The sequence below is a fragment of the Pinus tabuliformis genome, chromosome 1_2 (genome assembly GCF_031772625.1).
Source record: "Pinus tabuliformis cultivar Carrire ecotype Pingquan chromosome 1_2, CPIR1, whole genome shotgun sequence".
NCBI classification, from domain to species: Eukaryota; Viridiplantae; Streptophyta; class Pinopsida; order Pinales; family Pinaceae; genus Pinus; species Pinus tabuliformis.
This window is the reverse complement of record NC_142298.1, coordinates 34,862,297-35,006,475: the sequence shown is the minus strand read 5'-3', so window position 1 is coordinate 35,006,475 and position 144,179 is coordinate 34,862,297. Positions and strand designations below refer to the sequence as shown.

Here is a 144,179-nt window from a genome sequence, read left to right as displayed (position 1 = left end):
GAAGAAACATGCAAAGGATTCCCCAGTGGAGTCGCCAACTTGTGATGCAGGAAAGTGTTCCCTCTGCGAATAGAGGCAACCCCTCTAGCCCTAGAGTGGGTCTAGTCACAGAAAGGACAAAGCAATGATTAATTCCCTTAAATAGTCATCGTTGGAGGCCTACCTCAAACCTGTGGTCGATGAAGTTCCATTGCGCTGCTCTAGCTTCCGTTTCCTTCTCCTTAATGAGTGATCAACCTGAAACACCACAAAGAAACAACAGAGCACGTAACCGAGAAAAAACAATGATCTATTTACTCATAAAGTCAAGAAGTCATGAGCTATCAAGTAAATTACATACAAGAGATAGGAAATCATCATTGATTTTATTAATAATAAACAAGAGCAAAGCTTACAACTAAATCTTGACATCGCAAGCCTTCTCGGAGGGTCCAACCAGTGTGTTTCTTCAAGCATTCACTCTCAAAGATGGGTCTCCCAAATAGCAATATATATCTCTCTCTTATTCACAAGCTTTAACACAAGGTTAAGGGCACTCCACACCTTCTTGAAAACTATATAGCAATCCCACACTTGTCACGCTCACACCAAAACTATCTACCAAACTCAAAAGCAGCAGCAACACTGTACAACCAAAAGAACTAGCAGATGATAGCAAGGGTGAGTGATTTAATAGGAGAGGGAGTCTCCATGAAATGAGGGAGAGGGAGCTTATCCTCAGGGCAAGCAACACAAAAGACGGAACTACCATTCCAGAAGAGGAAGGGCGACCCAAACTGACCCAACAACTAGGTCTAGAGACATCCAGAAGGCCGACTGTTGGAACGAATTCGCCCAATCTGGATCGTCGTTGGTCGTTAACTAAGCTTTAGCACTGACATCGCTAGGAAGCAATGTATGCAAACTGACCGTCGCTAAAGATAGCTGATAGCCTCTCACTGGGGCTTGAAATCCGACCGTCGTGGGAAACAGGTGTACTCCCGCGACGGGGTCGCGACAGGACCATTTATGACAGGGGTCCGTCGCGTGTATTAAATGTATTCTTGCGATGAGGCAGAAAACTTAGGAAAAGAGGGTCAATTGGCAACATAAGAGAGCATTTGTTTAATATGAGCATGTTTTACTGGACACATGACATAGCAGAAGGACTAGGGTAAAGGCATCGACAAATTACTGTGTAACACCTCAGTAATTGTCTTGGGTCTTGGCCAATTTAAAATGACATCAACCTTGGAGGGATCAATTTTCAACTCACCTCCTTCAACAATATGACCCAAGTAAACTAAAGTTTTTCCAAACTCACACTTTGACATCTTAAGATACAACTGTTCTTTTTTCAAGACATCAAGTGCTTTTCTTACATGCATGACACGTTCATCACAAGATGTACTGAAAATTAAGATATCATCTAATTAGACTATAACAAACTCATCAAGAAATGGCCTCAACACATCATTCATCACACACATGAATATAGCAGGAGCATTACATAAACCAAAAGGCATAACTAGCCATTCAAACAAACCTTGTTTTGTTTTGAATGTTGTCTTCCAAATGTTTCCTTTAGCTTTTCTAATTTGATCGTAGCCACTCCTTAAGTCCAACTTAGTAAAATACTTTCCATCTTTCAATTGATCTAGTAAATCATCTATTCTAGGCAATGGGTAACGATTTTTTACAGTAGTTTTGTTCAATGCACAAAATTCCACACACATGCACCATGTTCCATCCTTCTTTGGCACCAAGAAAATAGGTGAACCACATGGTGAGGAAAATGGTATGATGATCCCCTTATTCAACAAATATTAAATTTGCTTCTTAATTTTTTCACTTTCCATCACTGGCATCGTGTACATGCCAATGTTAGGAAGAGGAAAATCTTGCTGCAACTGTATCTCATGTTGGATTCCTCTCTTGGGAGGTAATCCCTTTGGTTCCTGAAACATCTCATCATATTAGTTAACTACATCAACCAATTCAGATTTCAGTTTTGAATCACAACCTTTAAAAGCTTCATTATCAACATCATTCTTGGGTTTGATCATTAGAAGAACAAAATTCTTGCTTGAATTCACTAGTCTTTTCATCTCCCCCACATTAACAAGTGAAAGATTTAATTTCTTGCTATGAGCTCTCACAATATATTCTACTCCATATTTGAATAAATAATATTTATTTTCATGTCTATGGAAGATAGCTTTTTTGTCATAAAGGTACGGGCTACCCAAAACTATGCCACATATATCTAATGGCACAACATCAGGCTCCACTTCATCTATGACATTTGCAGTAATGGAAAATTTCAGAGTACACTTTCAAGTAACCTGCAGTTGTGTATTGTCACACACCCATCCAAGTGGATATGGTTTATGATGTGGAATGGTTTCCAAGTTTAAACTTTTGACAATGTTTTCAAAGATAAGATTGGCTTGAGAGCCACTATCGAAAAGTGTATCAATCTTGTTATGTTTTGAGATCACCCTTATGTGAAAAAGTTCTATTCTCCTCTTTTCATTTCGAGTTTCATTTTGTGAGTTTGAAGAACTAGTGCTAGAAATGGATTCTTTTCCTTTTATACCCATGGCTGTGATTTTAGTTTCATCGCCCGAATCAGATCCTAAATCTTATTGAGTGGTTGCAGTTGTGTTTTGTTTTCCCTTGTTGTTGATTTTTTTTGGTTTCATTTTGGGATGAAGCTTCCAACAATGAGCTTCATCGTGACCCTCTATGGAACAATGTTTGCATGTTACTTTCTCTCCTTCTTTTTCGATAGATGCATTTTTATTTCCCTTCCCTATGAGACCCTTTTATTTTCCTTTACTCTTAAATGGATTTTTACTACCTTCTTATAGAGTGTTTTTCCCTCTTGAATCAAGATGAGTGGGTTTCCCACACACATCATCTAGATTATTGGGATTAAACATTAAGATAGTATGCCTAAGGTAACTGTATAAACCCCCTATGTACTTCAACAATGTGTCTTGTGATTTCAAATCTACACCTAACATTAAAGACCTTTTTCTAAATTCTTGGGTGTAATCTTGCACATTTTGACCTTTAAGCTGTCTAAAGTCCTACTAATTCATGATGGCTTTCTGCATATAAGATATAGGGTATAATTGTCTTTTGATTGCATTAATGAAATCAATCCAAGAAATTGAGATCTTACCATGTTTTTTTCTATCTCCTCTTGGGTCTTTGATTCCCACCATACTAGTGCTGCACCTTGCATTCTCAAGGAAGCTAATTGAATATTTATGTCATCCTCTTTAAGGTTTTGAATTCTGTAATAAACCTCCAACTGTGAATCCAATTATCAATCTTATCTGCATCCACTTCACCATTATACCTCGACAACTCAAATTTAACGTCAAGTTTTAAAAAAAGTGATTTACCAGTTCCCTTTGAAGTATGATGATGTGTATGAGTAAGGGTTGTGTTAATGGAAGAGGGTGAATATGCTTGTGAGGAAGAAGATGGTGGAGAGTGTGGAGGGTTGTCTCCATTTCCGTTACCTCCTTTTCCATTACCACCTCCTAAAGAACCTTCTCCTTTGGGAGGTTTGGAACTTTCCCCTTGCAGCCTGGTATTCCTCTCTTCATAGAGGACCTTCACCATCTCTGTCATATCAAAGAAAGCCTTTCTGAAGGTCTTCTCATCTTTTGTCATGTTTGTAGGTTCTCCTTCATGAGACATTCTCTCTAGAATCTCAACTGCAACTTGAGGCTGAACTGGTGTTGGAGATTATGGCAACCTTGCTCTCCTTCCCCTTGACCCAACTTCACGGCTTCCAACCAGCTTCCCCTCTCCTCTTTTGAGTTTTAACCTTGTAAGCATGACATAAACTTGCAAATAGTTAAATCCTTCTTTCACAAATAAAACCTAGTGCTATGATACAAAAATGATCTGATTTAGAATATTATATTGTTGTGCTAAGTTCCTCCTCAGATTAGAAACAAAATGCTTTCATTGTGCTTAAGGATTCATGAATTTTGTAAGTGAAAAATTAGTTTTTTATGTTAATTTTATGAGCAATTTTAACATAAATAAGGGACTGAACAATAGCATAAACATCTACAGAACATCACTAAAACCACATCACAATAGGAACATGATGAAGGAGTTCACCCCTCTTGGGATACGTTTCCTTGGTCTAGCTTCCAATGGCTTAGGACTCTCTATTATAGTCAAAAGTGCAAAAATATGTGTTTACAATGCTCAAATTCTTCTGAAACTTGCTCCAATGAGTCCAGAATCTCTAAAAATGGCTACCTAGCCTCTTTCTGTGTCCAATTTGGTTAAATTCTGGAGAAGTTATGACCTCTCCTAGTTTCTCCACAATTTGCACCAAATTCGGCATCCTCCTACAAATTCGCCCCATTTTCTGCTAACAGAACAACAAATTCCCCAGATTTCAGGCGATTTGTAGGATCATTAATTTGGTTGTCGAGGCCTTAGAACAAAAAATCAGGTCATATGGGGGCCATGTGCCCAGGGGCTAGCCCTAACATTGGCGCCCTCCCTCCAACGATTAAAGTAACTATTTGAGGAGCGGTCATATATGCCACTTGTCCAGTGGTGGCGATGGCAGTTACTGTGGCAGTTGTAATAGCTTCTGTGGGGGGGGGGGGCGTGGGGTTAAGCCCGAGCGCCCCCCCAAACTGGCTGTTAGTAAACAATAACACCAACCCGCAACCATAAGATGTTAAGTTATAAAGCGTAGGCGGATTGGTAATATGTTGTGCTATGCTGTGGGAGGTCGCGGGTTCGAGCCCGCCCTCCGACCTGTCTTGCCATACGAAATTATAAACGACCATTAGGAGGACACGTGGCAGCCTCCAACTTAGCCACATGTCACCTCCTGATTGGCTCGTACCCAAACACATGGACCAATATGACTTCGCCAAACAAGCAAAATATTCCAAGAATATTCCTCTTTCCACTTAGGCGGTACAGATGCCTAGTCAACATCCTAGTCAGCCACCTGTAATTTTTTTACCTGTTTGACAAAGTGAACAGATTGCGTTTCTGGGAGCATACAGTGTCCATTTTGCGTGAAACAAGTTGCGCCGGATTCATGATGACGAATAATATGCGACCATTCAAGTTCCACACCATTCTAACAACTTTGTTTTTTGAGCATAATTTTGAGCGCCTGATCAAGTAGAGAATGTGTTAGATTTGAAAATTGAATGTCTTAGATATGATAGAGGAGGATAATTTATATCAGATGAGTTTTTCGAATTTTGTGAATAACATGGCATCAAGTGGCAGTTTTATATAGCTAAAACTCCTCAACAAAATAGAGTGGCAGAAAGAATGAACAGAACAATCCAACAAATGGCACATGCCATGCTTGATGAGTCTGGAACACCTCATACCTTCTGGGGGAAGCAACACATACAACAGTAAATATCCTCAACAAAGCTCATATTCGAGTAAACAGTGACAAAAATCCTCATGAACTATGGTTTGGTAAGCCTCCAACTGTCAATCATTTTAGAGTCTTTGGAAGCAAATGTTACATAAAGAATAATGATGATAAAATTGGAAAGTTTGAAGCTAGAGTTGATGAAGGAATTCTCCTTGGATACTCCTCTAGAAGCAAAGGATATAAATGCTACAATAAAAGACTTCAAAATATTGTTGAATGCATTGATGTTGTGATTGATGAAGCATCCACGTGTACCAAAAAGGAAGCACTAATAGATGACGAAGATACTCCTACAACAAGCCAAAAGGATGTAGGAGAGGGAATCAATGAAGCATCAGAAGAAGGAATTGATAGTACAAAAGCATCATAAAAGACTCCATCAAGGTATGTTCAGAAAAATCATCCAGAATCTCAAATTCTAGGTGATAAGGAAGCTGGAGTACAAACTAGAAGAACTCTTGTTGGAACTTCTAGTTATCTAACCTTACTATCCACAATTAAACCATAAAATTTAAATCAAGCTAGTAAAGATGAAGAACTTGACCAAATATAAAAGAAATACACATGGGAATTAGTTCCAAGACCTCATGATAAAAATGTTATTAGGACAAAATGGGTATTCAAAAACAAACTAAATGAAAATGGAGAGGTAATTAGAAACAAAGCAAGACTTGTATGCACAATAATAAGGAATAGACTTTGAAGAAACATTTACACTTGTAGCCAAACTTGAAGCCATAAGAATGTTCCTTGATTTTTCAAGCTTTCATAACTTTAAATTACATCAAATGGATGTTAAATCTGCATTTTTGAATGAGTACCTAGAAGATGAAGTTTATATTGAACAAGTTGAAGGGTTCATTCTAGGAAATGATAAAAATCTTGTTTGGAAACTCAAAAAGGCATTATATGGGCTAAAACAAGCTCCACGTGCATGGTATTATCACCTTGACAAGTATCTTCAATAACAAGGTTTCACTAAGGGATCTGCAGATATCAATCTATATATAAATATGGATGATGGTAAACTTTTGATAGTTGTTGTTTATGTAGATGACATCATATTTGGAAGCAATGAAGATTCTATGAGTCAAAGTTTTGCCTCAGTCATGCAGCAAGAATTTGAAATGTCATTACTTGGTGAACTAACATACTTTCTTGGTCTTCAAGTTCAACAAGCAAAGAATGGTATCTTTCTCTCACAGACTAAGTACCTTAAGATGCATATTTTGCTCTTCATTCTTACACAGATGTAGATTTTTTAAGTTATGGTATGTTCTATGCTTATAACAGTTTACTTCTTTTCCTTATTATATTCCACAGATTAGAAATCACATTTACATAAAGTAAAGTGCAGATATAACATTAAACGATCGACAGAAAACAAGCCAAGACAAGAAACACAAGATGTGGCGGCTAGCCAGGGACAAACCTCACAATGTGTGGGGAAACCCTTTGATCAAATATTCTTTTATCTTCAATAATTCAGCAAAGAGAAATAGTACAATAAATATGATTCATATCAATAGTAGCAAACCCTAGATCAGCAGCATCAGCATTAGCGGCTTCATCATCAAACTAGGGTAGACGATATCTCACAAACCGACCGTCGGATCAGCTTGATTCCACCACCAAAAGTTGTGGCTTCTAGAGGAGGTTCAGATGAACCTATAGTGTAGTTCAGATGAGGAGATCTTCTAGTCCACATAGGTCAAACTTTACTTTTACAGTTGTAGGTTCTGTTTCGACAGCTTCCGGCTTCAAACTAGGGCAGTCGATATCTTGCAAACCGTCCGACGGATTGACTTGATTCCACCACCAAAAGTTGCGGCTTTCAGAGGAGGTTCAGATGAACCTACATTGTAGTTCAGATGAGGATATCTTATATTCCACGCAGATCAAACTTTACTTCTGCAGTTGCAGCTTCAGTTTCGGCAGCTTCTGGCTTCACATGTGTGAGAGAGAGACCCTTTTCTGCACAGTAGAGAAGAGACTCTTTTCTGCGCAGTAGAGAGAGAGAGAGATGTGATGAGATGAGTGAGTCCAAATGAGGAAAATTCATCTTGTATTTATACACAAATAATGATGTTTGAATAGATGCGACTGTTGGGCTTTTGAGCCTACATGAGTTGTAGGTCGGCTTGATAATAATTCCATAATCAAAATAAATTCATATCTCCATGAATACTTATCGGAATTGAATGATATTTCTATCAATCCTACACCTCTCGATGAGAGGAATCTAATAAAAATATTATCAGCCATGAATAAGATGACCCACATGAAGTTTTCCCTAGTTGCCAATTTTAACACTCCCTCTCAACTAGGGAGAACTTCATCTGCAATTTGTCTATCGATCATTACTATTCATCCATCGAATACATTGCCCTGTACAACCTGACCCTTGCCCTGCTCTGCTCTATTCTGCCTATTTTGATTTGTCTTGTTATGCCCTGTACTGATCTGTACAGCTCTGCTCTGTTATGCACTGCTCTGCTTTGTTCTGTTCTGCTCTACTTTTGTCTGAATTATGAAGAAGAAGAAATGATCAAGGATGTATCATACTAACTCAAAATAAGTCTCAGAGTATGTACCACTGGTCCCAGACCAGTCTCAACCAACCCGAAGTCAGCGTCATAGTGAGTATAACTCCATTGTTCCTAGACCAGTATCATCCTCCACTGACTCAAAGTCAGTCTCAGAGTGCGTACCACTGGTCCCAGACCAGTATCGCAGTCTCAGAGAGTGTACCACTAGTCCCAGACCAGTCTCAACCGACCCGAAGTTAGCGTCATACTATGTACCACTCTCACCGGTCCCAGACCAGTACTGCACTGACACGAAGTCAGTCTCAGAGTATGTACCACTGGTCCCAGACCAGTCTCAACCGACCCGAAGTCAGCGTCATAGTATGGTACAACTCCTACCACTAGTCCCAGACCAGTGTCATTGATCCCAGATCAATGGAGTTCATCCTAGCGTAGGGAGTACAATAGATACATCGATGCATCCATCAGTATTACTATGGTCCCTAACTTCATTTCCCTGCTCATTGATCAGATGAGAGGTACTTCCCATGAGTCCCAGACTGCATGGGTAGGATGCCTCAACAGGAGAACTTAATCAATCATGTCCTCACAGGAGAACACATCAATCCAAGCCTCATAGGAGAATACATCAATCCTGCTACAATCACCATGGAGAAAACATCAATCCAGACCTCACAGGAGAACACATCAATCTTGCTACAATCGCCATGGAGAACACATCAATCCTACTACAATCGCCATGGAGAACACATCAATCCTACTACAATCACCATGGAGAACACATCAATCCAGGCCTCACAGGAGAACTAATCATCCTGCTACACAAGAGAGCGAATCATCCTGTTCCACAAGAGAGCGAATCATCTTGTCCCACAAGAGAGCGAATCATCTTGTTCCAGTGTGCACCTCCAAGGGAGGGTGAGTCACCCTGTGGTCATATGATGCTCTAGTAAGAACCGCAAGCCCTCAGAGCTCCCAGAGCTCAATGTATGCAACATGCAGGACCTTTGTACAAGGATTTCTTGATGACTCCAAGTCGTTTGGGAAAATCACAGATTAGATCTTTCCTTGGGGCTTTGACAAGGTGTATCGACCTGTACATCATCTTAATGCGATGGAGCCTCCTTGCTCATCGACTTACTATATCCCAGATGATGTCTATCTGTTGGAGCAATTGACAAATATGGGATTACTCAATAATCGAATCCCACCTCTGGTTGTTACAGAGAATCACAATGATATGTGTTCAAATAGATCACTGAAGAGCTTCCCCAACCAGGCAGCTTCATACGATATCATACTCGTAGATATGTATCTGGTCTTGGTGGTACTTATGGAAACTAAATTATGCTTCCTGCTCATCCATTATATTGAAGCAGAATCCAAAGAGAAACATCACTAAAAAGTGCTCTAATGATCCTCCACACTACCTGCCTAATCAGCATTCGAATAATCATGCAGTTTCATATTTCCGGCAGTGTATCTCAATCCATGAGATATCCTGTCCCGAAGACATCTCAGAAGATTCTTGGCACCAATCTAGTGAGGCTCAACCAAATATGAGCTCACAATGCTAACTGCAAAACATATGTTCGGATGGAGGTTCACCAAGAACATCAACGCGAATGAGTTTTTGAAACTCAGAGGTGTTAGGGCCTAAATCTACCTCAGGCTGAGAAAGGTAGGATCTAGGGTAACATCAAACCACGCTTAACCTGGTAGCTAGCCCTACCAGGTCGGGAGAGGGCTCTCTCCTCGTCAATCTCAGAAAATATGGCCAATGAAAGCTTGAGATGACTGATGTAATGACTGATTTTAGGCTAGGTATGTATGCAGAAGGGTTTGTTTGAATTTTGATGATGTTTTGTTGGCTCAAATGGAAACACAAATTTTGGGTCTTGGGAATGAGGCTCAGTTTTGCAGAGATCTCAATGGGGAAAGGTAGGCAAGTGATTTGATACTTCAAATTGAATGAAATGGAGATATTTAGAGAGGTGAGGAGTTGAAGAGGGCAATAAAACCTCAGGGATCCTCTTCAAATAGTTGAAAACATAGATAACTAAACAAACCCTAGGTAGAGCACTGCAATTTCAATGGATTCTACCTTTATCCTTGTTTGTTTTAGTTAAGAAGAAGCAAGAGAGATAATGGCATACATAAAACACATATAAACTTACCATTATAGAAGGAAACACAATATCAAAGCAAGATGCCACATGAATCCCATAGAGTGCTGCAAACCCTGGTCTATTCCTTAGCCAAAACTGCTGAGAAATGTATACAATGAAGATCCAAGCTTTCTCAAAAGTCCAACCATGCTAAAGACTGAAAAAACATAAGATATAGGCAAACAACAACTCATCCTAGCCTCTAGGGGTCGAGCTCATGAGTTTAGGAGCTGTTCCAACAAATTCTAAACTGAGAACTAAAAAGTAGGCAGTGGAACAACATGCCTCCAAAAACTAGGGAACTGAAAAGTAGGCAGTGGAACAACATGCTTCCAAAAACTAGGGAACTAGGTGAAAAACAAAGTATTCTTGGTCAAACTGAGCAAAATTTCCCCAATGCGCTGCGCTGATTTCCCTATGCATAGCACCTGTTTTCAGCCCCTTTTGGAGGCCTTCCTGGTGTCCAAATTTTCTCCAAGTGTGCTTGTTGGAAAGGTCTGCCTGTCTACTTTCTAGAACAAGTGGAATTTTTTAATTTGGCCTCCAATTTCCCCTCCAAAACATAGTTCTACCAACACTGCTTCCTGTGTGTCAAAATAGGGGCAGTGAGGTCATTTTTTGGGTGTGTTTGACCTTTTTTGGGGCTCAAAACCTATCAAAATTTCTTGGCCATTGGTAGACATGCATATTTTTCCAAGAAAAATCCAAATATGCTGAGGTTTTGTCATTTTGAGGCCTCCATCAAAAGCGAGCGGCAGGTGGCACGGCGCATTGGGCAGAAAATTCTGTGTTTTAGCCCAAAAATTTCAAAAATGCAAAAAGTGTCCCAAATTTTTTGAAATTTGGGCTGAGTGTTCTCCATCAAGTGTTGTGTTGGGCCAAGGAAGCCTTAGCCAATATCTTAAGTCTATCTTTCTCCTTTCGCCTCCTCAATGCCCTTTTCAACTTTGCCTTCAAGTTTCTGATTCTTGCCTTGTAACTTTTATTTCTCGCCATGTAATGATAGGCCATATGCCTCAACATTGTTTTCTCCCTGTTGGCCTTCTCTAACAAATTTTCCAAGTGGATATTAGCTCTGTCAAGCCAATATTCTCAATCCACATTGATTTCTTGCTTAAGTGATGTGAGCTTCACCTTCCTCCTTTTGGCAGCTTGCCGATTTTCTCGTATGTTTTGAAGCTCCATAATCGTTTGCTGATCCTCTAGCTGCTTGTTTCTTTGCTATAGGTACTTTATTATCCACTTAGCTCTTTCTAAGTTGAGAGACAAAGCATTGATGTCTGCCTGTTGCTCTTGGATGACCTCCTTGAGCTTTGAGCTTTGTGGGCCCAAATCTGTGTCATCATCCTGAATGAGAATGAAATCGGTCTCCTTCTCACTTGAAGGCCCCTCATCATGTAATGGCCTCTTGCCCTTGTCCTGAACCTGCTGTGCTGATGAAGGAAGCGAGACCCCTTCCACCCCGGGTGGAGATAATACTCGCTTTGCTACTGCAAACAACCTTCTAGTGCCCTTTTGATAGGTGACAAACACCAGCACACTAGCGGTCTGTGTCTCATGACCCTCCTACTGATGTGAGGGTCCCCCTGTCTCATGAAAAGTTTATGGAGGTACCTGAGGAGCTGTGAAGAACTCATGAGAAATGAAATCCTCCCATGTGATGCCCTGCAAACCAAGCTGATGCATGACCACAATTTTGATGAGTGCAAAATGATATATACTGTTAAACTGCTGCTGAGGAGTCTTTTGTTGTACTAGGGTGGTCATTTTCTCAATATTTTGGCACATGAAGTGGGGGAGATTCATCATTCTCACCCTGGTAAAGTGCATCAACAATCTGATATGATAAGCATATAGGCGAGAAAACTGGCCCTCACAGCTAAAATACTTCATTATGAGCTTCATCAAGGGAGCATATGAGTCTTTTAGGTACCGAAAGGGAAAAACTCTGTTGAGTTGTCTCAAATAATCGAGCTTGATGTATGGTTCATAATGTTCCCTGTCAATCTATTGCCTTTTATTCCACTACTCTCTGACATTAGGAATGTCGGTTGCTAGAGACTCCAGTGTTAAGGTGAATGTCACACCAGCTAGAGTGGTTTGGCCATTATGTAGATGAAGCACAAACAACCGGGCTAACTCATGATGATACGGGACTCTAGCAACCATCTCACAGAATTGATAACAGGATTGGTGTTGGAAGCTTGTGATAGCAAGAGGGCAGGCTTGCAGCTCGGCAAGTGAAGTAGGCTCCTCTCGTTTATGTTTGCCACCCTTGTGAGGTCTCCTTGGTGCATGCATTTCTATAGGAGAGTCACTGTGTGTCTCTTCATCTCAGTCATATGAAGGATTAGATTCCATGCTTGCTAATGTGTGAGTTTTCTTGATGAGTACGAAGAGATTTATGGTGATTTTAGTTTTCTGCCACCAAGGGTAAGAATGTATGAGGGACTATGAAGGGAGAGGGTATGAGGGATTTTGGGAATATTATGACAAGTTTTTTGGGAAATAGGGGGTTTAGGAATAGTGTGTAAGCTTAGGGACAAAAATTAGGGTTTAGGGATTTTGGAATTAGGATTTGGGAAAATGAGATCTGGGGATAGGGGTGAATGATTTTTTAGGAGTATGGGAGTTAGGGAGTGAGTGGATGAACTAGAAAATAAATGGAGGAGTCAAAGAGTAAGGAAATGGTGGAGTGGACTTGGCAGCAAAATGACAAATGCAAACCCTAGGCAATCGTTTTTTGAGAAATTGCAAGGAATTAGGGTTTGCGTTTTTTCACACTAAACCACCATAATTTTTTAAGAAAAACTCTTTCACTAGCAAGGAAAAGGGCTTGATTTACTTGCACACTAGAAGATTTGAGCAATTTTGGCAATTTGAGGGAGTTTATGATGAAATCGGGCTTGGAAGCCCTATGCGCCACGCCACAAACCGAACGCGTTGCGCCAGTATAAATTTAACACTGTGGAGGGCGGCCCAATGCACCGCGCCACTTGTATGCGCTGCCCCTCCCACCCAATATGCCGCGCCTCCAAAACTGGAACTCTTTGCTGCGATTTTGCTTCCTTTCTCCAACACTACCTTCACTTACTCAATCTTTCCTCTTTGAATGCCAATGAGCTTTTTAAATTGTGAAAATTGATTTATATACAAGAGCTTTTGATTTTTCATTCATAAAACCCACTTTTATAATGTGTGCATTGTGACTTACTTTTTCAACTCTGTTTTTTGGGCAGTTTACCTTATTTGTGCCTTTGATGAACTGAATGACTTGATTTTTTGTTTGCCTTGCAGGAGATGGAGCAGCTGAAGCTTGGCAAGGTGACCAGGGTTGCCACTAAAGTTATTTACATATGAAAGAACTGAAATTACATCAATTTATAATAAAAACCTAAAATACTTTGTTTTTCCTCAAAATAGGGTTTTCAGGAAAAATACATTTCTAAGCATGAGATTATGAATTTTATTAGTACTGGAACTTTATTCAACCTCCTCATGCACCTGCTGACTGTTATTGGACATTTTGAAGACCTTGTTGATGAAACCCTAGACCTAATGAAATTGAAACCCTAGAACCGACTCTTGCAAATTTAAAGACAAAAGGTGATTGCAAATAATCTTGATGAATGGAAATGGGCCAGCAGGTAAAGGACATGAGGGAAAATGTACAACAAGCCACTACTGTCAGATGATCCATGCTCCTAATGGAATGCATGACTGAGCGAGACACCTAATATGCAATGCAACAAGAGAATTTGATCACTGACGAAGGGATGAAGATACCGACACTAACAAGAGGCATTTCCCAAATCCGGTCCGACATCACTACCATATAACTTCTAAAAGTTAAGATCCTCGAGGTAGTCACAAGCTTGCAATTCATCATACCAAATCTTTTCAGAATCTTCACCACATATTTTCCTTGAGATAGGAAAATTTCCCTGGGCTTCTGCCACACTTCAATTCCTTGGTTCTTCATTTCAAATTCAGAAGCCAACTCCCTCTTACATTTGTGAATGAGAGGGTATGCACCTGTTAGAAAGATGTCATCCACATACAACACCAGTATGAGAGGCTTGTCATCTTCAACCTTAAGGTAAAGGTTAGGATCAACTTCACTCCTAGTGAATCCCAGCTTCGTCAAGTAGCTATCGATCCTCTCATACCATGCTCGGGGTGCTTGCTTCAGCCCACAGAGAGACTTCTTCAACCTGCATACATGAGATTTTCAATCATAAATCTCAAATCCTTCAGGTTTCTCCACATAGACCTATTCTTTGATCGTATCGTGCAAGAACACGGTCTTGACATCCATCTGATGTAGGTTCCATCCTTGCGAAGCCACAAGGGATATGATCAAGCAGATGGTTGTATATCTGGCAACAGGTGCAAATATTACATCATAGTCTATACCTTCCTTCTGGGAGAAACCACAACCAACAAAACGAACCTTATACCTTTTCGTACTTCCATCTGCTGCATGCTTTATCTTGTAAAGCCTTTTGGAAGTAACAACTGTCTTGTCCTGGTGTCTGGGAACTACTTCCCAGACATCATTCTTCATAATAGACTCATATTCTTCGGTCATAGCATCCTTCCATACTTGATGCTTGACGGCATCTGAGAATGATGAAGGCTCATTTTGTATGATCGTGCTCATGATGGTTAGGAATATTTAATACATCCTAGACTTTCTAGCCTTCTTGAATGGTTGTCATCTTCCTTGATTCCCAACTCTTCTCTTACCTTTGCTATTGAATTTGTCATTCCTTTGATTGCCATCAGAGGGATTTTGATCATCATCCTGGTGTGAGTCTTTTCTATCAGGGCACTCCCTTGCATAGTGACCTGCTTTATCGCAGATGTAACATCATCCTTAGGTCCAACCTTTCCTTTTGATTTAGTCCTGGAATTATTTATTTTCTTAGCATGAGAAGAAAAGGCAGCAGGAGGGCCTTTAGGCAAGGGCATTTCTTGCTCTTCTACCCTTGATTCTTCTTGAATGCATCTAGCCATTAATTCCTTGAAACCAGGAATTACATGATTGTTCAAAAGAGTAGTCTTGAACACGTACCATTCGGATGGTAATCCTCCAAGTGTTGTGAGTGCCATTTCTCTGTCAGTAATAGTCTCCCCAATAGATAAGAGATCGTTCTTGATCTCAGTGATTCTTAAGAAGTATGCTTGCATACTCTCATCTTTACCCTTCTTGATTTCCCTCAGCTTATTTCTAAGAAACAAAACTTGATTTGCATCTTTAACTTTAAATAAACTCACCAGTCTATCGTATATTTCCTTGGAGGTGTCTAGTTCAGAGATGTAGGCCACCAAGCGCTTGTCAACAGAGTCCCGGATGATCTTCTTCGCTTTAATTTCTCTGTTCTTCCATTTGTTCCTGGAAGCAGGAGGTGCATTTGATGGAGGCTCAATAATATTGCCTCTCACATGATCCAACACTCCTTGATCCTCAACGGTTAGATCGATAGACATCTTCCATCCGTGATAGTCAGCTTTCTCACAGAGCTTGTCTTCGGCAGGAAAGAGTGTTGAGGACCCCATCGTTCTTTTAGGATAGCCTTGCCAATCTTCTCTTCAGTGATTGCTCTTGCTCTTGCTTGGGCTTTGTCTTCACGTTAGCTCTGATACCATGTTAAGTTATGGTATGTTCTATGATTATAATAGTTTACTTCTTTTCTTTATTATATTCCACAGATTAGCAATCACATGTACATAAATTAAAGTGCAGATAGAACATTAAACGATCGATAGAAAACAAGCCAAGACAAGAGACACAAGATGTGGCGGCTAGCTAGGGACAAACCCCACAATGTGTGGGGAAACCCTTTGATCAAATCTTCTTTTATCTTCAATAATTCAGCAAAGAGAAATAGTACAATAAATCTTATTCATATCAGTAGTAGCAAACCCTAGATCAGCAGCATCAGCATTAGCGGCTTCATCATCAAACTAGGGTAGACGATATCTCACAAACCGACCGTCGGATCAGCTTGATTCCACCACCAAAAGTTGCGGCTTCTAAAGGAGGTTCAGATGAACCTAAAATGTAGTTCAGTTGAGGAGATATTCTAGTCCACGTAGGTCAAACTTTACTTCTGCAGTTGCAGCTTAAGTTTCGGCAGCTTCCGGCTTCAAACTAGGGTAGTCAATATCTTGCAAACTGTCCATCGGATTGACTTGATTCCACCACCAAAAGTTGTGGCTTTCAGAGGAGGTTCAAATGAACCTACATTGCAGTTTAGATGAGGATATATTCTAGTCCACGCAGATCAAACTTTACTTCTGCAGTTGCAGCTTCAGTTTCGGCCGCTTCGGGCTTCACATGTGAGAGAGAGAGACCCTTTTCTGCGCAGTAGAGAAGAGACTCTTTTCTGCGCAGTAGAGAGAGAGAGAGAGATGTGATGAGATGAGTGAGTCAAAATGAGGAAAATTCCTCTTGTATTTATACACAACTAATGATGTTTGAATAGATGCGACTGTTGGGCTTTTGAGCCTACATGAGTTGTAGGTCGGCTTGATAATAATTCCATAATCAAAATAAATTCATATCTCCATGAATACTTATCGGAATCGTATGAGCTTTATATCAATCCTACACCTCTCAACGAGAGGAATCTAATAAAAATATTATCAGCCATGAATAAGATGACCCACATGAAGTTTTTCCGTAGTTTCCAATTTTAACAAGATTAGGCTAGTAACATTGATGATCGAAAGAGTACTAGTGGAGGAGCATTCTATTTAGGACCTCACTTGGTATCATGGTTCAAAAAAAAACAAAGCTCCATTGCTTTATCTACTGCTGAGGCATAATATGTTGCTGTTGCATCTTGTTGTACTCAACTTCTATGGATGATGAAAACATTACAATATATTCAAATCACTTTTCCTCAACCTATACCTATTTTGTGTGATAATACTAGTGCCATAAGTATTTCTAAAAATCTTGTCATGCACTCAAAAACCAAGCATATTCCAATCAAATATCACTTTCTGAGAGAACAAGTGCTTGAAAAAAAGGTCAAACTAGAATATGTTCCCTCAAAGGAAAAAGTTGCAGACATATTTACTAAACCACTTCCATGTGATTCCTTTGAATATCTCAGACAAAAACTAGGAGTGGTCTCTGCTTCATCACTTTGTTAATTATTCTGATAGATCTTTCATGTTCAGGAGGAGTTGAGTCTGAAATTACTACAGTTTACTTTTTGTACGCGAATCCCATGAAGGACAGTCACATATATACATGATTTTGGTTCTTAACAATAGCGTATGTTTCTCTATGGAGAAGAAACTATGGGACATACTCAAGGATAGGTTCTATATACTTCAGCCAGTGGTTCTTTGGTCCTCTGTTTCTAATATTGATTGGTTACAGTTTGTTTTTGCTCAAATGAAACTTAGAAGTGATATTGGCTTATGATGGTTGCTAAATGACATTGCTACTTTGATGACTTTACTAGTGAATATGGCCAGTCCTGACAGTGAACAGATGGCACAGGTTCAAGGGGAGAATTTGCTATATTTTTAATTGTGCACATTGTTGGCATTTTATTGCATCAACATTCCTTGTGCATAACGATGTTCATGTTGTTGCTAACATATGATCATCCTTATATGGTGAATGATGGTTACTGATGACTATCATGGTCTTGATAACTTACTATTGATGTCTTTGGTTCCTTATAAATGTCATATTTGTCTCTTGATGTAAAGGTAATTTAAAAACCGACGACATAAAATTGTTATATTTAGCCATGATTGGACTATTGGAGTCAAGCCCATTATGTATGTAATCCCATTATTTTGGGCATTTGATGTAATGTTGAGTCAAATATGTAACCCCACTATGTTGAGTAATAGATGTTAGCATGAGTCCTTGGTGATAGGAAAGGTTAGATTTGGTCGAGTCATAGCATCATGTACTTCTTTGTATATCTTCTAGAAGTTTTAGCATATGCTTAGGGGGAGCATGGTCAGTGCGCATATTCAAGAACATCAGCTTTATGGTGCTCATCTCTACAAAATAAGTCTTCATTCAACGTTGGTCAGCCCTTTGCCCTTGATGTTAAAGGGGGATAGAAGCTTGGTGTTTGGCAATGCTTGGTGACTTGGGAGAGAACCTTGGCATATCTACATATGTGGTTACATGTATCTACATGTGGTGGGGACCAAACACCAAAGTGGTTTCCATCAAGTCCAAAGAGGGAGATTGTTGGCATTATGACTAATGATTTTTCCTTGATGGAAACCTACTTGATAAAGATGTCAACTTGATGGTAGAAGAATAAGTATACAGGCCAATATAGATATGACAAAGAGATTGGACAAAGGAATATCGGTTCAAAGATAGAGGAAGGATAAAGGTGATGTTTTAACAAGTATATGCGGGTCTTGTAAAGAAAGGCTACATACATATGCAAGTATGGTGAAGCAAAGTTGTGTACAATTTCCACACCATAGTATTCTTAATACTTGGGGTCTTTACCATGATATTGGCCCATAGTAATGAGCACGACAAAAAATATTTGATCCTGTTAAAGAATACCATCGGTATAACTACATAATTGGCCTAAGGTATTGGCTAAGGCCTAAGCTATATAAGGAGATGGAGATCAAAGTGTTATGTGTGCATGTATTGGGTTATTGATGATTGGTTTGATCTGAAATAGGTGTGCACCAAGGAGTATGATGATGGATCATATCTATTAGATCTGAAATGACTATATATTGAATAATTTGCTTATGGTTTGATAGATCTGTGATGATGATTTTATGATGTGTATATGTTATGGTATGTGCCGAGATTTGGGTTTGACAGGTGTTCTGGTGTGCAATGAAGATTTGAATCAGTAATTACATATCTATATGCAGGTTTGCTTCGGAAAGGTCGTGTACATACGTGAATCTTCTTCTGGGTAGTCGCATATATATTATGTAGTATGGAAAGATCTGTACACGGGTGTCAAGTATGAAAGGCACGTACATACACTGAAGTATTTTCATAAGGGTCGCGTACATATACTATAGTTTGGCAGTATGAGTTGATGATGATGTTTGATTTGTTTTATTATGTTTGTTGTTGTTTGTCGATGAAGTCTTGCACAATAATCGGTGTTTAACAATGCTGGTTGGGTTGCATGGATCAATAGTAATGATGCCACTATGTGATGATCTGTATGTGGTTCAAAGATCTGTGATGGGGTCAGTATGTATTTCAATGATTATTTCAATAATTCAGTAATTTAGATTCATATTTCTATGTTTTGAGATTTGTATGCAAGCCATCGAAAGGGAAAACATGTATATATGCAAGTATGCTTTTGAACAGTAGCGTATACATTCTGACATATGTTTAATCAGGGTTTGAAATAACGAGATCTAGTTTCTGTGATGAACAATATGTAGTCTGGTATTCTGATGAATGGTTATATGTTGGAATTAACGCAGAAAGCTAAACTTAGATTAATGTTATGATGATGATAGGATTGAGACTCTAATTTTAGATCTCAGATCCTACTATCTAGGGAGTGGTTGAAACCACCCTGATTGTGTGAAAGCCTATATGTACTAGGCTGTTGAAGATATATTGTGTATTGTGTGTAGTGTTTGGGAACTCTCTAGGTATCTCACCTGGAGATCCATTTAGTTAATAAACTCTATTTTTATCATGGTATCAAAGCCCTGTCATTTGACAGAGTGGAAGGTTGCGGGCAGAAGTGCTAAGATCTACACGGAGGTCGCGTCGTGGATGTCTACCATGGAGGATTGCCATGGAGGAACATATGCGGAGACCTGCCGTGGAGGATCGCCGACGTGGGTTTCATCGTAAAAATTGTGGAGGCAGCCACTGATTGGACTGACATGCTATTAATCGAAGGAGGCCGATAGAGTGGTGCAAAGAAGGTGCATGAAGAGGCACAAAGAAGCACCGTTCGTCGAGACAAAAATGTGTTGTTTGCTTCTTCCTTATAACAATTTCTCTCAGTGTGGGACAACATCGCGGATTTAAAAGAGACACTCACACTGATCCACGTGGAGGTTGACCCGTGGAGGTTTAACCAAATTCGAGCTCGGTTGGAAATCCTGGATTTGCAGAAGTGTGTTGGTTCTGCGTACTGGTTGTGACAACGTGGAGAGTTATTGTCTATGATTGAGATCTGATGCTTAAAAGAAAAAGAGATCATGCAAGAGGCCGAAACTTGTTTGAGCGGGGTTGTGTGGATTGAATGCACTCTAGTGGAAGCATTTATCAGTGAAGGCCGACGTCTGTTTTTTGCAAGGTATTGATCTGCTGCTCAATGAAATTGTTGCGTGCTAGTGTGGATCGAGTTGTTGATCATGTGGAGGTAGCCAAGAGTGGAATATCATTGAAACTGGTTCTCTGCCAAGTTGGGAATAACGTTCTCACATGTTTATTTTGCTAATCTACTTATGAATCACAATTGATGAGAACCAATAGTGGAATGTGTCGGTGGCTCTGAATTTTTTTTTTTAAGAATTCTAAATTCTTTATTAAAAAAGGAGGGGCTCTTATTATAAGGGGTGATTATTATTTTTAATTAAAGAAGGAAATGTGGATGTTTATTTAAAATTTTTTTGGTTCTTTAATTAAAGAATTTAAGTTTGCCCATTAAAGAAAAAAAGGAGGCAAAGATCCGACCTCTGCTATGATTGTGTGGAGCTACTTGTGTGATATGTCATTGCACAAGGATGAGAAGGTTGAGGTGCTGAGATTTGTCACAGATTTGTGCATTAAAATTGCCATAGAGAATTGTAAATTAGTGTGCTTGCTTGCTTGCTGGAGGCTTCAAAACTGCCCCGAAGTCGGGTGGAAAGTGCGTGCAGATTGAAAAGGGTTAAGCCTGTGTTGAAGTGCTGATACCTGCACGGTTGCTGTGTGTTGAGCTTGAGCCACCGACATTCGATGCTGAGAAGCCATAGTCTACAAGGTTCTACAGTTGAAGAGCTGCCAAAGGGAGAAGTTTCCCGCCTACATGGTAAAGAGGTTGTTGGAGCTCATTAGAGGACCGTGTGGAGTCGAAAAGGAATCTCGAAGCGATATAAGCTAGAATTTAACAATATGTCTATATTTTTAGATATTTTTGATTCTGATGATGATGATTTTCTCATGTGGGCATTTGGAAGCATTAGCATGGGTAGTATGTTTGAGTCTTTAGAAATTTCAGAGAAACAATATGGTTCTGTTGATAACCACGAGAATCAAGAGGCACAGTCTGTTGTGCGAGATTCACGAGCTGCTCTTCAAGAAGGGTGTGAAGAGGAACAAAGTGTTGAAGATCAATTGGACAAGCCACATGAAGCTGATTGCAAAGACGTGGCAGAAGAAGACAAAGCTGGAGAGAATTTAAATTTAAATTGTGATGATCTCATTAATATTTCTGTGTGTGAAAACGTTACATCAATGAATGATGAAGACATCATAGCTGACTTTCAGATGGTTGACACCAAAAATAGTGAGAGGAAAAATTCTCCTATCCAGCTTGTCATAATCTTGAGAAGGGCGAGAATAAGAATTCAAGCTTTCCATCACTGGGGAAGAAATGAGGTGAAGATACATCACTACCTCATGGTGAGGAAAGAAAAGCTAAAGCTTCGACTCAAGATGAACAAGTATGGGCTCTGCTGCAAGAAGACAAAAATGAAAACCTCTGTTACCAAGTTTTTTTCATGTTTTACTTGTAAGCCTAGCTGAGACTATACCAACAGGCATATGTTATTTTTTCAGTACCGTTTCTCCATTAAGGGGGAATGTTGGAATTAATGGCGAAAGCTAAACTTAGATTACTGTTATGATGATGATAGGATTGAGACTCTAATCTTAGATCTCAGATCCTACTATCTAGGGAGTGGTTGAAACCACCCTGATTGTGTGAAAGCCTATATGTACTAGGCTATTGAAGATAGATTGTGTATTGTGTGTAGTGCTTGGGGACTCTCCAGGTATCTCAACTGGAGAGCCATTTAGCTAATAAACTCTGTTTTTATCAGTATAAAATGATATAAGTTGTTCTGGTTGTTTGAATAAGTTATTTCAATATTTTATTTGGTGATCCAGTTGGTTCAGTGACTTGATACAATGTTGATTTCAATATTTCTATCTGATATTTGGAATGGATCTAGTTTGAAATATTTTGAAAAGTGATCCAAAAAGAACAAAGGATAAGGGGGTTGTATCTCCCTTTCAGTAGAAGGTGGAGAATGAGGGAAGGTTGTAGCCTTCTGTAGGTGGGAGCCTACATACTGGTATGAGCCTGTGCCATTACAAGATTGTAAGAAATTTCTCTTTATAATAAAATAAGAACACAAAGACGACAACAACAATGGTTTTTTTCCTACATTCAGTTTCCACATAAAAATCACAATGTTCATGATGAAGTACTGATAAATTGGTTCAAGTAAAACATTTGATGAATTAACTGAAAAGTTTGTTAACTGGATATACACTACTTGTCTTCATTACAGTTACATACAAACGCAAGTTTACTTCATAACAGTAGAATAAAAATATCTGAATGTGAAAAGAAAAAGGTTAAGTAGTTTAAAAATACTAATTCACCCTCCCACCCCCACCCTCTTAGTATTTTTCATAACATTATGATGTTGAGGAGAAGGGAGAATAAAACATGCAACCCAAGTCACTTTATCCTTAATGATACAAATTCACTGATCTTTCTTACTAAGATTAAAATATGTGGCAGCTAGAAAGTATGATTTTGAGAATTGAGAGAGTTTTAAGGGTTTTCATGCCAAGTGTTGGGGGGGAGGGGTGGGGAGGAATTTTTACTCACCCTTTCCCTCATGATTGTTTCCTCCTTAGGGTTTTAGGGAAATTCTGTCCATTACCACGCTTCCTGTAGCAACCTATGACTTTCCTGTAGCACTTTTTGCAGACCTTGTAGGTTCCTATGTAGTGGAGGTTGTTGTAGAAAAATCATTTTTTGACAGTCTTGTTTCAAGGTTGAGGAAAGAAAAAATTACAACATGCACCCTTTCGCTATTCAACACACCATATTCTTAAGCAAATACTCAACCAATCCAATTGTTTTCTCTTACTAGAATCCAAACTGTAAATTTGCAAAGTGCTTTTTCTTGATGATTGAAGTGCTTTTAGAATCCTTATGCGAAAATGTTGGAGATAGGGAATTTTTACTTACATTTCCTTTGAATATTTTCTTGCTTCCCAAGGCTATAGTGGATATTCTGGGTGAAATTTACCTTCTTGTAGCTCTCTGTTAGCTTCTTGTGTAATTCAAAGAGAAGATTTTTTGAAAGGATTTGTCCTTAGCAGCTTAGGGTATGAAGGTATGAGGTTGATGATTTCTTTCAGTCAGAGAGAGAATTATACTTCCATTCTCAAGAAAATTATCTCTGCTCCCATTTTTCCCTCCTTGTGAAAGAAAACAAATCCTTTTTAAATAAATTCAAGCCTACAGGGGTTTGCTACAGGATTCCTGTAGCAGGCATAACTTACTCAACAACTGTATGAAAATTGGAAGGAGAAGAAGCCACTTACCCCTCTTGGGATGGTTTTATTATGCTTGTGGGGGCTTGGAGGAAATTTCTGGAGGATTTGGACCCTTCTCTATCTCTTGGCCCAATCTTGTAGCACCTCCTCTGCAATCCTGTAGCACTGCTGGAACTCCTGTAGCATTATTGGTACTCCTGTAGCACTTCTACTACTCCTATAGAAGCCAACCCGAATCATGTAGTAGATATTATTTGCATGCTAGGAGGTGGTGGGTCAACCTCTTTATTCTTATTTTTTCATTTTTTTCTTTTCCCATTACATGCAAAATAAAATTAGAGTGCTTTGGGTTTAACTGAGTTGGCCCCACCTTCCCCTTCACACTTCTTGTCCTCTATCATGACTAAATGATAACAACCCAGTTTCTCAAGTATTTTTCACTTTTGTCATGTTCCTCTCCCACACATGTGGGTGTCTTGGTGGAAAAATGAATTAATTTCTAGATAAGGTTGATGTTGCTTTGCTACTAATTTTGGCTATAAAAAACCTTTTCCTTCATACACTTGCAATGTTTTTCAAGCTAAAATAAGTTTGTAGGAAAGGTTTAGAGGATTTCATACCTGAGCCTTACCCTTGATGTGTTTTTGCAGGTGATATTGAGGCTGCTGATATGACTGTTGAAGCTGCCTTTGGTGGTTCTGAAGTTGCTAGTGATGATCCTTTGATGGTTGCATGGACGATCTGGACATGGGTGAGGCTATTTTTGAGTGTCTTATATGAGGTCATTGCTTTGTCTCCCTTTCCTTCTGCAATTTCTTGAGAAGAATATAAACATTTTATGTTCTTTACTGGTTGAAACTCGATGATGCAGGTCCTTTGTCTTTTGTGCAGGTGCTTTTGGAATCAGGTGTTGTTGCTTGCTAGGTGATCAAGAATCTTGTAACAAATGATATGAGGTCATGTTGACAGTGTTGGACCCACCAAAATTTAGGGGGTCTCCTAGATATGAAGTCCCAATTAGACCTCACACTGTTTGGAGTAGAAGCCTGTTGGAAATAATACTAAGAGGGGGGGTGAATTAGTATTATTAAATCAATAAAACTTTTTCATTTCCATATTAAGATTCATATACGCTACTTCAGTTAAGGCAAACCGCGTGTATACGCAACTGTGTGTAATGCAACAAGCGTATATCCAGTAAACTTATGATTCAGTTAGTTGATCCTTAATGAGTGCATCAAAACATTATTAACCATATGAACAGTAAACAGGAGCAGTAAAATAGAACAGATCATCACACACAAGAAGCACACATGAACACCATGATGTAAGGTGGAAACCCAATGTGGGTGAAAACCACCTGCTGCAAGTTGTCTCAATCTTCTTTTTAATAAGAAACTTCTTTATACAATAGTTCTATACTGGTGCAGTCTTATACCAGTACACAGGCTTCTACCTATAGAAGGCTACAACCTTCTCTCATTCTCTAGACTCTCCTAGAAGGGAGCTACAACCCCCTTAGCTCTTGTACTAGCCAATCCATTTACTAGTACGTAGGTGCCGGCCTACTGAATGCTCCAACCTTCACTTGTTTTCCAGCTGCTACTGGAAGGGAGCTGCCACCCCTTAGCTCTTGTACTAGCTGATGTACTAGTACGTAGGTGCCGACCTACAGAAGGCTACAACCTTCTCTTTCTTGCTCCAGGTACCATGTTTCATAAATTTTCAGACTGGATACTCCTGAAGCACAACACCATAATCTGAAGGCCACGTTTCATCCAATTTTCATAATGGACCCATCAACAACATTGAAGCACAAAATCAATCACCACTGCAAAACACTCATCAACTACACCTACATCATCAATCTCTGAATCACCCAATACTGAAACACTGAAACCCTGTCAACAACACAATCACCAGAACACAGAACAGACAACAGAACTCTGCAACAATAACCAGATCCAACTGCAAATTCAAATATCATGTCTCATAATGTATACACTACTATGATGAATCAAACCAGCGTACATACGCGCTTTCACCAAAGCCAACCCACGTACAGATTTGCAAATATTTACTCATAACTTTGTAGCTGTTCTAGACATCATTCATACCCAGATCATAACATTCATACAATAAAACATGCGTCAATAATTTAGATCTAGTCTATACATAATCAAACCATATAATGATAAAACATTCCAAGCCTTAAGATCTTGATCCATCATTCACATGGGTGCATCCTTGGTTCAGATCAATCACAACGTCACAAACCCATAACCAACATACTAGATCTCACACTTCATCAGATATTCATCCCTTCTCAAAATTGCCTTTGCCTAATGATCTTCTTCTCCTTTTATAGTCTTAGGCCTTACTCAATACCATGGTCCAAAACCATTTAGAACCAATATTAGGGACCCAATACCTGGGTTCAACACTTCGGATGCAATACCAAAGACCAAAACCATAGGTTTAAATACCACAGACCCAAAAATAAGCTTTCCCACATGTACGCGCTTTTCCGTGCATGAAAGTGTGTGCATACACATACACGACTTTTGATCAGCAATCCCACGTGTATACGCGCCTTTGTATATAGTGAACTTGCGTGTATACCCTACTTGGTATATACATGACTTGGTACATAGTGAACCTGTGTATAACATGCATATGTACGCGACTTGGTATATAGTGAACCTGCATATATTCTTCTTTCTTCATTTTTGTAGTCTGATCATCAATTCTTTGCTACTAACCTGCTGCACTATAATCTGTCATCTTGGCATCAAGGACAACACTTGTATCATAATGCCAACAATCTCCCCCTTTGGACTTGATGGCAAAGCTAACTTGTCATACTGAGAACTGTCATCTGATTCCTTTGAGCTGTCTTGCATCCCATGTATTTTGTCACATCTAATATCTCTTCTGTAGATTCATCTAGATATATATAAGTGAGTTGTTCTTCTACGAGTGGGTTGCCATCAAGTACAACACATGCATCATAATGCCAACAGAGCCCCATCCAGAATACAACCCGGTTGCCAAAATAATCGGATTTAGTGTTATGGCTTGGCTATGATAACACATACAATGATGTATTTGTGACTTTGGTGAAACAAGTGTATAACTTTGTGAAGGGTCAAGTGCAATGTACGAAAGGTTCTAACATGACGAAGAGAAAGTGAGTGAGCCCCTTATAATCCTATAATAGTACACAGCTTGAAAGGAACACATGAGCATAAAAGGCATCACAAGTTAGTCTGCAAAATAGTTCACAAGTTAACCATGATGGAAATATACAACAACGCACACATTCAACAAGATTCATACTAATGCAAATGAAATAGTTCATAAGCGTTAGCTTAAATGAAATAACATATATTAAAAACATAAAAAGAACAGTCCTACTATATTCACAACATATGCATGAAAACATGTCGGCTCTGAGATTTTATTAAAGTGAAAGTCCCAAGCACATATTGTTACACTAAAATTTGTCACCATGACTATTTGCAGTTAGTATGGCTCCATCAACTGTCATACTATCCTCCTTGGCAAGCCTCATACCTCTGCTCTCCATGTCAAACTCCAAGAAAGAGAGAAAGTCATTAAAAATCTATATATCTCTGGGTACGCAGTTTCTCTTAGCCTTACCTGCGTGTACGCACTCCAAGTTCACAATACCTGCGTACTTGTACACTCTGTATGTAAAGCAATGGGTGCGTACTCCTGTAAAGGTCAAAAGGCGCAAGTTTCACTCCAAAAAAGTTACTTGTGGTCATTTCTAGAGCATTCTAGAAGCTTGTTTGACGTGTATGAAGCGCCTCCAGATGGTTCATGTATCCCTACCAAAGAGGAACTTATCCCATCAAGAGGGGAGCTATCCCATCCAAAGAGGGGCTTATCCCATTGATGGTGGACCTGAATAACTTCCTCTAGAGTACTATAAATACAGGCATTGGGCCAAAGGGAGGGGAGGTTGAAAGCTGAACATTCCTAAGGGTAGATGCTGCTGGAATTAGGACTCCCATTTAGAGCTTGAGAGGAGAGATTCCCATCCTTTCCTAGCCTTATTTGGAAGTGGGTGAGCTGATCAAAGTAAAGGAAAACTCTTGCTGGACCCTAGGAGGGACCTGCACAACACCAAGGCTCAGGTTGTAATGGTTTCTTTTGTTTCCACTTAATGCAAATGAACTCATTTTTCTCAACAGATTGTTATTCATGATTTTTTTCATATACTCCTTGGTCTGTATGATGGATATGTATTGTTTTATGAGTTTCTCAGGTGCTATTTAATCTTTTGGCTTGTTAGTGAATGCAGGTTTCGAAGAGAAGGAGGAGCTCATCTGGATCGGCGAGGCTGGACTACTACAAAGCGTTGGACTAAAGGTATGTTAAAGATCCCCTGATTACTTGTATTCTCAATGCATGTTTAGAGAAAGGTAGTGTTTATTTGTCTTGTTTGTCACTAGAAAGCTTTTGCTTCTAGGGAGGTCGGTTGTGTCCGCACTATCGACTCTTTCCGCATGACACATATACAAATGAAAATCCACTAGTCCCAATAATGGAACATGAAGCCAACAACTGCTCCTCCAATGAAAGATACTCCCTCTATGCTACGGAGAAGCCAAGGCTCAAAAACTCCCAAGATTTTACTCAACCAAAATCTCATCCAAAAGCCTTTTACATGACTAATGAGGGTATATTTATAAAAAATGGGTGATTATTAATCTCACTTTGTGACACTTTGACTTCCCTCATGACCGTTTGACTTCCCTCACGACTGTTTGACTAGTTCCTTCAACCATGACCATTGGACTTCATTTCAAAATGACTCTTAAAATTCCACAATTGAAATTTGGAATTCCATTTACAATTAATTACAAAAAATATTACAATATCGCTCATACTCATGTAAGACAAAATTAAGTAGAGTCAACTAGATAGCCTAATAAGACAAAACAAGTTAAGCTTGAGTTTGGGGAAACTCTAGCTCAACCACCTCAACTTGTAGCTCCTTGGTCACATAGCATTGCCAAGCCTTGTACTATGCAATGAATTCCCCAAACTGTGCGATGGGATCAGACTGGAAGCGGTCTCTAGCCTCCATTGCATCCAGGTAGACTGATTTGGAACTAGTTTGAATTTCTTTCTTCAGCAGGAGCAACATGCCATGTTGATCTGTATACGGCCACCAATGTACTTTTTCATATTTTTCCTATTCACATCTAGATCTTCCTTGGTGGCGATCTTCCTGAGATGGTCCAAGTATTCTTCAACCTCTTGCCTGACTTGATTCTTGTGCTTGGATTTTGTGGGTGAGCCAACTGAAGGGATCTTACGTAATTTCACCATGAAATTTGCACTATTGTATAATCATGCATATGAGGCCTGCATGTTGGCAATGAATGAGGCGAGATTTTTGTTACTCTGGATGATCATCTGAACTTATGGTTTCTCCAACTCTGCCTATTGCCTTATTTTCTTTTGCAATTTGTACGGTGCCCCTTTATGTTGCATTGACCACTCATGCATGACAATGATGGTTGTATGGAAAACCTTGAGGGATTTAGCATTATCCTTGCACTTCTTCTACATGCCATGCAAGTGGACAACTGTTTTCTTCACGGTGACAAGCTCCTCATAAAGGCTCCATATGGTTTCTCCCAATGTCGATACTTCACCTAGTATGGCTGCCTTAAGTTCTTTTAGGTGGGAGCTGCTTTCTAGAACTCTGCTTGGAGATGCTTAATTTGTTGCCTTGCAGCCCATAAGTTCTTTGCCATTTACCTATTCTCTACCATGAGGTACTCTTTGTTTGAATTGGTAGCACCCACGAAGGCCAATTTGGATGTAGCAATGTCTTATAGATTTCTCCTGGTATCCATTACAATCACCCTTTCTCTAATGAATGTAGGAGATGTAAGATCTTCTCGAAAATGTTTCTTTCTCGCTTGTACAATCTTCTTTTGAAGCTCATTGTAAGTTAGATTGTACATATCCATGACCGAACCTTCATAAAGAGGAATAATTTCCTCTTTTTACTTGGAGCTTTCTTTGCTGTTGGAGGAGGGGGAAACTAAATGGTGACGTGTTGAGTGCTCGACATAAGATCAACATCTAGATTTAGCGGCTTTGGTTCCACCTCCATGTCCTAAATCATAATCAGTTCTTCGATTTCTTGAGCAAGTTCCTTCTCCTGTAACTGCTTTCTTTCCTATTCTATTAGCTAGTTCTGCTCTTCTTCTTCGACCTATTTCCGTGTTGCTTCTTATTCTTCTATTCTCTGACTTTCTCCTTCTTCTTGTTCATGCCTTTCTTCTTCTGATATTTTCTACTCTTGTTCTTCCCTCTACTTCATCTCTTCTTCCCGCTTCCTCCGTTTCCTCCTCTTCTATGCTACTATGGCCACTTTCAGGATGACTGGATCTACTTTCATCTTGCTACTTTTCTCTTCCACTGGACTATGTGCAACTTTCCTCTTTCCCTTTCACACAATGGGTTGCACCTTTCTACTAGTGCTGCCTCTAGAGTGATTTCTTTATGAGGAGTAACCTGTGATGTTCCTGTGAAGATGGCTTGTTCACGAGACTTGGAAGCATTGTAACAATTCTTGATCTCTTCCTCCTTGAGCCTGTAATAAATGTCCCACTTTGTTGGCTGAAGGGGGCTTGGACCCAAGTTCAAAGTGTATTGCATACCAGCAAAACCCTCACCCACTAGCCCTTTTGACAACGACTTGCAAGCATATCGCAGTCTCACTCGAAGCGGTTATGGGAGGTTGTAGAACTAGGTTTCTGTAGCCAGAGGGATATCGCACTGTGGAACCCATGTGTTTTCTTATATTTTATACTAATCTACAACTTCACATACATAAAATATTTCATGCTAATGCTTTACTTCACAGGTTTGTGCTTATTTCATAAACATATCAAAGAACAATATAACATGTATTCTTTCGCATAAATAAATAAAAAGAATTAATTTCAGTACATATGAACACAGATGAAGAATACAGATACACAAGACTTCACCAAAACTTCTTCTTCTATATTAATATAGATCTTTCAATACATACAACTTCTTGACATGTGCACCAAGTTGCAGGCGGTTTACGCACTTAGCTGTAGACTCTTCCAAGGCCTCTGTGCACTCAACTGCGGAGCCTTTCTTAAAGGTACAAAATACAAAATAAAGACAAAAGGTGTGATCAATTCATCTATGTGCCATATGATTATCTCCCTTCGACAAAGCATTACATATCCTTATATAGATTTCATTACTACAAAACCGTGGTCCACATATTATGGATTCGACAAAACAATGAGCTAAAACCCTGATGCCTGTTACAGAATAAGGGGCTTTGACTCACCCCAAAGCCCCTAGACATTGCGTGGTGAATATAACTTTGTGGACTCTGTGTGCTCCACTCCTCAAAATGCGGAGTTTTTGACCAAAACTGGACCAAGTTGGACTGTACCCAATAGGCCCCCAACAGTCACATGTGACTTGTGCCAAGTCACTCAGCTGCAGTGCCCCGAATATTTGTTGCGATTCTCATGTAGGCAAAATTATACTACTAAAGTATTTATGATACTTGCTTCTCCTCTCGATGCACTTCTTCCAGCAATGCCTCTATGGTTGGTTCAACAATCTTCTGAAGAACTTCTTTCTCCCTCTATCATAGCTCGTGAGCTTATTGTCAACTTCTTGCGACAATTGGAAGGCTTCATCCTACCACAGTTGAGTCATTTCTATCAAAATATTCTCCTTTTTCTGAAGGTCTTCAATCTTCTTTTGAAGAGTCATTCCTTCTGTGATCCTTGTGAGCCTCTGCGAGACTGGTAAGGTCTTCACAGTTGCTCAAATTTCATCCATCTGCTTTTGGTTTGTTTGGATCTCCTCGTCAATCCACTGAATATTTGGATCCCCTCGTAGTGAGGTATAAATCCGCATGGTTTCATCTAGTAGTCTGGCATAGTCTGCCACTGTATCAAAAATGCTTTTCAATGCAACTTTCAAATCCTTTTCCCTCTGCTCATGTACTTCTGCTGGCTTGATTGGCTGCAACCTCATTTGCAACTCAATAATCTTGACTTCATACTCAAACTTCATCTTTGCGAGCTTATTCTTTGAGTCTTTTATCATGAGGGAAAGCTTCATGACCTTTTCTGTTGGTGACTCCTCTTCACGGACCTTCACGTCCAGAACTATGCTACAAGTATCTGCAATGAATTTTTCCAGCTACCACTATTGCTAGCTTCTTCCTTGGGGAAGTTCTGAGCTCTAATCCTTTAGCTGGCCTCTTTTCAAGTCTTTTCTTGGGCTTTTCTCTTGTAACTACTTATTTCCACGACGACCTCGTGCGCCTTGGGGACATGGGTACATTAGCTGCTCCTGTTTGACCACCCTGGGCTTCCATGACTCCTACTAGCCCTTTCTTTGCAAATGCTCTATAAATTTCCTTAAATCTTCTCTGAGACATACAACAACTCACTTCTCTCAGACTTAGTTGCAAATTCTCAAACTGAATTCTCCAGACAACAAAGTGGAAAATGTGGCGCGAGACATGGCCTTTATAATGAATTTTCATTTCAAACCTCATGATTGGCTTAGATTTTTCTCATTTAATGCAGGTATGGTGCTAGATTCGACCAACTATGCTTCATAAATGTTAGCGCTTGAGATTTCACCCTAGGCTGAGGAAGGTAAACCTTCAAGGCAACATCAAACCATTTCAACTCGTAGCTAGCCCTACGGGGTATGAGAAGGCTCTCTCCGGTCGAACTCGGTAGATTTTTCAATAAGATGAGCTGACCCAATTAGGAACACTGATATTAGGCTAGTAAACTGATAAGGAGGGTTGATTTAAAGTTTTTGGGGTTTTTGGTGGCAATTGGAGGGAGTGCAATTCAGGGTGTGGGGATTGAGCTCAGTTTTTGCAGGTGGGTCTTTGGGGCAAGAAAGGAGTTTGTGCTGATGCTTTAAGCTGAGATGGATGATCAAGGAAGAAAGAGAGGGAGATAAAGAGGGCAAACAATGACTTTGAATCCTCTTTAGACAGTGGAAAACATAAATATTAAACAAAATTGAAAGCTGAGCATGGCATGCATGAATTCAAACTTTATCACTTCTTTTGTTTAATTAGCAGCAATAGAATAAGAGATGGAACACATAAACACACTTACAATGACAAGTAGGAAACACACCATCAACACAATAATCCACAAGAATCCACAATGATGTCTGCAAAACCCTGGCCTTCCTTTTCCTCAAATTGCAGAGATACAAGTAAAATATACAATAGAGCTTCTCCCTCAAGAGTCCAACCTCTCCAACCATGAAAATGATTGAGAAAATACATAATATAGGCAAGCCAACCTCTTTCCCCACCTCTAGGGGTCGAGCTCAGCTTCCTAGGAGCAGTTTGAACTAATTCTAAACTAAGCACTAGATAATAGGCAGTCAAAACAACTTGCCTCTAAAACTTAGGTAACCCATCCATGCATTTAATATTCACTATTTACATCAAGGAAACTTCTAGAAGGGTTAAAGGAGAGTAAATGTATCCATGTGCCATGAAAATTATCCAAAAATCCATCATTTACAAGCATTAAGAGTCAACCATAGTAAAAACTGAGTTTTGCAGGCCGAAATAGTCAAAATGGTAAAATTTCCCTGAGTGGTCGCGCCCCTGCCTTGGAGTGGTCGCGCGCATTGGCAGCTGTGTTTGAGGGCCTTCCTGGTGTCCAAATCAGGTGCAAGATAGCTCATTGGAAAGGTCGGTGAGTCTACTTTCCAACCCAAGTGGAATATTTCAATTTGGAGTTGATTTGACCTGTCAAAAATCAAATCTCCCAAGACTGGTCAAAAAGTGCCCAATGAGGCTGCCTCAAGGAAGAGTGTTGTTGCAGTCAACTTTTAAATACCTTCCTCAACCCAAAAGTGATCTCATGATAGCTCATTGGAAAGCTCTTTGTGTCTAGTTATCATTTTACCCATCAAGCAAGTCATTTGGTCAACCAAGCTAGAAGAAAACTTGATTTTCCCAAGGTCACTTCAGAGGTGCCTTTGATTCTCCTGAGGCAACGGTATTCTTGACATTTCTCTCAAACCATGACACCTGTGCAAAAAGTGAAGGAGGTTTCTCTTCCTTGGCATTTTTTGGACAAAAAACTCTCTCAGCTTTGCAAAATTCATCTTTTATTTCTCAGAACCATCATTTTAGTGAAACTTTCCCCGATGTGTGAAACAAGGAATTTTGTCGAAATGGAGCGAAATGAAGGGGATAAGGGGCTTCTAAATTCTTGAGGAAATTTTTGGGAGTAGGGAGGGATGTTGGGAAGCAGGGGAAAGTGGAATCTCAGAGATTGAGTGAGAGGAAAGGATTCAAAAGAGTGAAACACAGGCCCAACCTAGAAAATTGCCAGGTTGTAGCTAGAAACTAGGGTTTGTGCAAAAATGAGGAATTTGGGGGATCTGAGTGTCGGGAAGTGTTTTATAAGGTACATTAAGGATAGGGGAAGGTGTATGAACATCAGGAAACAAGTTTTGCCGATGATTTGTCCGCCCAAGAGAAACTGCCTTCAAAACCCTAAGAGAGGGAAATGACCTTGCCTGGGCGCAACTGAAGCATGAACAAGGTATCAAATGACCCATTAGACACTGACATGATAATGACTACCCTATGAATGATGATAGACTCATCTGGATAGTGACATAGACTGACATTTGGGCAAACCCTAGACCTAATGGCTAGTGACCAAATTTTGCTTGAAGACTCACTGAAATGACAAAATTTGACCTTGACACTTTAAAATCACTATGTAAGAGCACATTTGATCACTGGAGGAAGGCTGTAAAGACTGACACTAACATTGGCTCCAATGGGGATGGTAGCTCCTTGGAGGTGCCAAGAACCTTAGACCTCTGGGAGAGCAGACCAGTGCTTTATAATCATTGGGCAATGGAGTCAAAAACTCAAGCTGAAGTGCATGACTGAAAACTGACACAAACTAACTTAACCACAAGACTAAAAATTGACTCATAAAGGACTCATGACTCAACTAAAAACTGACTTGATACTTGAACACAACCGACAAACTGAAAATGATGCTCAAAGTGGAGCTTATTCATCACAACCTACTCTAACAGTTTCATTCATCACCTGATCAAGTGAAATGAAACAACCAATGCAACCAAGTAAGTATTCCGTCTGCTGTTTGAATTCTCCACAAGTGTTCGCTTATGAACAACAAGAGAGAACTACTGAAAGGCAACTCTGATGGCAACTTAGAAATAGATCCGTTGAATGATATGAACTCTCTATCCGCCTCCAAAAACACTGCATAAGGATCTTGAAATTCAAGCACATTGGAACTTAGCTCATACAATGGAGTACTTCTCTTTTCCTCATACCATGCATGCAAACTTTGATCTGAGCCTTGTGATGAGACCCCTGCTGAAAATGACGAAGAAACTGGCTGCCAGATCAAATTCATATCAGCATATTTTTCAAGCTCACACATAGTAAATGGAGAAAGACTTTGACTGCAAACCTCATCCAAAACATCAGCTATTGGATCATGAAAAACTTGAAAAGACTGCTGCAATGTATCCATTGAAGATGTATGACATCCTTCTAGATGTTCATCTTTTTCTTGAGAGATTTTACGAAGATTCTGCCTTATAAACTGAAATGTTTCGAAACAAAAGGGAATAGAATCTTCCTGCATCATCAAATCATGTATTTCGGCTACTATACCTTCATCTGTAATCTGCCCTTCAATTTCATTTGGTGGCTGCAAATCTGATGCTACAGGCTGCTCAAGCATTTTGTTATCTGTCTCATCCTCAACATTAAATAATTTACTATGCAATCTACCCTTCAAAAACTGAATTGATTCAAAACAAAATGGTACGGAGTCGCCTTGAATCATTAAATCATGTGTGTCCACTTCCAAGTCTTCAGCTGCAACTGAACAATCAATGGCTTTCGGGGGTTGCAAATCTGAATATGAGAAGTCTGGAACAAAATGTTCGTTGCTCTCAAGATGGTCTAGATCAAGACTTATTGACATTTGATTTCTGATTGCATGGTAGTTATCTCTGATGAACTGACATGAATCAAAACAAAAAGGCAAAGATCCTTCACTTACTTCAAAATTTGCTGCACTTTCCTCGTCACTATCATAGCTGATATATGATGGCTGAACATTGTAGTCAAGCTGCTGAAAATGAACTTCTTCCTCCCACAAACGAGCTGCTGATTTGTCTGCAAGATTAGCTTCTGTTTGGAGAACATAATCATCATCATACTCATCAAACTGAGGCAAATCATCAGTATAAAACACGTCATCAAGCATGCAGGTCATATCAACAGTTCTTTCTTCTCCTAGATGATCTACAAAACAATCACTATGAGTGCTATGACAACTAGGATGGGAAACAAAATGTTTTGGATCAGCAACTTGTTCTTCTTCAATCAGCGAGCCATGAACATCATAATCATTCCTTGCGGTGATCTTGTCCATCATCTCTTCTACTGCACTTACCAAAACGTCAAGCTTTACCTCTAGAGATTCGGCCGGATCTATGTTTTTCATCTCTTCTTCCTTCATCCTTGCCCTTCGGATCAACAGATGAGCCTCTACACTTACTGCACTGTTTTGCATCTCGTGAAGTGTTGCAATATTCCTTTCTCTCAGCTGAAACTCCATCTCCGGATCAAAGGCACCCGGATAGTGTAAGAGAGCAGATCTAGGAGAAGGTCTTATATCAGCCGGCATCGAATAATAAACTTGGTTAAATCTGGCCGAAAACTGTTGTACTGTCTCACCTGGCAGTCTTTTCAACTGGTTATACTCTTCTACAATCAAGAAAAGGTTTTGACCGATCATCCACCTGTCGAGAAAAACTTTGACAAACTGCTGGAAATCTGAGATGCTTGCATCAGGCAGGGTTTTGAACCAACTCTTAACTTCATCTTGCAAAGAAAGAGCAAAAAGCCTTATACTAACATCTTCTTCATCAACTTCAAAAAGATCTAGAAAATTCTCAAAATTCTGGACATGTTGCTCAGCGTTGACATCCTTACTTTCACCATCAAACCTCGGCAAGTATAGATCATAGTTTTTGGGGAAAGCATGAAGAACAGAAGGTAAAACAAGAGGTTTATACCGACCTGGAATTTTACAAGGTATAGGGGTATTTACAGCAGGTATAGGATCAGTCTTGGTCTCTTAGGATTCATCAATTTGAAGATGGTCATCACAAAATTCGGAAAAAGGATCTTGATTAAGCTCAAAGGCATGCAAATCTTTGGTATTCACAATCTTCAAAGGGAAAGAATCAACTGCAGGCCGAGGATCTCTTCTCAAATACAATATAATTTGCAAAACAGTCTTGACATTCTCGGGCAAAGAGAAGAAATAATTTACAACAAAGAACAAAATGTCTTGGATGAAATTCCAACTTGAATACCTGATTTTGCCATATTCTCCTTTCATGTTTCTGCTGGTCGGGATCATCCTCCAGTGGAGTCTTTGGATCTGATCTTGAAAATGATTTAGAGTCGCCAAGTGAATGATTTCAGCCTGTCAAGTGTCTGATCGTTGTTCACCATCAACAATCAGATCTGAACTTGATACATGTACTGGGGTGAAATGCAATCGAAATGGCCGTATTCACAAGCTCACGGAGATTGACTGAAGCAGCGTTTATCTACTAACGCTGATGTAAAACAAGAGCGTTTTCGAAGGCTTCTGGCGTAACTTCAGGCTCCGTCTAAGACTTATGAAACAAACACATCAACCCACAAACAAGTTTGTTCTCCCCAGTATGGTCGCCACTATGTTAGCGCTTGAGATTTCACCCTAGGCTGAGGAAGGTAAACCTTCAAGGCAACATCAAACCATTTCATCTCGTAGCTAGCCCTACGGGGTATGAGAAGGCTCTCTCCGGTCGAACTCGGTAGATTTTTCAATAGGATGAGCTGACCCAATTAGGAACACTGATATTAGGCTAGTAAACTGATAAGGAGGGTTGATTTAAAGTTTTTGGGGTTTTTGGTGGCAATTGGAGGGAGTGCAATTCAGGGTGTGGGGATTGAGCTCAGTTTTTGCAGGTGGGTCTTTGGGGCAAGGAAGGAGTTTGTGCTGATGCTTTAAGCTGAGATGGATGATCAAGGAAGAAAGAGAGGGAGCTAAAGAGGGAAAACAATGACTTTGAATCCTCTTTAGACAGTGGAAAACATAAATATTAAACAAAATTGAAAGTTGAGCATGGCATGCATGAATTCAAACTTTATCACTTCTTTTGTTTAATTAGCAGCAATAGAATAAGAGATGGAACACATAAACACACTTACAATGACAAGTAGGAAACACACCATCAACACAATAATCCACAAGAATCCACAATGATGTCTGCAAAACCCTGGCCTTCCTTTTCCTCAAATTGCAGAGATACAAGTAAAATATACAATAGAGCTTCTCCCTCAAGAGTCCAACCTCTCCAACCATGAAAATGATTGAGAAAATACATAATATAGGCAAGCCAACCTCTTTCCCCACCTCTAGGGGTTGAGCTCAGCTTCCTAGGAGCAGTTTGAACTAATTCTAAACTAAGCACTAGATAATAGGCAGTCAAAACAACTTGCCTCTAAAACTTAGGTAACCCATCCATGCATTTAATATTCACTATTTACATCAAGGAAACTTCTAGAAGGGTTAAAGGAGAGTAAATGTATCCATGTGCCATGAAAATTATCCAAAAATCCATCATTTACAAGCATTAAGAGTCAACCATAGTAAAAACTGAGTTTTGCAGGCCGAAATAGTGAAAATGGTAAAATTTCCCTGAGTGGTCGCGCCCCTGCCTTGGAGTGGTCGCGCGCATTGGCAGCTGTGTTTTAGGGCCTTCCTGGTGTCCAAATCAGGTGAAAGATAGCTCATTGGAAAGGTCTGTGAGTCTACTTTCCAACCCAAGTGGAATTTTTTAATTTGTAGTTGATTTGACCTGTCAAAAATCAAATCTCCCAAGACTGGTCAAAAAGTGCCCAATGAGGTTGCCTCAAGGAAGAGTGTTGTTGCAGTCAACTTTTGAATACCTTCCTCAACCCAAAATTGAGATCATGATAGCTCATTGGAAAGCTCTTTGTGTCTAGTTATCATTTTACCCATCAAGCAAGTAATTTGGTCAATCAAGCTAGGAGAAAACTTGATTTTCCCAAGATCACTTCAGAGGTGCCTTTGATTCTCCTGAGGCAACGGTATTCTTGACATTTCTCTCAAACCATGACACCTGTGAAAAAAGTGAAGGAGGTTTCTCTTCCTTGGCATGTTTTGGACAAAAACCTCTCTCAGTTTTGCAAAATTCATCTTTGATTTCTCAGAACCATCATTTTAGTGAAACTTTCCCCGATGTGTGAAACAAGGAATTTTGTCGAAATGGAGCGAAATGAAGGGGATAAGGGGCTTCTAAATTCTTGAGGAAATTTTTGGGAGTAGGGAGGGATGTTGGGAAGCAGGGGAAAGTGGAATCTTAGAGATTGAGTGAGAGGAAGGGGTTCAAAAGAGTGAAACACAGGCCCAACCTAGAAAATTGCCAAGTTGTAGCTAGAAACTAGGGTTTGTGCAAAAATGAGGAATTTGGGGGATGTGAGTGTCGGGAAGTGTTTGATAAGGTACATTAAGAATAGGGGAAGGTGTATGAACATCAGGAAACAAGTTTTGCCGATTATTTGTCCGCCCAAGAGAAACTGCCTTCAAAACCCTAAGAGAGGGAAATGACCTTGCCTGGGCGCAACTGAAGCATGAACAAGGTATCAAATGACCCATTAAACACTGACATGATAATGACTACCCTATGAATGATGATAGACTCAGCTGGATAGTGACATAGACTGACATTTGGGCAAACCCTAGACCTAATGGCTAGTGACCAAATTTTGCTTGAAGACTCACTGAAATGACAAAATTTGACCTTGACACTTTAAAATCACTATGTAAGAGCACATTTGATCACTGGAGGAAGGCTGTAAAGACTGACACTAACAGGTACATTAGCTGCTCCTGTTTGACCACCCTGGGCTTCCATGACTCCTACTAGCCCTTTCTTTGCAAATGCTCCATAAATTTCCTTAAATCTTCTCTGAGACATACAACAACTCACTTCTCTCAGACTTAGTTGCAAATTCTCAAACTGAATTCTCCAGACAACAAAGTGGAAAATGTGGCGCGAGACATGGCCTTTATAATGAATTTTCATTTCAAACCTCATGATTGGCTTAGATTTTTCTCATTTAATGCAGGTATGGTGCTAGATTCGACCAACTGTGCTTCATAAATGTGTTTCTCCTACGCCTTTTAACAACAACTTTCTTTTAGCGGTAGATTTTTCCTTCCAACGATCATATTTTTCCAATTATCTTCGAAAATCATGCAGTAATCTACCCTCTGTCGCAGTTCTTTCGAACTTCAACATACTCCTAAATATCGCGTAGTAATCCTCATTTGGCACAGTTCTTTCAGACTTCGACATACTTCTGAATATCACACATTAATATTTTTCAGTGAAGTACCCTTTTGTAGAGTAGTTTATAGTCTAGTGCCCACTTTCAAATGAAGATGGCACTAAGGCTCTTCTCCTTTCATTCTTCAATGCGAAGCTTCAGGGATAGAGTCGTCCCTATATATCTTGAATCTGCTACCATTCACCCATCCTAGGATGAGCTGACCATTAAACTTCGCAAGCTGAACTCTACCACCATCAGAGACATGTTTGATGATATACGGTCCTATCATAGAGTACATGTTTGTACTCTATCATATAAGAGTACAAGATTTCCTTCTCAGAATATCTTTTGCTTGATGTGCCTGTCATGACAGGCTTTCTCCCTTGATTTTTATACTTGTTGATGAAAACCTGCTATTAACCTGTCCTCTTCCAAATAAACCAATTACGCCATCCTTGCCTCCATTATATCAGAATTTTCCATATTTGTAAAAGTTGCAATTCTTATGCTAGGGACAATGTATTCCATGGGCATGACTACTTCTTGTCCATATACCATCCTAAAAGGTGTTTGACCTATCAGTTTCTTGCATTGTGTCCTGTATGCCCATAAGACTACTGGAATTCTTAGTTCCCAGTCATTCTTCTTCACATTGCACACCTTCGTGAGTCTATTCTCTATAATTTTATTGAAAGCTTCGATTGTCCCATTCGCTTGAGGGTGATGTGGGGTAATTTTTTGATGATGTACTTGAAATTCCTTAGTTAATGCTTCAATGGTCTTATTCAAGAAGTGTGACCCTTGATCACTCATAAATATCCTTGGACACCCAAATCCAAACATAATGTATTAAAAAATGAACTTCGTAGTGGTATCTGCATTGCAATCCTTCACTGGCTGTGCCTCGACCCACCTCGTCAAATAATCAGTTGCAATGATTATGTATCTTGCGCCAGTCTTCTTTCCTAGTGGGTTAATAGGTCCAACAAATTCAATAGCCCACTTCACAATGTCCTTTTGATTCTGGTATATAAATATTGAGCGGATCTTGATCTTCTTCGGCAGTGATATTATAATATTCCAATGCATTTTGTAACTGCACAGCCCAATCATGTTGCCATGTTAATGGAGGCTCATTCTAAAAAATCTTTACTTTTATTTCTTGAAGAGCCAAGTCTATACATGGGCAATCATTGTCAAAAATGAATGTGAGTATGAACCCTTCAACTAAATTTGTCTAGTTTGCAGTTCCATGTCACAGTTCTGTTTCAAGATACCAATTTAATAGGAATTGTTTCTAGTGTGTGGATAAATCCATGTACCCACTCTTCTTCTAGAATTTCTTTCCAAACCAAAGTGTAGCGATGAATATGCTCCCAAGGATCAACCTTACCATCATACTTTACTTCAATTTCTATGTCGATTGAGCCAAACTTGATGCACATTAATCTTCAACACTGCTGCCAATCTGCTATATTTCTTTTATCAGTACCCCACCATATAGCAGGTGTATACCTCAGGGCTACATCCAAAGCTTGCAACCTTTGTTCTTCTGGTATTTCTCTTTCATATTACTCAAGAAACATGCTTACTTCTCTGATCCCATCATAATAAGGTAGATTACATACCTTGGAAGTTATGCAGTGAAGTGATTTTGTGGTAGAGACTTCATATAACCTATTTTGCCAATTTTCCAGTTCTTCCTCAGAATTTGAAGTACAAGAACTTTCCTAATCCCAAACTAATTTTCCATCTGTAGTAGGATTAATCCAATCGTCCACCTTAGTTTTTAACTGATAAATGTTGTCGACATATGCATCACAGTACTCATTCTCGAGAGGCTCTGGATAACGCACTCCTTCTGAGGGGTATAGAGGGACAATGAACCTCATATCATCTCTTTCTAACACCGTTTGTCTCTTCTTCAGATTGATTATCTCCAAATTATCAAAAGCCCAATCCAATCCAAGCAGTGTCGGATAAGGGTTGCTATCATCTATAATTTCGATCACTTCGAAGTCTGCAACGGTTTAGACTCCTTCACTGTCTAATATGACGCCAGGTAACCTTCCCATAGGGACAATCTTCTGTTGGTTAGCCATCCTTAACTATATTGGCAACCATTGCAACTTCAGTCTTCCCATTGACTCCCAAGTTTTCTTAGGTAACACGTTGGCATCAGATCCTAAATCTAGGATTACCTGATCCATATCATATTCCCTGATCTGCGTAGTTAATCTCATTTCCTTCCTCATTCTCTTCTCGTGTCGATGTAATTTTTTTACTACGCACAGATCACTTCACGGTACCTCTTTATCAGTGCAGGAGTCTATCAAATCCTGGAGTCCTTCGACAACCTTCTGATTCCTCAAAAACTTCATGCAAGTCTATAAAAACGACTTCAAAATACTTGGATCTAATTCTTGCATCGGAGTAGACACTTTGTCACAGTCCTTATTTAGCATTAAATTCGGTTGCGCACTAGATGTTGAAGCCCCAACATCCATGAAGCTTCACTTCACTCCCATGAAAGTTTCTTTTTCCTTTTGGATACTGAACCCAGGGACCTTTTCTGCGGTCTTTCTTACCCATGACTCTTCTACCTTCTTCTTACCTTTATCGTCTCCCGTCGTAGCTCCACTCCTTGTTACGATGTTGATGCGTGGTTCATCTTTCCTTGGCTCAACGATCATCATTTGAATATTTGTTGTGGGCTGTTGGTTCCTTTTCTTCTGCATCTTTGCAATAAGAACTGAACATTCATTTATTACGTGATCAAAACATTTGCAGTAGCTATAGGTTGTAGTAGGGTTTTGATAGTCTCTTGCGAAGTGTCCTACATGTCCATAGTTATAATAGATAATCTGGATGTGTCCTCGACGAGCTCCTCATCCTCGTCCTCATCCTTGTCCTTGTCTTTGGAATCCTCTTCGACCAGCATGTTGACCTGGCTCCTCATGTGTATGTCCTTCAGATTGCAGTCTATAAGAATAAAAAATGTGCTCCATCATCAAGTCATAACTTTGACAATTCCTCTCATCATGGCACACTAACGTACAAAAGTTTCAAAATAGATTCTTTCGGGTCTATATGTCCTTTTGTAATAAATATCAATCTTCATAGCGATGTTGGCCTCTCGTTCTACAAATCTCGCACCACAAAATTGATCCTGGTTTTAATGCATTAGGTGATCCACTTGCCAAGTAATCTCTGAACACAGGACATTGATCCTTATAATGGCCCTCCGATTTTCATTTTGTATACCATACTTTTGATCTAGTTTCTTTACCTTTCTTGAAATCTTGAAATTCCAAGATCAAATTTGCTAGCTGATTCTGAATTTGTTGTACTCCTGCATGAGTATCTCTGATCGATGAGGCTTCTAGCTTCATTGTGATCTCCAATGCCTCAGCTTGAGTCACTATCTCTATTGTGTCAAGGGTAACCTAATATGTGGCAACAACACAACTATAAACCATTTTTTATGCTGTTCTGGGGTATGTTAAATCTTACTTGTCCCATTAATACCTTGAATCGTTGATCTAATTCCTACACAGACTCAGTAGATGTCTGCTTTATTTCCTTAAGCTTCGTAATGCACTGTGATTCTGATTTCGGCTTCTTGAATTCTGATACCAGTGCTTTCTTAATATCATCCAATGAAGCAGCCTGATTAGTTGCAAAATACTTCATGTACCATGTCAGCGATCCTTCTCGTAGCATCGTGATGAGTTGTGCCTTCTTTACATCTTCGTCAGTGATCTTTCTTGATTTCCATACTACATTAGCTACAAACCATAACTGGTTAGGATCCTCTGATTCAAGGCCTCTAAAGATAGGCAACTTAATGTCATCGCACATTTTTCTTCTTGGGGGGTTAGGGGGAGGGGGCGTAAGGGAATTATGGAGAGGGGGATGGGGGGTAAGGGGAGTATATGGATGGGGAATCCCAAACATGCCTTGATTTTTATCAACTCCTAACTTTGACGCACCTTCAGGATGGGAGGGGAAATACTGCGGGGTTACGGGGTTACTTCCTTCGTCTTCACTCTCACACCCACCTAACAAGGGACTATAGTCAGTCTCAATAAATTTCTTTGGCCCGTGCCCTACTCTATATCACTTCCCACTTCATGTAGACCTTGTTCATGGTTCAAACTTATTCCCTCTTCATCCAAATATTAATCTGATTGCATTCGTAGTACACCCTTTTCACACAAAAGCATTTTAATCCACAACTTCAAAGAGTTTAGGTACTTACCTCACAGACCCTTGAAAGATATTTTCTCAGCTTCGTTGTAAGAGACAGTCGTGTGTATTGCGAATTCATTAATAAATCCTCCCATGATACTGTCAATCCAAAAATTAATTGCTCTTGAGATCATGTTGTTAGTATTCCTGAGTCACTATATCAATTCAGGGCTCCATGTAGTAGGCTGGTTGTTTTTGAAACAAGTCTTATGCTCAGTCAACTTTGATACCCATTCATATAGTTTGTTAGCAAACGTTGGGAAGAAGATCTCGTGTTGTTCTGTATAGAGATACTTTTGCAACCAGGCTTCAGTCGATAATTGCGGATTTTTGTTTTCCTGAACTACAAATTCTCGCTCTTTTTGTTCAACCCACTCCTGGGTTTCCTTCTTTGACGAATGCAAAAAAATATCCCTCAAATAGATCCCAGTCCTGACAATGGAACCATTTGTCATTTGAAGGGGCTTGGACCTAGGTTCAAAGTGTATGCGCACCAACAAAACCCTCAACCACTGGCCCATTCGGCAATGACCTACAGGCAGATCGCAGTCTCACCCGAAGTGGTTTGGGAGGTTGTAGAACCAGGTTTCTGCAGCCAGAGGGATATCGCATTGTGGCACCTGTGTGTTTTCTTATATTTTATGTTGTTCTACAACTTTGCATACATAAAATACTTCACACTAATGCTTTACTTCACATATTTGTGCTTATTTAGTAAACATATCAGAGAACAATATAACATGTATTCTTTCGCATAAATAAGTAAAAAACATGAATATCATTACATATGAACACAGAATAAGAATAAAGATATACAATACTTCACCAAAACTTCATCTTCTTTATTAAGATAGATCTTTCAATACATACAACTTCTTGACCTAAACACCCAACTACAAGCGCACTACACATTCAGCTGTAGGCTCTTCCAAGAACTCCGCGCACTGAGCAACGAAACCTTTCCTAAAGGTCCAAAATATAGACTAAATACAGAAAGTATGTTCAATTCATCTAGGTGTCATATGACTATCTCCCTTCAACAAGGCATTACGTCTCCTTATATAAATTTCATTACTACAAAATTTTGGTCCACATATTATGGATTCGAAAAAACACTGAGTTGAAACCCCGATACCTGTTACAAAATTAGGGGCTTTGACCCACCCCAAAGCCCCTAGACATCGCGCAGTGAATAGAACTTCACGGACTCCGTGCGCTCCACTCCTCAAAATGCGAAGTCTTTGACCAAAACTAGACCAAGTTGGGCTGATCCCAACACGCTTGGCCATTGGAAATGAATCCTCGCACAATATTATTTTCAAACATTCCTTGAATAGTAAAAATTGAAGTCCAAATGAACGAATGTGAATTTCTCTATCTCCTTGCGTTTAGTGTTTACAACCTTCAAATTATTAATCTTGTACAATCCAATTTGCAAAGAAAGAACGAGGCAAGGTTCCTTCTTCTTCTTGCGCAAAATTCTTGATAATCCTGTGGAGAGATGATAAGAAACCTCTTGTGTGACCAACTTGTAGGTGGCATACCTCGACAGAAGATGTGGAAACTTATTACCTCCAAACACTCTGAGGAAAGTGCCATTCGTTGAGGAAAACCAATCTGCTAACTCTAACACTGCTTTTATTTCCCCATGGGACATGCAAGGTGGCTAGTCTTGATAGATTACCTTGTACAATGGAATGAGGAAGTGAGTAGTCAAATTTTCAATTACTCCTTTGTAACTACACTCTGAAAGTAGCTTGCAGTAAATATGCACGATAGGTTCTCTTAGTGACCAGGTCCAACTAATGCCAAGAAAAGAGTTATGAGCACAGATTACATCTAGTAAGTAGGCAGACATGTAGAACCTGGATTGCTTACCCATGGGAGGGTTTTAACATTATTTACATGGGTCCTCAATTTTTGAGCCAACAAATCTGACTAGTTGAATGATTTTCCTTCATTCACAACCTAATTAAGCAAGAATGTTGAGCATTCTGGAAAGGTTTCAATACTACTTTGGCCATAGATCCAACAACATAAGATTATCAAGTACTAATAAGCCTTCCTGAGAGATTTGGTCATGTAAGTGTTGTAGGGTGTTTGGCGAAATTTGGAAGGCTCTTTCACCCAACTTTTGACGATATCCTTTGTGCTCAAGTAGATGGTGACTACATAGAAATGGGAATCCATGTCATATTCTAGCAGCATCAAATGATATGTACTTTGAAAATCATATGCCATAAAATATGCAAGCCTCTGTCCATTGACACTATTGAGAGTCATGGTATTGTTATCCATATGGGACAATATCTAGCTGCAAATTTCTGCACATGGAAAAACCTAGTACCTGCATGCAATCTTGTGTACTCCTAGCCTTTGGGCATTGATTTAAACTTGTCGGTTTTCAAGATCTACTTTGAAGCTTTTTGTTGAGAATACTTCATTCACCTTCTACCATGTAATGCCTAACTCCTTTTCTATAAAAAACTGAGTGGTTGAGAAAACTGGAAAATTCATTGTAGCACTCTTAACTGCCTCCCTGATGCTGCTTTATTTAGTGTTCTTTGATACATATCTCTTGGGAGCCTTAATGATAATAACTGATCAAGAGAAGTTCTCAAAATTACAGTACTTGTAGGAGAAAAATTCACTCATGGAAAACATAAATTAGCTCAATAAAATGACTCACAAAGAAAGATCAAGGCAATGAACACAAGACTAAGAGGGAAAACTATGCAATTCCTAGACTGAGGGAAGAGACTAGCCTCACGAGCTATGCATTTCACAATCTCAACAGTCAAAGGAGAGGCTTGTGGCTTGAGACTGCACAATGCACAGTCTCAGCCTGGGTAGACTATGGGAGAGACTGTACATTGCGTAGTCTCAATGGCCAAGGATGAGGCTTGAGCCATGGAATTGAGTAATGTGCAATTTGGAAAGCCAGGGATTGTGCATGACATAGTCTCAGAGGCCAAGCATGAGGCTTGAGCCTTGGAATTGCGTAATGCCCAATTGATCATGGCAACTACTGGCCAAGTAAAAGGGCAGATTTGTCAGGGAAGAGGATGGGAAAGTGGAAGATTTGAGTGATGGTGTAAGTAAGAGTGTAGATATGACTAAGGGAAAGATAGATCAGTGAAGATCAAGTGCAGAAGATCAAAATGCAAATGAAAAAACAACATGCAAAGGACGTCGCCAAAACGACCACCTCTAATGGTTAAAAACAAGAAGCTGATGTGACACTTCTAAAAAGTGAACGAAAGACCGAACCACACTTGTACAAGCTAATATAAGATAAAACACCAAAAAATATGAAGAGAAACAAGTAAAACAACACTCATAGAAGGGAAATGACAAAAAGCGACAGAAAAGTGATAAAATGCGACAAAAGCAAACTCACCTGGAAAAGCATCACAAACTCCACCGAAAGTTCATTGATCTCCTTAGGAAAGCTAGAGATCTAATATCGAATTTGAAAATGATCTCTAGGGGCATATATTATATAGATCTATTCTGATGCACATGCCTAAAATTAAGGAAAAAAATGCCACTTGTCCGAAAGTCATAATTAGTAGCTTAGTGGACTGAACCAGACATCAATTGGGCAACTCTTTTATTTTGGGGATGCCAACTTTGATTTTTCGGGAAACTGTTTTGTCACACTGACAAAGGAGATTTCACAATTCCTAGGCTCAAGGGGTTGGGAAATTCCTTGCCTCAGTGAATTGTACATTTTCTAAGGGGAAGGATAATTTGCGCAATTTTTGAGGTCAAGGTCGGGCTTCCCTCCAGGATTGCACATTTTTTGAGCTCAAGGTTGGTCTGCCTCTCTAGATTGCACAATTCAGATCCTCAAGGTCAGTCTGCCTCTCTAGATTGTGCACTTCAGATCCTCAAGGTTGGCTTGCCTTCCAAGATTGCACAATTTCTGAAGGGAAGACCGACAAGGCTACAAAGTCAAGGCAATAGATAGCTCGTGTTTGAAAATATTCTAGTAGGGATCAAAACAAGACATCACAAGGACTGCATGAAATATAAGTCTTTAAGATAGCATGAATTCTTGACGACGGTGAATGATGAGTCCCCGTGGATAGAAGGGAGGCTCCAAAATCTAAGCATGGGAAAAATTTTGGAGGGTGGTTGTAGTAGCTACAATAGGTCCTATGGTTATTGAAGGATCTAAATTGAAATCCTCAAGTGCTCATGGTGACTGAATTCTAAATCTAATTCTCTAGCTAAGGTTTGACAGGGGATGTACAAATTGGTACAAGACTCCGTGTCTTCCTCTAGTAGTCACGTAGAGTAGAAATTCCTTGTAGATTCAAACTTCTTATGAAATTTTCTAAAACAAAGGAATTGAATCTACTCTACTCATAAGCGGAAACAATTAAATGATCGTGAAATCATGAAGAATACAAGAGAAAGAATTCAATCAACACATTACACAATGATTTCCCGGGGAAAGCCACAACTAAAAACCCCTGCTATCCATATATTGCATTAGTCAGAAAATATGAGAAGATTATAATGGCTTTCTCAAACCCGAGCAACCTCTACACTATCTCTATCTGTCTCACAACTTTGTAGACAAGCCTCAGCCAATACTTAACCAAATTTTGGCTTGCCCAAGTCCCTATTTCCTTGCATTGTTTCCTTGGGATTTATCCCCTATTAATTAGGGAAATTCCTCAATATGAATTGCACAATCCCCATAGAACTTCCTTTGACTGCATGCACCACCTGTACAATTTGAATGATTATACCACTGATAGTACAATGCCCTTGAACTCCAATCTCAACTGGGTAACTCTTAGATTTGACATGCATGAGTTATCTATGAGTGAATCATCAGTTAACTGGTTGAATACATGAAGCAACACGCCACTGTCTCACCTCCTACTAGTTCCTCCATCAGTTGGAACTAGTTTAACTGACTTTAACTCAGTTAAGAATTAGTTAATTACAACTCAAAATAAAATCAATCAGGGCTCCTACAAAGTAGGAGACAATATACATGGCTCAAGTTAGACCCTCAACTTGAATTAATTGAGCCAACCAAGTCAAATTAACTTAGTTAACTCGTACACGTTGTCTTGTGATCATGTGGAATTACAATTTTATTCCTAATTTAATTCAAGGACAAAATTAAATCAAGATTTATTGTTGCATTTTCAACACATAGACCCTCCTAGGATCATTATTTCCTTCAGGTTATACCTTTAAAAATACTTATAATTCATGAGTAATCTATTGACAAGGATCAAAGGCATTTTTTGTAGTGGAAGGGATGGGAGAAGGCGTGAACATGGGTATTTTTGATGGATAAAGGTGGATATTTGGGCGGAAGAGAGGAAAAATGGTGTGGAGGATGGATGATGAGGGTGTGGTGGACCCCCCCTCTTGTTCTTAGATGAAAAACATAAGATATGAACCATTTTTCTATGTCGATCACATTCATGTAGCAATTTTGGTCAATCATGTATCATTTTAGGACAATCTTATAGCAGATTTGTTTTATCCATATCTTTCAAACAATAGATTGGATTGACTTGAATTTTTTTGAGCATATTGCCATCATTCTTATGCATCTCCCCATAAAAAATCGTGTCCAATGGATGCACAAATCTTTAGAAAAAATGAAAAATGGTTATAGGTGATGGAAGTCAATTTCTCGAAAAATGTGCACTGGATTTGCTGAAATTTCTTGAGCATGTTACCATCATCTTTATACATCTCCATGAAACGACTCAGCAAAATGATTCATGGTTTTTGAGATATAGTCAAAATAATTTATGCCCTGTGTGTTTTGACAGTGCTGTAGCAAAACAAAACTTTCCTATAACACTTTACGACAACAAGAAAAATGAGTGGGAAAGGCTTGGGAATGATGGGAAATGTCATGCAAATGGATGTGTGTCATGGATTTACATGGCCTTGGTCCCGTTGGATAATTTTGGCAAAGGGGGAGAAAGCCCAAGTTTGACTTCCTTTGACTAGGTTTCAACTTTTTTCTTTTGGTGTTGAATTATTCTTGTTGCTTGCAAAGGTTGGAGAGCACCTGCATTCATAAGAGAGAGATACATGGAGCAAATATTTTTTTCCTTTTTTTTTTTTTTTATTAGGCCTACTAGCTGCCTCATTGAGGTTTTCCACTAGTAGGTCTGCCTAGGCCCCTCAAAGGAGGTTTTCAATTAGTGAGTCAATATTAGACGCCTCAAAAGAGGTTTTCACTTGAGATTTTATCCCTTTCCTCTTATTTTTCTTTTTCCATTTTGTATTTCTTGTTTTTCTATCCCACTCAACTTGAAATAAACAAAATCTCTTTCAAGTATAGGAATACTTCCATTGGAGCCATGTGCATATCAAGATGACATATAAACTCATGTGTAGGCTCTAAATATATGCTTTAACATGTACCTAAATGTGAGAGACCAACAACTTTGTTGATGTCAAGAATTTTTGAAGAAGAGTGTTTTGCTAAAACTTGGTGATTGTCTGGAATGAGGTTTCAATATAGTTGCGATGCCCTTGGTTCGCTTGCACATTTGGATTACATTTTGTGTCCTCTTCTACCATGAAATTCAAATATTTTTCTTTTTGCTGATTATTATCTTGAACACATAGAGGATCTAATGGTAAACATGATGGAGCTTTCTCAATATTTGATTTATGATGTCTACTCTCCATCAAGTGCAACACATGATTCTTTGGTGTCCTCATTTGAATTTTCCTTTTCTAAATGTTTTCCTTCAATGACATCAAGAGAATCTCCTTTTTTTGAAATACTTTCCTAAGCTAAGATGAATACCATTTATATCAAGAGGAGATGTTGGGAAGTGTTGTACCTCAACATTGTAAGTGGGCTGAGTTACTTCGTTGTCTGGGTCAAGAAATGGTGGTACAAGTAGTTGAGTGGGAATGGACCTTTGAGATGGATGTGGTTGAGGCTATGGTTGTGGTGGAGGTGGATGGTATGGATAACATGGAGTTGGGTATGGGGGATATTGAGGAACATATTGTGGATTTCCCCCATAAGGCCCTTGCCAACCTTGTTTCCAAGATTGGTTTTGGGGTTGAGATGGCCAAGGTTGCCAAGGAAAGGGTGTGTTCCAATTGCTCTGAGATGGATGTGCATAACCTTGAAATTGTGAATTAGGTTCTTGCTTCACACCTACAGGTTGAATCAAATGCCATGGTCTTCTTGGAGCTACATCACAAAGTTTCTTTGGTGATTGACTTGCTCCATTGTCCTCCTGGTAAAATTCATTCAACCTTAGTAACTACAAGAAATATTTAGTAGCATGTGATTATGCATGGATAACACAAATATCAACATCTTATATTTTCTCATTTTGCATTATTAACATTTCTAATTGTTCACTTGGATTGATAAGAATTTATGTTTTAAATTTATCAAGCAAATTCCCAAGTTCAACTTGACTTACCAATCTCGATGTCGATTTACTTACTCTTTCCCTTCCTCTTGATATGCACTTACATAATTCAAAAATTTCTTAAAATGGTAATTGGTATACATTACCTCTACTCATAAGATCAAGGAGATCAATCCACTCATTCCTAATTGTTCTAAGTAAGAGGGCTTTTAGTGTGTCAAGTCCTAAATGATGTAATTTTCCCCTCTTAACATTATACATGAATCTCTCTATTAGATCCTCAAGGCTCTCATCTTATTTTTGAGTCATTTTAAAGATTTCTTCTTAATATCATGATCTTTATATTTTTTTAGAAATATAATTTGAATATCATTCCATGATTTTATTGAATTAGTCCCTAAACTCATGAACCATTTAAGAGCTCTATCCTTCAATGTTGTTGGAAACAATCACAATTTTTGAGTGTTTAATAAGTAACTATAAGATCTAGAAAGTATTTCAAATTCAAAGAGAAAGGTTTCTGGATCCTTCGACCTCATACCATGCAAGTTGGGATGGAATGATGGAGGGATGTTCTTCATATGAACACTAATTAGTATTTTGGAAGGGAAATCCAAGAGGATCTTCCTCATTGTCAACATCTCCATCCATTTCTTCTACCTTCTTTCCACCTCATCTTCTTCTACTGCAAAAGTGGATGGTGATGTGGCTCTTCCCACACCACATGGTCAAATGGGGGGCTTGGTGTTGGAGAAGTAATTTATTATGTTTTTATAAAAAAAATTGAATAAGAATGCTAATGCAATGCAATTTTCTGAAATGAAATATTCCTAATGCAATTTTTTTTTTGTTTTTGCATAAATGGATCAACTGGGGAAGAAAACAATGCATACTTTTACACCTCCCCGACAACGGCCCCAAAAAGTGATGAGCCTTGGTATTGCAACAAGAATGTTGCAAATCCCAAGGCTACCAACTTAAATTACCAACCCAAGGTTCGTACAAACTTAAGAGGTGTCGGCACTATATGTGCAACATACAATGTGTCATTCTTTCATTGATATGATGCAATGAAGTGAATATCATGAAATCAAGCCTAAACTAATTGCAAAAATGGAAATGCTACTCTATTTGCAGGAAATGGAAATGATGCTTGCCCTAGTTGCATAAATGTAAATATTAGGCTATTTTCATAAATGTAAATTCTATGCTACTTGCAAGAATGTAAACACTAGTCTAATTGCAAAATGTAAAAATTTTCTTTGAAAAGAAACTAATCCTATGCAAGAACAACACTTTGTAATTGAAATCCTAAGGGCATGAATTCAAAGAAATAGGCCTAATCTACTTTGCATGGGAAAATCACCCTCTTAATCACTATGTTCAAAGGGACTTGGCTAGAGTAACAAAAATCATATGCATTTCATAAGAAAATCATCATTATCGTTCAATTTAGAAATCTGTCACCTAATCCTAATTGCAAAATTGTATTTGTAGTGAGAAAAAGGTAGGTTCAAAGTGTTCTTGGGTCTTCCTCAATCTTGTATTAAGAGAATAGGGTCATTATTCAATCCTAAGAGACAAAAACCAAGCTTTTGGAGCAAATCTGGTCAAGTTTACACGTTGTACATGACTGCTACAAGATTGCGATAGGGTTGCTACTCCTCAAGATAACTTGCTGAATTCCTAAGAAAATCAAATGCAAATGAGATGGGGAAATTTTTTGTTATTAATTAGGATGTCCTAGGACTCCATTCTAAGTGGAATCATTCAAAAATACCCCTGTAAACATGTGCTAAAAAAATAACAAAAAGTTACTACTGTAAAAACCAGAAATTCAAGAATTAGTGAGCTAGTTAACCTACCAAACTACTAACCTAATCATGTGAAAATGATATGGGGTAAATTTTGTTATTAACTTTAATGTTTTTAGGACTTAATCCAAGTGTAATAAACTCAAAACATCCTCATTAACACGTGCTAAAAAATAGCATAAAATTACACCTATTTTGCTACAAGAGACTTCCAAAAATTTTAGATTTGTGAACTAGTAAATCAATCCAAGTAGCGCAATGATAAATATGAATTTTCAGAGCTGTTCTAAGGATGAATCATTCCTGTGACTCTGTAAATAGCCTTTAAAACAACTCACTTCAATAATTTAACTAATATGACCTACAACCAAAGAAACATGAATAGTAAATGCATAAATAAGAGATGAAAGTGAAAATATCATTCAAAGAAAATAAAGAGATTATACAAGTGGGCTTTGAGGCCCCTAGGATGGCCAAGCCCAAGGATACTCAAAGTCCTATGAAGGAAACCATGTTTGAGAAGCTAAAAATGGCACCAAACTTCATTATTTGAATCAATCCAAGTACATCCTTGCAAGAAATGAAAGTGGTGCTACGAAATAACAAGTTTTCTCCACAAGAAGACTAAGGAATGCATGCCCCTAAGGAAAATTCAAATTTTTACTTATACAAATAGACGAGGAATCATCCTCCTTGAAAGGATGCAACTTTCCCCTCCAAAATCCCTCAAAAAGTTGATTTCGTTCCCAACACTATGAATCTTCATTAAATAACAGGGAACACATTCCTAGATTTTCTCAATTAGTGGAGCTCCATAATTTGTCAATAATTTTATGATATCCAGTTAATTTATTATCCAATATTGGTCCATCCAGAAGTATGGAGTAAGTCCCTATATTATTTCATTTAGAATTTACTCAATATTCTCTCAATATTCGACATAAATAAATCATATTAGGCACATAATATGCAATTAGCTCTCAACCTTCCTAAGAACATATTAAAGCTAAAAACATTATTAAGTTGAGAAGGAGAGACTTAAGATAGCCTTCATGTGCCTAATAAAGGTTATATGGGCCTTAATTTGTGTATAATTTAGAGGCCCATCAATATGGACCCTTTTAATGATGACACCATTGTTGGGGTCAACCTAGATCCCCTCCTTGGTTATGAAATGGCCTAGGACAGTCCCTGCATTCATAAAAAAATCACATGAATGTGGTATTATCTTGGTCCTCAAGGCTGATCTAAAAATGGTTATACCCACTAAATCCAACTAGGAAGGAAAATAATTTCTTCCCTGCAAGGCCACTTGGGACTTGATCAATGAAAGGCAGAGGGAAATTGTCCTTCTTTGTAGCTTTCTTGAGATCCCTATAGTAAAAAAAAAATCCTCCACTTACCAAGTTTGTTGGGTACTTGACAAGAGGGGACACCCACTCACTATTTGAAATACTATAAATGAACCCTACATCTAACAACTTTTACAGTTCCTCCTTTATAATATACTCAAGGGTAGGATTCATCCTCCTCTCGGGTTGGCACATAGATTTTCATTCCTCCTGTTAGAGCCTAGATTTACCTCAGGCTGAAAAGGTAGGATCCAGGACCAACATCAAACCACGCTCAGCATGGTAGCTAGCCCTACCAGGTCAGGAGAGGGCTCTCTCCGGGTCAATCTCAGCAAATGATGATCTATGGGGCTTGAGATGACTGAAATATCTTCTGATTTTAGGCTAGGTATATGTGCAAGAGATTTTGTTTGAATAAAATAGTGTTTTGTTGGCTCAGTGGGAAAGGCACATTTTGGGGTGCGGGGATTGAGGCTAAATTCTGCAGAGATCTCGATAGGGCAAGGTAGGTAATCGTTTTGGCACTTAAATTTCAGTGATATGGAAGGAAAAGACAGGTGAGGGGTTGAAAAGGGCAAGGGTGATCATGGATCCTCCTCAAACAACTGAAAACATCAAACAACTAAAGCAAACTTCAAGTAGAGCATTGCACTTTCAATGAATTCTACTTACACTCTTGTTTGTTTAGTTCAGAAGAAATAAGATAGATAATGCAATCACATAAAAAAATTCAAAATCACAAGGAGAAGCACTGTACCAAGACAAATTTCCACATGTATCCCAAAGAGTGTTGCAAATCCTGGTCTCAATTCCTTAGCCAAAATACTGAAAAATGAATGTACAATGAAGCTCAAGGCTTTCTCAAGAGTCCAACCATGCTAATGACTGAAAAATAACATAATATAGACAAACATATCTCATCCTTGCCTCTAGGGGTCGAGCTCACAAGTTTAGGGGCTGATCCAACTGATTCTAAACTGAGAACTAGAAACTAGGCAACATAACAGCATGCCTCTAGAAATAAGGGAATTGATTCATTCAGTTTCAAACAACCTCTAAACTGATGAATCTACCTATACAAGTGAAAATCCAACATCTTTACATCATAATCCATCAATGTTCATCAAATTACATCATAAATTTTCCATTAGGAAAGTGAAAAAGTCAAACTAGGCGAAACTGGGCAAAAAACAGAGCAAAACTTGGTCAAACTGGCAATTTTTCCTCTATGCGCCGCGCCTGATTCTCTATGCATAGCACCTGTTTGGACCCGCTTTTGGAGGCCTTCCCGGTGTCCAAATGAGTTCTAGATATTCTTGATGGAAAGGTCTACTTGTCTACTTTCCAACCCAAGTGGAATTTTTCAATTTGGCCTCCATTTTCCCCTCCAAAAGTCCATGCTCCCAACATTGCTTCCTGTGTGTCAAAATAGGGGCAGTGAGGTCATTTTTTGAGTATTTTTTTGACCTTTTGAGGGCTCAAAACCTGCCCAAATTTCTTGGCCATAGGTACACAAGTGTAATTTTGCATGAAAAATCCAAAAATGTTAAGTTTTTGAGATTTGGAAGCCTCTAGCAAAAGCGAGCGCCACGTGGCGCGGCGCATAGGGTAGAAAAACTTGTTTTTTGTGCCAAAATTTTACAAAAATGCAAAAATTGCTCCAAATTTCTTGAAATTTGGGCTGAGTCTTCTCTATCAAGTGTTGTGATGGGCCAAGGAAGCCTCAGCCAAGATTTGAAGTCCTTCATCCTCTTTTTGCCTCTTTGATGCTCTCTTTAGCTTTGCTTTCAAATTCCTGATTCTCGCTTGGCACACCAAGTTCCGGGACAAGTAATGATATGACAAGTTTCTAAGCATATTCTTCTCATTTATTGCCTTCTCCAACTTCCTCTCCAAGTGGATATTGACTCTTTCGAGCCATGACTCCCTATCGGCATTGATCTCTTGCTCCAAGGAAGTGAACTCCACCCTCCTCCTTCGGGCACTTTGGCGGTTTTGCCAAATGTTTTGTAACTCCATAACCACCTGCTGATCCTCAAGCTGCTTGTTCCTCTGCTCCAAATATTGTATAGTCCACTGGGCTCTATCCAAGTTGGTGGAAAAGGCATCAATGTCCACCTGCTTCTCCTTGATGATCTCTCTAAGGTTTGCACTTTGTGGGCCCATGTCAGTATCATCACCCTCAATGAGGATGAAATCAGTCTCTCGCTCACCTGATGGTCCTTCCTCCTATAGAGGCCTCTTGCCTCGGTCCTGAACCTACTGTGCTGATGGAGGAAGCGAGGCCCCTTCCACCCCGGGTGGAGATAACACTCACTTTGCTGCTGCAAACAACCGTCTAGTGCCTCTCTGATAAGAGATAAACACCAGCATACTAGCGGTCTCATGGCCCTGCTGATAAGAAGGTCCACATGTCTCATGCCCAACCTCTGAAGGTCTCTGTGAAGCTCTAAAAACCTCACGAGAGATGAAGTCATCCCAAGTGATGCCCTGTAAACCAAGTTGATGAACAACCACAATTTTGATGAGAGAAAAATGATAAATATTGTTGAACTGCTGCTGAGGGGTCTTGTGTTGCACAAGAGTGGTCATCTCCTCTATGTTTCAACATATGAAATAAGGAATGTTCATCATCCACACCCGAGTAAAATGCATCAGCAGCCTGATGTGATAAGCATACAAGTGGGAGAACCGGCCCCCACAGGTGAAATACTTTGTGATGAGTTTCATTAAAGGAGCATACTCATCCTTGAGAAACCGAAAAGGAAATACTCTCTAGAGCTGTCTCAAAAAATCGAGTTTGATATATGGTTCATAGTGTTGCCGGTCAATTTTCTGCCTCTTATTCCATAGTTCTCCAATATTTGGTATGCCGGTTGCCAATGAAATGGTTTTTGGTGTTAATGTGAAAGTAACATCAGCAAGGGTGGCTTGATCACCATGTAAATGCAACACAAATAAGCGGGCCACTCATGATGAAACTGAATATTAGAAACCTTCTCGCAAAATTCATAACATGACTGATGCTGGAAACAAAAGATGGCAAGAGGGTAGGCCTGCAACTCGGAAAGAGTGGTAGGTTCTTCTCTGATATGTCTGCCACCACTATGAGGCCTCCCGGGTGCATGTCCCTCTGTGGGTGAGTCACTTTGGATCTCCTCTTCATAATCATATGAAGGATCAGATGCCATTGCTGCTGATAGACAAATTGGCTTGGAGAAATAGGTGTTGATGTGTCAAATTGTGTTGGACTTCCTTTGATGATCATTTGACCTCTGCTACCAAGGGAAAACAATGAAACAAGGGACTGTTAAGAGAGGGAAAAATAATGGGAATTTAGGGACTATTGGGATAGAGTTTGTTGGGGAAATATGGGATATTTTGGGAGTTTTTGTAAAGGGTTAGGGTTTGGGATTTTACAATTAGGATTTTGGGAAAGGGAACTTGGGATAAGGGATTAGAGAATTTAGGGGGGTGGGGGAACTTAGGGAACAATGAAATCAAGGCATAAATGGGATAAGGAGTAATGGAGGGATGATGAGCTTGGTAGCAAAATAGTTTTTCAAACCCTAGGCAACAATTTTCTTTAAATAGTAGGGTTTGATTGTTTTTTACAAGCACCATAAAACACACACCATCAAACCATCATCAAACTTAGATGGAAAACAACTTTGAAGATTCTACCTACTTGTATCAAGACCGATTGATGCAATTTGGGGCGATTGGAGCGAGTTTGGAAGTTTTTCGGGCTCTTTGGCTGTATGCGCCGCACAGCACGCCCAATGCGCCGCGCCCTTGTAAAAATGAATTGAGTGCTGAGGCCCAGTGCGCCGCGCCGGCTATATGCGCCGCGCCGACAATCTTACAGCGATTTTCACCCAATTTCTCACTTGCTCACCAAAATTGCTCTGTCTTGCTTCTCTTTTGCAAATGAACTTGTCAAATGAAGGAATAGCTTATAAACAAAGAGATTTTGAAATTTTGGCTCATGAAACCCACTTTCATAATGTTTTGGATTTGACTTTATTTCTAAACTCTATTTTTTGGACTTTTCACTGCTTTTTCACTTTGTGATGAATTTAATGACCTGAGCTTTGCTTGTTTTTGTAGGTGTTGGAGCTTCTGGGGTTGAGGAAAGAAACCAGGGTGTAGATGAAGAAATTTACAATGCGGGAAACAAAATTTTTATGATTTTCTACAATAAAAACTAAATACTCTGTTTTTTTTTTCCCAAAACAGAGTTTTGAGGAAAAAAAACATTTTCAAATGCTTGGTGATAAAATTTATTGATGTTGCAACCTCCTCACGGCCTGCTGGTAATTATTGGACACTTTCACACATTTTTTGACGAAACCCTAATGAAACCCTAGACCTAAGTGACAATGAAACCCTAAAAAAAACTTCTGCAATCTTTAAGACAAAAAGGTGACTGTATACAATTTTTGATGAATAAACATGAGCCAGCAGGTAAATGACATGAGGGAAACTGTACAGCAAGCTACTATCGTCAGATGATCCATTCTCCTAATGGAATGTAGCTGACTGAGCAAGACACCTAATATGAAATGCAACAAGAGGATTTGATCTCTGACGGAGGGATGAAAATACCGACTCTAACATTGGCTCCAATGGGGATGGTAGCTCCTTGGAGGTGCCAAGAACTACAGATTCTCTAGGAAAGCAGGCAGTGCCTTTCGTCCATTGGGCTATGGAGTCAATAACTTCAAAACACCCAAAAACCAATTACTACGGAACTTTGACTCAAGACTCATAGTTGAACTAACTAATCCAAAACCGAAACAAGACTCTAAAAAGATGAAACTGGACACTCAGCTTAAACTATCTTTAAACTGACTGAAACAAAAAATGACTCAAGACGGACTTAACTGAAACAAGTACTTACAAAGCTTTTAAATGGCAGCAGACCATCGAGATTTGAGAACTTCAAATCCTGATGAAAACCACCTATCTACTGATGAAATATGTACAATTATGTGTAGTGAGCCTTCCAATGTAACCAATCCAAGAAATGGCTACTCAATGAAATTCTGTTCTCACTTTCCCCGAGCAGGCAGAACGATGTACATGTAGGAGACTCACAATAACCACTGAAACCAAGGCTTATGATAACGAACCAGGAAACATTTATCTTCTCTAATGCTTGCAAAAGAATGTCAAAGGGATCTTGATAATCCTGAAGCACTATTTTGTCTTGAGATCCAACAGCAAAAATACAAGTACTCCCTTCATTCTGATCTGAAAGAACCACTGGTTGCTGAGTGATAGGAAGGCACAGAGAGGTATAAGCTTCTGCCATCTGAGTGTTAGCTGTAAATTCCTTGACCGTGAGAAATTCTGGCATATTTTCTCTCTCAAGCTCATATTCCTCAACTTCATGGTCTAGGTCATTCTTAAACAGAAAACAATCTTCAAGATCATCAAACATGACAGCCTTATCATCTTCATGAAAGAAAATATTATCTGTTTGCTAATCTATAAAGCTAATTACAAGACTGTCATCATTTTCAAAAGAGGAAGAAGTTCCACCATCACCTTCTTGACCATGTGCACACTGCAGATCTGCATTAACTTGAGTTGTAACATGACCTTTCAAGAGTTGACCTATCTCATCTTCAGACATGGGAGATAATACTTTTTGTTTTCTTTTGCTCAAACAGTGATTGTCTTCATTAATTTCAAGCAAAGGAGTATACAAATTTTCCTCATACTGTTGATTCATTTCATGTGTTTCCTGTTGACTATCAAGATGCAAAATTCCTTCATCTTCAAGCAAGGAAAAACCTACTATATGCTGATTATGATCTTGTGTAACAAAGTGATTGGTTTCAATGATTTCCTCATCATCATGACGTGAATCTAAATCTGAATTAACCAACTTGACTCTATCACATTCTAAAATTGAAACTTGACTTTCCTACATGCTGACTTCTTCTATAGACAGATTTGAAATAAAACCTTCTCCTTCATCATCTTCCACTGTTCTTAGATCTTGATCCTGCTGCAAATTTTCCTGCGCATCTTGATAAGTATCCTTTTTATGCTGCTGAAATGGATTTTCATACAGGTCTTCCATGATCTCATCATCCATGAAGTCATCATCTTCATAAACTTTCTCAAGATTTTCAATAAAACTATAAGCATGTTTGCAACAGTTCTGAACTATATTTAATGATGGATAAGATTCTTTATACCTTTCAAAGAACATGTTATGAAAATCTTTAAACAGTAAATACAAGCAGGTGGCAAACTTTCATACCAAGATCAGGCTTCACCTTCCATAGTGGCCATGAATATCTTCATCAAGCAAAATCAACCTTCAACTTGCGAATATGTATGTGAAATCTAACCAGATGTAAAGCAGCATCATTCCTATTATCATCTTTAAACATAGGCAAATTCCTTTGCCAATTTACCTTTGGAATTTTATTTGGAAAACCTGGAATGTGATCTCGGCTCATGGGAGCATACCGTCGAGCAAGCAAATCCATTTTTATAACAATGAATTGACCAAGAAATTCTTCAGGCTACTGGTTCTTGAAGAGTAGAGTCGCCATAAAAATTCGGAACCTTGGGATTCTTCGACATTGGAGTCGCCAGGTGAATGATTTCAGCCTTCCTGTGTCTGACTGTTGTCCACCATCAACAATCAGATCTGAACTTGATACATGTTACTAGGGCAATTTGCAAGTCAGATGTTCAGCTTATAAGACTAGACCGAAGATTGACTGAAGCAGCTTTTATCTACTTTCGCTAATGCAAAGCAAGAGTGTTTCGAAGGCTACCTGGCTAACTTCAGGCTCCGTCTGTAGTCTATAAAACAAAACAATGATAATAAAATTTCTTCCCCAGTATGGTCGCCACTATGTTAGTGCCTAGATTTACCTCAGGCTGAAAAGGTAGGATCCAAGACCAACATCAAACCACGCTCAACCTGGTAGCTAGCCCTACCAGGTCAGGAGAGGGCTCTCTCTAGGTCAATCTCAGAAAATGATGATCTATGGGGCTTGATATGACTGAAATATCTTCTGATTTTAGGCTATGTATATGTGCAAGAGATTTTGTTTGAATAAAATAGTGTTTTGTTGGCTCAATGGGAAAGGCACATTTTGGGGTGCGGGGATTGAGGCTCAGTTCTACAGAGATCTCGATGGGGCAAGGTAGGCAATCGTTTTGGCACTTAAATTTCAGTGAGATGGAAGGAAAATATAGGTGAGGGGTTGAAGAGGGCAAGGGTAATCATGGATCCTCCTCAAACATCTGAAAACATCAAACAACTAAAGCAAACTTCAAGTAGAGCATTGCACTTTCAATGAATTCTACTTACACTCTTGTTTGTTTAGTTCAGACGAAATAAGATAGATAATGCAATCACATAAAAAAATTCACAATCACAAGCAAAAGCATTGTACCAAGACAAATTGCCACATGAATCCCAAAGAGTGCTGTAAATCCTGGTCTCAATTCCTTAGCCAAAATACTGAAAATGAATGTACAATGAAGCTCAAGGCTTTCTCAAGAGTCCAACCATGTTAATGACTGAAAAATAACATAATATAGACAAACATAGCTCATCCTTGCCTCTAGGGGTCGAGCTCACAAGTTTAGGGGCTGATCCAACTGATTCTAAACTGAGAACTAGAAACTAGGCAACATAACAACATGCCTCTAGAAACAAGGGCACTGATTCATTCAGTTTCAAACAAACTCTAAACTAATGAATCTACCTATAAAAATGAAAATACAACATATTTACATCATAATCCATCAATTTTCATCAAATTACATCATAAATTTGCCACTATGAAAGTGAAAAAGTCAAACTGGGCGAAACTGGACGAAAAACAGAACAAAACTTGGTCAAACTGGCAATTTTTCCTCTATGCGCCGCGCCTGATTCTCTATGTGTAGTGCCTATTTGGACCCACTTTTGGAGGCCTTCCCGATGTCCAAATGAGCTTTAGGTGTGCTTTCTGGAAAGGTCTACCTGTCTACTTTCCAACCCAAGTTGAATGTTTCAATTTTGCCTCCATTTTCCCCTCCAAAAGTCCATTCCCCCAACACTGCTTCCTGTGTGTTAAAATAGGGGTAGTGAGGTCATTTTTTTAGTGTTTTTTGACCTTTTGAGGGCTCAAAACCTGCCCAAATGTCTTGGCCATAGGTAGACAAGTGTAATTTTGCATGAAAAATCCAAAAATGCTGAGTTTTTGAGATTTGGAAGCCTCTAGCAAAAGCGAGCACCACATGGCGCGGCGCATAGGGCAGAAAAACCTGTTTTTTGTGCAAAAAATTGCTCCAAATTTATTGAAATTTGGGCTGAGTCTTCTCTATCAAGTGTTGTGATGGGCCAAGGAAGCCTCAGCCAAGATTTGAAGTCCTTCATCCTCTTTTTGCCTCTTTGATGCTCTCTTTAGCTTTGCTTTCAAATTCCTGATTCTCGCTTGGCACACCAAGTTCCGAGACAAGTAATGATATGACAAGTTTCTAAGCATATTATTCTCATTTATTGCCTTCTCCAGCTTCCTCTCCAAGTGGATATTGACTCTTTTGAGCCATGACTCCCTATCGGCATTGATCTCTTGCTCCAAGGAAGTGAACTCCACCCTCCTCCTTCGGGCACTTTGGCGGTTTTGCCGAATGTTTTGTAACTCCATAACCACCTGTTGATCCTCAAGCTACTTGTTCCTCTGCTCCAAATACTGTATAGTCCATTGGGCTCTATCCAAGTTGGTGGACAAGGCATCAATGTCCGCCTGCTTCTCCTTGATGATCTCTCTAAGGTTTTCACTTTGTGGGCCCATGTCAGTATCATCACCCTCAATGAGGATGAAATCAGTCTCTCGCTCACCTGATGGTCCTTCCTCCTATAGAGGCCTCTTGCCTCGGTCCTGAACCTACTGTGCTGATGGAGGAAGCGAGGCCCCTTCCACCCCGGGTGGAGATAACACTCACTTTGCTGCTGCAAACAACCGTCTAGTGCCTCTCTGATAGGAGATAAACATCGGCATACTAGCGGTCTCATGGCCCTGCTGATAAGAAGGTCCACCTGTCTCATGCCCAACCTCTGAAGTTCCCTGTGAAGCTCTGAAAACCTCACGAGAGATGAAGTCATCCCAAGTGATGCCCTGTAAACCAAGCTAATGAAAAACCACAATTTTGATGAGAGAAAAATGATAAATACTGTTGAACTGCTGCTGAGGGGTCTTGTGCTGCACAAGAGTGGTCATCTTCTCTATGTTTCGGCATATGAAATAAGGAATGTTCATCATCCGCAACCGAGTAAAATGCATCAGTAGCCTGATGTGATAAGCATACAAGCGGGAGAACCGACCCTCACAGGTGAAATACTTCATGATAAGTTTCATTAAAGGAGCATACTCATCCTTGAGAAACCGAAAAGGAAATACTCTCTTGAGCTGTCTCAAAAAACCGGGTTTGATATATGGTTCATAGTGCTGCCGGTCAATTTTCTACCTCTTATTCCATGGTTCTCCAATGTTTGGTATGCTGGTTGCCAATGAAATGGTTTCTGGTGTTAATGTGAAAGTAACATCAGTAAGAGTTGCTTGATCACCATGTAAATGCAACACAAATAAGAGGGCCAACTCATGATGAAACTGCATATTAGAAACCTTCTCGCAAAATTCATAACATGACTGATGCTGGAAACAAAATATGGCAAGAGGGCAGGCCTGCAACTCGGCAAGAGTGGTAGGTTATTCTCTGATATGTCTGCCACCTCTATGAGGCCCCCTGGGTGCATGTCCCTCTGTGGGTGAGTCACTTTGGGTCTCCTCTTCATAATCATATGAAGGATCATATGCCATAGCTGCTGATAGACAAATTGGCTTGGAGTGTTGGACTGCCTTTGATGATCATTTGACCTCTGCTACCAAGGGAAAACAGTGAAAAAAGGGACTGTTAGGAGACGGAAAAATAATGGGAATTTAGGGATTGTTGGGATAGAGTTAGTTGGGGAAATATGGGATATTTTGGGAGTTTTTGTAAAGGGTTAGGGTTTGGGATTTTACAATTAGGATTTTTGGAAAGGGAACTTGGGATAGGGGATTAGTGAATTTAGGGGGGTGGGGGAACTTAGGGAAAAATGAAATCAAGGGATAAATGGGATAAGGAGTAATGGAGGGATGATGAACCTGGTAGCAAAATAGTTTTTCAAACCCTAGGCAGCAATTTTATTTAAATAGTAGAGTTTGATTGTTTTTTACAAGCACCATAAAACACAAACCATCAAACCATCATCAAACTTAGATGGAAAACAACTTTGAAGATTCTACCTACTTGTATCAAGACCGATTGATGCAATTTGGGGCAATTGGAGCGAGTTTGGAAGTTTTTCGGGCTCTTTGGTTGTATGCACCACGCAGCACGCCCAATGTGCCGCACCCCACCTATGCGTTGCGCCCTTGTAAAAATGAACTGAGTGCTAAGGCCCAGTGCGTCGCGCCGGCTGTATGCGCTGTGCCGACAATCTTACAGCGATTTTCACCCAATTTCTCACTTGCTCACCAAAATTGCTCTGTCTTGTTTCTCTTTTGCAAATGAACTTGTCAAATGAAGGAATAGCTTATAAACAAAGAGCTTTTGAAATTTTGGCTCATGAAACCCACTTTCATAATGTTTTGGATTTGACTTTATTTCTAAACTCTGTTTTTTGGACTTTTCACTGCTTTTTCACTTTGTGATGAATTTAATGACCTGAGCTTTGCTTGTTTTTGCAGGTGTTGGAGCTTCTGGGGCTAAGGAAAGAAACCAGGGTGCAGATGAAGAAATTTACAATGCGGGAAACAAAATTTTTATGATTTTCTACAATAAAAACTAAATACTCTGTTTTTTTTCCCAAAACAGAGTTTTGAGGAAAAAACACATTTTCAAATGCTTGGTGATAAAATTTATTGATGTTGCAACCTCCTTGTGGCCTGCTGGTAATTATTGGACACTTTCACACATTTTTTGATGAAACCCTAGACCTAAGTGACAATGAAACCCTAGAAAAAACTTCTGCAATCTTTAAGACAAAAAGGTGATTGTATACATTTTTTGATGAATAAACATGAGCCAGCAGGTAAATGACATGAGGGAAACTATATAGCAAGCCACTACCGTCAGATGATCCATGCTCCTAATGGAATGCAGTTGACTGAGCAAGACACCTAATATGAAATGCAACAAGAGGATTTGATCTCTGATGAAGGGATGAAAATACCGACTCTAACACCTCCTTGATGTATATATGATGAGTACAAATTGAGGGATGCACCCCTTTCATTTCCTTATAGTCCCAAGCAAAGGCATTAAGACGTCATCTCAACATAATGCATAATTTCTCTTCTTACTCGGTTGAGAGGGAAGGGTTGATTTTTAGAGTTTTGGATGGATCGAGGTCCACAATATTAGTATGAATTAATTCAAAGTTAGCAGAGCATAATTTAGTCAATGGATTGTTCTCAGTCCGCTCTAATGATTCTTCCATCAGTTCATTAATTGACATGGCATTAGGGGGTTGATTTTGTAAGAAGTGATCAATAAGGTCGTATTCATCTATCTGCCTACTTAATTAATTGACATAGCATTAGGGGGTTGATTTTGTAAGAAGTGATCAATAAGGTCATATTCATCTATCTTCCTACTTCCTACAACAACATCTAGTGTACAAACTAGGTAGAGGGATCACTGATAAAGGTATTATTCTTCCTCGTCTTCTATCCACATGTGAAAATCATGCTTAGTAGAGGGTTGAGCAAGTCGATATAATACACGCTGCTTTGAGAGATGCTCATTCTTAATGGTGATTTTCACAACCCTGCAACGAATGTAAGCATCAATAGTGACCAACCAAGGTCTCCCTAGGATGAGAGGGTACCCATTAAACTTGGTTTTGGGATGGAGGACAAGAAAATATGTGGGATACTCCCAAGAGTCAATAGAGACCATCACATCCTCAATAACTCCATGAGGAGATATTGTGGATCTATTTGCAAGATGTAGCACTATAGTGGCCTTCCTCAAAGCTCCTTGGATGTTCATATTTAGCATGGTTTCCTTGGTCATTTTACATTGATTTCAGCCTCAAGTTCCGTTAAGGTGTTAGGGACCACAATGCTATTAATGTGCACATCCACTATTGAGCTACCATGATCCAAGTAATTTGGGGATATCACCCTCCCAAGCATTAAATTAGACAACTACCCAACAACATTGATAGTGGGGGCATCTCTTTTTATTCTCCTCGGCCTTTTGAAACATTCTTCCTTGATAAGCTTGTTATAAATAGGGACATATTTGATGGCCTAGAGAAGGGGTATCTTAACACACAAATTATTCAGTTTTCCCAAAAGTTCAGCCTCTTATGAGGTGTGTTTTTTAGGTTGGACCAACCTTTTAGGATAGGGGGGTGTATCAGCTTAAGGGGTACCATATTCCTTCTCTTCTTCATTGCCTTTAGGTGGAGAAGGTGGGTGAGCATCTGGAAGTACCTTGCTAGATCCAAGGTTTATCTCTTAGATTTCCATAGCATAAGTAGGATAGGATGTTTCCCCATTATAAACCTATTGTGCCTGCTTATTGTTCGGGTTTAGGTTAGGTTGGGCAAGCATTTGAGGTTTCTTAGGTGGGTTGTTGTGGGGTAGATGTGGTTGAGGTGAAAGAGGAGGAATTAAGGCAAGAGGTTGGGCTTCATGAGGCCTCCATACCTGTGAAGGGTTGCCCCATTGAGGAGACAAAGGTTGATATGGTTGAAAAGGTGGATTGATGGGATGAGGAGGGTACTGAGGAGTATAGGACCAAGGAGGGGGCATGTACCATGATGGGTGAGATGGAGGATACCAAGGTTGGAAGGGTGCATTTTGATTTGGATTATAAGGAAGATATTGTGCACCACGCATTCCCTGTTGGTATGGCTGAGGGCCTTGTGGTCTCCTCTTCTTGATGAAGCAAAGATGATCCAAGCCATTCTCTGCCCCTTGGTATATAACCTTTAGGCATGGAAGAGAGAGACATTAGTTTATTGCATGGCTTTCCTCACAGAAAGAGAAAATCTCCATGGTGTTCAATGGACACTCATTTTTAGGGTGCCTTTTGGTGCATTTGGAGAAAAAGATAGCTAGTGCACTTTAAGCTTCTTCTTGCTTCCTCTTAATCTGCATAGTATCCAGATGTAAGGAAAAAGTGTTCAACATATCGCTCTTGAAGTCTTCTAGAATTCTGCATATCTCATGTTTGATGGTCGAGGTGGAGGGAGAAGAGTTAACTAGGCATTGACTGGACCTACCTCTCTTCCTATCAACCCTAGAATGATTCTTGAATATTGTCTTGATGTCATCATAGGCTAGCTAGTAATTATCTCCACCAAACAACATATTGAGGGTCTCCATTACATCCTCCCTAATCCCTTATAGTAGTACAAGCTTGAGTGATTCAGGGTCAAGGGTACAGTTAGCCATTCTATAGTTCAATTCGAACCTTTTCTCATAATATTCTAGGGACTCATTTGGCCCTAAGGTCATCCAAAATATTTATTATGTTGTCTCCTTAGACCTACAATAATTCCTGTACTTCTCATTAAAGGCTTGTTGCATTTGTTCCCAGGTAGTGATGCTGCTTCTAGGTAGGCTCATAAACCACTGCAAGGCTGCATCCTTGAAGGTGGAGGGAAACAACTTCAACTTTTTCTCATCAGACATATAGTCATGGGTCCTACAAACCACAACAAACTCAAACATGAACATGTCGGGGTCCTTAGAGGCTAGGCCATGGAAATGTGGAAGAGAAGTTGGGCTTATATTATTCATCCTAGCCTCCCCATTAGTCTCTAAGATAGGAAAGAACTCATTCTTCCTGTCTTCGACCATGTTGTGGATAGGTGACATATGTTCTTCCTCCCCTATGGGTTTTTCAAAAATTTCAAGTTGTTCACCTAAAGGATTTTCTAACTCCCCTATGGTTAAGGTGGGAAGTTCAGAGTCACCAAAGAAGAGTGATGGCTTATTGTTGTTAGGTAAACTTGACTCAGGATAGAGTCAAAAGTTGACCAGGGTAAACAGTGATGGTTTTGGGGCACATGCTATTGTGCACCCATGGTATTATGCCCGTGGTATTATATGTAATGGAGCCTATAAAAGGTTGGAAGGACTTCATTGTAATGAAAAGGCCTGGAGGTGTGCGGTGAAGGCTCACTTGGCTAGATTGGCCAGGGTTTTGGCCAAGGATAATGAAATTTCATTATGATTGGGTTTTTCCCCAGATTTGGGGTTTTCCTGGATAAACATGTGTATTTATGTGTTTATGGTTATTGCTGGTTAATTTTATATGTATTCCTCTCAGTATTTATTTATGTTATGCAGTAAATTTCTTAACAACTGGTATCGGAGCCAGATATTGGCTTCAAAGGGATTCTTTGATGCCAAGGGTTTATAGTGCCTGATGAGATCAATGCAGCGTTTTTCCAGATCTGGGTCTGGAAAATAATGGTGGAACAATCGTATGCGGAAGAACCTCGAGGAGAATGTGCGGAAGATAGTGCCATAACCGCAAGGGATCACAGTGCATTTGCGATATTTACCAGTTTAGAACATTTTGACGAATTGTTCAGGGTTCATGCAGCTTCAAAAATTGTTCATTCTCTGCTACGTGAGGACACTGGTGCTGGAATCTACAAGGTTCTCATAGGGCTCGCAGTTGGAGCAGTTTCATAGAAGTTTTTGATCAAATCGAATTGAGAGAGGATGGATCAGAATCGCAGCAGCAAGAAAAGAAAAAAAATTAATGAAGTCAAAATTATTGCATGTAAATGGGCATACTACTGTAAGACCTGGTAAGGCATGTGTACCCCTCGGTGATCATCGGTAAAGTCTGGGTTAGACCTAGGTGATAGGGGGGATATCGGGTTAACAATACCCCGAGTAAAAACTCTAAGGGGGGTAAGAGCTAGAGTGAGTGGGATTAGCTCACTTAGCAGGTTTGGCTGGAGTTAGTCAAGGAACCCCAAGTCAAGTTTAAGGGGGGAATTGTTAGGTAAACTTGACTCGGGATAGAGTCAAAAGTTGACCAGGGTAAACAGTGATGGTTTTGGGGCACATGCTATTGTGCACCCATGGTATTATGCCCGTGGTATTATATGTAATGGAGCCTATAAAAGGTTGGAAGGACTTCATTGTAATGAAAAGGCCTGGAGGTGTGCGGTGAAGGCTCACTTGGCTGGATTGGCCAGGGTTTTGGCCAAGGATAATGAAATTTCATTATGATTGGGTTTTTCCCCAGATTTTGGGTTTTCTTGGATAAACATGTGTATTTATGTGTTTATGGTTATTGCTGGTTAATTTTATATTTATTCCTCTCAGTATTTATTTATGTTATGCAGTAAATTTCTTAACAATTGTTAGAAGGGGTGGGGGCTTTTGGTAGAATCTTCCCTTGGTTATCCCTACTCCTGTGAGGCATGAATGATTTTTGTTTTTTTTTGGATTTTTTAAAATCAAACAATGATGATGCAAAACAAGAGATGAAAAATAAAGGAAACTTCTAAGTAGAACCAACACCTACTTGGAAACCTCTCCGTCAACACTGCCAAAAAGTGATGAGCCTCAATATCATAACAAGAATGTTGAGACTCCCAAGGCTATCAACTTTAATTATCAACCCAGAGTTCGTACAAACTTAAGAGGTGATAGTGCTATATGCGTAGTAGGTCAAATTCTAGTCATGCCACCTTCAAGCAATTAGCCAGACAAAGGCATACAAAGACTACTCTATCAGCACTCTAGGAAGGAAATTGCATGAAAAGAGAGAGTTATATTCTAATTACATGAATAAAAACATTATTCTAATTGTAGAAATAAAAATGCTATTTATCCAATGTAAAGGATATACCTAGTTGCAGGAATGCAAAGGCTATGTTATTTTCATAAATGCAAACACTAATATACTTGTAGAAAATAAAATTTATGCTACTTTCAATAATGTTATCATTAGTCTAATTGCAAAAAGTTGCTTTGGAAAGGAAATTAACTTATGCAATAACAATGCTTGTAGTTGAAACCCTAAAGAAGCATAAATTCAAGGAAACAAGCCTAATCTACTTTGCATTGATAAATCAACTTTTAATCACTATATTCATAGAGGCTTAGTTTTAGTAACTGAGTTCATAGGAATTTCATAGTAAAATCATCATTGTTCTTCTTATTTAGAAATTTGTCCTCTAAACCTAATTGCAAAATTGTGTTGCAGTGAATAAAAGGTAGGTCTAAAGTTGCCTTTGGTCCTTGTCAATCATGGTTTTAGAGCCTAGGGGTCATTATTCAAGCCTAAGAGATAAAATTCAATATTTTGGAGCAAATATGGTCGAGTTTACACGGTGCTACAATATTGCTACAAAATTGCCCTATTTTGCTACAGGATTCGATCCGTGAGCATATAGAGGGTGAAAAAGGTGTTATAAAGGTGGGAAAGGGCATATAAAGGTAGTATTAAGGCTATATTAATATTTTTCCAAGCCTAGCACCTCTCACAGGTCCATCTTTCACAACCACAAATGCACACGGTGTCCTTTAATGACCCAAAAATGTACTTTTGGTGGCAAAGTTTTGAGGTTTTTGCGAGATTAGGAGGAAGAGGCTGATGATGATAGGAGGAATGTAGGATGAGTGTGCCAACCTTGCAAGCCATTAGTAGTACCTGCAAACCAAACAAAATTCTTTTTGCACTTGGAAGGAATGCCAAACAATAATCAAATTGGAGAAAAATGTGCTAAATTAGAAAGGATGAGGTGAATTTTATGAAACTAAGTGGAAAGAAGGATGAGTTGAATTTTATTGCATCAAAATACAATCTCACTTGAAACATACATCTGACCTACATCCATGGAAACTTAAAGAGAAATGTGATTTAACTCCTAAGTATGCGAAAACAAAGTATGTAAAAGAGCATTGATCTAAGGTCTATCAACTGCAAAGAAAAATAACCTCATGTTTTTGGCTTGCTAATGCATATTCTTTGACCAAAATTCCCACAAGAGATGGGGTAACTAGACCTGCACTAACAAATTTTGCAAGCAAACTTCTACTAAGAAAGAAAGAAATGTTGCTACAAAAATTAATGCATATATAATATACACAAAAAAAATACTAGAGCCTATGGGTTGGGCCCTAATACAAGGGGGCTTATCCTTTTGAAACAAACTCAGATGTGAGAAAACAATAAGATTTTCACTGACATAAAATAAATTTAAAGTACATCATGCAAAGGAAATGAAAATGACAATCTTAAGCTCTTAACTCCTAGTAGCTCTTCCCTGCTTAAAAAATCGAATCCTATTGAGCCCTTGGGCTTGTTTATTTATACAAATATGATTGAGGGGAAGCATCCTTGGAAACAGGACTCTTTCCCTCCAACATATTGAAAAAAGTAGATCTAGTTCCCTTAGATCCTTGCAATTCCTTGAGTGCCTCGGTTGCTAGTAGATCCTCAAGCTCTAAGTGAGTGATTTTATGGATCAAGTTGAGTTGTAGGAGAGTAAATGCAGGGGAAAATCCTCCTACATCTCCTCTTAGCTGCCTCCAACATGCCTTTGTATAGTAAATGCACTAAAAAATGCTCTTTTCCTGCACATTAAGAACATTAGGCTACGAAGTATAACAAACATGCTTTAGTCTTCCTATTAAGCACATTATAGCCAAAAATATATTAATTAGTGTGAGAAAAGAGGAAATTATAGGTTGGAGCAAAGAAAAATGTGCCTTATAATATAGCTATTGATGGGACCCCTCAATAAACCTTCCAATGATTAACTATTCCTGAAGGGAACTTGCTCTGATACCAATTATTGGAATTATGATTCCACTGAGAAGGTGGGGTGGATTAGTGTAATGGACGATTTAACCAATTTAAAAAATTTCACATTCTAACATAACTAAAAACATAATAGTGCATCAATAAAATCAATCATCCCATTAATACACATGAACACTAGATATATGTGGAAACCCTTGCATGAGAAAACCACAAATCTTCTTCTTTTCTTCAATCTTTGTTTACATCAATTTGCAAACACCAACCTACTGGTGGTACCTACCCCCAAAATTAGTTTGTAGGCACCAACCTATTGGAGGCATCAAGCACCAAGTATATGCAAGCACCAACTTGCTATTGGCTCCAACCCGATTTAAGCGCCAACCTCTGATAGAGGCACCCACTTCCTTGATGAAAACATAGCGTACCACTTTTCACAATTTTTCAAACTGGATCCACAAGCTCAAACACTGTAAATGAGTCTTACAAATATGATCATATCAATGAAGTCTCAACCTATTCTTTAATCATCAATAGTAGCATTTTCTTCATTTCTTGTACTAATACTAAACCTATTCATAAGCCATAGAATATTTAGACAACAACAAAGGAAATATAACCACTTTCCCTAAAAAACTTTTCTTCGTGACTTTTCATGTCCCCCTTTCAGATTACAAAAAAAAATCCTTTCCATTTGCCCCTTTTCAAAAATCAATTTGGGCCTTAAAATGATCCACAAAACATTATAAAAAATGAATAGTTCAATAGAATGCACCTTTTTGATCCACAATCTACAAAATGCACTTTTTTTGGTACCCGCTTGACAGAATGCACCCTGTTGGTCTAATAAACGGTTCGACAGGGTGCACTCCCAAATCTAATAATTTTTTTTCAAGCCTGATAGGACTTGAACCCGTGACCAACCATGATGCAACTAGACTCAATACCAACTTTGTTATCGTGTTCTTTGTTTATGTCTTGTGTTGTTAAACTATTTTTAATACGAGTCGAACCATATGCCATAATGGTCTGAAACCGAAATCAAATTCCAACGATAAGCCAAGACTCAATATTGTGATAGAGCCAAAAACCATATGCACTTGAACACTATGCCACACACTACATGTTGTGTGATAGACTAGATCATTTCCTTCCCATTGCACCACACCTACACACACATAAACACACACACAAATATATGTGTGTATGGATGCCATTAAACCATAATTGGGGTCAATGTTTAAACTTCTGTATGACTTGTTTTAGTGCTTAGGCCGTGACTAGGGTAGCCCCTTGGGCTCACCCTTTTTCTCCATATGATCGTTCCATATGGCTTGGCCCTTAGGGGCACATGGTTAATCAGATGTTGATGTCAACATGACATCATCATGCCATGTGGATATTTCTTAGTGGTGCCACATGTCACTTAGATTTGGCTAATTGGCCATCCAAAAAATCTGATTGGACCTGCCATATGGCACCCTACAATACTTCCACATCATCTGTCATACTGCCATGTCATCTATCATACTTCCATGTCATCTATCATACTTCCATGTCATCATCCATGTGTACCTATGCACTAGTCTCGTGCCACCACTTGCCACCAATACTGTGTTGCCACCATTGATCAATTCAGTGCCACCACCTATGCATCCACATTAGAGGACCATGCCATCACTCGCTTGCATTGGAGGGCCCACTTGTCATTTGGTTAAGGGGTACACTTGGCACCTACCATGTGCCAACATTTATTTGGTTGGAGGAGACCCATGTGGTAGAGGTTGGAAGGATTTGGGGGGGCGTTACCTCCGTTAACTATCAGGCAAGTGCACACACAATCCACCATTCGTTAACCATAATTCATCCATAACCATCAGATTTTCTTGGAGTTGCACATAAGTTAACCTATTAAACATCACACATGTTTGGGTGCCAATAGTCGTTGATTTCTCCCAAATGCATGGATCCACCTGAAGCTATATGGTATTTAACAAATTTGGCATTTTGATTATCCAACATACCATCTTTCTACTCATTTGATCATCATAAATTCAACAAATTCTCAAATATATTCTAGGCTATCATATCTCCTTTGACATTACTAACATGTCAACAAATTCTCAATGATATTCCAAGGCATCGTACCTCCTTTTACATCCAATACATTATACCTCCTTTGAAAGCAATGACATGACATTGGTTGTCATCAATGACAACAATATGCCCAACATGTATTGCTGCTTGTGGATTGATAATTGTCTTCTTTGTGTTGGCAGGTTCTATTTTATTTTCCTTTGGAAATTTGAATGGTTTAGCCTCCTAAAAATGGATCCATGCTCTTCTCAAGAATGACAACAATATTGTTGCTTTAGAAGTTAACAATATGTTGATTATACCTCTAAATTAGAGCTCTTGGAAATTCTACAAAAGCAAAGTATTCAACTGTAGTAGTTGATGCCAATCTTCATGCAATATCTCTTGAGCACTAATATTATCACTACTCTTGCTAACTACTCTCCTAATATTATCACTCAATATTCATCAGAGGTTACCAACAATTTTGAGCAAAAATGGTACCTTTTTGGGGGATATTTTATTCGAAATTTCATTACCCAATTTATTTGGCTTTCCAATGAAAATTCAAGTTTATGTTATGCTAGAAGCCTATATTTACACCACTAACTTTATACATACATACATATATATTCTCTTTTTCTCTTTTCCTTTTTTTTTTTAATTCTTTTTTGGAAAAGTAAATTTCCTAATGGAAGAGAGGTAGGAGTATTGCTAGTATTACCCACAACTTGCACCTCGACTTGATGAAGTAACATAGACATAAAATTCTCTTGATTAAGGGGCTTGTTACAAAGTTTTAGGATATGGCGGCTATTGACCACAAAAAAAACTCCACCTTCATCAATTTTCCTCATCCTTACTGATCCATTATCAAAAACTTCTTCCACTTCATATGGACCAAGCTAGTGAATAGTGAATTTGCCTTTGAAATCCTTAAATTTGGAATTAAAAAGCAAATCCTAGTCACCAAATTTGAATTCCTTTCTCTTAATGAATTTATCATGCTATTTTTATTTTTGTTGCTAGATTAAGGTATTTTTTTTAGTGCCTCTTGTTTGATTTCATCTAACTCGTTCAACTACATGATTATTTCCTTTTGTGTTTTTGATAGATCTAATCCTAATTCAACTACTAGTTTGAAGGTTTGAACTTGAAATTTGATAGGGAATGATTTGCTTACCATATACTAATTCATAAGGGGTAAATCCATCAATACCTTTCTAGGTTTTTTTATAAGCCCACAAAGCCTTTGGAAGCCTTTCTGACCAATCATTCTGATGTTTCTAGACTTCCTTGGTCATGATTTTTTCTAAAGTCTTGTTACTTGACTCCACCTAATTATTAACCTATGGATGATATGGTGTGAACTTTCAATGCTTTATCTTATATTTTTCGACTATGTTTTTCACAAGTTTAGAGGTAAACTATGCTCCCTGGTTAGTGACAATTTCTCTGGGGATTCCAAATCTTATAAAAATGTCCTCAAAAAGAAAATTTGCAATTGATTGTTCTGTAGCTCTTGCTAGTTCTTTTGCTTCTACCCACATGGTAACATAATCAATACATACTAGAATGCATCTTTTTCCTTTAGATGTAAGATTAACAATTATGAAATCTAGAGCCCATTTTTCAAAAGGTGTTATCGCAAAAAAATGACAGCCTAGCCATTTCTAACTAGGTGGATCGAAATACACCATGTAGAGTTAAATTTACCATAGTGAAATCACTTTCATTGTGGAAAAAAATTTAGTAAACCACTTTTGTTAGATCTTAGAATTTTTTGATCCATATCGATAATAAGATTGTCTTTCGAATTAATCACATTCTTGAGATTTGGTGATGTTTCGAACCAACTAATGTGGTTCATCCTCAGGACAAAGGTGAAAAAATCAATCTTCGCAATTGTTTAAATATCAGAGAAGCATCCTTGCCCAAAATTAGCCATTATAAACTAGTCGTTATGAACTAGCCGTTAGGAAAACGTTGTTAAGAATTTAGTTAATGATATATAAAATTAATTAATTATTTATTTATATATTCAATAAACTAAATTAAAAAAGGATTATAATATAATATAATAATAAATTAATGGGATAATATTTATTTATTAAATATTTTTATTCATTTTTAGGGTTATAAACTAAATAGAGAAGGGAAGCAATATTTATGTTTTATTAATTAAATTGTTAATTAATTTTATTTTCAAAAAAATAATGTAAAATTATTAATTCTAAATAGAATAAGGATGAAATGATAATAAAGTTAACCCATTATTGAAAAAAGAAGAAGAAGCTAAAACTAGTTATTATGCGTTAAAAAAAATGAAAGGAAATGAGACAAAAAAGAACAAAGAAATAAAATAACAAAACTTAGAGGATAGAAATGAAAATAGTCAAGAGGAAAGGGAAAGGATCCAACTCTTGCTTAATTTCCAACCATCATCTCTGTTGAGATTGATCGCATGTTTCTTAATCTCAATGGCTTCTCTTAGTTTCCTATGATGGAAATGATTAACCCTGATGATGGCATGGGTATCCTTAATGCAGACGTGGTGCTTAGATTTCGCCGCATGTTCGGCTAAAGCTAAGGAACGAGAGAGAATGTGTCTAATGTCTATTGCATGTTCTTGGATTTTTTGGTTGATGGATCAACCATTTTCACCAATGTAAGGAACCCCACAAGAGCAAGGAATTGAGTATACCCCTTTCATGTCTTTAGGGTTATCCACGTCTTTAATAGATCTGAGAGAGTTTCTAATGGTGGTAAGGGGCTTGAAAATCGCAACAACTTTATTCTTTTTAAGAATATGAGCAATCTTATATGTGGTCGCCAGGGTTAATCATTTCCATTATAAGAAGCTAAGAGAACCCATTGAGATTGAGAAACATGTGAACAATCTCGACAGAGATGATGGTTGGAAATTAAGCAAGAGTCGGATCCTTGCCCTTTCCTCTTGACTGTTTTCATTTCTATCCTATAAGTTTTGTTATTTTATTTCTTTTTTCATTTCTGTCTCATTTCCTTTCATTTTTTTTTAAATGCATAATAACTAGTTTTAGTTTTCTTTTATTTTCAATATTAGTTTAACTTTATTATTATTTGATCCCTATTCTATTTAGAATTAATTATTTTACATTGTTTATTTGAAAATAAAATTAATTAACAATTTAATTAATAAAATATAAATACTGCTTCCCTTCTCTATTAAGTTTATAACCTTGAAAATGTTTTTTTTTTAATAAATAAATATTATCCCATTAATTTATTATTATATTTTATTATAATCTTTTTTTTTAATTTAGTTTATTGAATATATAAATAAATAATTAATTAATTAATTAATTTTATATTCCATTGACTAAATTATTAACAACCTTTTCCTAACGGCTAGCTCATAACGACCATTTCATAAAGGCTAATTCCGGGCAAGGATGCTTCTCTGCTATTTAAACAATTGTGAATATTGATCTTTTAACCTTTGTCATGAGGATGAACCACATTAGTTGGTTCGAAACGTTGACAAAATCTCAAGAATTTGATTAATCCAAAAGACAATCCTAAACCACTTTTATTAAATTATTTTCTGATTTAAATAAAAAAACCCCATGAGAATAATTAAATAAATCATTATTTATTTAATTTTCTCTAGGAATCATTATTAAATCATTGTTTAAACAATTATTCCTTGTCACATTGGACTAAATCCCCTGGGAATAATTAAATAAGCCACTATTTATTTATTATTCCTCATTGGAATAACTGTTAAATCATTATTTAATAATTAATTCAATTACACATCATTCTTAATTCTCATGAAATAATGAATAAATAATTTTATTTGTTAATTATTTCTAAATAAAGATATTTAACCATTTTAAATATCTTTTCCCTCTCCAATAAATATAATAAAGTATTCCAAGTGGTTAGATCTTGATTTGGTCAATATCATTTTATTATTCTCAAATTTTGAAATTAACTAAATACTTTGTTATAAATAGGGGTGGTTTTCATTCATTCTTCACCATGATCATTATCATCGTCACTATTATCGTCTCTTTTCTTTTGAGCTCCCATTTGAATTTTTCACAATTTTTGGATTTTTCACATATTGACAGAGAAGATCGTTTACTAAAGCATCAAGGACATCAAAAGACCCATCCCACGAAGTGGGATTTGCAGACCCTTTTTGTAGATCTCCTTCACCAAGTGTTTTCAATAAAGAATTTGTTTAATTAAATTCTTTCCATTTGGGTTATTACATTGGATATCTAAACTGTTGTTTGCTATTCTGGATTGTATATGTCTTTGTTGCGAGTTTTTCCTTTTTTATTGTAGATTTGAATCGTAAGCAACCATCAAATTTTTGTTAGGGTTACTTGTCACCTAGTGACTTAAGTGAAGTTAATCGAGTTTAGGCTTCTGTGATCCATATTAAGTTAGAGAAAGATTTCGGCGAAAATCACATGGAATCTCATTTGTCGACGCGTTTCGAACCAACTAGTGTGGTTCATCGTCAGGACAAGATGAAGAAACAGATCTAGCTCCTCATGTTAAATAGTCTGAGCAGAGCCTCCAACAGCTAGCAAATCTAACGGCTAGTTTGACTTAAGGACAATGGTCAAAATTAATATATTAATTTAATTCGTAAAAATAAATAAACTAAGGTAAATGGTACGAGACCTAAAAATGAAACACTATAAGTCAATTAATAATTAGTTAAAATATAAATAAAATATAATTTACAAGTATTAGGAATAAAAGTTAATAATTAAAAATTCTAATTTAATTCATAATTAAAAGGAAAATTAGTTAATTAAATGACCTAATGGATGAATAAAAATTTATATGAGACCTAATAAATAAAAATTTTATAAGTTAATTAAAATAGAAGAAAGTAATTAATAATAAGTAAATTAAAGGATATATAAATAATTTTATACAAAAGTATTATTAAAAATATGTAATTAAGGTAAAAGGTACGCGACCTAATAAATCAAAACTATAAGCTAAATAATAAAAATGACCTTGAAAGGCCTAAAAAATGAAAATAATTTTATTTAAAAGTAAATAAAAAGGTACTAAAGAAAATCAAAGTTAATAATTAAAAATATAATGATTAGAAGGAAAATTAGTTAATCAAATGACCTAAAAAATTTTATAATCGGTATGAGACCTCATAAAAAATTTTATAAGTTAATTAATGATTTAACAAGGAAATTGGTGATCTAAAAGTATTATTGTAAGTTAATTAAAAATTATAAGTTAGTTAATAATTTAAAAGGAAAATTAGTAAAATTAAAATTAGTAAAAATTGCTAAGGTTTCGCATTTCCACCATCGAAAATTGAAGGAAGCGCTTGAGATCGAAAAGAGACCAAGCAATCTCAATAGAAATGATGGTTGGAAAGTCAGTAGGTACTGGGTCCCAGCCCTCTCTTCCTAGTCATTTTTTCGTCCTCTTTGGTTTTTGATGTCTTTTATCTTTATTTTTCACTTATTTATCTATTATTATTATTATTATTATTATTTTTTTTTTAAACTAATTTTCTAATTCTTTACTGCTTATCATCCTTTGTTTTTAAATAAAATTAATTTATGCATTACTCTATTCTTTTAACTTTTCCTTTATTATAAGGTCTTTTGATCCTTTTCTAATTACATTTTATTATTTAACATTCATTTTATTAATACTTTATTAATTTATATATTACTCCACCCTTTATTACAACAACATTTAATTTTACTAATTTTCCTTTTAAATTATTAACTAACTTATAATTTTTAATTAACTTACAATAATACTTTTAGATCACCAATTTCCTTGTTAAATTATTAATTAACTTATAAAAAAATTTATGAGGTCTCATACCGATTATAAAATTTTTTAGGTCATTTGATTAACTAATTTTCCTTCTAATCATTATATTTTTAATTATTAACTTTGATTTTCTTTAGTACCTTTTTATTTACTTTTAAATAAAATTATTTACATTTTTTAGGCCTTTCAAGGTCATTTTTATTATTTAGCTTATAGTTTTGATTTATTAGGTCTCGTACCTTTTACCTTAATTACATATTTTTAATAATACTTTTATATAAAATTATTTATATATCCTTTAATTTACTTATTATTAATTACTTTCTTCTATTTTAATTAACTTATAACTTATAAAATTTTTATTTATTAGGTCTCATATAAATTTTTATTCATCCATTAGTTCATTTAATTAACTAATTTTCCTTTTAATTATGAATTAAATTAGAATTTTTAATTATTAACTTTTATTCCTAATACTTGTAAATTATATTTTATTTATATTTTAACTAATTATTAATTGACTTATAGTTTTTCATTTTTAGGTCTCGTACCATTTACCTTAGTCTATTTATTTTTACGAATTAAATTAATATATTAATTTTGACCATTGTCCTTAAGTCAAACTAGTCGTTAGATTTGCTAGTTGTTGGAGGCTCTGCTCAGACTATTTAACATGAGGAGCTAGATCTGTTTCTTCATCTTGTCCTGACGATGAACCACACTAGTTGGTTCGAAATGCGTCGACAAATGAGATTCCATGTGATTTTCGCCGAAATCTTTCTCTAACTTAAGTGAAGTTTTTTTGGTACACCTTCCAAGAAATTTCACACTAACAAATGGTGAATCCACTAATGTAGTAACAACATTCTTGGGTGATTGAAGTTTCAGTAAATTTCAGGTTTTTATACAACTATTTTTAGCCTCTCAATTTCTATTTATAGTATTATTTATTTATTTTGTCAAATTCTGATTCTGGTGGTTTTTTGGTTCTTTCCGCAGGTCACAGGTACCAGCCAAGCAGGAGACGGCGAAATTTGTACGAGATTTGCCGATTGAGAGTTATGAGAGAAAAATACACTTTTCAGCCCCTGATTTTCATTCCATAGCACACTATTTGGCCCAGAAACTGTGTTTCTACCGTTCCTGGTCAGTACCTAACGGTTTTGGTATTTTCTCGGAAAATTTTTAGAATTTTTTAGAATTTCATAAAGTGTTGTCTGCAGACTAAGTAGGGTACTTCGCCTATATTTTCAGTCTCCCTTAGGCCTAGATACACTTAATTTGTCTCTTTGAGGAAGGAAAAATCCCCCTAGGGTTTAGAGTACACCTCCACATTGTTAGGAAGAGATTTGCTGAGTGAGGAGTCTAGGGTTTTAGCATTTTCAACCACTGATTTTCAGAGTCTGATCCATTACTTTTCAACACTTTTGGATAGGTTTATTTTACCTTTTATTCCTTTAGATTTTGGGTTTTCCTTTCCCCCTTAGGATCCCCTTGAGCATTCTAGGTTTTAGAGTTTCACACCTATCCTTTGCAACATTTTTTTACCTCTGATTTTTGTTGTTTGTCTGCCCCATTTACAACATATTAGTGCCTCTAGATATTAGTCCCTTCACATTAGATCTTTTAGGCATTTCTATGGTCTTTTAGTAACTTGTTTTCCCTCTCTTGCTTAGCTGCTTAATAACCCTTGTGGGTGGGGTTTTGTGTGCTTGATTGGCTTTTTATTTTCTCTTATTTTCATATTTATTTACAGTATTTCAACAATTTATTTTCAGCAGCACATGACATCATAAAAAAATTCTCAATTAACTCATACACTTGACACATTATTTTCACACACTCACACCCTAAGCGAATGTGAGCTTGGTTAACACCGCCAAGCCAAGACTTGAAACACTACACCTTAATAAATCAAAACACATAGATTAATCCCACTTGGAAACCAGGGCCAAACAATCTTTGTAGTGTAGGTGTAGGATCGGTGGGATAGGCTTCCAATAACACCCATCGATCGCTTTCATTGAGACATAGAAGTTGACATATTAGGGAGTTTAAAATCCTTCACCATCCCATGGTCCAAAGCCAGAGTGCGTCAAAAGCACGATTTAGAGGGGTTAGGCTAGATCATTGTGTGAGCGGTTCTCCTCGGGGCTACCCAAACCGTGGTAGGGAATACCGTGTGTTGGATAACTACCAAGAAGCTCAAGAATCGACCACCCCCATGGGACAAAGGTAACCATAGTGACTAATCATAGGAAAACACCCTATAGGACTGGCTGTGGGAAGCAGTTGGTTCTCTACCCTACCTTTCTCTAAACAACTCTGCTTGCGGGGATGAGATTCTGTCAAGTAAGAAGTTCTTTGGAAGACCATCTGAAACAATAGATCTAGGATTGTTTGAGGATTTAGATCACCTACAGGCTAGAGTTGTTTTCCTTTGATAGGACGTGTTTTCTTATATTAGAGTAACATCATTAATATAGTTAGCTTACACTTGGCACCACTGCACTAGGTGTTTGCTTATTTTTTGTTGCTCTTTTTATTCCTATCATCACCCTTTAATTCTTAGATTGTTATTGTCTTGACATCATTGCGCCCCCTGGGCATTTGTTGCGAAGAATTCGAGGTCTTCACCCTCAGTTCCTGTTAGGACATATTACTCCTCCCCGTCGAGTTAGAGTTCATCCTCCCAGTCCTTCATCGAGTCATCATTCTGATTCTGATTCTACTGATTCATCCAGTTCCTCCTTTGATTCCGCGTCTTATCAACCTCGTATCGCCACCATGTTAGGCACCAACGTTGATGCGGGAAACCAGGTTGGTAACCCAAGTACCAACCAGGGTATCCCCACCGATGTGGTCACTCCTACTCCATTGCTTCCTTTTATGGTTGGTTTAAGTCTCCCCGATTTCAGCCAACTCATCAATGATCCTCTTCTCCATGATCCCACTTGGTCAACTATGCCTACCAAACTCCCTTCAAACATCCCAAAGATTGAAGGTAATCTTGGCAAAGATCGCACTAATCATGTTCACTCCTTCCACATGTGGTGTTCATCAAATTCCATTACTGAAGAATCCATTCATCTTCGTCTGTTCCAACACACGCTCACTGGAGTTGCTGCTAAGTGGTATGTCAATCAACCCAGAACCATTCATTCCACTTTTGTGACTCTTGCCAAAGGTTTTCAGTTACCTCTCCGTTATGACATCGGTACCAAGATTTTGACTTCTTTCAGTCAAACTTTTGCCACTCACCTATCTGACCATGTTTAGGAATCGCGTAGAAAGAGGAGCATTTATAGAGATCCTAAATTAAAAGATCGTGTCTATATGGATTGGTTCCTTAGATCGTGTTTGGCCCCCATTGCTAAAGATGTCGCGTCACACTTCCCCCAGTCTGCGAAAGATGCACTCCAAGTAGCCTTAAAATTTGATCTAATCTGTGCCTAGTTAGGTTATGTTTACACTATCATCCCCGATCTGCCTCAACCTGGAGCTGCTAATGCACTGGGGGCATTTCATGCCACAAATGGTATAATTGGAACTCTTTCAAACCCTCAACCATATGCTTCATCTCCGATGATTTATGGTCCACCTTAGGGAGGAACCAGTTCCTCTTACATTTACCCCTCCCCTAATCCTCAACATGGAAACTCTTATCTAGGTCCAAGCACACCCTATGCATATCTCCATCCCCATTTATCCCTAGGGCCAACTCTTGCACCACATGTTTATCCCAATGTTTCCCATTCTCCTTATTATCAGTATGCATCACCTAGCGCTAGAGCCCCTCCGGCACCAGCACCCCAGCCCCCCATGCTTGCTCCCCCTCTGCCACATCAACCACCTCCTCCATAAGGTCAAGTGTACGCTCAACAGAGAGGACCCAATCCCCCTAATCCCAAGAAAAGGAACAAGGGGTAGGGTAATCAGAACTAGCAATCTCAAGGTAATCAAGGCAACTAGGGTCCTCCACACAATGCACCTCAGGGTCCTTATCCTAATCCCACAACCCAACAATAGTGTAGAAAACCCAAGAAAAACAAGGGTTTTCACACGAACAAAAATTGTGCCTGTTGCGGTGTATATGGTCATTATACTCATAAGTTTTCGCTTTTACCTCAAATGTGTCAAGTGTGGGAAGCTCAAGCAGCTGCATCTTGAGGATCAAAACCCATCACTCCTCCTCCCCCTCCTACTTCATCTAAACCATTAGTTATTACCAATCCTTTTCTTCACCAAGGATGTATTGCTACCCAACCTACACAAGGTCAGACAACTCAGCCAACTCCACCATCTCATCACCATGATTATCATATTCTTATGATGAATTACGATGAGGTTAATACCGTTCAAGTCAACCTTCAGAATCGATCGCGCTAATACAACAAGCCATCCGCTAAGTCCACGACTGAGTCCCAACCCCAAGTTTCCACTAAGCCTTTATCGTCACCCAATGGTACCTTATAGATCCCCCAGCCTAAGGTCAATGTTATTCCCAAGATCCCCAAGGTCCATTACATCGAAATGTTTCTTCTTCTAAAGTCGCCCATACCTAAAGCATTGTAGATGACTTGGTGCAGTCTCCTACTGCCATGTCAATGCTAGAAGTCCTCAAGACGTTCCCATCCCAATGGAAAGATCTACTATCTTCTTTGGGTGTCGTGGATCCCCAAGACGATCATATGATTGTCTTCCATGTTGACAAGTGGGAAAATCCTCCCCTACCTTCATCTGTTGCATTTCAAAAACTAGTCTCCATTAGAAACGCCATTGTTCAATAGTGTATCATCAACGAAGGTGGCTCCACCTGTGTGATTCCAGTGTCTGGAAGCAACTTGTTTCCCTTGACCTATCCCCATCCACCATCACTCTTCATGCATGGAACAATCATCCTTCATAACCCTTTGGATTGTATCACAACTTCCCAGTCACGGTTTCCAGCAAGACTGTCTCTATTGAAATTGAAGTCATTGATGCTCACTTAGACAATAACATCCTTTTGGGTCGTAGTTATACCTATGCTATCATGATATATGTTGCATCTACGGTTCACTGTAAGATGTGCTTTCCACACAATCGAAAGATCGTCACCGTTGATCAATTGATGTACTATGATCCCAAAGCCTAGACTTCATCTCAGTCCAACACCTCTTCCGTGGCTGACAATAAGACTGTCTCGTCCCTCACCAATGTCTCTCCTGAAGTTTACAAAGATTCGAATTTTCTTGGTTCTTATTATGGTCCACCACCTACTCCTTCTGAGCCTAGCTCATCTAGTGTTTGCATGCTCCAAGCATCATGCACCGCTCACAAACGGTCTGGTATGCCTTCACAACAGACAACACCTCCACAACCTATTGTTCCTAACTCCACCCAACCTTCCAGTACTACTCCTCAAGGATCATTTCCTTCTGTTAGTGTCTCTCCTATTTCGTTTTCGCTCGAAACCATTCCCTCAAGCCTTAACCATCTCGGAGCAGTTCCTCCAGGCCATTATCCTTTCAGTCAGATATCGTTTTTACCCCCCCCCCCCCTAGAGTTTATTTTACACCTGTGATGGCTACGTTGAGTTTACCCAACATTACCTTTGATTCAGTTCCACAACAACCTCAATAGGAACCTACTCTTGTTGCGAAAGCATCTGGCGAGGGGGGCAAAGCCCAAAAAAATGGAACCAAAGACAAGGCACCTCCAGCAACTCCAACTCCTCCTGAGCTGCCAAAGCCTATTCCTCCATATTCTTTCTGTGATGTTGTTGGTCATGCCACCAATAATTGTCTTGAACTCCCTCATGTCAAGAATGTGGTCTCTGATACCTTCCCTGATTCTGACATTCCTGAGGTCCATGTCACCTTACCTTAGTCAAATAAGAAAAACATATCATTATGCACAAATCACCCATGTTCTTTGTGTGATAATTATGGCTATTATTCTCATCATTGTCCTTGTCTCGAATATTTTCATGATACACTTCAAGTGATTCATGAATTAGAGTCCACTCATAGTGAGTCCACCTCTACTCTACCTACGGATTCTGGTCCTACTCCTACACCGGAACAGGAGGTATCTCAAACACCCATTGTGTTCCCTCCCCTTGATGTCGAGATGGAGGATAGTACCGCTACCATTCTCTACCTATCGTCATCCATGAGATCGATGCATTGGAACTCCCTTCATGTCCCCTATTGTGATCTTGTTGAACCTTCTTCACTAGACACCCCGATCTCAACAACGATAGATATTCCATCTACTTGTCATATGTCTTCCATCCTTGACGATGCGTATGTGAACCTTGTCTCTCATGAAGATGCCTCAGGCAACTATTCTTCATCATATGGTATCTCTTCCTCTAGTCCTTCCATATTCCATTTTGATGAAGACATCATGGAAGCCATGACCACCCTTGATTATCCTTGGGATATGCACCACCGTGCGTACTTCCTTCCGCAACAAACCCATGATGAATATGATGTGGAGTCCAAAGACTTCATCCATGGTAAGGTCGATTGGTTCAATCACCCCTTACTTTGAATCCATGAACTCAAACCACATTCACCTTGTGGCCATTACATTGCCACACAATGTTTGGGTAAGGGCGCATCCATTTTTGAAAGTCCAGGAGAAACAATTCTCCCTAACCCCCCTAGTGCATATGGTAGTGTCGACTCTAGTACCATTATTCTTCTCCATTTAGAAGAACCTCTAGAGTCTCATATCACTTCATATCACTCTTGGGATGATCCACTTACTCATCCCTCCATCTTACTCAACAACCTAGTCCCTTAGACATTGTTGTTGTTCAACCACCATGTTTTCCAGGTGAGCATCCATTCATTATATCCGAAGCCACTCTTTGGAATAGTGACACCATGTATGTGAACCCATAAATTCAGTCCTTTTGATTCATATATGCGATATCAAATGAGATTGGTAATCCACCATTTCCTTTCTCTAATTGTATCTATCTATTCTTCCCATAAGAAGAAAACCATAAACAAATGGTGAACTACATCATCACAATGTGTTTGGAGTCCTCCACTCTAAATGCATCTAACATGCCCATAGCATGCTACATACAAAAATGAGGGGCACACATGCCCCTCCATCTCCTCCTCATCCTCTACAGGATCTTGTGCAAGTAGGACTGAATGCTTGAATCCCTTATTTGAGCACTTAGAACACAAATGTGACACTCCACAAATACATCCAACTAGGGAACATCATTCCCACCTAATCAGTCCCCTCTATCATCATATGCTGGGGGAAGCATCCCATGCTTGGGGGAATGATGGCCCTTGGCCGCATTCTCACTTGATCAACATAAGTCTCGGCCTAGACCCTAATGATCTAGGTATGGTTGATTATCCTTCCATTCATTGGAAAGTTTGTCCTACCGGCCTCTCTAGCAAGCCATATGCACATAACATATCATGGATCCTTGATACCATATCTTCAAACATTCTACTCGATGTGATGATTCACTTACAAATTAGTCCCCATGTTTGACTTAGTGGTCGAGGATGACTCTTGACCATTTCTAGCACATTCCCTCATTCTTCTCTCCTTGATTCTTCATCAGGAACCATCCTTCCAAGAAGCATTAAGTCCATTTTTAGACAAGTAAGGTCACCTACCTGAAATTTGCAGATCCTGATTCTGGTGGTCAGTTTGTCCACTATGATCGACACAAGATTTAGGGCCTTCTCCTCATCTCCAAATTCTCCACAATTCATTATGAAAAGGAATTGGATTTGGGGGCAAAAAGCCCTTTTATAGGAAAAACCCTAGTTTTTTTCGTCTCCCATTGTGACCAAACTGTGGCTCTGTTTGAAAAACCATTAACACTGTTGGAAATATCTCACTGAGGTATATAATGGGTATCTCTTTGTTTTTGGTAATTTTCCACTTCACCAAGAAGCCATTTTTTCCATCAAGTCTCACTTTGCCGCCTATTAAAATCAAATTTCTTCATTTCAGCCACCCGTACTCTAGTACCACTTTATCTTTTCACTAGTTAACTTACGTGTCAATTTTTATCATGAGTAACCATCATTTAATCATGTTTTTATGGTGCCTCCAGGCCTCCTCCACGTGACAGTATCATCGAGTCACCCTTGTTCAGAGCATCCAAGATGAGTCACCCTTGTACCTATGGAGTCTGTTTCGAGTCCCCTTGAGTCCAGTTATAATGTTCCATACGTTGTTGTGCTGCATCCATCCCATTATGTTCATATTTGTCCCCCAACCATATTTCTTTGTCTTTTCCAAATCACCATTTGAGTCATTGATCATCCCCTCCAAAATCAAGTCAGTCATTGCTAGGTCAACCATCCTTATTATGCTCTGACAAGGGAAGTCGTTAGTCTGCCACCCATATTGTTTCCTTCCATCATCATCCCTAGTGTCAATCCATCAATCACTCTACTATGATTCCTCGTGCCTTTGTTAAGGATTCCTTATTGCCTTAACTCTAGCAAGCCCTCTTATGTTGACCTCAGCGCATTTATTCCATAAGAGTGGTCTAGAGGGTGGTGTACCTTGGTTCCAAAGTCCATCTTTGTTTGGTGCCTTGGATCAAGCAAAGGGAATCATCATTGTCCTTTGAATTGGTTATTTCTCACGTGCTCGACACCATCTCCTTATTGCATGATTGAGATTTATACACTTGACGGTTCGGTGATCCAAACGATTGTTCCAGTGATTCTCGGGCATGTGTGAGATGTTCTAGACTTCATGAGGGGGTGTCCTTTCAGGTAGCCCCCCACATGCTGAGATGGACACATATGTTGATCTAGCCTTAGATGCAGTTCCTCAAATGTGATGGGTTTGGCTTCCACCAATTGCAGTGCCCACAACATGCATGTCTCCTTTAGATGATCCATTCAGATCTTCAGAGCCCTTTCCTATTTAGCATGGCTTCTTTGGTTGTAATCCCCCCTCACTATGTTAGCTTGAGGGGCAGTATGTCTTATGTACTTAGATGTTATTATATTCGGTCCTAGCTTGTGTTTTTCTAGGCACATTATGTATGTGGGATCCATTCTATTATTTTCTAGCCCATTGATGCCCATGTATCATGTACTTTGTAGCTCAATTCCACATTGTTGGACTCATCATTATTCTTTGTATGCAATTATCTCGGCATGTATCGATATGCCTCCCCTGCCTCATTTGAGATCATGTACTCCCACATAAAAGGAGGCTTTATCAGTTTAGTAGGTCTCGCCCCTTCCATTATTTGTTTGTCCTTGCATTGCTTCAATTCTTTCTTTCTCTCTTTGACTCCCCTTTGGTGTTTCATGGAAGTGTAAGCTACAACATATTTTGGTCATACAATTTGCTCCTAACACTCATACATTGGGGGGGAAATCTGTTATCACCAAAAAATGATCGTTTAGCCATTTCTAACTAGGTGGATCAAAATACACCATGTAGGATTAATTTTACCATAGTAAAATAACTATGGAAAATAGTTTAGTATATCACTTTTATTAGATTATTTTATGATTTAATTTTAAAAACCCATAAAGAGTAAGTAGATAAATCATTATTTATTTAATTTTCTCTAGTAATAATCATTAAATCATTGTTTAAATAATTATTCTTTGCCACATTTGACTAAATCCCATAGGAAAATAAATCACTATTTATTTATTATTTCGTATTGGAATAATTGTTAAATCACTAATTAATAATTATTTCAATTTTCACACCATTCTTAATCCTCGCGAAATAATTAATAAATCATTTTATTTGTTAATTATTTCTAAATAAAGATAGTTAACCATTTTAAATATGTTTTCCATCTCCAATAAATATAATAAAGTATTCTAAGCGGTTAGATCTTGATTTTGTCAATATTATTTTATTATTCTCCATTTTTTAGATTAACTCAATACTTTGTTATAAATAGGAGTGTTTTCCATTCATTCTTCAACATGATCATTATTATCGTCACCATTATCATCTCTTTTCTTTTGAGCTCTTCACATTGTTTGGGATTTTCACATATTGAGAGAGAAAATCATTTATTGAAGCATCAAGGACATTAAAGGACCCATCCCATGGAGGGGGATTTTCATATCCTTTTTGTAGATCTCCTTCACTAGGTGTTTTCAATAAATAATTTATTTAATTAAAGTCTTTCCATTTGGTTTATTGCATTGGATATCTTTATTGTTGTTCGCTATTCTAGATCATATATGTCTTTGTTGTAGGTTTTTCCATTTTTATTGCAGATCTAAATCGTAAGAAGCCATCAAATTGTTGTTAGGGTCACTTGTCACCTAGTGACTTAAGTGAAGTGATTTTGGTACACCTTCCAAGAAATTTCACACTAACAAAAGGCTCTATGAGAACTTGTAGCTGCAAGGGCATTTCATTGGAAGCTACAAGTCATTCCATCAATTGATAGTTATCACAACTTCTGACATGTTTCTTAATATCCTTAAAAGGGTATAGCCAATGGTAACCTTGATGAAGTATCTTCTAGGTAATTCTCTTATCTGAAATATTCCCACCACAAGGTTCATTATGACAAGCTTCTAGAATTTATAACATTTTATCTTCTCTTACACATCTTCTAATTGCAAAATCATGTCTTGTGTAGAAAATATTTCCTTTAATCTGAGAATATCTAGCAGTCTATTTGAATATCTTTTTCTTTTCTTTTGATGTGAAATGGGATGGTAACTTTGCCGAAGATAAGTAATTTTCCACATCAACAAATCATGGAGTTTTAATAGATATAACGAACACATGTTCATGTAGAAAAGTATCAGACACATGAACAATCTCACTAGGGTTATTTAGGCACAATAGAAAGTCTGCCACTTGATTTTTCCTTCTAGGACTATATATGACAATGATATTGAACTCCTGCAATGATAATAACCACCTTGTTATTATACTTTTAGTAATGGGTTTATTCAATAAATACCTAATGGTGGAATGGTCTGTGTGGAACTTGTTAACTGCATGCATAATTGCCAACATTTTGTTCTCAGTATAGTATAATTGAGCTTAACAAGAGTTAGTTTTTTACTAATAAAATAAATGGCATAAGTCTTCAGCTTCTCCTTTTGACTAATGCTTCCCCTATTGTTGTATCAAATGCATATGTGGAGATATGAAATAGCAAAGTCCATTTTGACCCTCTTAACACTAGTGAGTTTTTATTTAAGTTTCTCAAAAGCAATTTGGTAATTAGCATTCCGATAAAATTCAAATCTCTAGAAAGAAATTTGAACAATGGCAGGGCTATTTTTCTGAAGTTTTCTATGAACCAACGATAATACCCTTCATAACCTAGGAAACTTCTCACTTCTCTTTAATTTCATGGAACTAGTAATTTTTCATTGATTTCAATCTTGGCTAGATCTACTGTCATTCCTGCATCATATACATACATACATACATACATACATACATACATACATACATACATACATACATACATATACATACATACATATATATATATATATATATATATAGATATATATATAATGTCCCTGTATAATCCCTTTTATTAATAGCCTGAAACATTTCTCATTTCTAAGGGATAAGTTGATTTCTATGCATATTTTTAGAACTTTTTTTCTACGTTACCCAAAGATTCTTCAAAATTAATTCCATAAACAGAAAAATCATCCATATAGATTTCAACACATTCATGTATTGAGTTAGGAAGATGGCCAAGTCCGCTCTTTGAAATCTAACTAGTGCATTACAAAAATCAAAGGCTAATACCTTATAGGCATATGTTCTTTAAGGACACATAAAAGTAGTTTTGTCCTAATTCTCCAAAGTTATTTTGATTTGATTATAGCCACTAAATCCATCCAAGAAGGAAAACTATTTTATCTGTGCTAGGGCGTCTAGGACTTGATTGATGAATGATAATGTAAAATTATATTTGAGAGAAGCTTTATTTAATTCTCTATAATCAACACAGACTTGCCATTTCCCAATATTTTAAGGAACTACAACTAAAGGAGAAACCCATTGACTGTCGAAGATAGGGTAGATAAAATAGACATTTAATATCTTATGGAGTTATTCCTCCACTATCCCCTCTGATAATGGATTCATTTGTCGTTGAGGTTGTCTAATAGGTTTTGCAATTTCATCTGCATAGATATAATAAATGTATGTGCTAGATGAATTCCTTGCATATCTATGTAATCCCAAGAAAATGACTTAGAATATTTCTTTAACACTTGAATCAATTGGTTTTCCTAAGATGCTTCTAATGTTGAAGTGATATTTTATCTGAATTGGTCATTGACTTCAAAAGAAAAATAGCCAAAGATAAAGATTGTAAAGAATTTGTTGTACAATCTTCCTTGAAATTTTGTTCTAACAAATTATTTGTAGCCACATACTGAGTTGCTTTTAGTTGTTGTGCAATATCTATATTAGAATATAACTAATGAATGCATCAAATGTAGCCTACCATGGTCTTTCAAGGATGAGGAGATGTCCACCCAAATTAAATTTAGGTTGTATAACTAAACAATCTACTCGATATTCCAAGGAATTGAAGGAGACTATAAGATCTTCAATATCCTCTAGTTTTATTCTTGATCTATCAACTAATTCAATAATTGTAGGTATTGATCAAATATTATATAAATTTAAACATTGCATTGTATCCATCGTCATTACATTAATAACTACACCTAAGTCAATTAATGTATTTGGAATTGAAATTTTGCCAATATTAATTGTTACCATAGGTATTCTAGGATCAACATATTTTTAAGTTTCAATTGTTTTTGACATTAGGCTAGCCAAGTTTTCAATAGCATGAATTGTAGCCATATCTTTTTTTCTTCCACCAGATTTCTTAAACTATGATTCTTTAATGTTTTTGCATAAACTAGTATTTCCTTAATAGCTCACAATAAAAGTATTTTAACAAAAATATTATTTAATTGTCTTAAGAAATCATTCCTAAGAGGGATCATTGGCTTTTCCATAATAAGCCTTTCGAAAAAAGGAAGTGATTTGGTTGCTAGTGATTAGTCTTGTTGAGCTTCTGTGTTTCTTCTATTATTATGGGATATTCCTTTTGTAAAACTTTTCCTGACCTTAAGTGGATATTTTCAATAGAGACAATTACATAGGTGGGAGTTGTTCCTTCCTCATGTTATATATAGATTTTTCCATTTTGCTAATAGGATTTTCCATTGGCTAGACTGGCAGTTGTGTAGGTATAGGTTGAGGTTGGTTAGATGGTAGCTGAAGTTATTGAGGTTGGGTTATTTTTGGTATAGGAATTTTTTGTTGAACATAAGGCGTCAATGGTTGTTGGAATTGTTGAAAAAGAGGGGGTTGTTGAGGGTGTGATGGCTGATAAGATTGTTGAGGGTTTGTAGATAGCGAAAAATATACCACCAACAATAAGGGGATCTTCCTAGTGAAAATTTCCAATTAGAACGCACACTGTTTGGGATAGGATTCTCATTTGGTATGTGGGTCCGTCTGTCACTGTGTTTATTTATTTCTCTTGGGTTTTAGGTGAGAGATTTAACATGAGGGAAAGTATGAAATATTTGGTTAATGAGGATGAAATCAACCCACAATTGATAACTTCCAAAACTTGGCACAAGAATATAACAATAAAACAATAAGAACGAGTATGCCTCAAGAGGAGTCAATTAACTAAAACCATCTAAGACATACACAAATAAGAAAGTATTAGAAGTTAATTACAAATTAGTTGACAACAGGTTACTAGTGTAGCATGGAATGAAAGAGCAAAGATTCAAGCAAACACATGAGCAATAAGCTATGAATTAGTTCATCAAAATATGACCCATAAGAAAGCACACATACACACACAATAGAAGTACTAGATAGTTGTTACAACCACCATGAAAGTGCACGAGAATCGATGCCACAAGTGAAGAGATTCTGATTGATAATGTTGCAAATCTAAGTACGTGTACTACCGGTCCACCAAAATCCAATAATGAAAGACGAGTTGCTCATATAATCTCCAAGATAAACCCTTAGCCTCACCACGACTCAACCTAAAATCTGCGAAGAGCAAGAGCACTCAAAGCTACCTAAGAGCTAACAACTATCTCAATGTTCCAAGACTCAAGTGCTAAAATCCCCATCCCCCTTTACCTTTGAAGGCATGGGATACATTTATACAAATGGGAGGTGACCCTTCACCTTCCCCATGAATCTTCAAATCCCCATGACTTATTCAACTCCTAAGACCTTTTGATATTATTATTGACTTTTTAGCATTTTTTATTTTCATCAAAAAATAATATGCGATAGCTTGGAGGGAATGTATTGTAATTTGGAAGATATTCTGTGGTACCTTGGCCAAACCTGTTATAACACACTTGGAAACTAGTCAGATACCCTTTTGTTGCTTTCCAACTCCCCCAAATCTTGACAATTCCCCAGCATGCAATCTCAATGAAATGAAATTTTCCCAAGTTTCTATAAATCTCTTATTGCAAGCAGATAAAATAGAATAGATATCACTGGAATTCTACTTCAGAGTACTCTGTGATTTGAATTTTTCTTTGGAAATGAAAATTTTCAGTTATGTGGAAGATGGCAATCAAAGGGTGAGCTTGTATGTTGAAAACATGCCCATCTAAAGGGGCATATCAATATCACCAAAAGCAAGTAAAAGTATGTCAGAGTCTTGCCAAAAAATAAAGTCTCCATTTTACCTCTTCTCAAAGTAGCCAAAATTATTAGAAAAAAGACTACATTCTCTAGAAGCAACCTAATTATGGGATCAAAAATTTGAAATATTTTCCAACCCCATTCATGATACTTTTCACCCTCAGTTATGCGATGCAGCACAAATAGCAACTCTACAGTCTCAAGATCCAAAGGATTATGATGATCATATATCTTATTATGACATCATCCAAGAAGTTTGATCTTTTGTTCCTCATTTGTATGGAAATGGGCTATTTAAGGTGCAAGGCCACTGGTAGGAACACCATACATTTCATAACAAGTTTTGCAAGATCCTATGCAAGTTTTACATTTTCTAGGTCCTGAATAGTCACTAAGCCATGTTCCATTTCTCTCTATTTTGTCAGGCCTCTGCTTGCCCGCAATGCAAGTGTGCCTGGCAAGGAACACACCAGATGGTTCATTTTGGGATAGAAATGTTTATCAACTCCATTGAGTAGTTCTCCCACAAATATGAGTGCTTTTGGGAATGCCAACCCCTCACTGTTGAAGCCAAATTTTAATAAGATATTCATAATAGCTACCTCCACGAGATCCCAATTTGACACTTTCTCCATTAAACTATCAATTTTATTATATATTAGAATTCTGAAAACTGTTACTTGAAATTGGGTTGCCATTTCAACTTCACAGGAATTTAGATCAAGCATTCCAACAAATTAAATTTGAATAGATACTACTATATACTACTATAGAGCATCCAATACAGGACTAAATGGTTGAACTGCAACAAAATTCACAACCTTTCCACAATGATAGGATCAATGAAAAAATTCTGAATAGGTTCTATGCTTTGGCCAATTTCATCATAATCCATGGACCTCAAATAATCTATACCTAGATTCAACATTTGGACCTTTTGCATAGCTCTCTTCAAATAATTGTTCATTTGTATGAGAAAATCTTGCAACTATAGTACCAATGTACTAAAACAACCAATGACAGACTTGCAATATAAAATTGAACCACCAATATCAACAATTTTCTGAAATAAGCATTCCCAATATGTCATTCCTTGCAATACTAGACTCTCTGACTTCCTGAAGTTTGAGGAACCCCGTCAACGTGAGATTAGTAGACTAACAATCAAAGAATACTTGCATCTGCTTTTTCCAAGTTCTATGATTATGGATAGCTGCAATTTTCCTTTGAAGATGACCCAGAAAAGATTGGAAGTGCTTTCTTAAGCCATCTTTCAAGAGATGAACTTTATAATATCTAGATGTAATAAGTAGATTTATGGCATCTTTCATTGGACTCACGAAATCATTTGAGGATGTAAATGTTGCATTCAACGACAACAATTTCCTTAGAGGGCCTACTGTTGTCACCATTCCCATTACTAGAGTAACCGAATAATTCAAAGTGTTTCGCTTCTCCTCATGAGGAATTTTTCTTTGCGATGTAGTGAAACAAGGACCACTTCTTTTTGATGTAGCGCAATGAGGACTACTTCTTTGTGATGTAGTACACAATGAGGACTGCTTCTTTGCGGCGTAGCGCCAAAAGCTCCTTTTCTGTGCGATGTAGCGCCAAAAGCTCATTTTCTGTGCGATGAGGACTACTTCTTTGTGATGTTGTACACAATGAGGACTGCTTCTTTGCGATGTAGCGCCAGAAGCTCCTTTTTCTGTGCGATGTAGCGCCAAAAGCTCCCTTTCTGTGCGGTGAGGACTACTTCTTTGTGATGTAGCACACAGTGAGGACTGCTTCTTTGTGATGTAGCGCCAAAAGCTCCTTTTCTGTGCGACGGGGACTACTTCTTTGTGATGTAGTACACAATGAGGACTGCTTCTTTGCGATGTAGCGCCAAAAGCTGCTTTTTCTGTGCGATGTAGCGCCAAAAGCTCATTTTCTGTGCGATGAGGACTACTTCTTTGTGATGTAGCACACAATGAGGGCTGCTTCTTTGCGATGTAGCGCCAAAAGCTCCTTTTCTGTGCGATGAGGACTACTTCTTTGTGATGTAGTACACTATGAGGACTGCTTCTTTGCGATGTAGCGCCAAAAGCTCCTTTTTTGTGCGATGAGGACTACTTCTTTGTCATGTAGCACAATGAGGACTGCTTCTTTGTGATGTAGCGCCAAAAGCTCCTTTTCTGTGCAGTGTATCACTACAATCCTTGCGATGGGGGCACAATTATCATTCGTTCTTTGCGATGATGATTTGCTATTTAGTCTCTCTTCTTTGTGAGGAGTCACACTTAGTCTCATTTCTCTGCGATTGAGTCGCACTTAGCTTCCCTATCTTGCGATGTGTCGCAGTCTTACTTAATTCTTCGTGACATAATCACATTCTTGTTCAATTCTTTGGGACATAGTGATATGAGGACTGCTCCTTGCGATTTCAATTTCGTATTTTCCCATAGATAGGCATGGCTACGTTTTCCTTTCCCTTTTATACTAAGCGAACTAGTTGTGCTTGTTTGGTCCCATGACAGGAAACCTGAGCTTCTAAACTGGCATTCAAGATCATGTTAGGAAGAAACGCTACAAATTTTGTGTCTGCCTCCTGAAGTTGCAAATTAAGGGCCTTATCAACACCAAAACCATGCTACAACATGCATTGCTGCACTTTCCTGCATTGCTTCACTTGCCACAATAATAGTCTTGTGGACTCAGGTGCTCTCGCATTTCAGTTGTTTGGTAACGTTTATGAATATGATCAATCTTAATTCATAACTTGTCCCGCCTGACACTCTGTATTGCGATGAGTCTCCCTTAATTCTTTAAATGCTTGTATAAATGTTGTCTCTCGATGCTTAAGCGCTATTTTATCTTCGCTATTTGCAGGTGCCTCTCCAAGCTCATGTGCATCCTTTGCTTCTTTTAACGCATTTGTGTAGAATTCTCTTGTGCTGCTGCTTGACTACTTTCAACAGTTCCTTGCAAAGCTTTTTATGTTGCTGCCTTATCCTTTTAATACTTTCTACCTATGCTTCTTCAACCTGTAATTTGGAATTCAACTTAATCTAATCTCACAAATTTGTCATTTGAGTTTCTTGGGTGGCTTGCTTTTCTAAAAGCTCCATAATTTGCAAATTCAATGTTGTCAAAACCTCAAAATGAGTGAGAGATAAATGCTCATTTTGTAATGTTTTGATTATAATGTCCCACACACCTTGGAGGAAATTTAGAATCCTCTACAAATATAATGTCCAATGTTTTAAAACTCCGACTCGATCGAGGGTCGATTCTCACTCCGACTCCGACTCGATATCGACTTGGCCGGCTCGATTTCAATGACTTGGTCGTTGTAAAAAATACATTAAATAATTTTTTTATTATTATAAAAAACCATAATTTTAAAGATTTTCATTCATGTTTCCAAATACACAACATTAGAATATAGATAGAAGACAACATATGATCAAAGTTGGCTTATTAATATATCCATTATATCAAAATGGCACCCAGTGCACTCTCCAATACATACATGATGATGATATAGAGATCAAAACAAAAACATATAACCAAGGAGGCTAGAAATGGCCTCTACAACAAAAGTAAACTATGACCAGTACTACTCGCTACTGCTAGAGGAGCCAAGATCATCTCACTCAACCTCTGCATCAAAGTCAAACAGGTCAGCCCATGGCTCCTCCTCATCATCATCTTCAACTGCAACTGTAGAAGTGGTAGCACTAGTAGCCTGTGCAGCAGCTGTAAACTGAGATAGACGAGATATGCGCTTATGTCGTGGTTGAGTAGAGGAAGCGCCTGCAACTAGAGGACTTGCTGGCCCTGAGGCTAGTACAAGTGAATCAGGATCTGCATTCAACCGAACATTATGTTCGAGTGATGCTATTGTCTCATAATCATAATCAATATCCTCATCAGAATGAAACTTTGTTGGATGACTGTCCATTACCCAATCTGATGTTGGATCAATGTCTTCCAACACAATGGGATCTGAATCAGGTCTTTTGTTTAGCAATTGGCCGCATATGAGCCTGAGGTTGTATTGAACATAGACTAGATCATTTAACTATTTTTTATCCAAATGATTTTTCTTCTTCGTGTGAATCCTCTCAAAGACAAACTGATTGCGCTCACACCTAGTAGCACTGCAAGTTTGACTCAAAATATGAATTGAAAACTTCTGCAATTCAGGACAATGGCTACCAAAAGCCTCCCACCATTGTGCTACAAAAAAAATAGGAGTGTAATGAGTTAGCTCAAGTTTTAACAAAATTACAAATTATATCCAACTTTCAAATTATAAACGATTTAACAAAATAAGTATTAAGAATTTGAAAATTGAAATTTTTGTTTCCCTGGCTCATCTGCTTCCCTTGCAATCTTTTCTAGGTTCTTCCCAAAGGTACCTGAAGCATTGTTGAAGGTTGTGACCTGTTGGTGTATCTCCAGCTGATCACACTCCAATGGGATCATGCGATCAATGCAGTCAATCAATCCATCTCTAACCTCCCCCTTTAAAGCTTCATGTCGCCTTAGCTTTATAATGATACTGCGGGTTCAAAAAATAACTAGCTACATGTATAGGGCGATGGAGTTGATTGTTCCATCTTTCATCAATGATTGCCAAAATGGGCCCATACTTAGCCACTTTATCCTTGTATGCCTTCTTTATTTTCTCCTTTGCTTGATCCATAACCTCACAAATGAAGCCCGCAGCCAATCTTTTCCCATCCACCAACTGCAACACCTTAACCAGTGGCTCAGCAAGCTTCACAATCTCTGCTGCCTTTCTCCAAAATATTTCTTCATTAACTTTATTTTTCAATTCTTTGCCTTTTTGTTTGTGAGACCACTGGCTTTGATTCCATTCTTCACTAGAAAATATCTTTTGCAAGTTTCTATGTTGTGAAAGCATAGATTGCAATGTTAAAAAATGAGTAGCAAATCTAGTGATGGCAGGCCTAATAATATCCCTGCCCCCTGTGTGTTTCCTCATCAGGCTCAAAATCCATGAATTATTGTAGATAAATTTTGTTATGCTTTTGGCATGATCTACAGTGTTTCTGACCCAATCTAATTTGCCAATATCTTCAAGCATGAGGTCTATGCAATGTGCAACGCATGGGGTCCAAAATATGGTTTTGTGTTTTTCCTCTAACAGTTTACCAGCAAGAACATAGTTAGAGGCATTATCTGTGATGACTTGAACAACATTAGCCACCCCCACCTCCTCAACAACCTCATCCAATATCTGAAACAATAATTGTCCATCTTTTACCTTATCAGATGCATCAACTAATTTTAGAAACATGGTTCCCTGTGGGCAGAAGATAAGAAAGTTTATGATGGTATGGTTCCTTTGATCAGTCCATCCATCTGACATGATGATACATCATATTCTTTCCCATGAATCCTTGAAATCTTTCAAATACTCATTAATGGGGGCAATTTCTTTCTGCAAATGATACCCCCTTATCTCACGCATAGTAGAGCCTTTCAAGCCTTTTCCAGCAGCATGTATGGCATCAAACATAGGCTCATAATATGGTGAACGGGAAGCATTTAAGGGAATATCAACATCATACCACCATCTACATATGTAATCACAAGCAGTCTCCCTCAATTCTTTCTTCCAATGGTCATCTAAAGTGGGCTGCAAAGTTCTACTAGCTTGAGGACCATGTGCATTTGATGGAGAGGAGGGTGTGATAGTGAAATAAATTTTGATATTCATATCACCCTTCTTTTTCATTTTACCCTTACCCTTTTCTTAAATAAACTCCACAAAGGGAGGAACATATTGGAAGCGGTTGGATGTATCAGTACAAGGGATAGAGGAAGAACCCTCAAAATCAAAATGGGGGCTGGTAGCTAGCATTTTTTGTATACTCCTCTTCCTCCCAATTTCAACCTCTAACTCTTTTCGCCTAGCCTTTTCTTCTTTAAACTTCTCAAAGTTGGCTAACAATTCCTTCCTAATCTCCCCAATTTCATTTGATTCACATGGAGTAATTTGGCCTGTAATCTCCACCAAGTGTTGTTTCAGCCTATTAATGCCCCGAGGACCTTCCTTAATTTTTCTATGGCAAAATTTGCAATGCATTTGACCATCATCCATTTCAACATATGCCCAAGCAACATCTTTCACTCTAGGTGCCATTTTTTGACTTGGAAATGAAAGCAAAAAATCTGAAAATGAAAACAAAAAGAATAGCATTCCTTCAATATTCATTTCTTTCACAAAAAACACTCTTTTCAATTTCCAGATTTTCACATAAAAATTAATAAGCAAAAATAGATTTTTACAAGTGAAAAAAAAATACTTCTAGGTACAAACTGCCTCCTCAACATTGCTCCAACAAACCAACTCCTCAATGTTGCTCCAAATGGCTGCCCAAGAAGCTCCTCACTCCTGCTACAATGCTTGCCGAAGACTCCTCACTGCTGCTCCAAAAACAAACTCCACAACTCCTCACAAAGTCTCACTCAAATTCTCACTCAAATGCAATGAGATGGCTGTGAGGAAATGAGAGGGGTTGGGTGGGTTTTATGGGGTTTGGGAGAGAGGAATGGACCCCAAATAACCTATAGGCAAATAAGAAATGGGTTTGGGGTCCCCAAAAAGCAAGTTTAAAAAAAAATCGTTGTTCTGGCTTTTTTGGGGTCGTTGTCACCGAGTCGGCCGGGTTATTACCAAGCCAGCTGAGTTGTTAGACAACTCAGTCGGCTCAGTAATAACCTGGCTGACCGAATCGGTTCGAAGGCCAAGTCGAGCCGGTGAGGACATGACTTGGACCAACTCAGCCAAGTTAGTTTCGATCCGGTTGTTTTTCAAAACAATGATAATGTCATTCTTTTACCAGTGACTATGCGTTCTTGGATAATTTGAAAGTGTGGACTTGTATAAACACGAACATAATACCTTTGCTTTCACAAAATGTTATGGATAAATTCCCTTGTTGATCCTTGTCCTTTAGTACCAATGACATGTACAATTGTGGTATCAAGACTATCATTGTGTCTATTTGATGCAAATGACTACCAAGAACCATCTCTATGATAATTCATTGATGCTGCTATGAATGATTGAACAATCTCATTATATTGTGGCCAATTGAACCTGCATATGCATATGGAGATGATGATTTGCTAAATAACTATCAATCGAGTAATATCAAATTTCCTTTAAGATCAATGCCTAATGATGGTAAGCTTTATGGTATGATTCCAACTTTGCCTAAAACTTGAACATACAAGGACATGGATGAGGGCGAAAGTGTACTACATGTTTTCAGTAAATTCCCAAATTAAAGCACTTGTATTGAAAGATAACGCAGAAAACTTAGACAAGCGGAAGAACCTATTATGACCATGGTTACCATGGTTTATTAATGAGCAACGTTCAGCGATTCAGTGACGAGTAGGATATTTTGAAGAGTATCTCTAAGAAATGCAATGGGAATATCCATGAAAACTTGTAAAAGCACGGGGACCCAAAATTTAAAGTGTACAAAGTGAAAATTTGGGGGAGGGTTGTAGCCACTACAAGAATTGGTGAATCACTAGTAGAATCCAACATCTTTGAGTTCGTCCCTTCAAAATATGGAGTCTTAACAGTGATGCGAGGAAGTATTTAATGGACGTGGGTACCGCTTTAATCTACTTATCCATTTATAGATGTGCCATCCGTCTATCTCACAGTTACATCATATTAATCTTTATGTACTGAAACAAGAGTTGACACTAGTAAGTTTTTGACGATGACACATATAACATGAAAAAGAGTTTGTTATATTCAAACCTTAAAGTGAGTTTCAGTTGTTGCTCGGCTGCCAGTGAGCATCCATATCCCTTACAGAGTCACTCAAGAAATTACAAGCATTGCTTTGTTGCCAATGGGCATCCATAGCCCGGACGAAGTTGCTTGCTTCATCTCTCTGTGTAGAAATCCTTTCTCATGCATTTATCCTTTTATTTGATTTTCTTTATATGCAATTTATAAGCATTCTTTGTGTCGGGGCACATGAGGGATCCTATCTTATTTTATAGGCAAGAGAGGTTGTTTCTTGTTTTACAAAAACTAACACTAATACACATGGGTGAAAACTCTGATTTTGAAATCTGACGGAATGGATAAAATTGGAAAAACTGTCAAAAGTTAAATATATTTTTTTGTTTATATTTTTTATTTTTTTAAATCCCGATGGTAGTTAGATTTCCAACAAGAGTTCCATATCTGACGATAGTTCCTTAACTTGCAGATATCCGATGGGGCCCCTCTACCATCAAATATCCGACAAATGCTCGGGAATCATTGTATAATGACCAATTGCACCAATATTAATGGTTTTTTCTGTTGGACAATGTCTAATATAGGACCACTTTACTTTGACTAGTTTAATTAATTATAATAAATGTAAGATTAATATTACAATTAAATATAATAATATTAATATATAATTAATACATATAATATAATGAATATATATATATATATATATGCCCAAATATTATATAACTTTCGACATCGTTGCTATATTACTTGCGACTGTTTTCAAAGGTTATAGGCCTATTTTGAGGTTAATTTTTGAAGAAAACCATAACTGGAAGTTTGGTGAGGAAAAATGTCACATATCATTCTTCGAGGAGGCCAACGAGACGTGAGATCGACATCGTGGGCTTCGAAAGATCGAAAATGTTATTTTCCTTGTAGAAGATGCAAGGGCTTGAAGATAAGGAGACTTCTAATAACAACTATTGAAAGGCATTGTAGGGACTATGGACACATTGAAGGCAGGCATGCATATCATCCATTATTAAGTTATTCTTTATATGTCTTTGTATTGTAGATTGTTTTTGTAAATGTTTATATGTATATTGTATTTTAGATTGTATGTCTTTGTATTCTAAATGTTTATATTCTTTTGGGAGATATTTGACCTATGTTGTGATCTTGGTGAGGAGAAATATTATTTTATTATTATGGTTAGGTCAAGTTAGGGGTTAATTAGTTTATGGGTTTAGGGATAAGGGGTTATTTTTAAGGGTTTAGTGGTTAAGGGTTAAGGGCTTAGGGGTTAGGTGTTTGAGGGCTTAGGGGAATGGGGTTAAGGTGTTAGGGGGCCAATGTATGTTTAGGGGGTTAATTAGGGCCTAGAAGATTTAGAGGTTAATGGGTTTTTAGGGAACATTAGTATTAATTAATAAGATTTTAAAGTATATTATGCACATTTGAAAGATGTACAATTAAAATGTTATGTTCCTAACTACAATGTATTTCACTCATAAAAGAGATTCTTTCTCATTTTTTAAGGAAAAATGTATGTGACACAAGCCTTGCACTTGGTGTTTCAAAATGTTTTAGTAGGGGACAATGAACTTTTTAAGCCCAAGTGATATAAAGTGAAGAATTCTCTATATAAAGTCTCTTTTTGTGATAAGTAAAGGGTCTCATTTGTTGTAAATTGTGAGAAAACTTGAAGTAATATCAAAGCTATAATAGTTCTAGGAAATGGTAGATTAATGAAATATTTGATGAATCAGCAATGGTTATTTTTTCCAAATTTATCTTACTTATAATCACTCATGCAAGGTAGAACATTCCATTTTGAATGTCCTTTGAAGTAGGCACAATGTTTTTATTCTATATATAACATTCACTTACCACTAAGTACAAAGGAGTGAGTTTTTGACATTTTGGTCAAATCAACTAAGTAGTCAAAAAGAAAGAATACCCCATTTTGTGTAGGAGAGATTGATGTCGTGCCTTAGTAAAAAAAGGTTTCCTATGAAAATTAATGTCTTGAGTGGGTTCCCAAATCCCTACCACTTGTGGGGATCCCATCTAATTTTCTTACACGGGTTATTGATTTCAAAGTTTATAAGTGAAGACATGCGATGAAAATAGAAAATAAAATGCAACTAATAAGTTAGATCAACAAACACATTGTTGCATTGATTTTGATAAGCCAACCTAGACAATATGAGACCTACCTAACTAGGAGCAATGAAGCAAAATATAGGAAATTAAGAATAAAAGGGTATAGAAAGAATAATTAGAGACAAACACAAGACCAAACAATAAAGAATAAGAAAGGCTTATCTTCGTCTTGTACATTCCTAGACCCATCTAGCTACCAACTAATTTTAGTAGTAACTTTCATTGTGAGAATACATTTCATATAAGGTTAAAAGTCAACATCCTCTTTATAAAAAAAAAAATTAATTAAAAAATATAATATAAGATCCACCCTCCACTTGTCATAATCAAAGATCTGAGAGGAGATGGGAATAAAATACATTTTGTGCCCTTTCCCCTCTCATTCTCTTGTCTTATGGGAGCCATTTTCAACAATATTGTAGTATCTACTTTGAGGTTTTCCTGCTTGAACTTAATTGGTATTGCCTGGATTCATTGGTATTATTGTTTGAGTTAGGTAATTTGAGTACATTTGTAAATGTGATGGAATGGAAAGGATTTGAAGATTGTCAGGTGATTGTTCTTAATTTTTTTCAACATAATCTTAAACATCTTACTAAATTGCACAAGCTTCATGATTGCATTGATTTGTTGTATGTGTTTCTTGCTCTTACCCAAGCTCATTGTTGTTCACCGATCCTCTTAAAACTTCTGGCCTCTAAGTGAAATCATGAAAGAACATGACATTATAATGATGAATGCAAAATAAGATCGATATGTTTTTTATTATGATTGTGACTATATATCTCAGAAAGTGTCTCTCTTCCTACATGTCAAGAAAAGTAACATATTTCCTATATTTTTTCAACATATTATTAAATATAATCTTGATAAATTGCACAAGCATCATCATTGATTTGTTGTCTTTGTTTCTCGCTCTCACCTAAGTTGTCTTTGTCTTTGTATTTGTTGTCTTTGTTTTCTTATATTATATTTGTAAACATTTGTATCGACGTTTAAATATTTTCTATATATACTAATATTACTTTATTGATTGTAATTGTATAGTGGGCCCCTTAGGGCATTTCTCAATGAGGAAGATGTGGTTGTACTACACGTGCATGTTCAAGGACATGGATGATAATGATGCTGATAACACAGTTGAAGAAGATGGGACAAATGGATTGATCTAGGAGATATTTAATAATGTTGAAATGGATGATGATGACAACCAATATGATGGTCATGCTTTTGATTAACCTGTACTTGAGATGGTAATTGAACCTCTTTATGTAGGCTCAAAAACATCTCTTCTCTCTGTTGTATTGCTACTGGTCAACTTAAAGGTTGTGGATGGTTTGTCAAACACGTGTGACACAACTCCTAAGGTATGCAATATATTTTGTGACATTAATTAGTACTATGTACATGATAAAGCAATAATTTTTTCCTTTGCTTTTAATGTAATTAGTACATTGATCATCATTTAATTAATTTGTAACATTTCGATGCAACATGTACGATTAATATTGTTTAGTACATTAACCAGAACTACTGTTTTTCTATGTTGGAGATTGTTAGGGGAATTTTTGTTACCACCGTCAAATGTTTTACCTTATATGTACCGAGATTTACATGCCATTATGAAAAATATTGGAATGGAGTATCAAGCTATTCATGCATGTCCTAATTATGATATTCTCTAATATAAAGAACACGCGTCAAAAGGAAAATGCCCAAAATGTGATGAGAGTAGATATCAAACCGATAAAGTAACAAAAAAGGTAACTTGCAAGGTTTTTCATTATATTCCCATAATTCCATGTCTGCGACAATTGTTCAGGTGCAAAAGCATATAACAACTTATGGATTACCATGCAACGAATAGAATTGAAGATGGTGTTCTTCAAATTCCTGCAGATGGATCAACATTTAGGAATATAGAGGAAACATGGCAAAAGTTTAAAACATAACCTCATAATCTTAGGCTTTCATTAGCAGCTGATGGTGTCAATCCATTTGGAGAGCTCAGGTCTACTTACCCAGTGTGGGTTTTTTTTTAAATCAACAATAACATTCCTCCATGGAAGTCAATAAAGAGGGAGGTAGCACATAATGTTGACAATGATTGTTCCAGGTATTAGTTTGTTTAGAATATATTTTTTTAACACATGAGTATATTGTTCTAGGTATTAATTTTTTTACTCATATATGTTCAATTATGTCTTATATTTTTTTTATTTACTCATATATGTAGTAATTATGTATTGTATGTTCAATCAATTAGGTAAGTACTAGGTCAAAGATATGAATGTATATATCGAGTCTCTTATCGATGAGTTAGTGAAGTTATGGAACGATGTCACTATGTATGATATCTCTAGACCAATAGATGCACAAAAAGAATTTGAATTCCATTCAATGCTTGTATGGACAATTTATGATGCCCCAGGGCTAACACATTTATGTGGTATGTTATAATGTTACGCTGCAATTTAATAGTGTTTAATTTTATGAATTTCACTTCATGTATGTTTTTTAAATAGTCCCTTCATTATACATACTTAAAATAATTGATATAAAATTTATTCCAACTCTTGCAGGTATTCAAACAAATGGTAAATTTGCTTGTCCAGTTTGTGGTCCTAAGATTAAATCGCGTTGTTCAAGAAGCTTAGGAAAGGAGGTGTTTGATGAGTATAGGCAGTTCCTTTCTTAGAACCATAGGTACCGAAGTACCGAAAAACATTTTTTCAATGGGAAAGAAGAGACTGGATTAACATTACAGAGAATGACACCTCATGCATGGAAGTCGCAATATAATGGGGTCTCTCAAGGTATGGATTGAATTGTCTATGTATCAATATACATGATAAGTTTGGATTATTTTATATTTTTATTGCATTTTCTTCACTGTACTAATTGACAGGTTATATTGTTGTTATAATATCTTTAATTATGATTCACCTCATAGGTCGTCAAGGCATTAATAATAGGGCACTTCCATGAGGAATGAAAAGTTATCCTGAGCAATTCAATAGACTCCCCTACTATGAGCACCTAGAAATTGTTCATTTGTTTGATACAATGCACATAAGGAAAAATGTAACATAGACCTTATGACGAATCTTAGATGGAAAGAGAGATAAAGAAAAAATTGTCAAGACTTGTAATGACATTAAGCAAGCCGACCATGCAATGCAAAGTTTTATTCATTCAAATAACGATGGAGACGACCAAAAATATAAGCGCCCTTCCATGGATATAGACAGAGCAACAAAGCAAGGATGTTAAAGAGGTTATTGAAAAAATTAAATTTCCAATTGGATTTTCTTCAAACATAAAAAAAATATCCTAACAAAGAAAGGTGAATTAGGTGGGTAAAAACTCATTATTGACATATGTTCATTAAGGTAATTATTTTGGTGTATATATTTGTACATTGGTGAAACATCTTGTTAGTGTTTTTTTTCTACTAATTTGGAATAAATAATGATCGATCATTATTTTTGTTATAGTATGTTCTACCTCTATCTCTCCCAAACAACTTTGACAACAATGTCAAACAAGTTATATATGATCTTGGCAAATACATGAGGTAAGTGGAGATTTATGTGAAAAGTGTAATTTGTTCAATAATTTGTTGTACAACTTATATTTGACTACATGTGTTTTACTTGTCATCATGTATTATATACTTTTTTGTTGAAACCTATGATTTTCTTGCTTCATTTGTAGATGGTTGTCATCTAAAGAAATCGATAAAGAATATATAAAGTATTGGAGGAAACAAATTCCTCATCTAATGTGTGAAATGCAAAAGTATCTACCTTTGGCATTTTTCAATGCACAAGAACACTACCTCATACACCAAGTCAAGGAGATTGAAAAGTGTGGACCTGTACACACAAGATCAATGTGGATGGTTGAGAGGCACTTGAAATCACTGAAGGCTTTGGTCAGACAAAGAACACGTCTTGAGGGTTCTATGGTAGAGGGATATATGGTATATCAAACCATGGTTTATATTCGTCAATATAGTCTTGCAATAAGAAAAAGTATTAATGTATTGGATTGCATTTGGGATGTCAATTCCATGAACAAATTTGAAGGGGAGCACCTGTTGGGGAAAGGTAGAATGAGGAAAGTGAGATGTAAGTAGACAGTGGAGATTTACAGTACATTTGACTTTTTTTCTTTTATGTATATCGTACTTACTTAATTTTTAGTCTTCCTGCATAATCCCTTATTATGAAGGTATAACAGGGTAACTAATTAGATATATGTGAATTGTTTTATTTTAATACAACCGACCGAGAGTGGGATGCAATACATTTATACATATGGTAGGCTTTCATGGTATGGTGTGTCTACATTGGTCAAAGAAGCGTAGTGGAGATACCAATATTGCACAGAGGGAAATTGATTTAGCATTTGGTTTAAAAAATTATCAGGCAAGCATATTCACCCATACTACTAAGTTTTTTTTTTTACAATTATATTGATGCATATGGCATGGTTTTTTTTTTTTTTTTTTGCAAAATTTTCAAGTATAAATATGCTTATCAATTGACAATGCATTTTTTATGCTTTTGACATATTGTAGTTGAAACTCCACAACAAAATGTGCTGTGATTAATTTCGCATCAAAAGGTTAGATGAAAAGATGAAAGCTTATGATAGTGAGATAACCACAATATTTCAAGTTATCAATGTTGCCTCTAGAGGTGATAAACATCCAAAAGTCTCTAATAATCGATACTATGGGTATCTACATGATATTATTGAGTGTGACTTTAAATCCTTCAAAATAGTTGTGTTCGATGTCAAATGGTTTAGGCTACGAATCCATGAATTTGACCTTGATAGACTTGTTATTGAGCATGCTAACAGATTTACATGGTTGATACAAGGAATGCTGAGCCAGAATCAGAGCCCTATGTTCTTCCAATCCAATGCGAACATGTATTTTACATAGAGGTTCTAGGTAAAGCGGGTTGGTCACACATTGTTAGATATGATCCAAGAGGAAGGCCGATCAAGTATAATGTAGCGGAAGAACTAGATGAAAATGAAGAAGAAGATGATGCAGAGGAGCAAGGAGTTCATGTGTCAGATGAAGATGTTGAAGAAGTTCAAGGATATGTTAATCGAGGCAATGCTAATTTAGATGAACTATATGATATATTTGACGTTGTGTCGGAAAAAGAACTTGAAGAAGTCGAACCAAATGTAGAAGAGCATTTCCCGAATGATGATATAAACAACGATGATGATGTTGATATGGAAAATTATTTGAACATGAATTTTGAAATGGATCATACAGATTATGAGTTGGATGAGGAAGAAGATCAATGATATCAAAATGTTGAAATGTACAAGGTATGTATTTTTATGTTTTCAGTTGGTTTGTTCTTTCATTTACCTTAAGTTTTTATTTTCCTAGTTTTAATGTTTGATTGGTACTTTGTTTCTTTCAAAAATATTATATTAGAAAGATTGGGTATCGAGGAATTGATAGTGATGTGGGGGGTAGGGGGGATGGCGGGGACGTTGGAGGGTCCATATGAGCTTCCACGTTCATGTGGTTTCCCTTCTTTAGTAGAGAATATATTATTCTTGAAATGAAGAGAAGCTCATTTGGGTTTATACCATCATCTCCAATTTTAACTTTGGTTCGTCTAATAATTTCCAAGGTTTTCCATTTATTAATTAGTGGAAATTATGGTGTGACCTTGCATAGAATGGGGCAAAAGACAAACCTAATTTCAAATTACTAATTCGTAGAGTTCATAAATGACAAACCTGTGTTCAAATCATCGTCGTAATCGCCATCATCATCATCTTTTTCATCAACACCATTATGAAAATCATCATCATCATTGCCACCATCATCACCATATAATGATGCATTTATCTTCATCACCATCGTCATTTCAATCATCATCCATGTCATTGTCATCATCATCATCGTCATCGTCGTCATCGTCATCATTAATGCCGTCATCATCATATTTTTCATCAACATGATCATGATCATGATCATCAACAACATCATCGTCGTCCTAACCTAGCACTTAATTCATATTAGTCATACCCCTAACACTTAATTCATATTATTCATGGTTATTAAAATTACAACATCCATATTTGTGGTGAATTGCTAAAGCAATTAAATAATGAGGTATTTCCAGTATTAAGTTCGGGAAAATACAAATGACAATATAACCTAGACCCATATGGCAATGAAATTTTAAAAATTAAAAAACTGACCCCTAGACCTAATCATCAGGAATCTTGGTCCTACTACCTGGTATGCCTTCGAAAATTTGTCCTTTCACACGTGTGAAATCAACTGCAGTGAGGAATGCCACAAGAGAGAGAGAGCTTGGTCTTCTTCTTCTTCTAGGCAAATTTAGCCTTCTATTTCTTGCCTCCATTGCAGAAGATACTTGGTTATATGTGTGATCTAAATTGTGCTAAGGAGAGGAGGTCAAGTGCCTTATATATACAAGTTTGAATGGTTGAATGGGTGCCTCTTTGACTGGGGCTGGCTTGGCTTGATTGGAGCTAAAAATTCGAATTTTATCTTTTGTAAAAGACATGAAGAACATGCCTTAAAATTTCACTTTTGATAATTAACATGAAGAACATGTTTTGTATTTATCATTACAAATATATTAAGGGCTAAAATATTAATTATGAAGACCTACCATAGTTATAAAATTCAACACTCCCTCTTAGCTATGGAGGTAATGACTATCTAGATGTTCTCATGTTGAAAAAATTCTCTAAGAAAATGTTATAACAATTTATGATCAACATCGACATCATCCAATTACCATAATTTTGGTCAATGACTATGACACATGGTAATTCATCAACATCAACAAGTTACCATAATTCCAGTTGGTACCTCTGACCTATGGTGTATCCTTACCATAATCCTGGTTGGTACTCCTGATTCATGGTACATCATTAGCATCAACTAATCACCATGATTTTGGTTGGTGTCTCTGACCCATGGTATACTGATTAATCTTGGTTCACCATCATCCTGGTCAATCTCTTTGACTTGTGGTGAAACCCTAGGGACACACTCAATCCATTTGAGTAATCTGGTCCCAAATCGAAAGACCTCTTTCTAGACCATGATGCTAAACGAGCTCACTCTACCTATCTGGAGAGTAATTTGAGCCTGATGTTGAAAACCACCCACTCAACTAAGTGATCTTGGGCCTCTAGGACCATTCTTCCTAATTCTGGTCAATATACTTGACACAGGAAGAATGGTTGTCCTTTGTTGGGCCATTATCCCTAATTTGGTCATATTTGACACAGTGAGAATGTTTGTTGGAATTTTCCCTGATCTTGATCAACTTGACCCAGGGAGAATGGTTGTCGTGTATGTTGCAATTTCATCACTCCCTCTTACTAAGAGAGACATGTTCAATCACTCCAAGCTTGTCCTCGAAGTATATAGTCTTCAACCCGGGATAAAGTTTTCGTCAACAATTTGCTTGATTGTAGAATAGTACTAAAGCTACATTGCTTCCTTATGTACCATGTCTTGATGCTAGATATCACTATGCTTTGACCTGTCATTGTGGTTGTCACCTGCACTTGATCAAGCTAATCATGCAAGTAGCCTTTAAAGCCTTACTGCTTCTCAAATTTCTAAACAAGTTGCATTGTACTCGGCCTCTACAATATTGATGGAAACAAATATTTGCTTCCTACTCATCCAAGAAATCATCATGGAGCCTAAACTGAATCAATACCTTGATGGAAATCTTTTTGTCTTTTGCATTTTCTGCCTAGTCTAGATTTTTGTATTCCTACAACTGAAATTCACTGTTTGAGACATATCTCAAACCATCACTGATTGTGCCATAATCAATTGTACCTGTTGACCACTAAAGGTTGCATCTAATTTTTTTTTTAAGACTCTATGCTCGAGGATATGCCAAAGGCTTCATGTACCATCAAAGTTCATATATCATTTTTAACTCTAACTTCTTCTTCTCATCTTCTTCTATATTATACTCAAATTTCGTAAGGCCTACAAGGATGATGTAAAGTGATGTTAGTGTGATAAATTGAGTCATGTAACATGCCTAGGTAATTTTGACATTGTCATCAAGTGAGTTTACTCTGGGATTTTCTTTTTTACTTGGCTAATTATTAGGTACTTTCGGACATTTAATAATTAATTGAGTTTTTCCCTCCAAGCATAACCCCAAAGCCAGAGTGCAGCTTGATGATAAGACCTTGGGTGAGTCCTAGTGTCTAGAGTCATTATAAATTACCATACTAGATTACTCGTAAATTTCACAGAATTTGATTAGGTCTAGGGTCAGTTTTTTAATTTTTAAAATTTCTTGCTAGACAAATATTTTAATAAATTCTGATTGTAAAATGTAATAAGTGATGTCTAGAGAATTTGTATGGGGTATGTGTTCTCAAATCACACCTCTCACCCTCAAATTTTTACTAAGACACACTTTGAGGGGTAAAAATTAAGTTCTAGACCCTCAAAACCCACTTTTCCTAAGTTTAGTGGAAAATGTGGCAATAAATTAGCCCAACAATTAAATAAATGGAGAAAAATAAATATCCACACATGCTAAAATGATGTGGAAATGAGGTGAAAATTCATTTAAAGGTCAAAGTCAAGTTAGAAAATGATGTGGACTCCACCTAAGCCACAAATCAAGGGAAATCAAATTTCTTGGAGGGGACCATGAGTTCCACTGGGCAAATCACATTTTTTGAGGGAGATAGCTCGAGTTTCATGGATGAGTCACCCACTTGGTGGGCTTTGACTTGAGTTACACCAAGAGATCAGTGGAGAGTGGTCTCCCACTACTCCACTCTAGTATACACATGTCCCTCCTCCAGAAATGCGTGGAAGCCTCCAAGGATTGTGTTGGGCTAGCTAGAGAAATTCGAATTGCATGAGGATACACTTGGCTCCTCCACTCAAGAGTTTGATTTTTCCTTTGGATATTCTCCAACTCCACTTGTCACATGATTTTCTCATTGGGATTTTCTCCCATTTTTCTATTTAAGTGAGCTTTGGGCTCTTACTATGTAATTCTTGATATTATCTATTGCTCTTGCAGAAGCGCTGCTACTTTGTACACTTTCAAAATATCAATAAAGACTTTGGGTTTCATCATGAGAAGTTATCCTTTCTTGGAGCATGGCATGTTCTCGTGTTTATTTTCCTTCTATATGTGCCAATTATTTTATGCTTCCATATACATTTAGGAGATGCTTTGATGTAGAGTTATCTTGCATCAATACATGATTTAGAAATTGTGCTCTAAATTTAGATAGTCCTAATAGATTTCACATAAATATCTAGGATTCCTTTTCATTGTATATTTTTTAAATCTACATGTGGAGCTAACCTTTTGATTGAGTTTTGTAAAAAGAAAATATTTAGTTGGTTCAACAATCAAGCATGAGGGGAAGTCTTTGGAGAGACCAACCAACTCTTGATATGCTTATGAAGGAACTCTCATTTGTTCTTTGAGCCTCATAGTATAATCCTACACATTGTATTGTAGGCATGCTAGCCATAGCTTGTATACAAGCCAAGCTACTCTCAAATTTAAAATCATTTCTTTAAAAAAAAAAAATATTGTGCTTCATTGATATCATTTTGTTATTTTAGAGCTAAATCATGGTTAAGCAAAGAGGAGAGTTTACTCATACTCTTTAGCTTAGCCTTTGTAGATTATATTGTATATATATTTCATTCTCTTGATTGAATTTTTTAGCTAACTTTTGATTTGTTTTGCAGCCATACTAACTCATTTTGTGGCAGCTTGAAGGAGCATCCATTTGAGACATCTAACACACTTTTTTGCATGACCTATTGGCATGGTATTTGCACCCCTCTTGTGACTATTTGCAGCTCTTTTTGTGGGTGTTTGAAGCCTCATTTTTTGCTGTCCAAAAGGTCCTAAAGGCTGCCATTTATCTCAAGCAAAATCGTGGGCTTGAGGGAGACTTGCCCTCTCCTCCTTGCACATTTTTCTTGATTGTTGAAGGCTGAAATTTTTGGGACAAAATTCAGAAATTTGTTTCCAATTCAATAGAAAGGATCATTGGAATCTTGTAGCCATCTCCTTTTAGCAAAATTTTGTTCCTATTTCCTGAAGGAAGGATCCTAGTGACTAGAAATTAAATTTTATTGGAAAAAGTTCCAAAATATTGAAGCCTTCCTCTCACTTATAAAGGAGGCCCAACTTTGTAATTCTCTCTTTAATAAAGATTTATTTTCTTGTGAGGGAGCTTGGGAATTATCTCATGGCATTCCACCTCTTTATTTATAAGGAGGGCTTTCTTGGGTGGATTGATTTTCTTGCCTTAATTTATAACTTACTAGCATGCTTTTGCTCTTGTTAATCTAATCTAACTTGTGCATGATTTAAAGCATAATTTCAACGCATAGCACTCACAGCTTCTTAGCTTTGCAATAAAACTTGTTATTTCATTTCCTAGATCTCGTGTTGGGCAATTTACTTTCATGGTTATTTATGCAACAACATTTACAAATCTTTTTGGACAACTCATTTTATTTGCTACAACATATCACAAGAAAGCATTTCACATTAACAATTTTGATTGGTCTAGTTTCATTTACTTAGCATTTGCTTCATATGTTTTACGGATACATGCTTTACTACTTTTAGGTCAACTTGTGCTTGAATGTCATATTAATCATATTGCTCATTGAGGAACAAATTTTCAAAGTTAACATTTACTTATTTTTGGGCAACTTGCGAAGCTTATATTCACATGCAATTTTCTTTTTCAAAGCTTATGAGTTGATGTTAATTTCCATTCATTGTTCCCATTGAATGACTTTGAATACATTGAAATTTTTTTCTCTCATTGCACTCTCTTTCCAAACAATAACATTTAAGCATTTCATTTAGGCATTCTAGTTTAGATTTGCAAATCTAAAACTTACCTCCAAGCATAAGCTTGGTTGTATAGACATAATAGGACAAAGTTTTCCTTGAAAATTTCTTCTATTTAGTACGAAGTAAGGTAAAGTGCATGACCCTGCAATTATGAAGATGGCTTTGTCCCCTAGTAGGAACGACGACACACATGCTTTGTAAGGATTAGGGGAAGGGTATCATTAACGATAGACTTAGTGCCTCCTCAGCCCCTCTTCCTTGCAATTCACCCCAATCTTTACCTCTTGGTAAGAACTTGAAGAGAAAATCTCTCACTTTAAAATAGGCATATAGAGTAAAATTAACCAAGATAATTCCATCTCACATTAGATAGATTGCATATCATTTTAATTCAATCACTTTAGAGAACTTTAAATTTCCTTGTAAAATTTATTTACCTCATGTACTTGTCGTGATGGATGACCTCATTGCCTATTGATGTTATTATCTCTTATTATTGAGTCCTTTCTTTAGCAAGTGTGACATCTACTTATATTTTGCAAGTAATACTTTTGCATCCATTGAATCTCATTTGCAAGTTAAAGTTGTCTTTTCTTCAAAGTAGCATATTGCAAGTACTGTGGATTTTCATCTTGCCATCTTTTCTTTACTTGAAAAAATTGCTATCACATATGCTTGATGCTTATGCTTATGATCACGGAATGATATTATCTTTTACTTGAGCATTTCCTTACAAGTACAATATTCCATTTGTATCTTGCAAATGATATTTTATATTCCATCTAACATTATTCTCTTTTGCAGGACTACTTGTCATTTTACTTTGAATGTCCATTTGAGCAATTATTTATTATTTCATTTGATCAATTATTTACAAGCCACTGGTTTACATTCTTATATCTTGGGTGTTGCATTGATTAATATTGAATATACATCTTTATATTGCTCATATATTCACAAGCTTGCTCATATCTTGAAGTAGTTCCACTAACCTAAATCTCCTAGAAACTCACATTTCACCCACTAACCTTCATCAGGGACCACCTCTCTTAGCTTTAACTAGGAGAGAGCTTTAATGGAGAGAGTTGGGAATAGGTGACAACTCCATCTCTTAGTTTGCCACCAAGTCACACCTTGTGGGGTTGAGGATTTTTCCCACACTAACTTAGGTGTACAAGTCATGAAAATCTCTTAATCTAACACATCAAAATTCCCTACTGCTATTTTTGGTTTATTATCTCCTACTTGTTCTTTACATTAACAAGTTATTTAATCATATAAACATCAAAATAAACACAATAGTATCCTTCACAAATATACAGATCATCAAATGAAATAAACCGAGACAACACAAGGGACACCATTATTTTTGAACAATCATCCCCGAAAAAACCCAATGCGGGAAAACCAGTGCAGCAAATATGATGGTTTTATTATTATGCAGTTTTCTGAATACAACTAGGGTGCCAGAAATGGCTCACCCTTCAGAGATTTTCCTTGGCAGAAATACCTTGCTCTGGAGATAGATATCCTAGCTGATCAACAACCGGATGATGAGTCCCACAGTGACTTCGACCTGTTCCTTAGCTAGACAACGAAAGCTACTCCAAGCTTCTCTCTGGAACTGTGTCACCCTCTATGGCTCTGCGTCTACCTCTCAGCTCTCAGTCTACCCCACAAAAATACCATAGTGCAGCTCTTTCTGGCCAACGTCAACTCTGCTAGCCTTTGTGTTTGCCTGCATCAGCTTTGCGTCAATTTCTCGGCCTCCTGTGTCACCAGCACTGGCCCTCCAAACCTTCGCGTCAACTCTGGCTACCTTTGTGTCAGCCCAAGCTGCCTCTGCTATGTATTCTTGGCATTCTGTCGAACTGCCCCTCGCTGCAACAGATCACTAACTCGATTTCTTAGAAAACCCTGCCCTAGAAAATCGAATTGATTGATCAACTTGGTGTATCTCTAACTGACTCGCAAGCCTCCTCTTATAATTTTCTTATTGATGGTTCAACGACCGAGATTAAGTCCCTAATCAACGGCTAAGATTAGATCTTGCTTGATCCTCATTATTTAGAACTTTCTCACCCATATTATATTAATACACATTAAAATTTTAATTTTCCTAAGTTTAGACTTAGGGTCTCATTAAAAATATTAATTATTTTAATATCTCTCTATCCGGGTGGAATTTCCCCAAACGATTTCTAGGTCTTGGAGATCTCATGTGCCTTAGCCTCTCTACCAATTTTCATGGCTAGAGCACATCCAATGCTACCAAAACTCAACACTCCCTCTTAGCGAGGAATGTGCTCTAGTAATGCTTCACCATGGAAACATCACACTAATCTTTTGCATCGGTACCTGTGTTGATGCTTGGCTTACTGCCTCATAGCCCCTGGCCTGCTTCTTCCTGTACTGCTGCCCATGACACTGCCACTGCCACTGCCACTGCCACATCTGTACTGCATCTCCCTCTCAACATGCTGCATTACGCTGCCCACAGCAATGCCATTGCTAACTGCTGCACTGCAACTCAGTTAATGAGAAGTAAGTAACTGACTTCACCCAAGTACTGACATCCCAATCAGTCTGGAGCTAAAATAAAGCGTTATGGCTGCTCCCACTATTATAGAAGCAATTCTTTTTGCCATAACTGCTCCCTCTAACAGATGATTACTTCTGCTTTTGTTAGAGACAAATCAAATAGGATCAATCTTGATCCATCAATCCAAAAATACCAAGCCCAACGTGTTTGATTGTGATCGTACAAAGCCTTCTTCAATCATGAAACTTATTTTCGTGTACAAAGCCTTGAGGTAGCTCTATGTTACACTTCTTCCTTGTCAATTACTCCATTGAGAAAAAAAAAAAACGACCTCTGCATCCACCTAATGCTATTTTCAAAGCAATGATAATAGTTCTAATAGAAGTGTGGTTGACCACTGGAGAAAACGTTTTGTCATGATCTTCACCCTCTTTTTGGGAGAACCTTCTATTCTCGACTCTTGCTTTGTACTTATCTATCCTGCATGCTATATCTTGTAGATCCATTTAGAATTCACCATTGACTTTTATTCAACACAATCATGATATACTTTATATTCTACTTGCTCCCTCTGGAATCAAATATCATTTAGTACAATATCTCTCAATATCATGGAGTCTAGGTAGCCTGCAATCTTCACTAGGAGGCCATGGAAGAAAAATTACAACCAAGCAAAGAATACAAAGACAAGAGACTAACTAATAGTAAAACAATAATAACAATCAAGGAAGAGAGATATAAGATACTTATCTTTTGATGATAGTAGGAAATGTCAACTCCCTCTTGATCTAAGCCTTCTTGCATCTATCTCACAAATTTTTCTATCTCATCCTTATTATGTCACTCCTCCCTTGCAAGAGCTAGGGTTTCTTCTTTGAATGGAAATGTTGATCTAGATCTAGGATTTTAAACCCTAGGATTTTTACATTCAATACTTTTAGTCTTCTAGGATAAACCCTAGTTCCATTTTACAACTCTTTCAAGTTCAACAAACTTTGTAATGTGCCAATTCTCCTTTCCATATCCAGATGTCCAACAGTCATAGAGTCCCAATGCCCATAGAATACTTGGTTACTGCTTCAACATTACTATCAATTCTAGTAACCATGTATTTTTGACTAACTATTGATTTTGATCCTTTCAATTCAAGTAGCCTATCCTTCATAATAAGAATACCTCCAAATTTGCAAATGACTTAGTTTTCTCAAGAGATCTTTGGTCTTCAAACTTGAAGAGGAACTCAACCTCTTTTTCACTGTAAGATTGTCATATCCAAGGTGTGCTTTCTTCAAATGACAATGATCCACTTTCTTGATGTGCAAAGAATAGATTTTAGGACTGATAGGTCACATTCTTTAGTACTCAAATACCCTATCAACCATCAACGTATGTAATGTAGAATTCATGACAACAAATGTCATCAATACTTCAAGAGTCTTTTAAAACATCTCGCTTCTGAATGCAATATCTCCAAATAAAAGCACATATTTATTATATCACACCTTACACGTTCAGATCACATATTTTCCTTATGTGGCTTTCTCTTGTTTAGAGCCACAATCCGAATTGTGATACTGTCATTACTTCTAGAGATATCAAGAAGATTTTTCTTGCAGATGCATGAGCATGATTGAAGATCATTTGTAATACTCGGTAATGAACTTGGTGAAGGGACATCTCCAACATTCATATCCATTATAACTATGCTTGATGGTTACTTCAACGATCCCTTTATTGTAATAGATCAGACCTTTGACAGTCGTATGATCTTACTAAGTGGTAGATCATAGTCTTATTTGGTCTTTCATAAGACAATCTTGATACAAACTTTTCAACCAAGCATATAAATGATCATTTCCTCTAGTTGCGATCTATAAGAGCTTTGATCCAAATGAAATCATTGAAGAAAAAATAGTGATGATACATACCTTTCATTCCAAGCATTAAACTGCAGACTAGTAGCTTCGCTGGTTTATTTATATGTCTGTACTCCTAGGCCTCATACTTGCCTTTGAACATCTCATCACTGTAATGTGTAATGCATGGAACCAAAGTTCTTCAGATTAGACAATATATATGTTGTATCTTATATCAGTCCTAGCAGCTATAATAGATCTTCAAGGAGAACTGAGCCTGAGATTCATGAAACATTTAAGACATTAGTCCCATCTCTTCTTTTATGTATAGTGCCTTCCATAAGGATTAAGGGTAGACAAAATATTTCTTTGTTGGCTTGTCCTTTTTTGACACCTAATCTTCATGATTGGGGGAATTTTGTGTAAATAAATAAATTAGGAATGTGAACAGTCATCAGGAGATGAACTGAACAATCACTCCTATTGTATATAACAATGACCTACCTATGGAATAATAAAGGAATCAGTTGTTTGTTTTGTGGAGTTACAGCCTGGCCTGACATGGTATCAGAGCCAACTCTTTTTAGCCTTTGTGTCCCTTGTAACTCCCTGTCTGCTCTCCATATAGCTGAGCAGGTTCTTCATAAAATTAGCTGCCCCACTGTCTGACTGTTCAGCTCTCTGTTTGATTCATAAACGTTTCTGACATGGTAGCTGCGCTTGCCATGGACACAGGTTTTGCCAGAGAATTGCAGTCTACGAGCCCTTTCTAGATTCCAATCTCTGCGTAGTTTATTCGTCTCTCTCATTCTGTTGTTTGATATGATTATGAGGCTTTGAAGTCCATCGCATACAAACGAACTGCTGTCTTCTTCCCGATTCAGATTACAAAAGTTCTGAGTTTCCATATTTTCGTTTCTCCTTTGGAAATCCTCTGAGAGCGAGACTGTAACAGAATTATTAAACGCAGGAATTTTTAAAGTGTTTGAGTTCGTATTTCTCTGGACTGACATGGTATACGAGTGGTATATGTTTGCATAACGTTTGGTAACGTTGTCAATAATGTTTGGTATTGAACCGCTTGTCCATAACGTTTGGTATCGCTGTATATGTTGTGTTGTTGTTTGACACAGCATTTGAGTTTTGAATATTGAATGCGTTTGAATTATTGGACGTTGTTTGAATATTAACGTTGTCCCATTGAACTGTGTTGAATGGTTCTAACGCTATCCAGTTTTCCTGTTTTAATGCTATATGGTATTGAACTGTGCGGTTGAAATGGTATTTGAAACCTTGACATGGTATTTGAACTGCAGCTTTATTGAGTGATATACACCGCTTATGAACTGCATTTGAATCCATTGAATGGTCCAGTGAATGGTCTAGCGTATATATATTGAATGGTTTCCATTTGAATCCTTTGTTGACTTTATATGTGCATGGAGCTCTTGTTTAAAAGAAAAAAAGGGAGGTGATATTATATGAGGATGTTTTTATAAACATTGGAGGGATTTGAAGAAAACATAGTGCATAAAGTATTTGAAATCTTTTTGCCCTTTTGAGTACAATTTCACTGTATATCTGCAGAAGTATTTTTTCTATCAGCAAAAGTTTTTTTTTACAGAATGCATTCAATCATCTCTATGGTAGGAATAGTTCTCACTGGCAAGGAGAACTATCCTGAATGGTCCCGGATGATAAAACACACCCTCATCTTCAATGAGTTGTGGAAAGGAGTGTGTGTCGGAGAAGGAGACAATGACCCTGTACAGCCTACCTCGGACAAAGAGCTCGTCATTTGGGAAAACAAGAACAGCAAAGCCTATGCATTAATTGCAGCATCTGTAAATGAAGAGGTGAGTCGTCATATTTCATCATATTCAACTGCCTTTGAAGCCTTACAAAAGCTAAAAGAACTCTATGACTCACATTCTGCACTTGAAGTTGTTCAGCTCATGATTAAACTCTTCACTCTTGAACTGAAAAATAATGATCCTCTTGCTCTTGCATCTGAAGTAAAGTCTATAATGCATGATATCAAATCCACTAAGGTTGAGCTAGATATCCCTCTTATTGCTTTTCTCAAGGCACTCTATCCTACTTACTCCAATTATCTTGAGTCTTTACAAGCAAATGGAAATCTTAAAGATATAACCTTTGACTCTCTTGTGAAAAAGTTTTCTGAAAGAGAGAAAGCCTTTGGAAAGAAGACAACCCCTGAATCTTCTGAAGAGACTGTGTGCCTTGCTCATAAAGAAAAGCATCCTGCTCAAGATTCTACAAGAGGAAGAGGTGGACGAAGAGGAAGAGGAAGATATTTCAGAGGCAGGGGGGGCAGACATTCTCAAGGAGAAAAGGCAGACTTACACTGCATTCGCTGCAAAAGAAATGGATCACATGATGCCTCTACATGAAAGCTACCATGGGACAAAATTGAGCAGAAAAGAAACCAACAGAAAGGTAAAACTGATGATACAGACAAAGGTAAAGCACCTGAATCCGCTCACTATATTGAGGCACAATGTAACATTGGAGTAAATGAAGATTTGTTTAATGCTTCACTTGCTTCTTCGAAAAATGATTGGTTGCTTGATTCAGGAGCAACCTGTCACATGACTCATAGAAAAGATTTTTTTGAAGATTTCACTGATAATGTTGATGGAGTAGTATACTTTGCAGATCAGTCAAAAATCAAGCCATCAGGGCTTGGCACAATCAGGCTTAAACTGCCTGGTCTTCCAGACTTTCTTCTGGATCATGTTCTATATCTCCCACAGCTCAAGAGAAACTTGTTGTCCTTGGTCCACATCCGCCAGCAAGGTCACTCCATTCATATGTTTGATGGCAAGCTTGAGGTAAGAAAAGCTTCTGACCACTCACTTGTCATGAGGGGAATAGAAGAAGAAAGGCTTCTCAAACTGCAAGGAACCTCTACTCATGCACAACATTTCTCATATATTTCTCATCATGAAGAAGGTACACTTCCATCAAGTTTATTATGGCATGCTAGATTTGGACATTTAAACTATGACAGCCTCTGCTTATTGAAGAAAAATGGTGTTACTGGTTTGCCTACAATTCCTAGGAAACATAAGCAATGTGATGCTTGCATTCTAGGAAAGCATAGCAAACAGTCTTTTCATGATTCACATTCAAGAGCACATATGAAGCTTGAACTCATTCATTCAGATTTATGTGGTCCAATGCCTGTTCCTTCTGCAAATGGAAATAAATATATCATGACATTTATTGATGATTACACCAGAATGTGTTGGGTTTATTTATTGAAGAACAAATCTGATGCCTTTCAAACATTCAAGAATTTTCATAAATGGATTGAAAATGATGCACGATCTCATATTAGGTTTGTTCGCACTGATAATGGAAAATAATATACATCAAATGAATTTGAAAACTATCTTCGCCAACATGGGATCAAACATCAAACAACTCTGCCTTATAATCCCCAACATAATGGTGTAGCTGAAAGAATGAATAGAACAATCTTGAATATGGTACGATCCATGCTTTTCTTCAAAAATGTAAAGATAATGTTTTGGGCTGATGTTGTTCTATGTGCTGCATATATAAAGAATAGGTGTCCATCTAATGCTATAAGAAACAAGACTCCTTATGAATTATGGTATGGACATGTTCCTTCGGTAAAACATCTCAGGATCTTTGGTTCCACCTGTTATGCTTTGATACCAAAGGTACATAGAAACAAACTTGGTGCTAGAAGTCATAAGTGTATCTTCCTGGGGTATAAACAACCTCCAAAGCATAGTGCCTTTATGATGAAGTAAATAAAAAGTTTGTTGTATCTAGAGATGTAATTTTTCTTGAATCATCCAAATCTGACAATGTTGTTGAGCAGCAACTTAATCGCTTGGATAGATTCGCAAAAACGAAATCATTTCAAGAATTTGATAATCAGATTCCACATCTTGGAGGGGGGATTCCTATACTAGATCAACATGTGGAATCTTCTTCTGAAGAACACTCTCCCCCGACTGAAACTCCAACAACGAATGATGCTTTAAGTGATGTAATTGATAGAATTAGGAGACTCAATCTTGATTCTGTCCCAACTCAATCAACAGAGCAGCCTGGACCATCTCAGAAAGGTCCCCCAAAGTGGCTAACAAAGACACTTGAAAGTGTTCATCTTGATGAAATTGGAAAAACAGGAACCAGAAATTCAAACCGACAAAATGGAGGTGATGTAGATGACTCTAATTCACCTGTCAATATGGATGTTTCTTATGATTGTGAATTGAACTTGTCTACAGATTTGAACCAACTTCCTTTAAAGAAGCTGCTTCTCATGATGAATGGAAAGAAGCGATGCAAAAGGAGTATGATGCCCTCATAAATAACGACACTTGGAAGCTAGTTGATCCTCCATTTGGAACCAAACCAATTGGATGCAAGTGGGTCTACAAGAACAAGTACAAAGTTGATGGCTCACTTGACAAGCACAAAGCTAGGCTTGTGGCAAAAGGTTTTGCACAGAAGGAAGGGGTCGATTATGAGGAAACTTTTGCCCCCACAGCAAAATGGGCCACCATCCAAACACTCTTTGCACTAGCAGATCAGAACGGTTGGAAAGTCCATCAAATGGATGTAAAAACTGCCTTCTTGAATGGAGATCTAAAAGAGAATGTTTTTATGTCCCAGCCTGAAGGATTTGCTGTGAAAGGACATGAACATAAAGTATGCAAACTTGTGAAGTCCTTGTATGGCCTCAAACAAGCACCACAAGCATGGTATGAAAAACTAACTGAGCATCTTCTGAAACTCAACTTCAATCATTTTGATCTTGATGATGCAACTTTATTTGTCAAGAAAGTTGGCAAAACAGTTGTATATCTTGTGGTATATGTAGATGATCTTTTAATGACAGGGAACAATGAAAGTTACATTGCATCCATAAAGAAGGAATTGGGGAAAAGTTTTGAAATGACTGATTTGGGCTATGTTCATTACTATCTTGGCATTGAAGTAACCCAACATCCAAAGTCCATATTTCTTTCTCAAAAGAAATACATTGGAGATTTGTTGAACAGGTTTGGCATGACAGAGTGCAATCCTCTTACTACTATTGAACAAAACTTGAAGCTCACATCTATTGAAGGAAAGGAATTTGAGGATGCAACAAAGTATAGACAGCTTGTAGGAAGTCTCATCTACCTCACTACTACCAGACCAGACATTTCATTTGCTATTGGAATCCTCTCCAGGTTTACGCAAAAGCCTTGTGAGGGACATTGGTCTGCTGCAAAAAAATTTCTAAGGTACTTGAAGGGAACTCAAGACCTTGGAATCAAGTATACACATGTGGACGACTTCAGCTTGATTGGATACTCTGATTCAGACTTCGATGGAGACAAAGAAACTGGGATATCTACTTCAGGATATGCTATGAGTCTTGGATTAGGAGCTGTCTCCTGGAGATCACGCAAACAATCAGTTCCAGCAGATTCCACAACAGAAGCAGAATATGTGGCAGCAGCTGAAGCAACGAAAGAAATTGTGTGGCTTAGGAAAATTCTTGAAGATTTGCAGGTAAAACAAGTACAATCAACTCCACTCATGATCGACAACGCCTCTGCAATAAAGTTGGCCAAGAACCCAAAGTTCCATGATCGAACAAAGCATATCAATACTAAATATCATCTGATTCGACATCATGTTGAGGCCAAAACAATCCATCTCCATCATGTTCCACAAATGAGCAAATTGCAGACATCTTCACCAAAGCACTTGGAAGGGAAAAGCTTGAACGATTCAGAATGATGCTTGGACTCACCAACATCCCTTCATATTAAGGGGGGATGTTGACACCTAATCTTCATGATTGGGGGAATTTTGTGTAAATAAATAAATTAGGAATGTGAACAGTCATCGGGAGATGAACTGAACAATCACTCCTATTGTATATAACAATGACCTACCTATGGAATAATAAAGGAATCAGTTGTTTGTTTTGTGGAGTTACTGCCTGGCCTGACATCCTTAGATAGAGATATTCAGAACTTTTTTTAAGTGCTTTCTCCAAAGTGACATCAACTTGGCTGCTTAAGAAATTAAGTGACCCGGCTTCTTCAGTTCAACCTTTCAACAATCACTGTACCAACAATTTATTCTTCTTCAAGAGTTCACATTGAGATCTTAATGTGGTATCATTAGAGACTTTAATACAAAAGTGCAATTATTTTGCTTTGGCTCAAGGCTTCTCGGATTGAGACAAATTGCAACCATATTCGACCTCCTGCAACCATATTCGGCCTCTGAGGAATTTCACACTTCTAACCTCATATAATCTTGGCTTGAGTCACTTCGGACTGAGGCCTAACCTCAGATAATCTTGACCTTCCAACTTTCTCGGCCTACCTAATTTGCCAAACTTCTTCGGTCCTTATCTAGATGGATTGAGGCTTAGGGCTTCAGCCTCCTTTCAAAAATCACAGACAGATCTTTGATCTTTTTGTAAACAATGATATTGAACTATGCCTTCTTTCTCCACAACAGACTTTTCGACCTAACAGTATATGATGATTTCGTGATTGACTTGGCAGAAAAAGAGTGTAGATTTTCTTCAGGCAAGAAGTCAGATGTGCTACTTGAATTCTAGGGTTAGAATAGAGCAAGCCCTAAAGGATGGATTGAAGGCTGCTCTTCGTCTTCTTCAAGACTGCTCATATACCATAGCTCGAATACCATGTTGATTTTCGTAGGTCTTATAACTGATAATTACTTCTAATGATATTCAATTTAAATTATTTCATATTCACATGAATCATTAAGCAATTATACAGAAGATCTTCAACAATAGACATTGGATCATAAAGAGACAACCAAGCAAAAAACACAGGCATTTACCTTGGGAAAACCCACATGGGTAAAACCTAACAACCTTTTCCTTAGAAAAAATGTTCACTTCAACAAAAGACACACCTAGATCTTCTAGTCAATCACACGATTAAACTAACCAACAAAGTAGACTTGGTCAAACCTGGTCCAACTCCCTCCTAGTCAAGCCAAAGTCAAACATCTGCCCAAGAACTTCGGCCTGATCTGGTCTGCTACGGCAGAATTTCGGTCTGTTTTTTCCCCCAAGAATCGCAGTCCTGCTGCGCTGGTATGCCTCAGAAAAATCGTCCTTTCACACGCGTCAAAGCAGCTGCAGTGAGGAATTCCACAAGAGAGAGAGCTTCTTCTTCTAGACAAATTTGGCCTTCTATTTCTTGCCTCCATCGCAGAAGATACTTGCTTATATGCGTGATCCGAATTGTGCTAAGGAGAGGATGTTAAGTGCCTTATATATACAAGTCTGGCTGGCTTAATGGGTGCCTCTTTGACTGGGGCCGATTTTACTGGGAGGAGGATTGACTTGGCTTGTTTAGAGCCAAAAATTTAATTTTCAAAAATTCAAATTTCTTCTTTTTGAAATGGACATGAAAAACATGCCTTCAAATTTTTCTTTCAACAATTAGCATGAAAAATATGCTTTATATTTATCATTTCAAATATATGAAAAGCTAAAATATTAATTATGAAAACCGACCATAACTACAAAATTCTAACACATGGAAAAATCTATTTCTATGTTATGTGTTTATGGTTCATCTGGTTACAAAATTCTAACACATGGAAAAATCTATTTCTATGTTATGTGTTTATGATTCATCTGGTTTTTAAGAAAGATACTGCTACTACTGGTGGCAGACCAGCGAATTAAATAATAATAATTAGTTGACCTACCTTTCTTTATTATCTATCTCTCTGTCCTGTGCTCAACATGAATGAATAGAGCAACTTCAATACGTTCAGAAAATATTGTTTGAATTAATGCAGTATTTTATGTCACTGTTAATTATTTCTTAGCTCTGCTATTCTAAATATAAGCACAACTTCATAGATGTAGACATAGATACTCTGTATACAAGTTAGTTTAAATCCAAATCATTAGTTTGGTTTGTATCTATACGTTTGCTCTATTAAATTTATTTATTCTCCACTCTGGTGTTTCAGAGAACATCTGAGATTGTTACGCCTCCTTAAATTAAGGCATCAAATTCATATACTACAATATAATGCTTGTAATTATGTGTTCCTCTAGCTTCCTGGAAGAGTCTCTGTCTGTGTTGTCGTTTAGAGTCTCCGTCTGTGTTGTGTGTTTATGGTTCATCTGGTTTTTGAGAAAGATAATGATACTACTGGTGGCAGACCAGCGAATTAGATATTATAATTAGTTTACATACATTTCTATATTATCTATCTCTCAGTCCTGTGCTCAACATGAATGAACAGAGCACCTTCAATACATTCATGTTTATATATTTTCAAACATAGTAATATATATTTTTAAAGCTTAGTCGAAACAGGTCATAATTTTATCCAGAAAACAATAGAAATTTGAAAATCTAGTGGAATTTTTTGGAAATCCGAGTTATAGCTGTCAAGCTTTAGGATTTTGGGTGTTCCAGGGGTTTTTAATGGTGCTGAATCCATTTCTGCTATTAAAAAAAGATTTAAACACTCCCACAATCAGATTTCTTGAAGAAATTTTCACTAGAATTCAGCGAGAAATTCGCTATCTAGATAAAATTGTGACCTCCTTAAACAACACCTATTTTTTAAAGTTTAAAATATGTTCGTTTATTCCCACTATTAAAAAAAATTATTTAAACACTCCCACAATCAAATTTATTGAAGAAATTTTCACCAGAATCCAGCAAAAAATTCGCCATCCTCCTTTAACAACACCTATTTTAAAGTTTAAAATGTGTTCGTTCGGAAGTGAAGCATATAATTTCTCTATCAAATCAATTAGCGGACGACCGTAGAATTCCTATGCTTTTTTGTGCTCAGTGTGAGGATAGGGACATGACACTGTCCGAAAAAATTTCAGATATAAATTCTTTCTGTATTAAATCAACAACCAATTGATTATTGCACAATTTCTTTGCTTTTTTCATCCTCACGATTCTATTGGGATTCAGGAATATATCCTCCTTCTTCTTTCCCTATTATGTTAGTCATATACATTTTCTAGATATGAATAATGGTTACATACTGTAAGTAATGCAGATGTATAATCTGGTTGTAGTGGTACAGGTTTACAAGTAATGCAGATGTATAATCTGGTGCAGATGTATAATCTGGTTGTAGTGGTACAGCTTCACATCTCATAAGCTCTGTAGGATAATTTTAGAGGTAAATTTCGATCAAAAGTCCTCCCAAAAAATTAGGCGATTTTTCTTAAGCAGATTCTTCATTCTCGTATCAATTAAAAGTCAATCTAGACTCTTCGTATTTGTTCAGAGAACGAGATATGCCATTATTAAATCCAAAGGACGTCATAGGGAAGGCAATCTAAGTTGATCAAAATGAAAGAATTACATCAGTTCTGGACCTTTGTCATTATATAACCCTACCCAATCAAGTTAACTTCCCCTTCCAAAATGATCCGAAAATTTTCCCGCCTTGACTCAGAAACTGGAGTGGAATTACTCACAGCTCTCCAAGCTGAGTGAGTTTTGACAAAAAGTGTCTTTCTTCTTGGTTTCTGTGGCATTGACCTTCTGTTGTTTAAAAGTTAGGCGTAGATCCAACTCTGGCAAGGAAGGAAGCCACCTGGAGGGGAGTGGAGTGGAGGGATCAAGAACTAGTATACCATCCAAAAAAATCTAGTATCCCATCATTTATTTTCTTGGTACAGCACTCTCCAATTTTGACCTGAGCTGAGATAGCTGAGATATAATGCTTCAGATTGTTAAACATTATTCTTCTAAGGTGGCCAACTCTAAGCCAGTATCGGGGAAATGAATTATAAACCCGGAAATTGCAGTTGAATATTTTCAAGAGGAATTCTTGATTGGTATAAAATTCAGATTTCTCTGTAGTATGGCCACCTTAAGGGCTACACATTTACTGTGTTTAGGCGTCCAGTCTTTAACTACATTTTCAGCAATAAGTAGCTTCAGATCTCTCCAGAAACTAGTGCTAGTGTGATCGAATGAATTCACCTCTTGCAAATTCCCTCGAGATATCATACTATTCAGGTGGAATGTATCGAAGGCAATACGGCTATTTCAACCAGGTCACCATACATTTTGGACAAAAAGTTTTCACGAAACTCGGAACATATTTAGGTTTTCCTACTTCAAATCTTTTACGTCTGAACTCTGAATGTCTTAGATCTCAATGTAGAAATCCTCTTGAAGAGCTTTTCGACTTTGACCAGATGCAATTTTAGAACCTGCGTATGCTTGCATGAAGGACCAACGAATATTCTGAACCTGTATAACAAATTCAATAGAACTGTGAGTTCATTGTAGATTGGGATTTGATTTCACATGGAAGTGGTTTTTTTTGGGAAAGATTAGGCTGATCCTAGGCATGGGCTAGTTTTTTTATTCGATGGAAGAAGAAAATGTTAAAACTATCCTGCTTTTTGTTTGCTTGATGAACTGAATAAAAACAAAGGCTTCCGGGAGCTGTAGTCCCTACCGGTAAAAATGAAAAATTTAACAAATATAATTTTCAGAAAAATATTTTATGTCTATTGCACGACATTAGCAATAAATGATAGTTTAAACAGTACAAATTGACCTACTTAGCATATACATGTATTGCATATGCAATGAGCGTTTGAAACTAACTGCAGATTCCTAGTACTGCCTGAAAAACACCAACACAAAATGTTGATGTGATGATAAGCTGGTGGTAATCACCAGAATCAATACCGTCTATTTCATTTTTGACCAAAATGGAAACAACAGCTACTAGCTTAATGGCATTATCCCTTTTAAACGATACACTTGGTAAACCATATTTTCTTGGAGGAACTTGAATCTAAACCAGTGTGAAGTTAGGATCCATCTACAAATAGCCTTTGATTGAAGAATGAACTCATGGTCTCTGAGATATCTATCTTCCATAGATGATCTCAAATTTCTTGATAACAAGATAATGATATGTAAGCCTTTTAAATGATACACTTTGTAAAGCATATTTTCTTCCTTAAGAATATTATAGAGATACCAGACTTGCAACATATTTCCGAGAGAATGAAAAATTAGGAAGAATACTCCAATCAAAATAGCTGGTCAATTCCACTGCAAAACCATAGGATGTTGTAAACTATAATGAGTTGAAGAATAGAACTTCCTGATTTTTTTATTGTAACAACCTAGCAAAACAGTATCAAAGAAGAGACTTGTCATTTTCAGCTACAATTTAATAAAATAGGAAGCAAACAAGAAAGAAAATGTAATGACCTGTGACCTATAGATGATGACAATTTCACAATAAAATCCATTAGCACTGCTAAGTGTATATACTCCATGATGGACTACAATTTGTCAATTTCACAATAAAATTCATTAGCACTGGTTGTTAATTTTCCATGAAATTCTGCAACTACTTAGTGAATAACTGAAAACTAACGCAACTACAAACTTTCTTTCACAAAGATACAGAATTTCTTAACTGATAAGCAGCGGAATATAGACACAGATAAGATAAGATAATTATATTTATTTCCAACTAATGACCACAAAGTAGGTCATAAGGGACTGTTGAGTACACTGATGTATATACAAAGCGGGAGAACCAAACGGTCTCCTATAAAAGATATAATGCATGAAGTAAATCAAAGATACAATGCATGAAGTAAATCAACATCTGGCCCTAGCGGAGAAGATCTAGGAGCTAATAGGTGATACAAGTTTGCACACTTGATTTCTTGGGAAACCCAATTGGGAAAACCCTCTTCTTTGTTGTAGTATTTTATTGATAGAGTTTGAGCAATTGAATCTCTTACAAGGCAATCTGTCACGCTGAGAACAGACTTGTTCTCTCATTGAACTAGCTTGGACTCACCCAGAAAACACTTGATTCCTGCTCCTAAACTTTTGTGCACCAGTAGCTCTATTTCCTAGTGCACTAGGACCTATTTCTGTGCACACAAAAACTTCTATTTTGTAGCACAATAGGCTCCTATTTCTGTGTGCACCATGTCTCCTATTATTTAGGACGCAGCTCCTAAATCTTTGCACAAGTCTGCTCACCAAACTAGTGTATGCTTGCTCCTCAAGGCTACACACACCACAAGCAAAGAGATCACACACCAACTCGTGCACACAACAATGAATTAACTTGTTCCTTTCGTCCTTCCTTTATAGATTCTATCCACGCTATAATAGGCAAATTACAAATTTGGAAGTTAAGTTGTGACTGACTAGTTAACTGAGTCGAACTAGTTCTCTTCCCCAATCATCACTTAGAGTTATAACACGTCCTACTTCAATCAAACACTGAAGTTCCCAACTCGTCTTTTTCTAAACTTGAACTACCATCTATCCTGCAGTTAAATGAAGAAGGATCCACGTGACTGATCCTCCAACACTACGCATGGACTTACGAACTTTATCCCGCAAACTAGAAGATAAGCTCACCATCTCCATGAACTCGCTCCATGGTCAAGGAAAGACAACTTGTGGTCTTTTTGGCTAAGGCATGAGCCAAAGAAAACCTTCACTCACTACCATTTTCAACACTCCCCCTTAGCGAGGAAGGGATTCTGTACAACTCCCAACTTGTCACTGAAATAGACAAAACTGCTTCTTGCCAATACCTTGGTTAAGATATCTGTTGTCTGTGCCTCGGTTAGAATGTACGGTAGATTCACTATCCCTTTCTGTGCACTTTCTCTTAGATGATGATACATGATCTCGATTTGCTTGGAGCGATCATGAAACACTGGATTTTGAGAGAGCTTAATGCAACTCTGATTGTCACAATGTATCACAGTAGGCTCCATCCCCTATCTGAAAAGTCCCACAAGCAACTTCCTCATCCAGATAGCTTCGCATGTTGCCAAACTGGCAGCCATGTATTTGGCCTCTGTTGAATTGAGTGCAACTGATCTCTGCTTCCTGCTAAACCAAGAAACAACTACTGACCCAATGCTGAAGACGCAACCTGAAGTACTCTTCCAATTTGTGGAGCACCCTACCCAATTTGCATCTGTGAAGCCCTCAAGCCTCACCCCATCAACTTATCTGTACCACAATCCATACTCTGTTGTGCCTTTGAGATACCTCAAAATGTGCTTCAGAGCAACCCAATGAACTCTGGTCAGTTCCATCATGAACTGACTCAGCTAGTTTCCTACAAAATAAATACCAGGCCATGTGTTGGCCAAATACACCATTGACTTGATGAGCTGCCTGCATACTGTAGCATCTATTCGCTTTGTCTACTAGCATCCACCTTCCTCTAGTTTGTGACTAGAGGCATGGCCATGGGACTGCAATCCTGCACATGAAACCTCCTTGAATCTCTGGTGTGTACTTGCCTTGTCCCAAGAAGATCTCACCATCACCCTGCCAAACCTCAAATCCGAGGAAATAGTGCACAAGCCCTATATCCTTCATCTTAAACTCACTTACAAGGTTTTCCTTGCAATCCTGAATCAAGTTATCTGCTCCAACCAATATGAGTTCATCAACATAGAGCACTAAAATTGTCACACAAAAATATCGTCACCATAATTATTTGCAATCAGTATGGGTCTATCATCACTTGTATTGTCCTCCTAAGCAAGTCTCAGACCTCAGCTCTTCAAGTCAAGCTTTGAAAATGAGAGAAAGACATTGAAAATCAACAAAGCTCTGGTTCCGCACTTTCTCTCACTGTTGCCTGCGGTCCCGCACCTCCTGTTCACAAAAACTGCGGACCTGCCCGTTTTGTCCCTAAAGGAGTGGGTGCGAACCCCTGTGAAAGTCAAAAAGGCGCAAGTTTATTCTAAAAAACTCACTTTGGGTTAATTCTAGATGATTCTAGAAGGAATTTTGACGTGGATTGGTCGCTCTTAGGTGGTTCATGCATCCCAAAAGAGAAGGAGCTAATCCCTTGATGAGAGGAGCTATCCCTTTGAAGGAGGACTTTATCCCTTTGAAGGAGGACCTAGTAACTTCCCTCCATTGCACTATAAATTAAGGCATTGGGCTGGTTGCTAGAGAGGTTAGAAGCTGAACATTTTTTAGGGTAAATGCTGGTGGAATTGAGACTTCCTAGTTAAGCTTGAGAGGAGAGATCACATACTTTTTTGGCTTCATTGGGAAGAGAGTGAAACTTGTCAAAGTAGAGGAGACTTCTTGTTGTACCCTGGGATGAGCTTGCACAGCATCAAGGCACAGGTTGTAAAGTTCTTCTTTGATTTGAATTACTACAATCAAATTCATTTTTCTCAACAAATTGTCTTATGTCATTTGTTTCATGAATTCCTTGATCATCATGTTAAGTATGCTTTATGATATTGGTTTTTCAAGTGTTATTTAATTTGTTTGCTTGTTTGTGTTTGCAGATTCGCAACAAGGGAGATCATTTGGATCAAAGGAGCGAGGCTTCCACAAACTTGCATCGGACCCAAGGTAGGCCTAAACACTTGTTTGTCTTTGTTTATAAATGCATATTTAGAGAAAGATAGTTTTTGATTGGCTTGCTTGTCACTAGATATCGTTAGATTCTAGGAAGGTCTATCTTGTCCGCAAGATCGACTCATTTTGTGTGACAAAATGGCGACCATACTGGGGACTTGATTTTTTCCTTGTTTTTACTTTGACCTGAGAAACTGTGTTTTTGTTTTTGTTTTTGGCTTGTTGTATGTGGAATTGGGTAGATTTAGTAGATCTAGGATTATTTTTTGTTTTTCATAACTTTGGGAGAGGACCGCACCCTCGACTTGGGACACAGTGCGGACCTATCCGCACTTTTGCTTTTAGCACAGAGCGGTACCGCACCTGTGTTAACTGTGGGCCTGCGGACCCTGTCAAAATTTTGGAAAACCTAAGATTTTCTCTGTTAGTCAGCTTAGTTTTTGTTTAGATGTTATTATCCCCTGCCCAGACCTGCATATAACTTGTCAGAAGCTTTTCTTAGGTTAATTCCATTGGTGTTAGGGTTTTAGGTGAAATTCCTAGAAGTTTTGATTGTTGGGTTTGGTTTTCATTTTGGTCTTGTAGTAGCTCTGAGCTTAGAAGCTGTAGAAACCTCAGATCACCTTGGTTTTTACTAGCCTTCTTATGAGTCTGACCATTTGCAAAATCTACCTTTGTTGAGGAATCCACCTTGTGTTTTCTCTTTACGAAACTTCGAAAAAGCTTGTGTTAAAAGTTTGGATTTCATTTTTAGAAAAGAAAACAAAAATTGGTTGTTTTTTGACTGATTTGTGATTCTGGACAAATTAGTCCTTAGTTTTCTTGTAGCTAAGTAAAACATCCTTGAAAAAGACATCTTGTAAGTTTTGACTTCAAATAGGTTTTTATAGTTTATAGATCTCAAGATTAGTCATTTCCATAGTTTTGAGTGTTTTATAAAAAAATAAAAAATCTCTTTTGGAAAAAGTTTGTTTTTGTAGTGTTTGAGTGTTTTGAAAGAAAAGGGAAATTTTTATGAAAATAACTAGTTGTCTCGTTTTGAGTGCATTGGAAAAGACAAAAAGCTCTTCTTTTAATTTGTTTGTTAAGAAAGATTTGTGTTTATAAGTATTTGCATTCTCAAACTCTTTCCTAGCTAGAAGTTCATTGAAGGGAAAATATTACTTAATCATCTTAAGTGCATTTTTTAGTGATTTCGAGTCGAGTCTTCACATCGCGAGTTTCGTCTCCGCACCTCTTGACTTAAACAAAAACCAATAAAAATAACGCTTAAAGTAAAATCTATCTAGTAATATTTTTGTTTCTAGGGCTCTGATACACCAACATAGCTTAGGCTAGTGTCTTGGAGTAGGGAGTAATTAACTCTCCAAGACAGTAAAACAAACAAGTAGCTGTATCTTGCGGTAGAAGAAAAATCCAATTGTTGCATCTGTACTCTGGGAAAGCTCCTCTTAAAGGAGAAGCACGAGATCGTGTCCGAACCAGTGTGGGAATCAATCCTTCCTCATTGGGAACGACGCCAGATATTCACGTATTAAAAACGGTAAACCTCAGATTAACCATTGTCGAGGAGCCTGGGGTCACTTGTTGGTAAACCTTGGATTATGTCAAGGAGCCTTCAAGGGGATTGAGCTTGTTACTCTGCCCTTGCGTGCGTATCGGATCGTAGACTGTTCCCCCAGGTATATTTGTTTCTGTTGGTAACCTTAGTGACCATATTCTATAGGATTCTTCCTAAGGTGACAGTGGTGGGAAGATCCCACTGTACCTGGAGCAGACGTCGGCTAGACTCACTTGGATTTTCTGGGGGGTTCTCTTCACTCGAGACGGTTTAGTGGAGGAACTTGTGCCAGTCTATTCATTAAGCAGGTTGTCGGGGTAACTGTTCCAACCGCCATTTCTGTATTGAACTCTGCGACGTTGGGCTTCATCACCAACTAGTGTTTTCAGTACGGAAAGTTACTGTTTGTGTGTGGTTTGATCTCCTAGATTCTTTAGGCGTGTGATTCAAATTTGTTTGGTTCTTTAGAGGCTTTAGGTGGTTTTCATTGAGATTTTACTTTGTTTGCGTGTGAAGTAGTTAAAATTTTTTAATCGTGGCTGAATTACCGAGGAAGTCCCGTAGACTTCGGGGCCAACCTCTTGAGTTTTCACCGAGCCAGCCTGAAGGGTTAAGAGCCCTCGTAACTCCTAGAGACAGTAGAGTTGGGTCACCTGAAGAAGGAGAGTCTTCTTTGGTGGTACATCTTGATTTTCAAGCTTTAGTAGCAGATTATAATCCACAATCAGTGTCTGTTTCCGAAATTACTGGTAGCTTTTCATCTACTAGTGATATAGGTGAGGAACCTGAAATATCCGAACCTGAAAGTGAATTTGCTGCTACCCCAACATCGGGGTTTACCTCTCCAACTTCTAATGGTCCTGGTTCACCCAGGGTAGAAAGAATAATTACCCAAAACCTTCCTTCTGGACTTATAGCTATCGAAGAACTTGCTACTCCGGAAGAAGAAGTAGGCATCCCTATCCCTGAAAATCAACTCGTTATCGAACTTAGGGAGCGTGAATCAATTTTTTACAGTCCACCTAGGAGCAATGCTTGGTATCTTTCATTGACTAATTTTTTGAAAAACCCAGGGCTAAGTTTTTCACCACCTCGTATTCCTTATCACCCAACACCTAGAGGTTACTATCCTCCGTTAAATATGTCAAGACAGTCGTCCATGTTTACTCAATCGCCAGAATCCTTTTTGTACGGCGGTCCTTCTATTCCCTCTGGGTATCAGTCACTTTCTGGTACTTTTGCGGGAGCATCTCCTCAACCCATTGAACAAGGGTTATTAACTGGAAACAATGGTACTAAGTCGTTGAGTGTAGAAGATATTCTCATGATGTCAGGTACTATTCCTAATCCTCAACCTCAAGGTGGCCAGTTACCGCTTGGGGGCAGCCTCAAAATCCTCAATTATCGCCTGGGGGGCAACCTCAAGGTACCCAATTTGCGCCTGGGGGGCAACCTCAAGGACAGTACATACCTACGGGACAGTACGTTCCTCAAGGTCAACCCCAGACTCAATATGTACCTCAAGGTCAACCCCAGTATCAATATGTACCTCAAGGTCAACCCCAGTATCAGTACGTGCCTCAAGGGTATCAACCCCAAGGTCAGTACTCGAACCAAGGTTTCCAACCACCCTCTGGTCAATCATATGTTCAAGGAATGGGAAATGTACCTTTGAATTATCAACCCTACCCTCAACCCGGTTATGGTCCTCAATATTCTCAACCTATTATGGGTCCGTACCCCGGAATGAACTTAGTGTGGGATCCATCGCAAACTCAACAGGTCTTGCAACCGAATGTACAGTTGTCATCTCAAACTGGACAACCCTTAGTTTCTGGTTCACCCCAGCAACCTGTCTAGTCTACTATTCAAACTTCTGTACCTTCGGTAGTTTCTTAGCCTGGGCCTAGTACGCCTCGTACTCCGCCTCAAATGGCTATTGCAACTGCTGCAACATCTGTTCAATCTACCCCACCTACTTCTGGAGTATCAACAGGTCCGGTTTCTACTGTTCCTGTATCTACTCCTCAGACATCTTTACCTCGGTCTGAATCCACAATTCAAACTTCGGTTCAGAGGCCTGTAGGACAACCCGGTTCAAGTACGGTTGTCACAAGTCAACCACAATTTACTTATCAACCGTACTAGGGACAGTACCAATTCGGTCCTGCTGTGCAGCAGCCAGTCTATCAGTATCAACCGTACCCTGGGTATACATATCAACAACCTCAACAACCCCAGTACGGTCCGGTTAATCCTAGTTTTCCGGGAGGATACAATATCCCAAATGAAATTCCTATTCCTAGTTATCCTGGATATCCTCCTCCTGGGGCTAGTCTCATGACCCAGAGTTTTAGGGACCCTAATCGTCAGTTACCGTTTATCGCAACTTTGGACTTGCCTGACTTGTCGCGCCTAACGAACGATCCCATTAACTATCTTCCGTTTTGGTCGCCAATGCCGAATAAGTTGCCTAGTGATATTCCTAAGTTTGAAGGCAAATCAGGAGAGGACCCTTCGAACCATGTGATGACTTATCACCTCTGGTGTGCGTCTAACTCCATTTCAGATGATTCAATCCGTCTAAGGCTTTTCCAGCGCACTCTAATTGGTCTTGCAGCCAAGTGGTACATTGAGTTACCGCGAGCCACTTTTTATAACTTTAGTCAGTTAGCTACCTCGTTTTTAACTCATTTTTAGTTTCCAGTCAGATATGACGATGGCACGGAATTACTAACTTCATTAAAGCAGTCGATGTCCACTTACATTTCAGATCACATTCATGAATGGAGACGTCGACGGCGTTTAGTGAAGGTTTTTATTCTGGATCAGATCTTAGCTGAATGGTTTGTAAAATCTTTATTGCCAAAGATCACTGTGGATGTAGCTAAGGCCGGAGTCGTTACTGAGGAGCAAGTAATTGCTCAAGCGCAGTACCTTGACTTAATTTATACTCAGTCAGGTACGTTACACGAGAAAATCCCCGATCTTCCTAAGCAAAATCAAATCGTTGCAACTCCTTCAGGGTCTCATGCCGCTGATGGTATGATTGGTACGGTTAACACCAAAAGTAAGAAGAAGTCTTCCAAGAATTCTTCTCCTATCATAACCTTGCCAGATTCCCCGACAGGAGATTCTTCCGCGGAGATTTCCGCCGATATTCATGTTGTAGAGTCATCTACAACCAAATCAAAATCCGGTGGTAAGAAGAAAGGGAAGAAGAAAAATAAAACAGATAAAAATTCAAGAGAAACCAGAAAAAGCGGAATAAAATGATGAGAAACGCAAACCTCGTTATCCTTGTCTCATTTGTGACAAAGAGCATTTTACAAGAGACTGCCCTCATCGTGCAGAGGTTGCGAAGATTGTCAAAGGTTCCCAAACGCCTGCTGTTTTGAAGGATCCTTTTCCAGGTCAAGACAGTAAGATGATAGGTTCTTCCTCGAATGCCAATGAAGAACCCATACTGATGATGTCCCATGTTAGGATTGCGACTCGATCGCATGATTATGGTAGTAAAAGTCCTGTTGATGGTAAAGAAGCAGAATTCTAACCCATCAACCTCTGCTCTCGGTTCCGATCCACTACAGATCGAGAAACCTAGTCCAGACTTAGTAATCAAACCGTCCGCCAAGGGTATACTTCGAAAGTCAGCTTTCAATCCACATGTGAGAGCGGCTCAGAACTATAACATTGTTGAGGATTTAGCTGTTTCACCTTTAGCAATGTCGGCTTTGGAAGTGCTGCAATCATGTCCAGCACAACATAAATTACTTTTTTCGGCTATAGGAGCTGTTGACGTTTAGGACTCGAACCTAATAATTTTCGATCTAGAAAATAGTACACGGTGCTTACCTCATCAAATGGCTTTCCAGATTCCAGTGATAGTCAAAAACAGGCCTATTCATAGGACTGTGATTGATGAGGGAGCCTCAATATGTATTATGTCGATACAGTGTTGGAGATCGCTTGGTTCTCCTTCACTAAATCAATCCACGACGATTCTAAAGGCCTTTGATGGCCGTGGGTTTCATCCTTTTGGCATTCTACAAGATTTACCTATAGGGGTTGAAGGAAAAACTGTTAATCTAGATGTGGAGGTGGTTGATGCCCCTCTAGATTACAACCTTCTCTTGGGTTGTAGTAGGTCTTACGCTATGACAGCTGTCGTTTCATCGGTATTTCGGGTTATACAGTTTCCTCATAATGGAAAGATCGTAATAATGGACCAGCTGACTTACTTTTCGTCCGACCCAGCCTCTTCGGAAAGCATTCAGCATGTCGGTAAAACGACTATCCCGTATAAAGATGTTGGAGTAGGACTAGTTAAAGATGCCAGTTTACTAGGAACTTTTTCTTTTCCTTCGATCAACGCATCGTCTTCTTTTGCAACCATTCATATGATTTCGTCAGACACCATTGTTTATGATGATCCTTGGATCGTACCTTCTGAATCTGAGATAGACTCATTTGGTGATGTCATGCCTTTGAGTCCATATGAAATTGTGTATCAGGCCGTGCAGTCGTTTTCCGACCCATCTTCAACCAAAATTGACTTAATGAATGTGGTCCATGAGGAATCACTTTTCACATCAAACTTGGATTCAACAACGTTTTCCGAACTTGTTCACTCTGATGAGCAAATTCGTGAAATCCTATGTGTAGATGATTTACCATGGGAAGATCTCCATCACAGATCTTCGTTCTTACCCGAGAATGATCGTTTTGAAAATGATTTTTCATCAATTTTTACGACTGAATATGTCAAGGAACCTCAGAATCCAATGAAAAATCCTAATTCAGAGTTAAATTTGGGAAACATTTCTCGAACTATTCCTATTGACGGTTAAGCTTGGAATTGTTGAAAACATTCATATAGGTGCCTCATGTACAGAAGATGAAATTCAAATATATAAGGCCCTATTTCAAGAATTCTGCGACATGTTTTCCTGGTCATATGAGGAAATGCCAGGAATTGACCCCGCAATTGTTGTTCATGAAATCAAGACTTACCCGGATGCTAAACCCGTCCGACAACGTTTGCGTCAGATTCACCCAAGAAAAGCTGCTGCTATTAAAGCAGAAGTTGAAAAATTACTCAAAGCAGGTTTCATTTATCCGATTCCGTTAACGGATTGGGTATCGAATATTGTTCTGGTTAACAAAAAGCAAGGGACAATAAGAATATGTATCGATTATAGGGACATTAATCGATCCTGTCCAAAGGACAATTACCCAACTCCCTATATCGATCAAATCATTGATGATTGTGCCGGCAGCGAAATATTCTCCTTCATGGATGGTTTTTCCGGATACAATCAAATCAATATTCTACCTGCCGATCAACCAAAAACGGCTTTCATTTGTCCATGGGGGACATTCGCTTATTGCAAATTACCTTTTGGGCTCAAGAATGCCGGGGCAACTTTTCAAAGGGCCATGTCTTATGCGTTTCATGACATCAAGCACATTGTGCAACCCTATCTCGATGATTTGCCTGCTCATTCATTACATCGAGCTGATCATCTCATCCATTTACGAGCAATCTTTATGAGGTGTAGGCATTATCGGATTAGGTTGAATCCACACAAGTGTGTTTTCTGTATAGAAACGGGTCGATTGCTGGGGTTTGTTGTTTCGAAAGCCGGCATTCGCGTCGATCCCTCGAAGGTTGAAGCTATTGTCAAATTGCCTCCTCCTTCGAGTCTTCGCCAACTCCAAAGTTTGCAAGGGAAAGCAAACTTTTTACGACGATTCATTCCTAACTATGCCGAGGTTACAAAGGGTTTTACCCGGTTGTTGAAACAGAATACTCCATTCTATTGGGATGAGATAGCTCAGAAATATTTTGATGCACTAAAACACGCGTTGACCCATGCACCGTTATTGCATCCTCCCAACTACAACCAGGACTACTTCTTGTATCTCGCCGCCTCTCATTCCACCATTGGAATGGTCTTAGTTCAGGAAGATGAATTCAGTACTGAACATGTGATATATTACCTTAGTCGAACTTTAAATCCAACTGAGCTAAAATACTCACATGTGGAGAAATTGGCATTGGCAGTTGTTCAAGTTGTCCAACGTTTTCGTCACTACATTTTACTACGTAAAACTACAGTAATTTCTGATTGCAACCCTATGATCTACATTTTGACCAAGAAATTGCTAGGGGGCAAGTACTCCAAATGGATTGTGATCCTGCAGGAGTTCGACTTGGAATTTGAAAAATCTAAGTCTAAGAAATTTTTAGTTTTTGCGGAGTTAATGCGTGACTTCCCGCGTGCTGACACGGAAACTGTGGCGGAGGAGCCCATTGCGGACGAATCCTTGTTTCTAATCAGCACTTTAGATCCGTGGTATGGGGATATCATTGTTTATCTCCAGACCCAATCCTTTCGGCCAGAAATTTCAAGGTCAGAACGTCAAAAAATACGATTCCAGTCCCAACAATTCAGAATTATTGGAGATACTCTTTATCGTCGTGGGGCGGACTCTGTTTTTTGACGTTGCTTAACTCACGAGGAAGCTGAAAGGGTTCTAAATGACTGTCACTTTGGAGCGTGTGGCGGTCATATGTCTGGGTATGCCACAGCCCAAAAGATATTGCGCGCTGGCTACTTCTGGCTGTCTTTGTTTAAAGATTGTATTAACGCGGTCCGAAAATGCCACAACTGCCAATTTTTTGATCGAAAGATGCGCGCTTCACCTGCTCCTCTCCACCCTATAATTTCCGTTGGTCCTTTTGCCAAATGGGGTATCGATTTTATTACATGTAACCCTCACTCGGCCAGGGGGCATGCATATATCATCCTTGCGGTAGATTATTTTACCAAGTGGGCCGAGGTGATGCCTACATTTGAGGCAGACGGCAAAACAGCTGCAATTTTCGTGTTCAATCATATAATTGCTAGGTTTGGTGTTCCACAAGCAATTATCACTGATCATGGGCGTCATTTTCGAAACGTTATGATGACCGAACTTACAGGCCAGCTTGGCTTGCGTCACGATAGTTCAACTCCTTATTATCCACAAGCTAATGGTCTGGTTGAATCCATCAACAAAGTTTTAGTCATCATGATTCGACGAATCATTGGGATTCATCGGTCGAATTGGCATAACATGTTATTTTCAGCGCTTTGGGCGTATCGAACCTCAGTAAAAACGTCAACAGGGTTCACTCCTTTCCAACTAGTTTATGGTCTGGAAGTTGTGTTACCCATTGAATGTGAAATCCCGTCATTGCAAATGGCCATCGAGTTACTTCCAGCCACTTCCGAAGAGGAAAAACGTTTGTTATACTTGGCTCAATTAGATGAGAATCGACGTGATGCTGCATTGGCGATCGAAACTCACGCAAAACGTATTAAAACTCAGTATGATCGAAATGTGACCCCTCGAAATTTTTCGAAAGGAAACCTAGTCTTATTGTACGATCAAGCTAATGATAAATTAGGCGTTAGAAAATTCGTTCCTATGTGGCATGGTCCCTATGTTGTCAAGCGAAAGCTAGCAAAAGGGGCCT

The 144,179-nt window shown here is 37.9% G+C and overlaps 1 pseudogene; it reads right to left on the bottom strand.

The window, feature by feature from the left end:
• Nucleotides 1-43,022: 43,022 nt before the first annotated feature.
• LOC149204280 (mannosyl-oligosaccharide 1,2-alpha-mannosidase-like) lies at nt 43,023-99,329 on the bottom strand (annotated as a pseudogene).
• Between the last annotated feature and the right edge of the window lie 44,850 nt (nt 99,330-144,179).